Genomic DNA, 119,649 nt, shown 5'->3' with positions numbered 1-119,649 from the left:
GTCCATCTTGAAGGCGACTAAATTAATTGGGTTGGGTAGAAAGTTCTCTCAAAACAGACTCGATTATGCAGCGGTAACGGAAAATGTCCAAATCTCGATGGCTTAAAACAACCAAATTTATTTTCCACTCGTGCTACCTGTCCATGGTGAGTCACCAAGCAAGTTCTACTCATTGTAATAACTCAGGGACACGAGCTAATGTAGGCTACATTTTGACACATGCTTCTATTATTACAGAGACAGAAGGCAAGAGCATGGTAAATTATATTCAGGCTCTTAAAACTTCTACCAGATTCCAGGAAAGAGGTGGCTAGGCTGGTGGTTGTATAGTTTTCAAATCTTCCAAAATCCTCACAGAGCAACTACATGGAAACAAAAACAGAATATCCATATACATTTGCAACAAAACTAGGTGACAAAGTTTCCTCCAAAACACCAAAAATACAAGCAAACGGAGGCAACCTACAAACCACCAACAGCAATGAAAGCTTCATGGACCAGCATGTGTGCAAGGGGGACCTGAGGAAAACAACAGGGTGGATGAGATCCCCAAGAACAATAGAATCCGAAACGGCTAGGAGATATTCCTCGGAAAGCGTGGTTCAGTAACTTAAGAACAGTAGGTGAAACTGGGGTGGGTTTCCCCAATCTGACAGCAAGTGAATGCAAGGAGATTGTGGTAAAAATAGAAACAGCTGGAAGAATTTGTCTCTGTGAACTCTTAAGACTGATTAGCCAGGGCTCTGTTTTATCTATCTATCTATCTATCTATCTATCTATCGAGAGAGAGAGAAAGGGAGTGTGTGCACTTGCAAGTGGGAGAGGGGCAGGCAGAGAGGGGGAGATGGAGAGAGAGAATCCCAAGCAAATTCCATGCCCAGCACAGAGCCCTTTCTGGGGCTCGATCCCATGACCCCGAGATCATGACCTGAGCCAAAATCAACAGCTGGATACTTAACTGACTGAGCCCCTCAGGCATCCCCAGTGCTCCGATTTAGGTCAGATTGCTACATTGAGAAACCGCTGGAAGTGGAATCAAAATTGAGCTGGGTAACAATTTTCCTCAGGCCATCGCAGAGTAACTGGAATGGCATTTGTCATATGTTATATCTACCATAACCAGAAAAATGGACAAGATATAGGAGGCAATTATTTTTGGACATTATACAAGCTGTAATCCCTGAGAAAAGAAAGAAAAAAATGAAGGGAGCCTTATGATTGCCCCTACTTTCTGCCTGGAGACAAATTCCAGTCCATAGTGCAGGAAGTGTATCCCAAGCAGAGCCTGGCAACCTTGCAGAGTTGAGAACAGAGTGAGACTAAAAATCAAGAAGACTATAGCAAACTTAACGGGGCACCTGGGGGGCTCAGTCGGTTAAGCATCCGACTTTGACTCCGGTCATGATCTCATGGCTCATGAGTTCGAGCCCTGCATTGGGCTCTGTGCTGACAGCTCAAAGCCCGGAGCCCGCTTTGGATTCTCTCTCTCTCTCTCTCTCTCTCTGCCCTTCTCTGCTCATGCTCTGTCTCTCTCTCTCTCTCTCTCCCTCTCAAAAAGAAATAAGCATTAACAAAAAAAAAGTTTTGCCTAAAAAAAAAAAAAAAAAGGCTCTAGCAAATTTAAGAGCAAACTTTACTCTGGTAGAGTACCAGAGAGAGGGGAACTACATAAAGAAAGCTGGACATCTGCAAAGGAGTCTCCTTGGGTCTTTTCCTGAATTCTGAGTTGCACATACACATAATGAAACTCCACGGAGTGAGAGAAAAAAAACAACAACAGAAGAGCTATAAGCTATGAGCTCCAAGAACTCACACAGGAAAGGGAAGTTTTTAGCTCTTACCATCCAGAGTGGAAAGTCCTCATTAAATACCCAGCACACTCAGAATGAAGATACAAAGGGTCACTCCACCGTAGCGGAAGTAAGCTAGCCAAGAATAAAGGCTACCGTAAGCCCACCATGCCAAGCCTTGAAATGATTAAGCTGATTCATAAGTGACTTAAGTACTTACCAGACAAAAGTTCAACACTTTTTTAAAGGAATTCAACAAATTCTGACTCTCTACAATAAAAAATGTACAATGCCCAACATTTAAAAAACTTTACCAGACATGTGAAAAGGCAAGAAAATGTGACCCACAAGGAGGAGAAAGAATGGTTAATGGGAACAGAAAAGAGATGATGAAATGACAAGTCAAGGATTTGTTTTCAATTGTTATTTATTTTTAATTTTTTTTTTAGTATTTAGTTTTGACAGAGACAGAGCACGAGCTGGGGAAAAGATGGGGGGAGGGGACAGGGACACAGAATCCAAAGCAGGCTCCAGGCTCTTAGCTGTCAGCACAGAGCCTGTCTCGGGGCTCGACCTCAGGAACCATGAGATCATGACCTGAGCCAAAGTCAGACTTTTGACTGAGCCACCCAGGGACTCTATTTTTATTTTTTTTAATGTTTATTTTTGAGAGAGAGAGAGAGAGAGAGCGAGAGCGCAGGCTCACAAGTGGGGGAGGGGCAGAGAGAGAGAGAGAGAGAGGGACAGAGAATCTGAAGTGTGCTCTGTGCTGACAGCAGACAGCCCGATGTGGGGCTTGAACCCACCAACCACAAGATCGTGACCTGAGCCCCAACTTTCTTTTTTTAAATCAGGAATGAGTGTTAAATTTTGTCAGAGGACTTTTCAGCAACCATAATCAAATTGCTTTTTAGATCTATTAAAATGGGGAATTGTATTCACTGATTTTCTAATACTCAGCCATTAAGCTGCACTTGAGTCATGATCGATCATCTTCAATGCCCTGTTGCTTTCTGTTTGCTGATATTTTCTTTTGGGGATTTTCTTATTGATATTAATCCAATGATATTTGACAAATGTATCATTTATAAATATGATTTTTTAAAATGTTTAATGTTTATTTTTTTTTGAGAGGGGTGGGAGTGGGGGAGGGGCAGAGAGAGAGAGGGGGACACAGAATCTGAAGCAGGCTTCAGGCTCTGAGCTGTGAGCACAGAGCCCCAAGCAGGGCTTGAACCCATGAACCTGAGCCAAAGTCGGACACTTAACTGACTGAGCCACCCAGACGTCCCTATACCTATGATTTACACTAAATCATTACAAATTGGCAAAATTGGCAATAACTTCATTGCTATGAATAAAAGATTGATACGTAGTTTCTTATTTTGTTTTATCTTTATGAGGTTGGGTATTGTAGCTGTTAACTACTGTTAAAATCACGCTGCCTAACAAGCAACCAGAAAGCCTGAGGCTTACAGCACTAGAAGGTTTATTGCTCATGTGACTGAGGTGCTTCCGACACCGGCTGGGCTAACTTACACATCTGCAGTTCAACCAGTTGTTGGCTGGGAGCACGTGGAAGAACCAGGCTCTGGTCCCCCGTGCTCGTCACCTTCTTATCGCAGTAACGCTGCTCTTACAAGAAAGAGAAGGCTCACTCAGGCAAGTCATTTCGAGCCTCAGCTTGCATCCCATTTACTGATGAGGCCAAGGCCAAGTTACACAACCAATCCTACTCAGAATGGGAGAGCGTGGCAAAGCCGTGCAATAAAGTATGCGGACACCATGAGGAACGTGGGGCCATTTCGGCAGCTGTCTCGGTTTTTCCTCCTGGCCGCAGTTAAACACATCATTTCCACATGCAAAGTATGCACATTCCCATCCCAAAGCCCTCGAAAATCTCCGTCGGGTTTAGGATTTCACCATCTAAGTAAGGTCTGCTTGCGCCTACGCTTAAGCCAAGGACATATGAACCAGATATAGGAGAGGCTAAGCTTTTCACATAGCCAACATAAGTGGGTGAAAACAGAGACAAGATAAGAGCAAAAGAGCTATCATTTGGGAAGTGTCAGGATGGAAGCAGGTAGCAGTCACTGGCCCATAGCAATTGCCAAATCCCACTGGGAGTGTATGAGCAGGTCCCTCTGCTCTATAGATGGGGAATGCTTTGAATTTCTGTTGCTGCGTAACGGTAAATAACTACTGTTATCACCACAAACTAAAACAACGCCCATTTATTATGAGTTTCTGTGGGTTCAGAAACTGGGCACGGTTTACCTGAGTCCTCTGGTCCTCTGCGTCAGAACCTCTCACAAGGCTATAATCAAGATGTTGGCCAGAGTTGGGGGTCTCATTTGAGGCTTGACTAGGGAAGTCATGTGGTTGTTAGCAGGATCCAGCTCCTTGTTAATTGCTGGACTGAGGGCCTCAACTATTGAATGGTTATTGGCCAGAAACTGCCCTCACTTCCCTGCCACGTGGGTCTCTCCATAGGACAGCTTACTTCATCCAAGTCAGCAAGGGAGAGTCATTAGAGTCTGCTAGAAAGATAGAAATTAGAATCATATGTTAACATAATTACAGAAGTGACATACCATCACTTTAGCCAGATTCTATTAGAAGCACCTTACAATAGCTTCTCGGCCTTTTGGCTAAGATCAAGTGTAGAAGCACCTTACAGGTTCTGCTCACACCCAGGAGGAGGGAGTTACACAAGGGTGTGACTACTAGGAGGCAGGGATCATTGCAGGCCATATTGGAGTTTATCTGCCACACTGGAAGTGACATCCCTGTCCATTGTTTCCCAAGGCTCTTGGCTTCACCGTCTACATCTTTCACTTTGCATTGCCCTCCTTGAGCACTTCTGAAGAGAGCACTTGAAAACACGCCTCTGAACATCCTCAGCCTGTGTCCTGGCCAAAGAAAGCTGGGGGCCCAGTCTTTTTTACATTTAGTCCCTTTTAATCTAGGCTGATGCCACTTTTTATTAGTATAGCTCCCTAAAAAGTTCCTTGGATCTTCTGTGCCTGATTTAAATCCACTCTCTACACCAAAAGCCATACCCCATCATTTTTGAGATCTTGCTTGCTCTCTGGGTTTAATCACTGATACTTTAAGGTATCAATCAAGCTGCTGAGGGACAGGAATCTCATGTTTCCTCAAAGTCGTCTTAATCAACTGGAAAAGTCTATTAGATAATGCCTTGATTCTTTCTCAATGCCTTGATAATGCCTTGATTCTTTCAGAGGTCTTGGCAAGGGGTCTTTCAGTCCTTGACTTTGTTTTTACTTAAAGCTATATCTTAAGTCAGATCTTTTAATGGCTTAAACGGATGAAGATGAGAGTTATTATTCTAGCACCTTTACATTCCCTCTAAATTCTACTTTAATCCTGGCTAATTCTCTTCCGAGTGGTAGTTGACATTTTCAACATCCTGCCTAGGAATGTCTTTTCTCAAGCCCAAATGTTCAGTAGATACATCTTCCACCTTCCAAATTACTACAAGGTGCTAGGTTTCCTTGCATCTTTCAGCCTCCCAAAATAATTTTCTCATCATTTTTCCAAGTTCCACCCACAGCCCAGCTCCAATGTCACATATATTAGTTTTTTGATTTGGCACTAATTTCTGTATCAGTTGTCCGTTTAAAAAAAAAAATTTAAATGTTTATTTATTTTTGAGAGATAGAGTGTGAACAGGCAAGGAGCAGAGAGAAAGAGGGAGACAGAATCTGAAGCAAGCTCCAGGCTCCGAGCTGTCAGCACAAAGCCCGATGCGGGGCTCGAACTCATGAACCACGAGATCATGACACGAGCCGAAGTCGGAAGCTCAACCGACTGAGCCACCCAGGCGCCCCTGTATCAGTTGTCTGTTACTGTGAATAAATCATTTTAAATATCAATGCCTTAAGATAATAAGTATGTGTTTAGCTCACAAATCCATAGGCTGGTGATTTAGGTTGGACTTGGCTGGGCAGCATTTCTGGTCTCACGTGGACCCACTCACCTGTCTGGGAGTCAGATACCTTGATTGATCCAGGATGGCTTTGCTCAGGCTAGGTTAGACACAAAATTTTCATAATAAAGGCAGAGAGCAAAATGAGAGAAATCCTCAATTGCATAAGGTATTTTCAAAGCCATGCTTGCATCTTGTTTGTGAAAACCCCATTGGCCAAACTTGCATGGCCGAGCCCAGAGTCAGGGAGGGAGGGCACAACAAAACTCCATTGCGAAGTATGTGGATGTAGGGATAAATGAAGAATTGGGGTTTATTTTGCAATCTAGTATAGGGATCAATGTTGGATTTGCTTCACACAAATAATCTGGAAGTGTTTCTTCTTTTTCAGTGCCCTGGAATACATTATGTAGCAAAGGGATTAACTATGAAAGTTTGGCAGAATTATCCTGTGAAACCACCTGACCTAGAGTCCTTTTCATAGTATACCTCTTCGACAATCTTTTCCATTTCCTTTATGAAAATTAGTCTGCTTAAACTTATCTCTACTGGAGTCATTTTACACATTATGTTTTCCTAGGTCATTACCATTTCATCTAGGTTTCTAAACTTCTTTGTAGGATTGTACAAAATAGTCCTTAAAATTAAAAGTTATTTTGTTTTATTTTTTCACCATTTTACTTTTTTATATTTTTATTTCCTTGCCCTTTTACTTGATTAAGTTTGCTAGTGACTTGTCTATTTTTTTTCCAACTAATCAAAATACTCCTAATTTTACTTTCCTGTTTTCCAACGTGTGATTTTATCATTACTTCTAACATCCCCCCCTCTTTTGTTCACTGTTCTTTTTTTTGTTTTTGAGTTGTATTTTTTTCCATTTTATTTACTTTTTAAATTTACATCCAAGTTAGTTAGCATATAGTGCAACAATGATTTCAGGAGTAGATTCCTTAATGCCCCTTACCCATTTAGCCCATCCCTCCTCCCACAACCCCTCCAGTAACCCTGTTTTTTCTCCATATTGAAGAGTCTCTTATGTTTGTCCCCCTCCCTGTTTTTATATTATTTTTGCTCCCTTCCCTTATGTTCATCTGTTTTGTATCTTAAAGTCCTCATTTGAGTGAAGTCATAGGTCTTTCTCTAATTTTGCTTAGCGAAATTCCATCTGCATAGTTGCAAATGGTAAGATTTCATTCTTTTTGATTGTGGAGTAATACTCCATTGTATATATACACCACATCTTCTTTATCCATTCATCCATCGATGGGAGATTTGGGCTCTTTCCATACTTCGGCTATTGTTGACAGTGCTGCTATAAACATTGGGTGCCTGTGCCTTCGAAACAGCATACCTGTATCCCTTGGATGAACACCTAGTAGTGCAATTGCTAGGTCGTAGGGTAGTTCGATTTTTAATTTTTTGAGGAACCTCCATTTTGTTTTCCAGAGTGGCTGCACCAGTTTGCATTCCCACCAGCAGTGCAAAAGAGATCCTCTTTCTCCGCATCCTTGCCAACATGTTGTTGGCTGATTGAGTTGTATTTTTAATTCATTTACGTTTTAGTCTCTCGTTACAGTACTTAAAAATTTTTGAGTATAGTTGACACATTGTGTTGCAGTATTAAGTTATATTTCACCTATCACTGCTTTAAATGTATCTCACAGATTTCATTATCATTTTTTAAAAGCTCTGAAATTTTGGTTTATGTGTCCCCTTTGCTCCAAGAACTATTCATAGAAGTCTTTCTCCAGGTGGGACTAAGGAATATATTTTACTGAGGTGCCTGGGTGGCTCAGTCAGTTGAGCATCTGACTTAGTTCAGGTCATGATCTCATGGTCTATGGGTTCGAGCCCCGCATGGGGCTCTGTGCTTGGAACTTGGAGCCTGCTTCGGGTTCTGTCTCCCTCTCTCTCTGCCCCTCCCCAGCTCATGCTCTGTCTCTCTCAAAAATAAGCATTAAAAATACATAGATTTTATTCTCATTTTATTGCATTGTGATTAAAGAAGATTGTATTCTCCCTATTTTGAGGCAATTATAGATGTCTTTGTGATATAATAAACTACCAGTTTTTGTGAGAATAATATATTCTCTATTATTTATTATTCCTTATTAGGTGCAAAGTTCAATATATATTCAGAAGATACATAGATTGTTGGAATCTATAGGTGAAATCAAAGAATATCATTTAATGTTGACAAAATAGCTGAGGCTGTAACATTCATAACATACCTTCATTGTGAACTGTGGCCTTTAGCATTATAGTGCCCTTCTTTGTCTAATTTTCTCCTGGCTTCTACCTTTGTCAAATAGCAATATTGCAATCTTGGTTTTTATGATTTGTATCTGCCTGGTATATTTTTGCCCAGCTCTCTAATTTTTAGCCTTTGTGGATCAATTGTTTTAAGTGTGTCTCTTGTAAATAAGATAATATGATGTTGGTTTGTGAGCTAATCTGAAACTTTTTGAAAAAAGTGAGGCCTCAAGTTTAAATAGACTTTTGAGGGCGCCTGGGTCGGTTAAGCGTCTGACTTCGGCTCAGGTCATGATCTCACGGTCCATGAGTTCGAGCCCCGCGTCGGGCTCTGTGCTGACAGCTCAGAGCCTGGAGCCTGTTTCGGATTCTGTGTCTCCCTCTCTCTCTCTGCTCCTCCCCTGTTCATGCTCTGTCTCTGTGTCAAAAAAATAAACGTAAAAAAAAAAAAAAAAAAAAAAAAAAGACTTTTTTGAGCAAGAGAAAGCATGAGCAAGGGAGAGGGGCAGAGAGAGAGGAAGAGAGAATCCCAAGCAGGCTCCACACTGTCAGCAGAGCCCTACTCGGGGCCTGAACCCACAAACCATGAGATCATGACCTGAGCCAAACTCGAGTTGGATGCTTAACTGACCGAGCCACCCAGGTGCCCCCCAACCTGAACTTTTCTCAAAGTTTTTATTTAAATGTGTTAACATACAGCGTAATATTAATTTCGGATGTACAATATAGTGTTCAACACTTCCATACATCACCCAGTGCTCATCGCAACTGCACTCCTTAATCCCCATCACCTACTTCACCCATCTCCCCATCCAACTCCCCTCTGGTAACCTCATTTATTCTCTATAGTATTTCTTGGTTTACCTCTTTTTTTCCCTTTGCCCATTTTTGAACTTTTAATAGATGAGTTGAGTCCTTTACTAGTTTGACTCTATGCTCGTTACACTACTGTGTGTATATACTATATTCACCGTATGTTTTTCACTATGTGATTTATTGTTTTTACTATTGTTTCTTCGGACATTGAGGGAAATTTCTATTTTTATTCTGGTGATTATCTTCATAATACACTATTACCTTTATATAATTTTTAGTCTTTTTCTTACTTAAGTCCCAACTATCTGCTTTGTCAACTTTAAATGATACTTTGCCTTGTACGTTGCCTTTGCAACACAGACGTCTTTGTATTGTCCTTTCTCCCTTCTTTTTCATTTGTTTTTTTTTTTTTTTAACGTTTATTTATTTTTGAGACAGAGAGAGACAGAGCATGAACAGGGGAGGGGCAGAGAGAAAGGGAGACACAGAATCTGAAACAGGCTCCAGGATCTGAGGTGTCAGCACAGAGCCCGACGCGGGGCTCAAACTCACGGACCGTGAGATCATGACCTGAGCCGAAGTCGGACGCTTAACCGACAAAGCCACCCAGGCGCCCCTATTTTATTGTTATTTCTACCTTGTCAAAGCATATACCACTTGATACTATTCTTCTACTCTTATCTCCACTTTTATTTTGGTCTTAGATCTGAAACTAAAGACACTCAAGGCTCACCATCAGTCATTTTGCTGAAGTCCCCCAATCATCTCGTAGTTGGTTGAAGCATGTCTTTTAGTAAGGTCCTTCAGGGTTACAAGTACACTATTTCTTGAGCTCTCACATGATTCTAACTTCGATATATCCTTGATACTTAAAGGACAGCTTAGCTTGATACAAAACACTTATTCTTAGTTCAGTTTTTTTCTTTAAACTTCTTGAAAATGTTGCTCCCCTATACTTTCTTTTTTTGAGAAATCTGATGCCAACCTGACCTTTCCTTTGTAAGAAACTAGCTCTTTTGGACTAGATGGGTTTTTCCCTCACCTTCAAAGTGTAATAGTTTGCTAGGATATGTCTCAGTTGATCATTCTGGCTCAATTTTCCATGTAACAAAAAGGGGCCCTTTCAAGATAAAGATTCACATCTTTTGCTTTTCAGAAACTTCCAGGGGCAGTTTAAGTATTAGCCAATTCCACTATCTTGAGAAACTTAACAGAAGATCATGGGGAAAGGAAGGGGAAAAAATAGTTACAGAGAGGGAGGGAGGCAAACCATAAGAGACTCCTAAATATAGAGAACAAACTGAGGGTTGATGGGGGGGGGGTGGGGGAGAGGGGAAAGTGGGCGATCACATTGAGGAGGGCACTCACTGGGATGAGCACTGGGTGTTGTATGAAGTGATGAACCATGGGAATCTACCCCAAAACCAAGAGCGCCTTGTACACACTGTATGTTAGCCAATTTGACAATAAATTATACTAAAAAATAATGAAAAAATTTAAAAAAAATAACCAATTCCACTGTCTTCTCTTTTGGTAGCTTCCAGAAGCTCCCATTTTACCTGTTACTTTACTGATCCTTTTCCTTCTGGACTTTGTCAGCTCTTCCTCTCTATCGCTTGCTGTCTTAGCTTTCATCATTCCCATCTTCTATATGCTCTGCTATACTGGAAGACATCTCGATTTTTATTTGAATATGTTGTAATTTAGTCTTCATTCGTATGACGCTTTTAATTTTTTGTTCAAATCCTTTCCCAAGCTTGATCAGTTCTCTCTTCACACACATGCCTGTTGAACCTTCATTTTTATTCTGAGTTTTAAATGCTCTGACCTGTGATATTCTTTCACATCTGCACTTGCACTGAAACTTATTTTAAAGCTCACACCGGAGGGTTGTTACCATTTACCCTATTTGTCCTTTACTCTCTTTCGTTCTCTTTATTTTGGAGTATTTCCTCGGCTTGAACAATCGATTCTCACTTTGTTTTCTTCCTACATATGTCTATGTGGTAAGTTCCCTTTTCTATTTATGTTGACATGCTTGCAAGGACAGAAAACTGTATGGGGCAGAGGTAAAATGGGAAATGTATTGACCGCCTTTCTCTGTTTCTTGGTCTAAGAGAGCCTTTCTCTCTTGGTCAATGTTGTAAAATTTCTTTAATAAGTCAAGTCTAGGTAGCAGGGGTGGGGAAGTTGCCTGTTTTCCTCTGAATTGACTTGCTGTTGACAGGCTGTCAACCCTCAGCTTTCTGCTTTCTTCTTCCTCTCATCCACCAAGCCTGCTAAGGACACCACTTCCTTTCGAGATGACTTCAGAGAGAGATGATCTCTCTCAGAAATGCTGCTGGCCTCATTCATTTTGCAAACCTCTTCCTTTTGACTCCCCCCCCATCCACTGCTCTAACCCACCGGGTCTCAGACCTGCTCTGCAGCATTTTTCCACTCTGGGTGAGACCACAAGGAGCCTGGTTTCACTGAAGTCCCAATTTAGGTGAGGGCCTGCAGCAGAGGTAATCTCTGGGGGATTCTGTAGAAGCAGATCACAGAGGATTTTCTATGTAGGCTTTTGTCATAATTTGAGCAAGGTATAAAGGGGTCCAAGGTAAAACAGGGGGGATGGAGAGAAAGGAACTGCTTTAGGAGTTACCAGAGGAATAACCAAACTCACCTGGTGACTCATCTGACGTGGGAAAGAGAGAGGATATTTGCATTTGGGGGTTGGGTTCCTGAATGCATGGATGCATGGTGATTCCAATTCACTGAAACAGCAACATGAGAGGAGGAGGTTGGGGGAAGGGCGAGGGAAGACAAGTGGAGTCTGAAGTACCCCGGTGAGAATGCTGGTAGACTCCAAGGAGAGTTCTGGATGGAAACATAGATCTGGATGTTCCTGGTAGGGAAACAGTGGTTGAAACCCAAGAATAGATGAAATCATCTAACCAGAGGACAGAATGGGTGAGAAAGAAGGATGAGGACAGAGATTTGGGGCCCGGCAGGAATTAAGGGGTAAACAGAGCAGAAGTATCAGTAAGGAAAGAAGGAATGAAACGTCAGGAAAGCAGAAGAGCTGGAGAGAATGGCTAACAACAGAAGGCAAGGACAGAAATAATTACCCCAATGGATTAAGACACATAAAATACGCTAAATGTATCAGATTGACACTGAAAAAAATACCTAGCTGCTGTTAGAGGATGCCTGGGGACTAACCCATTATTTTGAACACTAGTGAACACCGGGAAGAATCTATTTATTTGGCCTCTCCTACATAAACACCACCACTGGGCACCTGGATGGGAAATGTCTCACATAGAAGAATGCCAGGTCATAAATGAAGAGGACTACCAAAACTAGTGAGCTGATCCCTAGCGAGCTGATGGAGCTGGGGATGAACATCACAACAGTGAGAGAAAACCAGACATTATGTGCCTCCTGATGGAAGAACACCGTCTTGGTTGTCTGACACAAAAAGGAAAATTGCATCGTGTCTGATCGAGTCTCTTAAGTCAGTGGTTATGAACGAGGGGCAATTTGGCCTCCCCATCCCCACCAGGAGGTATCTGGCCACGTCTGGAGACATTTTGGATTGTCACGGCTCGGGGAGAGGGTGACACTGGCATCTGGCGGGTAGACGCCAGGGATACTGCTGCCCCCCACACCCAAAACTTATCCAGTCCCAAATGTCAATAGTACTGAGGGTGAGGAACTCTCTATTGGATCCAACCACCAATCTTCAGGAAATATAGAAGACAGAGAACATGTCAAACGACACTACAGAAATAGAATCAAAAAATCCAGAATTTGAGAAATTCTCCCTGAAGGAAGGGACGGAGGGAGGGAGGTGCTACCCTGTACTACCTGGGAGAGGGGCCCTCCAAGTGGTCTGGTGTGCCAGGGAGTCAGGCAACCGGTGGGGAGAGCTGATGGGAGGGGGCAGGAAGCACGGTCATCAGGTCTGTCAAACTCTTTGGGTGGGAGGTAGTGAGTTTCAGCAGGTGGGCATGGGGAGGAAGAAGAGATCATGTAGGATGAGGGGCAGATGCTGGAAGGACAGAAGGGAGAAACCTTGAAGGAGGAGTGAGCATGGGGAAGACAAGAAAGCAAGAAACTAGGAGGCCATTCAGACACTGAAAGAAGGGAGTCAGGGTTGGGGGGGTGGTGAAATGGGATAGTGGGGTCACGGTATGGGGCGGGGGTGGCTGTGGGTTGCAGTTTGGGGAGGAGTGGCCAAAGAGTCCGAGTTGGAGAAGGGGGTGCTGGGGTCAAGGGATGAGGGATGGCTTTGTTTCCCTCGTTCTGCTGATTTAAGTCCCTGTACATAAAAGTCCCCTGGGTTTAGGTGGTCCGGGGCAGGACTGGAGCAGTGCAAGGTGGGCGGGCACAGTCACTTAGAACAAGGAGGAGGATCCCTGCTGTCCAGGAGCACGTCTCGAGGCAGGATCAGTGAGTCTGAGCAGGCAGGGTTAACAGGGGTGCCTGGGCCTGAGGAATTCTCTCAGGAGGCCCCTGGGTCTGCGACAGGATTCTCTGCTCAAGCTTGGCGTATCGAGGAAGGAGGGCCTCGTAGACCTGGAGGGGCAGAAAGAGCGGGTTAGACTGGGGAGGGGGAGGTGCCTCTTCTCTCTGCAACTTACAGTTTTAAAACTTAATACCCCATTTACTTGTAATTGAGGCTTTTGTGCAGGGCAAAAGAAAGGAAGCATCAATTCGCAAAAGAGGAAAAAGCTAGTAGTACTCAAACCTACAGCCTAAGGTTTTTTAAAAAGGCAAATTAGGACGAACAATTTCCGTTACCAGGTTTACAACATTTTTTAAAATTCTAGGTCCCTGGTAATGCTGTCTCGCGGTCTCTTCCCAGAGCTGGTGAAGTCGGTCGTGCAGCCCTTCCGGAAACCAACTTGACCGCACGCGGGAATCAAAGGGCATAAAAATGCCCACACCCTTTGACCCAGTTACTCTACTTCTGCAAAGTTCTCCTAAGGAAATCCTACGTGTGGGGGGCCAGGCCTACTGAGGGTCTTCTTAGACACCACTAAACAGCCAGTCCCCTAAGAATACCACAGGCCACACCCTGGCCCTCAAAAGGATACACTGGAGAAACGTACCTGTCAGCACAGTGGCTGCAGGTGGATCTCTTCAACGAAAGACCATGCAGCGGTCCTTACAGCAGTCTGCACAAGTGTCCAGGAAAGGGTTTCCCTGCCATCTCTCCTCCCTGACCCCCATGTTACAGCTCAGGCGCAAGGAGATGGAATCCACACCATACAGGTGCACGAACCACCCTGGCTCTAGAACCTCCTACCACAGGAGTCTCTCTTTTAACAACTCCATAGGCAAGAGACATGCCCCTGAGATGTCACTGTACTGAGGGAAGCCCTACGAACGACTTGCTGTCAGGTGTATATGGTTTTCCCACCCCAGGTGCAGTGCCTTAATTGAAGGTCACTTTAACATAAGCAATGTGTGGCCTAGTAATGCTGTTGACATTCCATTTTTATTGTCTCAAAGGAAACAGAGGTAGGAAGTTAACCGAAGTTCAAACTTTCGTGCAGAATAGAAGGTTTTGTTAACCTTTTACTCGCATAATTTCAATTATAATAATTGAAAACCTAGAAGCAACTGTTCTAAGACATATTAAATGCTCAAGTAGATTACTGGGGGGCACCGGGGTGGCTCAGGAGGTTCAGTGTCCGACTCTTGATTTCAGCTGAGGTCAGGCTCTCACAGTTGGAGCCCCTTGTGGGTTCTGTGCTGATAGCACAGAGCCTACTTGGGATTCCCTATCTCCCTCTCACTCTCTGCCCTTCCCCTCTGTGTGTTTTCTCTCTCAAAATAAATAAACTTAAAAGAAACTATTGGTTCAATCGCCACATAGAATATCATGCAGTCGTTAACAATAATGCGCCTGCTCAGTTTTTTTGTTTTTGTTTTTTTTTTTACATTATTTTTGTGAGAGAGAGAGAGACAGAGACAGAGCACAAGTGGGGGAGGGCAGAGAGAGAGGGAGACAGAATCCGAAGCAGGCTCCAGGCTCCAAGTTGTCAGCACAGAGCCTGACGCGGGGCTTGAACCCACAAACAGCGAGATCACGACCTGAGCCGAAGTCGAACACTTAACGGACTGAGCCACCCAGGTGACCTGTGTATGCTCAGTTTTAAGAATACAAACACTCATGTTGTGCTGTAGTGTTTTTTTTTTTTTTAAGTGGGCTACAAAATTACATATACAGTATGCTGTGTAATAAACCAAAACCAAAAGCCAACACGGGAAAAAGAACCAGAAACACAAACCCGCATTCTTAACCTTCATTCCTTTTTTTTTTTTTTAAGGTGTTTTCACCCGTGGCTCTTTAAACCTCGCCTGAGAAGGGCAGGTGCATTTCAGGTGAGCACATGTTGTCTTCCAGACAAGCAACACTTACGATCAAGGGACCCAGAGTTGCTTGAGACTCACAAACACCACCACTAGCTTATGCCAACCACACCTCTTCACTTGGCTTAATTAGCTACAAAGTCCGGTATTTTAGTAATTGATTATGCAACCACGGCCCACTCTCGGTGCATGGGGAGTAGCTCTGTGAGGTTGACAGAGAACTCAAGGGGAGCTTCAATCTCCTCTCGGAAGAGGAAACTGCAATATCCAGCTGAGCTGAGAAAACAGTTACAGTTTTGCGTTTCCACTGCAGAACAACCAAGTAGGTGCCATAGAGCACCTCCCGCTCCCAACGAGTTTACTAACCGGTCCTCAAATAGGTCATGACACCAACAATCACGGACTGTTGCTGCTTGCGACACCTGGTGTTATGAAGGATTCTGAGGTTACACTTGGGTGTAAGAGTAAAGGGTTCCTTGGGCCCCCAGGTAGCTCAGTCAGTTAAGCATCTGACTTCGGCTCAGGTCATGATCTCAAGGTTCATGAGTTCAAGCTCCACGTCGGGCTCTCTGCTGGTAGCTCAGGGCCTGGAGCCTGCCTCGGATTCTGTGTCTCCCTCTCTCTCTGCCCCTCCCCTGCTTGCATACTCTGTCTGACATTGCTGAACCACTAAATCAACCCTGGCAACTACCTTCAGACTTCTTGTTACATAATCAAGCCATTATAGTCAAGGACTCTTTTTAAGCCTCACAATTAGTAGGTTAAAAGTAGGCAACCCAGGGGTGCCTGGGTGGCTCAGTTGGTTGAGCCTCCAGCTGTTGATTTCGGATCAGGTCACGATCCCAGGGTCCTGGGATTGAGCCCCTCATCAGCCTCCACACTCAGCTTAAGATTCCCTCTCTTTCTCTAAAATAATACTAATAAAAAAAAGTAGGGAGGACAGATATTGTCCCCACTCCACAGATGAAGAAACAGGTTCAGAGATAAGAAGTGCTGTTCAAGGTTACATGGTGAGGGGAATTCAGGATAAGAATCAGAACCCAAAGGCCCTTTATATCAGTTTAGGGTCTTTTTATTACACTGAGCTGGCTCTTAAAGGTAAGGGCACACAACGTAAGGACAAAGTAATAGAAGCGTGGGCACATCTATATGTGTGGGTTCTCTGTCACCTGTAAACTGTGAGCTTCTGCTCCCAGATATGTTGGGAGACAATTCTCCATGGTGTTTCTATATGTCTGGAGACAGCTTTTCTTTCTTTCTTTTTTTAAAAATTTTTTTAAATGTTTATTTATTTTTGACAGAGAGAAAGAGACAGAGCATGAGTGGGGGAGGGGCAGAGAGAGAAGGAGACACAGAATCTGAAGGGGGCTCCAGGCTCCAAGCTGCCAGCACAGAGCCTGACGTGGGGCCCGAGCTCACGGACTGCGAGATCATGACCTGAGCCGAAGTCAGACGCTCAACCGACTGAGCCACCCAGGCGCCCCAAGGAGACAGCTTTTTTTGCAGACTATCTTTTTGGTATTTACACAGCAAACAGCCTTGGAAGACAGAGACAGAATCACCCTCTAGAGAAGAGGAAAAACTTACTTGCTGACCAGGATAGTACAGATAATGTCTCCCTTGGGGTCAAAGGTTGGGCAGATATGCTTTCAGCTCCTTTGTAACTTGCGAGTTTCCTAACCTTGGGGTCACTCAGTTGTGACACAGACACAGCATGTGCTTTGGATGCTCCTGGGCCCACCCCACATCATCCCGTGGCACTTCAGGGCCAAGGAAATCTGATGCAAGCAAGAAGCTCACGCTGCCTGCTAGATGAGAAATAACGCCCCGTCTGCGTGGCCCTGCTCCTAGGCTGCAGGAACCTTCTGCAAGCAGGAACACAGGTGTCACGGATGGCCTGGCATACCACACAGACTGCCCTTCAGGAATGAAGAACTTATTCTCCCAGCCCTCAGCTGACAGTCCCCACTGGGGTTTGCTTTGGCTACAGAGAGCTGCCTTACCCCATCCTGGGGTGGCCTGCATGCAGAGATCGATCAACATGAGGTATAAAGGCCCGGCCCCCTCACCCCAACTGGGTTAAACTCCAAAGAGTATTCTCAGCTTCAGAGATTAGTGGTCAAAAGTTATATGTGCATTTTCATCTCCGCCAGAGGACTGGCGCCCCTCAACCTGTGTTGTTCAGGACTAACTGGATTAACTAGAGTCGGTTTTCACGATGCAAAGGCTCTGACCAAATTCTGAAGGTGTCTCACCTGAGAAGCTCCTGGGGTTGGGGTAGCAGCTAATCTGGGAGGTGGGGCTAACTTCACAACCTCTGAAAAGGGCACGTCTGTTCCAGCTGCAAGGCCTAGAAGAAAAGCTCATTTCACATCAGTGCATGTTGCAAATGAAGACATTAACTGAAAATAACATTTTATCTCTGGGGTGATACAATATTTTAAAACTGAATTATGGTGATGGTAGCACAACTCAATCAACTGACTAAAAAATCACTGAGCCGTGCACTTAAAGTTGGGTGACTTTCATGTCATATAAATTGTGCTTCAACAAAACTGTTTTTAAAAAAGGGAGAAGAGGGGCGCCTGGGTGGCTCAGTCGGTTAAGCATCCGACTTCAGCTCAGGTCACGATCTCGCGGTCCGTGAGTTCGAGCCCCGCGTTGGGCTCTGGGCTGATGGCTCAGAGCCTGGAGCCTGTTTCAGATTCTGTGTCTCCCTCTCTCTCTGCCTCTCCCCCGTTCATGTCTCTCTCTGTCTCAAAAATAAATAAACGTTAAAAAAAAAAAAAAAAAAAAAAAGGGAGAAGAGATGTGCTTAGGTGGCTCAGTTGGTTAAGCGTCCAACTTCGGGCTCAGGTCAGGATCTCATGGTTTGTGAGTTCAAGCCCTGTGTCAGGCTCTGTGCTGACAGCTTGGAGCCTGGAGCCTGCTTCAGATTCTGTGTCTCCGTCTCTCTCTGCCCCTCCCCTGCTCGTGCTCTGTCTCTGTCTCTCTCAAAAATAATTAAACATTAAAAAAAATAAAAATAAAATAAAATAAAATAAAATAAAATAAAATAAAATAAAATAAAATAAAATAAAATAAAATTAAATTAAATTAAATTAAATTAAATTAAAAAAAAGAGATAAGGGAAGGGGTGCCTGGGTGGCTCAGTCGGTTAAGCCTCCAAATTCAGCTCAGGTCATGATTGCGTGCTTTATGAGTTTGAGCCCTGTGTCAGGCTCTGTGCTGACAGCTCAGAGCTTGGAGCCTGCTTTGGATTCTGTGTCTCCCTCTCTCTGTGTCCCTCCCCTGCTTGACTCTGTCTCTCTCTCTCTCAAAAATAAATAAACATTTAAAAAAGAGAGAGAGAGAGAAAGGAGAAATTTCACATGCAGACCTCTCCCCAACAGGGCCTAGTTTGTCTTGCTCACTGTGATAGCACGTGTCACAGCAGGGAAGCTAACACCTGGCACCTGACAGAAGAGGAGGGCTTGCCTGCCCCTCCTCTCTCACAAGCCTCCACTCTCATGACTGCCATGACTGACCGCATTGAAGCCATCCCAGGCTTAAGCTGCAGCTAAAAATGTCACCTGTTTGGAGGCTCCCTAACCCTTCACCCCTAAGTACCATCTGCTGTCCACAGAGCACTTCTTACCATTTCTGGCTACAGATTCAAGGTCCCTCCTTTGCTGAGCCTGAGCTCTGCGAGGCCAGGGACTGGGTCTCCACAAGAGCCCTGGTGCCTAGCACACACCTGCATACCCGAAGCACTCAATAAATGCTCACCAAGTAAATGAGTGCAGGCCTGGAGAAGAGGAAAGGCTGCCATAGGCGGACAAGAAAAGTGAGGACTTTCTAGGCAATTTAAGAAGCAGAATCAGATTGACAGGGAAACTCAGGACCACCATGAGTGAGGGAGGGTCCAGTGAAGACATGTGGCCCAGTTTCCAACCAGATGCTGGGATATCCCAGCTCAGAGCTGCAGGGGAACGGGGAATGGGATGAGTGGTGGGGAGGCCAATCAAAAGACACTGGTCCCCTCTCCACTCATCCAGAGACTGGCTATGTGTGAGGTTCATCCCGGATGCAGCTGGGGAAAATAGACATGAAGTGGCTGATACACCTCAGGGTGAGGGCTGGTATGCTAGGACTTAGCTCAGGCTCTGGTTTTGGAGGGTAGAGTGGGGCAGTACCCCAGGTGACCTCTGGCAACAAAATAGGCAAAGAAAAGGAAAAATAAGAAAGAAATGAAGTAGGCAGCTCCTTTCCTGCTTCAGCAGCAGAAGGAGAAGGAAGTAGGCCCCAGGCTTCTCATGGGCAACGCTAAATGCTGAAAGATTATGGAACAGTATTTTCAAGATGCTAAGGAGAAGTATTTTGAAGCTGGGGTCCTTTGCCTAGCCAAGGTAGCATTCTTTTGGAGAGGGAAAAAAAGTCCATGCTGGGCATGTAAGGCTTCCAAAATGATCACCTACTGAATTTCTTCTTAAACTTATCTAGGTTGTATATTCCAACAAAACTATCAAAGAAGAGAAAAAGAAGAAAGAAATTACTGGGAATTAAAAGAGAGAGAAAGAGAAGTTCATAGGGAGGTGCAAATAAAAGCCAACATGAAAAGAAGTTTAATTAATAAAATAACCTGGAAATAAACTGCCCAGTGATCTTGACACAGGAGGTGGTATGATGTGGGCTGAGGTGGGCAGGGTGGAGAGGAAAGGGAGAAAGGAGTAAGCAGTTAATTATTAAGAGAAGGATCTAGTCCCTGATTAATTCTCGATTAATTTCTCGACAGAAAAACCTAAGTTTAAATAGGTGTGTTAAAAAGTTCAGAGTAAATGCCTGAAGAATGGAACCGCTAGAGGGAAGAGAGCCCTTGAGGTAAATGGGCAGCTGGAAGAGCAGTCCGAGCAGGCAGAGGACAGGACAAACTGACTAAATGGGGCCACTGTGGGCATGGGCTGCTCCCACAAGAACCCGCCTAGATGAGGGAGATTCTTTCATTATCCCGAGTTTCAGAGAGGCCGCCATCGCATAGATGGGCCCCTGTGGAGCTGTCCAGGGTACTGGACTGCTTGGCTCTAAAACTTCATCTTTGTCTCCACTTCCTGCATTTGCTGAAAACAATGGCTCTGGACTTCATCCACCTCTCCTGCCCACCAGCCATCTAGGCCCCTGCCCATGCGCCCTCAAGCACGTCCTGTGTCCCTTCCCAATGTCCCTGTGCTGAACCTGACTGTGACCAAGCCTCGTTCAGTTAGGAACCTACTTTTCTTTCCCTACTTTTTAAGAACGGAATAAAGGAACAAAAGGTTTGGGTTGGTTCTCACCTGCTAGGAGGGAGAAAAATGAAACTAAAGCCCAAGACTCTAATGTCCTTAAGACTGGGATTGCCCATCACCCCTTTCTATCCTCCTCAGCCCAGCCAGTGCCCCAATTCTTCCAGAAGCCTCTGTTCCCCATCCATCGACTTACCATGGAAAGCTCGGTACGCAGAGCCCACACAGGCAGAGTTGGCAGTGTCTATGACATACACTGGGGCGCCAAACACATCCGCAAGTACCTGGAAATGAAAGAGGTTCTTACTGTTGTAAGTTGTTCCTCAGAGGGAATATGAACACCTTGGTATGCATTTTTCCTTTTTTCCTCCCTTCCTTCCTCCCTTCCTTCCTTCCTTCCTTCCTTCCTTCCTTCCTTCCTTCCTTCCTTCTTTCTTTTTTAATTTTTGACAGAGAGAAAGAGAGAAAGAAAGAGAGAGAGAGAGGGATGGAACATGAACAGGAGAGGGGCAGAAGACACAGAATCACAAGTAGGCTCCAGGTTCTGAGCTGTCAGCACAGGGCCCAAGGCAGGGCTCAAACTCACAAACCACAAGATCATGACCTTGGCCAAACTCAGATGCTTAACCAAAGGAATCACGCAGGCGCCACCCCCCTTTTAAAGTTTATTTACTTGAGAGTGAGCACAAGCGAGGGAGGGGCAGAGAGAGGGAGATCCAAAATCCAAAGCCACCCAGGCACCCCACTGACATGCATTTTCTAGGCTCTCTTTCCTCATGTGTCTTCTGATGCCTTCCAGTCCACCTCTACTGCCTTAAAGAAGTATAGTTGGCCATACCACCCTGGTAATAATAGAGTCAGGATGACCTGGGGGGACATCTCTAGTGGAGGGCCACAGCTCTCCAGGTTGTCCCTGCACTATTTAACCATTTTATCAAAGACAAGAAGGAAGATTTAGGAAGTATGCTTAGCCAATGGCCAAGGTGGAGATGGCTGGGTATCAGACTAATATCAACAAGACCAAACAAACCCAAACTAACAAAGGCATGTTTTATAGGGAAAAGGGTAAAATTTCCCATTTAGGTCCCCAAAATAAATTTTATAAATTTAAAATGGAGGACCTATACTAAGAGAAGTTCACGTGGAAAAGACTTGGGAGTCTTAGTTGACCAAAGATGATATAGTGAATGCCACTGATGCCCCATCTGAATCCTGTTACTGGACTGGTGTGCATCCTTCCCCCAGATGCTGTGAGTATCAGCTGCTAATGACTCACAGCTGCCCCTCCTCAAAGGAATTGTTCTCAGCTGAACAGAGGCTGCCCCTCATAGGAGGGTTGTTCTCACCTCTTTCCAGGGTAGCCACTTGGCCCCTTACCCAAGGTGGAACCATGTCTGCCATACAGATCATGTTTCAGATCTTTCCTATGGGATAGAGCTAAAGCCAAAACCAGATTCTTGCTTATCTTTTCCACCTGCCCTACCTGCACCCCTCACTCTCTTTCTTCTGGGAGCACCTTCTCAACAACCCACTTAGAATTCCCATTTCAGGCTCTTCTTCAAGAGAACCTTACCTAAGACAGGTATATTACAATAGTTGATACAGCCTCAGGCTATATCAAAAAATGCTCAATGTCCCAGTAAGATACTGGCAGCCTTATGATGTGATAGCCTGATGGTCAGACATCTGCAAGAGTGGGAAGAGGAAGTCCTTACTAGACAGTGTCTGGGTCTTAGAAATAACTGACATGGAAGAGGCCCTTCTGTTTAGCCTGCTAGCAGCACATACCTGTAATATGTCTCTGTTGTGAGATGCCCCTCCAGTGGCCAAAATCTTTGTCTTGGGCACTGCAAGGAAAAAGAAAAACCTGAATGGATGCAACAATCTCCCCAAGGCAAAAAATACTGTTTTCCAGAGTTCTTTAGCCAAGAAGGGCTTGTGTTCGGCCAATGCCTCTTGTTCATCACACAGGACTCAAGGAGAGATCCAAAGCTGGCTCTGTCCATGCAGGCTTGTCACAACCAAACTTTTTTTCCCTTAATTTTTAGAGAGAGAGAGAGAGAGAGAGAGAGAGAGAGAGAGATAGCGGGGGAGAGGGGCAGAGGGGGAGCTCAGCATGGAGCCCAACTTGGGGCTCAATCCCATGACCCAGGGATCATGACAGGAGCCAAAATCAAGAGTCAGACGCTCAACTGACTGAGCCACCCAGGTGCCCCGCAGGTTTGTCAGAAGTAATTTGCTTGTCAGGCTGCTGTCCCACTGACCTCTGTCTTCATTTTTTTTATCATTAAAGAACAGAATCTCTCAACAAACCAGGAAGAGAAGGGAACATACTTAAATTAATAAAAGCCATATATCCAACATTTACAACATCACTCTTAAGAAACCAGAAGTATTTTCTTTAAGACTGCTGTGCCTCTCAGACCCCCAAAAATGGATTCCAAATGACCCCTGCCTCCAGATATTTTTACTGTCATGTCATTCCCTCTCACATTCAATAAGAATGACTCATGTGGCCAGTGGGATATTGTGTAAAATGTGGAGTATGAGTTCCAAGTCTAGGTCATGAAGGACACTGAGGCTTCTATTATAGATTACTCTCTTGGATCCCTCACTTTGGGTGCTACCAATTGCCACGTCATGAAGACACTCAAGAAGTCCCCTGGAGATGTCTACAGGGTGAGGAACTGCAGCTTCCTGTCAATAACAATGTGAGCTGGTCACCTGGGAAGGAAATCCTACCCAGTCAAGCCTTCAGATGATTACTTCAGATGACTACTGCAGTCGAGCCTTCAGATGACTGAGCCCCAGATGACATACTGACTTCAACCTTATAAGAGACCTCAGCCAGAACTACTAAGTTATGCTAATCCCAAATTCTTGATCCACAAAAACCATGCAAGATAATAAATGCTCATTGTTTTTTGGAGCTGCTAAGTCTTTTAAAAAATATTTTCTTTAATGTTTATTTATTTTTGACAGAGAGAGAGAGCGAGTGAGCAGGGGAGGGGTAGAGAGGGAAATAGAGGATCCGAAGCAGGCTCTGAGCTGACAGCAGAGAGCCTGATGTGGGGCTTGAACTCACAAACTATGAGATCATGACCTGAGCCAAAGTCAGATGCTCAACTGACTGAGCCACCCAAGCGCCCCTAAGTTTCTAAGTCTTGAGGTAATTTGTTACACAGCAATAGATAACTAATAGTAGGAACAAAACAAAGACTCATACTATCCAGTACACTGTTACATAGTACTAGTGATGTTAGCCATACCTATAAAACAAATAAATACATCAATAAATATTTAAGGATTGAAAAAACAGAAGAAAACTACCATTATTTACAGACAATATACTATATAATTGGAAGAATTTTAAATAAGCAAACTAATTAAAGTTTAATAAGGCTGCCATATACAATAATCAACTTACAATAATCAATGGAATTTTTAGCAATAATCAATTAGTAAATGTGATAGAAAATAAATTACCATTCACATTGGCAACCAGAAATGTAATCTAGTGAGGATATACTTTAGCAAAAAATTCAAAAGTCTCTATGAGGAAAGAAATTGAAACTGTTATTAAAGTACAAAAAGGAGGGGTGCCTGGGGGGCTCAGTGGGTTAAGCCTCCAACTTCAGCTCAGGTCATGATCCCACAGTTTGTGAGTTCGAGCCTGATGTCGGGCTGTGCTGACACCTGGGAGCCTGGAGCATGCTTCGGATTCTGCATCTCCCTCTCTCTGCCCCGCCCCTGCTCATGCTCTTTCTCTCTCTCAAAAATTAATAAACATTAAAAAAATCATAAAGTACAAAAGGGAATATCTAAGTAAATTAAAAGATATTCCATGGTCTTGGATGGGTTTGAATTAATATCATAGAAGTGTTATTTTTTTTTGCAAATTAATCTATAAATTCATTGCAACCTAAATAAAAATTCCAATTGGACTTTTCTTAATTTTTGTTATTTATTTTTGAGAGAGACAGACAAAACACGAGCAGGGGAGGGGCAGAGAGAAAGGGAGACACAGAACCTGAAGCAGGCTCTAGGCTCTGAGCTGTCAGCACAGACATCAGGCCCAAACCTACGAACTGTGAGATCATGACCTGAGCTGAAGTTGGTTGCTTAACCAACTGAGCCACCCAGGCACCCCTTATTTTCTGTTTTTATAAAAAAGATTTTTCTCTACTATATTTTTTACTTATTTGTAAATTTTTAAATTCTATTTTTACCTTCATCATTTCATTTTATTCTATTTTATTGTATTTTTTTTAATTTTCAAAAGCTTTCTCCCCCCCACCTTTTTTTCCTTTTCTTATCTTTCCCTTTTTTCTCTAATCTATCAAGCTTTTGACAACCAGACCAAAACACACCTAGGATCTAGCATCCTTTATTAGTTTTTTAATGTTTTTTTAATTTTTAATTTTTTTTCTTTATTAATTCCTTTTTTTCCTTCAAAATGATGAAACAGAGGAATTAACCCCAAAAGAAAAAACAGGACAAAATGACAGCCAGGGACTTAACACAGATACAAGCAAGAGGCCTGAACCAGAATTTAGAATCACAATAATAAGAATAGTAGCTGGGGTTGAAAAAAGCATAGAGTCCCTTTCTGGGGAGATAAAAGGAGTAAACTCTAGTCAGGATGAAATTAAAAATGCTGTAACTAAGATGAAATCTCAAATCGATGCCATGGCGGCAAGGATGGATGAAGCAGAGCAATGAATCAGCAATATAGACGACAAACTTATGAAGAATAATGAAGCAGAAAAAAAGAGGGAAAGTGAGGCAAAAGAGCACGATATAAGAATTAGTGAACTCAGTGACTCATTAAAAAGGAATAACATCTGACTCATAGGGGTTCCAGAAGATGAAGAAAGAGAAAAAGGGGTAGAAGGTTTATGTGAGCAAACCATAGTAGAAAACTTTCCAATCTGGGGAAACACAGGCATCAAAATCCAGGAAGCACAGAGAACTCCCATTAGATTCAACAAAATTCAACCATCAACAAGGCATATCATAGTCTAACTCACAAAATACTTAGGCAAGGAAAGAATCATGAAAGCAGAAAGAGAAAAAAGTCCTTAATCTACAAGGGAAGACAGATCAGGTCTGCAGCAGACCTATCCACAGCAACTTGGCAGACCAGAAAGGAGTGGCAGGATATATTCAATGTGCTGAATCAGAAAAATATGGAACCAAGAATTCTTTTTAAAATGATTTTTTTAACGTTTATTCATTTTTGAGAGATGGAGAGAGACAGAGCATGAGGAGGGATGGGAGGGATGGAACCCAGAGATGGGAGGTCAGAGAGAGAGGGAGACACAGAATCCAAATCAGGCTCCAGGCTCTGCACTGTCAGCACAGAGCCCAATGCAAGGCTCGAACCCACAGACAATGAGATCACGACCTGAGCTGAAGTTGGACACTCAACCAACTGAGCCACCCAGGTGCCCCTGCAACCAAGAATTCTTTATACAGCAAGGCTGTCATTCAAAATAGAAGGAGAGATAAAAAGTCTCCCAGACAAACAAGAGTTTGTGACCATTAAAACAGCCCTGCAAGAAATTTTAAGGGGGACTCTCTTGAGGGGAGAAAAGATGAAAAAAAAAAAAAAAAAAAAAGACCAAAAGCAACAAAGGCTAGAAAGGACCAGAGAACACCACCAGAAACTCCAGCTCTACAGGCAACATAATGGTAATAAATTCATATCTTTCAGTACTCACTCTAAATTTCAGTGGACTAAGCACTCTAATCAGAAGACATAGGGTAACGGAATGGTTAAGAAAACAAGATCCATCTATATGTTATTTACAAGAGACCCATTTTAGACCTAAAGACACCTTCAGATTGAAAGTAAGGGAATGGAGAACCATATATCATGCTAATGGTCACCAAAAGAAAGCCAGAGTAGCCATACTTATATCAGACAACCTAGATTTTAAAGTAAAGCCTGTAACAAAAGATGAAGAAGGGCATTATATCATAATTAAGGGGTTTATCCACCAAGAAGATCTAACAATTGTAAACAAAGATGTTCCAAATATGGGAGTACCCAAATATATAAATCAATTAATCACAAACCTACAGAAACTCATTGATAATAATACCATAATAGTAGGGGACTTTAACACTCCACTTACAACAATGGACAGATCACCTAAACAGAAAGTCAACAAGGAAACAATGGCTTTGAATGACACACTGGACCAGATGGACTTAACAGATATATTCAGAACATTTCATCCTATAGCAGCAGAATACACATTCTTCTTGAGTGCACAAGGAACATTCTCCAGAACAGATCACATACTGGCACACAAATCAACCCTCAAAAAGATCAAGATCATATCGTGCATATTTTCAGACCACAATACTATGAAACTCAAAATCAACCACAAGAAAAAACTTGTTAAGACAACAAATACTTGGAGACTAAAGAACATCCTACTAAAGAATGAATGGGTTAACCAGGAAGTTAAAGAAGAAATTAAAAAGTAATGGAAGCCAATGAAAATGATAACACCACAACCCAAAACCTCTGGGATGCAGCAAAGGCGGTCATAAGAGGAAAGTATATAGCAATCCAGACCTTCCTAAAGAAGGAAGAAAGGTCTCAGATGCACAACCTAACCACACACCTGAAAGAGCTGGAAAAAGAACAGCAAATAAAACCCAAAACTAGCAGAAGACAGTAAATAATAAGGATTAGAGCAGAAATCAATGCTATCGAAACCCAAAAAACAGTAGAACAGAACAATGAAACCAGTTTCAAAGAACCATGTTTAAAAGAATTAACAAGATTGATAAACCCCTAGCCAGTTTGATCAAAAAGAAAAGAAAAAAAAAAGGACCCAAATAAATAAAATCATGAATGAAAGAGGAGAGATCACAACCAACACTGCAGAGATACAAACAATAATAACAGAATATTATGAGCATTATACGCCAATAAAATGGGCAATCTGGAAGAAATGGACAAATTCCTGGAAACATATAAACTACCAAAACTGAAACAAGAAGAAATAGAAAATTTGAAGACCCATAACCAGGAAAGAAATTGAATTAGTAATCAAAAACCTCCCAAAAAAACAAGAGTCCAGGGACAGATGGCTTTCCAGGGGAATTCTACCAAACATTAAAGAAGAGTTAACACCTATTCTTTTGAAGCTGTTCCAAAAAATAGAAATGGAAGGAAAACTCCCAAACTCATTCTATGAAGCCAGCATTACCTTTTTTCCAAAACCAAAAACCCCACTAAAAAGGAGAACTACAGACCAACTTCCCTGATGAACATGGATGCAAAAATCCTCAACAAGATACTAGCCAACCAGATCTAAAAATACATTAAAAGAATTATTCACCACGATCAAGTGGGATTTATTCCTGGGCTGCAGGGGTGGTTCAATACCTGCAAATCAATCATCGTGATACATCACACTAATAAAAGAAAGCGTAAGAACCACATGATCCTCTCGATAGATGCAGAAAAAGCATTTGACAAAATACAGCATCCTTTCTTGATAAAAACCCTCAAGACAGTAAGGATAGAAGGATCATACTTCAAGATCTTAAAAGCCATATGAAAGACCTACCACGAATATCATCCTCAATGGGGACAAACTGAGAGCTTCCCATCTAAGGTCAGGAAAATGACAGGGATGTCCACTCTCGCCACTGTTATTCAACATAGTACTTAAGTCCTAGCCTCAGCGATCAGACAACACAAAGTAATAAAAGGCATCCAAATCGGCAAGAAGGAAGTCAAACTTTCACTCTTTGCAGATGACATGATACTCTATATGGAAAACCCAAAAGATTCCACCTTTTGTAGCACCCAAAGCAATCTACATATTCAATGCAATCCCTATCAAAATAACACCAGCATTCTTCACAGGGCTAGAACAAACAATCCTAAAATTTGTATGGAACCATTAAAGACCCTGAATAGCCAAAGCAATCCTGAAAAAGAAAATTAAAGCTGGAGGCATCACAATCCCAGACTTCAAGCTGTATTACAAAGCTGTACTCATCAAGACAGTATGGTACTGGCACCAAAACAGACACTCAGATCAACAGAACAGAGAACCTAAAAATGGACCCACAAACATATGGCCAACTAATCTTTGACAAAGCAGGAAAGAACATCCAATGGAATAAAGACAGTCTCTTCAGCAAATGGTGCTGGGAAAACTGGGCAGAGGCATGCAGAAGAATGAACCTGGGCCACTTTCTTACACCATATCCAAAAATAAATTCAAAATGGATGAAAGACCTAAATGTAAGACAGGAAGCCATCAAAATCCTCAAGGAGAAAGAAGGAAAAACCTCTTTGACCTTGGCCGCAGCAACTTCTTACTCAACACATCTCCGGAGGCAAGGGAAACAAAAGCAAAAATGAACTATTGGGACCTCATCAAAATAAAAAGCTTCTGCACAACGAAGGAAACAATCAGCAAAACTGAAAGGCAACCGATGGTATGGGAGAAAATATTTGCAAACAACATAGCAGATAAAGGGTTAGCATCCAAAATCTATAAAGAACTTATCAAACTCAACACCCAAAAAACAAATAATCCAGGGAAGAAATGGGCAAAAGACATGAATAGACACTTCTCCAAGGAAGACATCCAGATGGCCAACTGACACATGAAAAAATGCTCAACCTCACTCATCATCAGGGAAATACAAATCAAAACCACAATGAGATACCACCTCATACCTGTCAGAATGGCTAACATTAACAACTCAGGCAACAACAGACATTGGCAAGAATGCAGAGAAAGAAGATCTCTTTTGCATGGCTGGTAGTAATGCAAACTGGTGCAGCCACTCTGGAAAATAGTGTGGAAAATAGCGGAAAAAACTTAAAAATAGAACTACCTTATGACCCAGCAACTGCACAACTAGGTATTTCTCCAAGGGATACAGGTATGCTGTTTCAAAGGGGTACATGCACCTTAGTGTTTATAGCAGCGCTACTGACTATAGCCAAAATATGGAAAGAGCCCAAACATCCATAGATGGATGAATGGATAGAGAGGATGTGGTATATATACAATGGAGTATTACTTAGCAATCTAAAAGAATGAAATCTTATCATTTACAACTATGTGGATGGAACTAGAGAGTATTATGCTAAGAGAAATTCGTCAGAGAAAGACAGATATTACATGATTTCACTGATATGAGGAATTTAAGATACAGATGAACATAAGGGAAGGAAGCAAAAATAATATAAAAACAAGGAGGGGGTCAAAACATAAGAGACTCTTAAATATAGAGAACAAACAGGGTTGCTGGAAGGGTTGTGGGAGGGGGATGGGCTAAATGGGTGATGGGCATTAAGGAGGTCACTTATTAAGGGATGAGCACTGGGTGTTATACATAGGGTATGAATCACTGGAATCTACTCCTGAAATCATTATTGCACTATACGCTAACTTGGATGTAAATTTAAAAAAACAAATAAATAAAATGAGGCCACTAGGTTGGGCTCTAATCCAACATGGCTACTGTCCTTATGAGAAGGACACACAGAGGGAAAACCATGTGAAGTCACAGGCATCTTATAAGCCGAGGAGAGAGACCTCAGGAAAACCAACCCCGCTGACACCTTGACCTCAGATTTTTAGCCTCCAGGATTCTGAGAAAATAAATATTTTGTCCAGTCTGTGTTATGCAGCTCTGGACAACTAATACAACTACAAAACCGCAATACATAATAGTTTGTCCCAAGAACAGACCAATAAGCCAATGGAGTGGAAAAGAGGGTGTGGAGAGAGACCCATGTAGAAAGGTTTCTTTTTTTTTTTTTTTTTTTTTGCTGTTTATTTATTTATTTTGAGCGAGTTAGAGAGTACTGGGGAGAGAGGGGCAGAGAAAGAGGGAGAGAGAATCTTAAGAAGGCTCCATGCTCAGTGCCGAGCCCGATGTGGGGCTTAATCCCACGGCTGTGAGATCATGACCTGAGTCGGTATAAGAGTCAGACGTGTAACTGACTGAGCCACGCAGCTGCCCTGAAAGACTCATGTATATATAAAAACCTGATAAATGATAAAGAGGGCACTACAGATAATACAGGAAAAGAGAACTGAGTCACCATATGAAAAAAAATTAAGCCAGAACCCAATTTACACCATTCATAAAGGTGAACTCCAGAGGGATCAGAGTCCTAAACGTGGAAGTTACACTAACAGTACAAAATGTAAAAAAACCACTTCTGTGGCAATGGTAAAACGTCTTAAACAATATCTCAAAAGCATAAAATTTAAGATGAAAAATTGGTGGGTTTCATTTAATCAAAATTTTGTTCAGTTGCCGACACTATAAATAAGGTTAACAGACAAATGACAGGAGATGTTTGCAACACAGAAAGCAGACAAGGATCTAAATGTTTGAAGCATCCGACTTCGGCTCAGGTCACGATCTCACAGTTCATGGGTTCGAGCCCTGTGTTGGGCTCTGAGCTGACAGCTCAGAGCCTGGAGCCTGCTTTGGATTTCGTGTCTTCCTCTCTCTGCCTTCCCCTGCTCATGCTCATGCTCTGTCTCGCAAAATAAATAAATTGTTAAAAAAATTAATGAAAAGAAAAGAATAAGAAGGGAAATACAATACGGGGAAAATGATGAAGGATATAACCAGCCAATTCACAGAGAGAAAAACCAAAGTTACAAAAGCTGTTCAAACTCGCTATTAAGGAAGAAAAACACAAATTAAACCAACACTGGGATACTAGTTTCCATCCATCAGATTACGAAAGATTCAAAGGTGCTTAATGCTAAGTGTTGGTGGGGATGCACTGAGGGTAGACCAATGATTTCAGAAATGTGAGACTCAGCCTCTCTGTCTACCCACTTCCAATGAGCAGCAGCAGCACCTGACCTCAAGTTAAAGACCTGCCCTCCAGAGGTGGTACCTGCAGAGGGTGCCTGGAGGGCCTGAGGAAAAGCTGAACTTGAGTAACACTGAGCTGCCAGGGCAGACGTGAAAAGGGACAGACATGCACCCATCAGAGAAATACCCTACATTCACCTTCTAAGCAGAATAAAAAATCCTGCTGATTGCGGCATGTGGAGAGCCTTTGTAGAGAGGACTCCAGCTTCTAAGCTTGTACCATGCTTAGAAGATTCAACTTAAATCTGCCTGTGGTCAGGGAGCCTGGGTGGCTCAGTCGGTTAAGTGTCAGACTCTTGGTTTCTGCTCAGGTCACGATCCCGTGGTTTTGTGAGTTCGAGCCCTGCATCGAGCTCTGCACTGACTGTGGAGTCTGCTTGGGATTCTCTCTCTCCCTCTCTCTCTCTGCCCCTCCCCGATTCGCACTGTCTCTGTCTCTCTCAAAATAAATAAATAAAAACTTAAAAAAAATCTGGTGTCTGTTGCCACCCCATCTACTGTCACAGCCTCTCTAGGCTGCCCTCCTGCTGGGGTAGGTGGGGTGTGGGTGGGGGGCACGGGGTTAAGAAGGGATCTTGCACTTGAACAGGAACCCAGGCTTGCTGTCGAGACTGAGACCCAATTACTCATTCAGTACTGTGAACCCACAGCCAAGACAGTTGAGAAAAGTATCCTTTTAGTTATTAATTCTACAAATATTTAGGGAGAGCCCAGTTACCACCGGGGAGTGGTTTAAGAGGTGGGAACAGGTGGTCTAACAAGACAGAGGAGACCCTTCCTCTCCGGGGGCTCACATTCTAGTTGAGGAAGGACAGACCATAAACAGGTAGATAAATTAGAAAATAGAGCATGATAGTGACAAGTTCTGTGGTGAAACAAAGCAAAGCGAAATTAGGGCCAGAGGGCCAACAGCTGGTCCAGTACAGGGTCTCTCAACCTCGGCACAGGTGGCCTTCGGACTGGATAATTCTTTGCTGTGGAGGGCTGGCATGTGCACTGTGGAATGGGCGGTGGCACCCCGGCCTCTGCCCACGAGAGCAGCACTCCCCGTCTGCGACACCAAAAAGGTCTCCAGATATTGTCAAATACCCTCTGGGGGGCAAAACTGCCTCTGCTGAAAACCACCAGTCAATACGAATTCTAGTGAAAAGAACAGAGAAAATGAAGGGAAAGAAATCATCAGAGAAATAATGTGATAAATTTCCTCAAGCTAGAAAATGTCAGATATAGTCTAATGAAATGAGTGCTCACCACAATGAAGGAAGAAGGCTGAGACCTAAACTTTAACTGAGAGATTTCAAAACCCTAAGAAAAGATTCTAGAAGATTCTGCAGAGACAAAAATACCATTCAGATGGGCCTCTCACTGGCAACACTGAAAGTCAGAAAAGGACAAAACATTGTTTCGTTTTAAAGTTTATTTATTTTGAGACAGGGGCACTTGGGTGGCTCAGTCAGTTAAGTATTATTTAAGTGTGAAAGCAAAATTAAAGTATTTTATTACAGTCTGAGAGCACCCCCCACACTCCCACATCTACATGAAAGAAGGGTCAAGGATGTCCTGAAGCAAAGAGGAAATACAAATACAAAACCACTTAGATGTGTGATCTAATAGCGGTAATCAAAGAAAGCAACCAAGTGTATAATTTAAGTAATTATTGATGCATAATGCACACTGAACAGTAACATTTCTGGAACTGGAAAATGGGAGGTAAAGACAGGAGAGTAGAGAGGGAACATAATGTCTTTCAGTGGAGACCATCATCACCGAGTAGAACATAAATTCTAAACGCTGATCAAAAGCAATAAATGTGAGTATCTGTTTTGAGAAATTTTTTAAACGTTTGTTAATTTTTCAGAGAGAAAGAGAGCACGTGTGCAAGCGCACACGATGGGGAGAGAGAGACGGAGACAGAGGACCTGAAGTGGGCCCTGCGCTGACAGCAGCATGCCCCGTGCAGGGCTGGAACTCACAAACTGTGTCATCATGGTCTGAGCTTAGCCGACTGACCCACCCAGGCGCCCCCTATGTTGGAATTTTAAACGTTAATTACTAGAAAAAGAGGTAGAGCCTATAGGCTCAGGGGCCAACGGTGGAAATGCCTGCAGGGCCAGAAGGGAGTAACGGAGCCCATGAGGCCAGAGTAAGGCAGCACCGGCACCCGCTCGGGCAGAGGTATTTGACTGAATAACTAAACGCTGTGCTAGCCAAACGCAACAGGCTCTAGAAACAAAATCCGTACTCAGGTTGTCACTTTACTACCAACACCTGTTACACAGAAGAGACGAAATAAGGAAGAATCAGCCACGGACATTTACAAGACTGAGAGCAGCCCACGGTTCCTAATACTGAACCGGCAAGAGCAAACCTACACCACAGAAGACCAGAGAAGTCGATCGTAGCACAAGCACGTGATGGAATACTCCAGTGCAGTGAGAAGGAACGACTAACAGCTACGCTAATTCACATGGATGAATTCATGAAGGTAACAGAGTTACAGAAGCAAGTCCCCTAAGCACACGAGTCACTCCACACCACAGCTGGGGGAGAATGATGCCTCGTGTTTGTGCAGCCCTTTCTGGTTGCAAGCATGTTCGTTTACGTAATCTTATTTGGAAGGAGCCCAGCAGAGCTGGCAAGACAGGTTTGATAGCTGCTCTTAAGCTTTTGCTAAGAGGATAAGTAACTCTATGTGGTTTTGCACCAAAAATTCTTTAAAGGCTGGGAATGATGACATTATCCCATCAGCCCTCCGGTGCCTGGAAGGACTTCTCTGCTCTCACGGCCGCTTCCTGCACACTGTTGGGGACAGCCCCCCACAACGTGTCCCCTCCTGATGGCTGGAGGACCCTCCGTGCCAGGCACTGGGTGCCAACCTCAGCACCATCCCCGCCCTGTTCACCGATCCCTCTTTTCTGGGGATTCTGGAAGCTTTGGAGACCTTCAGGGAATTTCTTTTTACGCTTTGAGGGATGCAATGGAAAGAAATGAGAATGTGTATAATGTTTATTTTATTTATTTGAAAATCTGTGATGAGGGCGCCTGGGTGGTTCAGTCAGTTAAGTGTCCAACTCTTGGTTTCAGCTCAGGTCATGATCTCACAGTTCGGGAGTTCGAGCCCCACGTTGGGCACCATGCTGACCACACGGAGCCTACTTTGGATTCTCTCTCTCTCTCTCTCTCTCTGCCCCTCCCTGGCTCACACATGCTCTCTAAATAAATAAATAAATAAATAAATAAATAAATAAATAAATAAATAAATAAATAAAATTTGTGGTGAACACACATACATCCTGAAAAATGTACGTAACCCCTCATAAGCCGACAGCCTGACATTCTCACAAACTCAACACACTTCGTGTAACTCAGGAAAGAGAGCATCATCAGCACCCCAAAGGCCCTCTCCTGCCTTCTCCTGAAAGGTAGCTGCTAACTGTCCTGGCTTCCAGTGACTGCAAATCGTGTTGTCTGGTTTTGAACCCGCCGCATGCACTTTTGTGTCTGGCTTCTTTTGTTCCACCAAATTACATTTATGAGATTTGCCCCTTTTGCTGCAGCTAGTGGGGGCTGCTTGATTTTCGTTTCTGTGTAGTATCACATTGCATGAATACCCCACACACACTTATCCTGCCTGCTATCGATGGGCATTGGGTTCCAGTGCAGGGCTATTAAGCACCGTGCCACGATGAATGTTCTCTTGGACGTCTTCAGAGAACACGTGTACACATTTCTGTTATGCATTCGCCAAGAGGCGAGGCTGCTGGAAGGTGTATGTGCGGCTTTAGTAGATGCTGCACAACAGCTTCTCAAAAAGGCTTCCCTAATGCTTACTGCTATAGTATCCTCGGACTTGGTTGGTTCAAAGACATAAAACATACGACACAGAACTCAGATTGTCCATAAAAGTATCATGAGTTGGAGCTCAAGCAGAGGCTTCAGGTGCCCAGAGGGACAAATACACCCTCCCGGCAGAAGCCCCGCCCCAGGCCACTCCAGTGCCAGCAGTTAAGGGGAAGTTCACGGACCTACAGCTGCCCATTCCGGAGCTCAAGTTCTTAGAAATCCCTTTCTCCCCACAGGTGCCCCTCTCTCCAACCCACCCCGCTCTGCCTTTCCGTTCCAGACCTCTGGTTTCAATAGTGGTTCTGTATCCCCATTCGTCCCCGATGGAGCCGCGGTGGTGGACAGGGCCCCCCCAGGGCAGATGGACCCCACCTAGGCCTTTCCCACCTGCACTGCCCATGTCCTCAGGGTCCAGAGCTTGGAGCATCTTGGAAATTCAGGTTACAGAAAGGTCTCCAAGTGCTATAGCTACTCACCAGGAGGCCAGGCTCATGGGGACAGAGCAGAGAAGCAGAATAGCCTGCCTCCTAGTCCCTGTCTGCCCACAGGCGCTCCTGACTCACCTTCACCCCCCGCCACGGGGGCCTGGCTCCATGTCCCTCCTGCCCTTGTGATGAAGCCACAACAAATCTGTGAGGCCTGGCCTGGAGGTTGGGAAGGGTCTCAGACACCTCAGGGTATGAGGGTCCGTGCCCCAGGACACAGCCCACGAGCAGCTCACTTACTGATTCGGTAGCCCAAGCCCTCGGCATGAATCCTCTTGGCCATGAACTGCCCTTCAATCAGTGCTCGGATCTCCACATCCCTGGGGAATGCTGGGACCTGTCCCCAAGAGAAAGCAGGCACAGAGTGAAGATTCCTTGTTTTCCCTTCATTGTGTGTGTGTGTGTGTGTGTGTGTGTGTGTGTGTGGTCTTTTTAAATGACAGCCCAGATTCAGAAACTGTGACTCAGACCTCCGGTGCAGCTCAACCAACTAAGCACCTGTCACACAAACACATCACTCACACACACACACTCCCAGCCTCATGCATGTTTGCTCTGGAGAAACAGAGCATCAGAGGGCTAGTCTCGGGCCGCCAAGGGTTCAGCTCTGTGACCTCAAGTAAGTTACGCAGACCTTGCTGGGGTCTTAACAACACTGAGGTAATATCGGTACCTGTGTCTCAGGGTGGTTACAATGACCCAATTAGACGGCAGAGTCTGGTCTGGGTGTTTGATACTAAGTGACAGCCTACAGCTTATGCTGACGACCCACAGCTGCTGATGGGTGTCAACCCAAGCTCTGCCCATGCCTGAGCCCCTGTGACCAGCATAGACCCTACCTTCTCCCTGTTAGCCCTCGATGGGTTTATGGAAAAGGGAACAGGCATACCTTCTCTGTATCTTCTCTGATCTTTCATCAGAAAACCGAGATGAACTCCTTCCTTCTACAGTTTATATAAAGCTTCCCACTTATAACCCAATACAGAATGGCTTCATCAGCTACAAATCCAATGCCTACTCTAACTGTAACAGTTACCAGACAGAGTGACTTACTGACCCCACCTAGGAAAGGCCGCAGGGTGGAGGAGAAACAAAACAGCAGCTTCAGGGCCAGGGAGGACTGGGGTTGGAGGCCCCCCTCCACCACCCAGGCCCTGGTGACTTGGACACATGATTTAGCCTCTCTGGACCTCAAGAGGCTATGAGCAGTAAATGAGGGATATAGGAAACCATCAGCACAGTGCTTGGAGCTAAACAGCCCTCAATAAATGTTAGTGCCCCCCGTCCCAGAAGCCTTCCATCAGGAAGGAATTCCTGATCTCGGGGGTGTAGGGTTAAGTCAGCCAAGTCAACAGTCTCTATGACTCTCAGTGACAGTCAGCATGGACACAGGTGATTTGCACTCTGCTTTCTAAGCATGTCTGCCTTAGATCCTGCTGATTCCCCAGCACTAAAATGCACTCTGGCACATCAAAAACATTTGCTCTAGGGGCACTTGGGTGGCTCAGTTGGTTAAGCGTCCGACTTTGGCTCAGGTCATGATCTCACAGTTCGTGGGTTTGAACCCTGTGTTGGGTTCCATGCTGCCGGTGCAAAACCTGCTTGGAAATCCCCCTCTCTCTACCCCTCCCCTGCCTGCTTTCTCTCTCTCTCTCAAAATAAATAAACTTAAAAAGAAACTGCTCTAATAATAGATGAGTAAATACATGACGTCCCTAAAGCAGCAGAATCTGATAGGCGATTGTTAAATTTAGCACTCAAAAATGGAGCCAATTTCTCTCCAATACCAATACCACACGTACCTTGTGGTTTTCTGCACTAAACCTATGGCGCCCAATAATTTCAGGGGTGATCTCCATTACGTCAAAATAAAAACCTGAAACAAGACCAGGAAGAGATTCACTGTCGGGAATCAAAAACAAAAGATAAGCTTCTCAAAGACTTATTAAAGAACAGGGTGAAATGACCCTACATCTGGGTCTACCAGAAGAGTCAGGGGAATACCCTTGGTTCCTGCTCTCCAGCAGGACAGAAAGAAAGGCCCTGAGCTACACTTTCTTAGAGACGGTTTTTCCCACTCTCACCTGCAGCCCGGGCCAGAGGCGGCTGCCCAACCAGCCCTGAAATACCAGCGCAGGTTTGATCAAGGGAGATACGTCTCCTCCCCGCTCAGAAGGCCGGCCACCATTCCTAACAGAACGCTGCATCTGGGACAGAAAGCTACATGTGGAGGACACAATGGGATAGAGGAGGAGCCGTGGCTGCCATCCCTGATGTTGTCACCAGGGCCTCGGAGGGGGACAGAGATGCAGTTATGGCCTGACTTCCACTCAAAGCATGGAGAACGGCCCAACCTTACTCAGATCATGGGGTCTCACACTAGTCTGGAAGGCCCATGGGGCAGAAGGATAGACAGGTAGGGCTCCCCTTGGCTGCTCCATGGCCCTCACCTCCCCATACCCCTGAGGCCCTAGGCCCTGTCCCTTCTGCCAGCAACCGCTGCCCTTGACAGGCCCAAGCATCACCAAATAGCCTACCCAGGTTCCCGCCGTTCCCCATCTCCGTGGACCGCAGTGCCTCAGAGAACTCACTCCAGGAACAGGCAGCTGACTCATCACGGATCTTCTCTCTCATGAGGGAGCCATTTTTAAAGCTGCAGAAGCACACACACCTCTGAGGGAGGGACCCAGTGCTTGCTGACTGCACCCACATATTTTGGTGAAGAATCCGAGGGAGAAGGGCTGCAGGTCAGGCTGGACCGCAAGGTATCGGGCCCAGCAAAGGCCCCTCGGAATTGCAGGGAAATGCACTGGTCTTGGGCTCTTGTGGGGTTGCCACAACCAGCCCTGAAATACCAGCGAGAGACAGGGAGAAATACCAGGGAGAGACAGGGAGCTGTGGCTTCTATACATCATACCACCCGGATGATGGAACAGAGCTGGTAAACTTAACAGACCTATATATTCTCCAATGGTTCCTGGGGCCTAGAGGCTCAGAAACTTCCCTGAGTAGCTTCCAGTGGGTTTCCAAAGGCCTGTGATCAGGGTACAGAGCACACCTCCTCCATGACGACTGTCAGGAGGCAGGATGTGCTTCTTACCATTTGTTGAAGGCCTACCATGTGCTAGGCACGTCATAACAACGCTACGAAGTAAACCTTTTATTCTTCCCATTTCACGAGCAAAGTGTGAGTCACATGTGCTGTGGCATCTGCACACAAGATATAGGTGTTGAGGATGGGACTGCAATCTGGGTTTGGGGAGGACTCCAGATGCCGGGTTCTTCCCCACCCAGCTCTGCTGTCAGAAGGACCCAACGAGTCCCAGGGTCTCAGCTGCTGAGCACAATGACTTGAGGGCTCCAGATGGTACCAGACCTGCCCACACCACCCTCCTCCCCACCAAGCCTACCAGAGAAGTGCCATGTAGTGCTGGGAGCCAACGGGGTTGCAGAAGATGTGCCCTTCCAGGGCAGGCATGGGCTCCTGGAGCCAGAGAAATAGGGTGTCGCTGGTGCCCAGGCTGACCTGGGAAGAAACGGGCAGAGGTGAGGCGCCTCTCTGCTCAGCTGTACCAGCCCTGACCCCCATCATGTCACTCCTGATGCCGTTGACCGCTGATTAAATGTCCCTTCCTCGGAGAAACCTCCTTCTGACCCTCCCACATCAGGTAAGTCCAAAGTTAGCAACCAGATTTAGGATCTCATGGAAACTGTAGGCCAATTTCTTAGAATTTAACCACAATTACATCTAACTAATGGTTTGGGTAACAACTGATTCCCCAATGACTTTCCCACTAGACCCAGAAGGGTCAGACCCTTCTGTCACTGCACCAAGCAAGACTGGCCACTGTTAAGGGGACCTGCCAGCAAAGGCCATGACCTTCTAACAGAGGAGATACGAATAGATCCTGGGGCCTAGGTCTTCCTATCCCCTCCTTCAGCTGCCTTTTGGGGCCAGCAGACCCTCTAATAGACAACAAAGATGCTACTGGGGCCCAGAACCCCTGTCCCCTAGGGCAGGAAGAGTGAGCTCCGCCTGTAGGTGTGAGAAGTCACCTTACCGCAATGTCACCTTCCTCCAGCCTCATGCCTGCCAGCGACGCTGAGAATAGGAGAGGAGCCTCTGGTTAGCTGGAGGTCACATGGAGCCACAAAGCAAACCACACTCACCCCCAGGTGGGAGCCAGCCCCTGCCTCCCGCCCCAATCCACATGCTAGGGTAGAGGAGGGAACAGGGTGAGTTGAGGGCTCAGGATGGCCCAAGGGAAGGTCCCAGGGGTCAGGGGGTAGAGTCCCTGTGGTCATGCTTCCCAGCTTCTTCTAAAGGGGCCCAAACTCCCCACCATCAGGTGCTCACAAGAGTGCCAAGAACCAAGGGGCCCAAGTCAAGACATCAGGATACACACGGCAGAGTGTGTCGCAAGGTGAGGCAGGAGTTGGGGCTTCCTTCCACCCAAGCAGAAGGTAAAGGGGACTGTCCGTCCCCCTTAGACATGAGGCCCCTAAGAGCAATTCTTGTCTGCCTTGCTCACTGATGTACTCTGGAGCTGAAAGGTCTGGCATGCAGTAGGTACTCACTAAATGTCGAGAGACTGAATGAATAAGTGAGTGAAAGGAGATGTGGGAAGGACAGATGTACTCAGTCACTTCTGCTGAGTACAACCAGCTATGGGTACTGCTGAGTACAAACACATCCAGTGTTTGGATGTGTCCCCAAACACTGGAAGTCCCATCGGCCTCCACTGGCAGGGACTGGGGAAATAAAGCGGGACGACTGGACCGTAGGCAACCATTAAAATGATATTGCACAAAAATATTGCCCAGGTTAGTTAAAATAAGATATGTTTACTTATGAGCATGGAAAGAAAGTTGGAAGGATAGCCATCAAAACTGTAGCTGTAGCTACCTCACGGTTAAGAGATTATGGATGATTTTTGCATCCTTCCTTTGGTTCGTCAGTATTAAAAAAATTTTTTTTCCCGCAGTGAAGAGGTATCCCTTGTAAGAAAAAGAGCACAAGCGTCTGTTAGTCTGTTTGCTTGTTACCCCTGCTGTTTTAATGAGGGAGCAGCTAATACATTATTTAAAACACCAGCAGAGCGGGGCGCCTGGGTGGCTCAGTCAGTTGAGCCACTGACTTCGGTTCAGGTCATGATCTCACGGCTCGTGAGTTCGAGCCCCACGTTGGGCTCTGTGCTGACAGCTCGGAACCTGCTTCAGATTCTGTGTCTCCCTCTCTCTCTCTCTGCCCCTCCCCAACTCATGTTCTGTCTCTCTCTGTCTCAGAAATAAATAAACATTAAATAAATAGATAAAACACCAGCAGACTAAAGGCCAGACTTGGGGAGGAACCGACTAAAGGGCTACCTGCCTGGGATCTCTAACATTCAGCCTGAAACCGAGGTCCAAGAGGAAGGATCGGAAAGCTACTTTTTTCATTCCTGCTCAAACATGCCCAGAAGCTCACTGCAGTGGTTAAAAAGGCCCCTTCTTCCTCCTGACATGCTTCTAGTTGATAGAGGAGATACGAGTATATACACTGCCTAACGAGACTCAGTGAGGTTATTTTCATTCCGAAAGGAAAACAGACGTGGCCCACAAAACTGTAGAATTTTCCTAAATTGGTGCTCATAGACCAACTGTTCTCTGCTCTTCTCTGACCTCCCAACTTTTAGGGCTGATAGGAACTGGCCCTGAGTGGGCCCTGGGAGCCTGGGGCACCAGAACATGCACACTGCAGGCTGGAGATGCCTCTCGACCCAGGGACAGAGCATGGGGCTTCATGCCTCGCCACCATGGAAATCAGGCCACTGTCTACCAGCGTCTACCTCCCTCCCCTTCACCTTTGGACCAGGAACACTGGGATCCTTCCTCCAAAACCTGGTCTGTTTGGTTCTGTGCTCTGACAATAGGGTTCCGCACGATCGTCTACAGAAATTGCTCAGGGACAGGAAGGGCCCTTGTCTGGCTCCTGGGGATCCCCCCAGATACCAGAGCCACAGCTGTCCCGGGAGAGACAGGTCACAGATGCGGCCACAAGCGTGGCGGGGACGTGCTAGCTGTCCCCTCAGCTCCAGAGCAGACAGGCCGGAAGCAGACTGAGGAACACCATGAGTGTTATTTGTAGTAGTGGCTGAACAGCAGTGACTTAAATATTTTTTCCTCATCACGAAAATATACACAGACACCGCAGAAAATATGGAATCGAATACTACTGCTAATAATATAGCCACTGTTATTAAGAATGAATTTTAACCAGGGCTCTATTTCGAGGCATACAACTACACTCCTAGGCACACATGCCTCTATTTATTTTTGATGCTCATATCCTGCTCGTCTACACAGCCAACAGAAGCAAAGTACAGGGAGGCTAGTGGGTGTTGAAACCGGGAGAAGGGCTGAAGTCTGAAAATAGAAAGAAATGTGTTTCAAAGGAGAGTGAAATAGAACAGACAGCCACGGGGTGCCGGGGTGGCTCAGTCGGTTAAGCGTTCGACTTTGGCTCAGGTCATGATCTCACAGTCGGTGGGTTTGAGTCCCGCCCTCAGGCTCTGTGCTGACAGCTGGGACCCCGGAGCCTGCTTTGGATTCTGTGTCTCCCTCTCCCTGCCCCTCCCCTGGTCGCTCTCTCTTGTCTCCCCCTCTCAAAAATAAACATTAAAAGAGTTAAAAAAAGAAAGAAAGAACAGAGAGCCACGCATGTTCCCTGACCACGGAGGAAAGCAGGAGAGACTCTACGAAGGGAAGTCAGCCTCCCTTGGACAGCAGACCCTGGTCCTCGGCCACGTTACTTGACCCTCACTTCCTTAGAGCAGGAGCCTAGGAGGGTGATTTAGGGTCGAGTTGCCAGACAAAGTGGAGGACACTCAGTTAAACTGAATTTCAGAGAAACGTGCTTTGGGACATACTTACGCTAAAAAATCATTGTGGTTATGTGAAATACAGATATCGCAAGGGATGCGCTTACATTACATTATTATTTGTTGTTCCTCTGAAATGGGAGTTACGCTGGGTGTCCTGTCCCTGTATTTGTATTTACCTGGCAATCCTAATTTGGTGGCTCGTTAGGGACAGGGCTGCCGGGGGTGGGGCTGAGGGGCAGCGGTCTGGTGGTACAGTGCGGCCATCTGGCCTTTCTTCAGAGACCTGATGACCCCTCCTGGAGTGGCTGGGGGAGGGAAAGGTGTTCGGATGAGGAATAATTCATATCCATAGAGCAAATGATGGGGAGGAGACCCAAGACCACGTCCCAGAGGAAGGGCTGGAGGAACTGAGATGTTTAGCCTGGAACAGAAAAGGCAGTTGCAAGGGGGGTGGTGGGCAGGACTACCCTCCTTAACCACTGATCAGTTCTCACCTGGGGCGGAGGGGGAGCCCTCAGCGGCTCCAGAAGGCAGAGGCAGAGGCAGAGGCAGAACCAAGGTGGGGCAGATACAAGGAGGCAGATTACAGGCCAGCAGTGTGGCAGGTGGCCAGGGAGGAAGGGTTTCAAGAGGCTGGACTGGCTGACATTCTCAAATGGACCCAGTCAGGCTACTTGGGAGAGTGAAATCCTGCAAGGTACTCACCAGGGTTGTCCCCAGTAAAGGCCACCACTTGGCATCCTGGAGGAAATCCATAGCGCTGGACGTAGTAGGAAGAAATGGCTCCCTGGGGAGGAGAAGCAAATCCCACCTGTTCACAGCCGTCCAAATTGCAGGTTGCAAGAACGCTACAAGCCCCAGGTCACTGGGTCTGCACTCACATCACTCCCAAGGGATGTCGCAACAGGATGTCCCCTCCTGTTCACAAAAAGCCAGAGGAACCCAGCACAGGCTTGGAACTATAAATTTAAGGTCATCCCACTGCCTTGAACACCACTGGATTTTGAGAGGCAGCTAGAACAAACCAATCCCCATCTTGTACTTTTTTCGTAAGCTCCACATTCTGGTATAGCATTAATGGTAAATACATAACCAGTGGACACACAGTAAGCAAATTCACGGAAAGACACAATGCCTTACATACTCATTCTATCAGCCCAGCAATCTGATTAAGAATAACCAAACATGCGGGGCGCCTGGGTGGCTCAGTCAGGTAAGCCGCCGACTTCAGCTCAGTTCATGATCTCATGGTTCTGAGTTCGAGCCCCACATAGAGTTCTGTGCTGGCCTGCTTCTGGTCCTCTCCTGCCCCTCTCCTGCTTGTGCGCGTGCTCTCTCTCTCTCTCTCTCTCTCTAAAATAAACATTAAAAAAAAAAAAAAGAAGAAGAATCAACATGCAAATGCAGAGGTCAACTTTCTAAAGAAAATAAACCAAAAAAATGGCAGTGTGGGGGAGGGAACTCCCCTGAGAAGCATGGCCCCCAAGGCTCCTCCAAGGGCAGCTGTGGGACCAGAGATCAGAGACACCTGCTGGACAGACCCATAGAAAACACAGCTATAAAAGAGACACTGTTTCCCCCCGCTTTCCCTGACTTTACCTTAGTTCTAAAAGTTTGAAATAAATGATGGGCTTTCCTGGGGCCTAGAAAGAAATTTTGCTCCTTATAGCAAAATTTCAGTCTTACATCAGAATAAGCCATCTCCTGGGAGAGAAAGGTCTCAGACCCCGTTGCCTCCAAAAACAGAGCCAGAGTCAGAGTTCGTGTGCAGGTGGCTTATTTGGGAAAGTGACCCCAGAAAACGAAAGGGGACCTGGGGAGGAGGGAGAGGCCACCCAAGGGTACATTGTCAAGCTGGTCACCACTGTGGGCAGTGTCCGAGGAGCCGTGTAAAGGATCTGGGGGTTGTCCACCTGGGAACGGGGCGAGGGGCACATCTCCACAGGCCCCCGCTACTGAAGGGTGTCCCCTGGGATGTTAACTCCCTGGACCTCCAGGTTTGCAGAGCACAAACACGGAGTCACAGAAGCCCTGGGCGGAAAGGGAGGGGAGATCCCACCCCGGCAGGCTGCGGCCAGGTGACACTGAAAAGCCACAGCAGCTGGTCAAACAGATGGGTTAGGAGGCTGCGAGGCAGGGCTGGAGAAGCGTCCAATACCATCCATCTCCAGATATCTTCCTGCAAAAAACGTGAAAGCTGCCTGGGCACCACCTTCCGAAGAAGGGATGATGGGAAACACCGGTTCTGCTTGTCCCCGTCCCCCGACCCCCCCATCACGTGGGTGCATCTGTTACAAATGAAAACATGCTTTTCAGAATCGGTTCTTTTTGGTTCCTCAAGCTGCTAGTCTGTGCACGAGCTCCCTCCTGGAGGCATGTGTTCCCGGCATAAGGAAAACAAAGCCTGTTGCCGTGGACAAAACATTGCTTCCCATCTCACACAAAACCAGAAGCCGTGCATGGAATACCAATCCCAGAGGCTGGGCTGTTTCCTGTTGGCCCTTCCTTATTCCTTCTGCTGTGCTTCAGCAACGCTGGGTCCTGAACTGTCCCCCTTCCGAGGCGGGGGACGCCCCTCCCTAAGCTCTGTACATCGGTGCTGATCTCAGAAAAGTGCTTTTGTGGCTGGGACTCTGAACGGGCAGCACAGTGGCAGCCTGATCCTTCTCATCATCCTCCTCAGGCCTCAGGGACCCTTCTCCTTCCTTCCTGCTGACATCCTCAACCACCCAGCCGTTCTGTGTGTGGCACATGTTCCTGACAAGGGCCCCTGAGGGCAGGGCCCAGCTGTCTACTCCATTCTCCTCACAGAGCAGCCTAGAATTAAAGTCAGTTAACTGGGGGAAACCAAGGCAAATACACCCAGCCAGTGTGTATTCTGAATGGGGGTGTCGTGCTAATGGTTAAATGTTCTTCATCACACCGTTTGTCTTTTCGCTACAGAGTTGTGTGAGTTCTTTAGATATTTTGGATGCTAACTCCTTATCAGATACATGATTTTGAAAAAATTTTTTTAATGTTTATTTTTTGAGAGAGAGAGAGAGAGAGAGAGCGTGCGAGCAAGCATGAGTGGGGGAGGGGCAGAGAGAGAGGGAGACACAGAATCTGAAGCAGGTTCCAGGCTCTGAGCTGTCAGCACAGAGCCCGACGTGAGGCTCCAACTCATGAACCATGAGATCATGACCTAAACCAAAGTCGGACGCCCAACCGAGTGAATCACCCAGGTGCCCCCAGATACATGATTTTTATGTATATTCTCCCATCCCATAGGTTGCATTTTTGGTTTTCTGAAGTTTATTTGAGAGAGAGAGAAAGAGAGAGAAAGCACGGGGAGGGGCAAAGAGAGAATCCCAAGCAGGCTGTGTATCTCCAACACAGAGCCCCACAAGGGGCTCAAAATCATGAATGGAACCGTGAGATCATGACCTCAGCCGAAATCAAGAGTCAGAGGCTCAACCGAGGGACCCAGGCCCTCGGCCTCTCAGTTTTGTCGATGGTTTCCCTTTGCTGTGCGGAAGCTTCTAAGTTTGATATAGCCCCACTTGCTTTTCTTGCCTTTGCTCTTGGTATCAAATCCCCAAAATCATCACCAACACCTGTTTTTCTCTAGGAGTTCCAGGCTTTCAGGTCTTCCATTCAAGTCTTTCATCCATTTTGAGCTCATTTTTGTGTGTGGTGTAAGAGTGGTCCTGCTTCATCCTTTCCCATGTGGCTGCCCTAAATGTTTTTCATATTGCCCTTGGGACCGAGAACTATCCTGAGCACTTTAAATGCATCAGCTCACTTACAGCGCACCTGGGTGGCTCAGTTGGCTGAGCGCACAGCTCTTGATTTCGGCTCAGGCCATGATCTCGCGGTTCGTGGGTTCAAGCCCTGCATCCATGCTAACGACGTGGCGCTTGCTTGGAATTCTCCCTCCCTCTCTCTCCACTCCTCCCCTATTTGTGCGCTCTCTCTCTCTCTCTCTCTCTTTCGAAATAAATAAATAAACTTTAAATGCATCGACCTGTTTATTCTGCACATCAGTCTGACAACATAGAAAGTATCATTATTCCTTCAGGAACAACAGAAATGAGGAAACAGAGGAACAGACTAAAGTCACAAAGCTGGCAAATGGCAGAGACGACATTCCAGCCTGGGCAATACGGTGCCAGGGACTACGCTCTCCGTAGCTTCCTGGCACCTCTTTGTATTTACTCCTACTCTCTGACTCCTTCAAGCTTCAGAGGTGGTTCCTACCCCAAGAATTTCAGCATTCTGTGTATTTTTTCCTAACGTTTGCAATCACCCACAACTTATACCTTCAACTTTTCTTCCTATCCTAATAAATTTCTAGCAGAATTTCCCTAAGTCCCCCTACCCCACACCTCACCGCCACGAGGCAGTCATATATACCTGCACCTGAGTACCTGCTAAATGCAAGGCACTGATCAAGACGTTCGGCTTTGACATGTCAAACGCTTCTCTTGTACACTGCTTTCCCCAGTAGCTGCCAGCTCTTAAAGGAGCCACGCCGCCGGAAAGAGGACCTACCACAACTGAGCAGGACGGTACTGGTGAGCCAAGCTTCTCCTCTAAATGAGGAGCACAGGCAGCAAGGCAGACCCGCGACCAGACTTTGTCCTTGATCTGCAACAAATTCATTCCAGAACCTAAGGGAATGAAGGAAACAAGAAACAGAAACATCTTTAGAAAGGACCTTTCGGGAAAATGTACAAGTGGGGCAGAAAGCCAATCATTCTCTTGCAGCAAACTTATACTTGGACCTCTTCCCACCGGAACGTATATGGTGTGCCTGGGTCATTATGGAGCTGGCAAACATGAGGTCCGCAGGGGCCCTTGGAAACACACGGCCCCACCTCCTCCGCATATCCCTCATGGGCTCGAGCTCCACCATTAGCCTGCAAATCTGCAGCCCTAAGACCCGACAATACGTAGACCAGGCACTGTTCTTTGTGGCCCCTGGGTTCAAGGTGTCTGCTTGGAGGCAGCCCTGTGCTGATGTGGGTCAGCCCTGAGGATTTCCCAATCACATGTAACTTATCGAGGGAAGCTAAGCCTGTCTGAAAACAATCTACTGCTCCCGAGGCTTTCCTGAGGATGGCGAGGGGGAGACGAGCCAGAGCACAAGAGGAGGACTCCTGTCTTCCTCCTCCCCTGGGTCCAGGTGGAGGCACAGAGACGTCAGCCGGGATGCTAATGGAGTCATGCACCCAGGTGAGGAGGTCAGACCACAGGTAAATCAGGGGATGACCTCTCAGGGGGGTGAGGACAGCGGCGTGGAGGGTCCGGCTGAGGCTGAAAAACGCGAACCTCTGGACCGCCCCGGGAGTGGGGCTGTGACTTTCCCCCCGCAGCACAAACAGCCCCAGGGGAGGTGTGGCGAACACAAGTGGACACATGCTGTTCCAGGCTCAGGGTTCTGCTGGTCTCACTTCTCCGGAGCTACCTGTGGGAACCTTCTCTTCTCCAGATTGTGAGTGAAGCTGGGGGACCGGCTTCCTCTCCCTGAACACTAGAATAACAGCTGGCATACGACAGCACTCAAACACTCCAGATGGAGTCCCAGGAGGCTCTGAGCATTCCAAGACTCCTCTGAAGCCACGTTCATAGGCCTGGGCTCTTGCTCTGCGTTCTGGTCCCCTCTTCTGTTGGCAGGCCTTGCAGCCCGGCCTCATGCAAAAGTGCCTTCGGCAGCCTTGTCCCAGCTTTCCTTCCTCCCTGGCATCACCCGCAGTTATTTCGGGCAAGGTTTTGGACTCCAGAAGCTCACCACTCTCTTGCGTTCCCCAAGAAACAACTCCCGGGGGGAGCCAGGCTCCAAGATGGCTCGTGCTCAGCCCTGAGCCCTGGTGTTCACACCTTGTGAGGTCCCTGTCTTCCTATACCTGGGGAGGTCTGTTGTGACCAGTAGGGTGGGGCAGCAGGGACGTACGACACTTCCAAGACTAAGGTGTAAAAGATTCTGCAGCTTCTGCTTGACTGCACTCTCCTCTCATCCCTCACCCGGCGGTGGGGGGGGGGGGGGGGGGGGGGGCATCCAGCTCCAGCGTCGTGAGTGGTCCTATGGGAGGGCCACATGGAGAGGAACACAGGCCTCAAACCAGTTCTGTCTGGAGCCCTGGAAGTGGATCCTCCAGCCCCAGTCAAGCCTTTACATGACTGGTCCTGGTTGCCAGCTTGAAGGCCACCCCATGAGAGCTCCTGAGCCACACAAGCCAGCCAAGCTGCTCCAAGATTACAGACCTGCGGAAATTCTGTGAGATCATCAACACTTGTGGTTTCGGCTGCTAAGCACCGGGGACATTCATTACACAGCAGAAGACAATATGCTCCCTTCTCGGCAACAGACGACAGGGCTAAAAGACTAGCACCCAGCCGGGTGGAAAGGGCTCACGCTGCCCACAGCCCCACATGTGCACGTGCATACGGAACAGGCCAGCGCCGGGACTCTGAAGGCTTACCATCACTGCAGTCGATAGGAGAGTAAGACCCAAGGAACAGGGAGGCAGCAAAGCTACTGACCAAAGAAATTCTCTGTAAAAGGAAGAAACAGTCAGCTAGGACTCATTTCCATAAGCCACCGAATCCTCTGATGCGCACAACATGAGAAGAGCTTTCAATTGAGGAGGGAAGTGGAAACTTGGAGCAAGGTGCCCCGTAATGGTAGTGACTGAATATCTTGGGTACTAGAACATCCGAGTATCTGGATCACCAAGACTCCTTGGGAGAGCACCTCACGCTGCCGTTTCTGTTGGGCCATAGAACTCAAGTCCGACAAAGCAAAAAAGCAACAAGCCCTATGAAAAAGCCGTGCTTAGGGAAGTGGCTTTTCTACCCAGAATCCAGGAGGTGTGATGCCTGATCTCCTTCCTCCATTCCTGTGGTCTTTATATCTAAGTCACAAGGGAAGGGGGGGGGGGGGGGTGTGTGGCCACAGGACTCAGAACCAACAAAGACACCCTCGGGGGTTCAGAGCAACTTAAGCAAAAACCAGTCCCTCAGGAGCTGGAGGACTGATAATGGATTTCAAATGTTGGCCTGGGGGTCTGTGCTTCCACACGGGAATCGCCGGCCCTTGGACCACTGCAGAGAATGCCAGCACCTCCTGTCCCGTCCCCCCTCAGGCCACCTTGGTTCCACACGGAATTTGGAGAGGGTTTTACATCTCTGCCCTTCCCCTCCTCCCCGAAATCTACACAGCACATGCTGCAGAGTAATCTGGAACCCTGAGTCATTAAATAACAAACCGGATGCTGTTAACTCCCAAGATTAAAAAGGCACTTTGGTTGAACATGAGCTGATCGTTTTCTAATTATTCAGAGACGAAAATCACTAGCCAAGGTGTCAAGGCTGCTTCTCAGGCGGCATTAAGTGCCAGCTCTCGGCGACCATGGTCCAAGGAATGAATCTGAGTTTCTGGGACACAGGCTCCGGTTGAAGGGCCACAGCTAGGGACACAGGGGTTCAGCTTTCCACATTTCTGGAGAAAACACTGAGACCACACCAATCAAGTGCCTGGTAGCCATTTCCACGCAGGAAACTGAGAAGACGGAGACTAAAGGGCACCTGGAACTCCTACTCAGGTGGCCGAAGACACCAGTCCCCAGTGCTCCCACCCTGCCCCTGCCCTCTGGGGTCAAGAGAGACCCTGACTTCTCTTTCCCACGATTCCATTCATTCCTTCCTCTTTGGAAACAGCTCGACAAAGAGGGGGAAAAAAGCCAAACTGAATATATCATTTTCAGTGTCTGCTAATCCATGCTTTTGGCCAATGCGCGCAAGATGTATTTATACTAAAGGTAAGTATTATAAAAGGAATTCAACTGTGACTGAAATCAAAGAGGAACGTTGAACCGACCTCCGTGTGTGAGTAGGCCTCGGGGTTCTGCTGGTAAATCTTCGCGATCTGGTTTCCCGTAAATCGCTGCAGAGAAGAGCGCAAATTCTTAAAAATCCATAACCTATGTGCAATGATCGGCTCTCACAAAGTGAGGTTAGCGTAGCATGCTCTGGATATTAGCACAATGGAAGCTTTCTCAAGGCCTCGACTCTAGAAATGTTTGCTGAACACCCTCCAGGAATAAGCCTAGCTCCTCACCCGCAAGGTAACGGCGAAGCTGACCAACAGCGCCTGCGCAGGGTATTTTCCCCGCCCCCCCATTGTTCTCAAGGCAGGAGGGGTCACATGACCCCAGCTGCGCCAGTCGCAGCCGGCCCTGGCCCTGGAAGGGTGGCTGAAGGCAGCGGGAACCGAAGCTGGCTTTTTTTTCTTTTTTGGAACTTTTCCAGGCGCTGCCTTACATGCACTGACTCCTCTCGGGTTCAAAACTGCTCGAAGTGTGGGTGCTATTTTTGGCCCCCGCTTAGACGCTGAAGCGGAGGTGCCATGGTCGCCCCCGTACAGGGCCGCTCGACACGAGGAGCACAGCCACGTCCACGCCTCAGCTCCCTTCTGCGAAAAGGGCAACAGGAGGTCCGTCCTGGCTCGCCAGCAGCAGAGGGAGGCAGGACAACCGGGAGCAGACCCAGGGGCCAGACACCCACGTGTCTCCTGTGATTCCCCTGGGGGTGGGTCGGCAGCTGTGTCCTCCCAGACACCCAGGGAGAAGGGGCCAGAAAGGACCAGAGCCAGCAACTGGACCTTCCTCCCGGGACCAACCCTAATCCCCAGCCCGTGGCAGGTGCGGCGCACCTCGTAGGCCCGGGAGCCTGTGAGGCAGCTGAGAGCCTGGGCGCCGCCCACCGCGGCCTCCAGCTGGCGACACTGGGCTGTGGTGCTGGAGTCCATCCACACCGGGCTGTCGCTGATGGAGAAACAGGCCTGGAGGGGAGGAACAAAGGTGCAGGCTGGAACGATGCCTGCTGACTCTGGGAGCCACCCTGGCCTTGGCGGTTACACTGCCAATCACGGCTGTGATTGCATGTGACCTAGGAAAACCCACGGGCAAGCCCTTCGTGCCCAAATCTTGACCTGGCTCCGCGGGGTCTTTCCCCAGAAAGCTCAAGGTTGAAGGTTCTAATAAGGACACCTGAGCACTGCAGGCAACACTAGAGATGAGCAGCCAAGTGCAGTGTCACGGAGGCATCTGAAGCTGGGAAGCATGGAGAAGACACAGCCTGCCTTCCCAGCATCACCAGGAGGCAGCACGCCCCATGGGGAGATCCCCGAACGGGGAACTAGCCAGAGCCATGCCAGACCGGAAGGGACCCTCTGATGAGGACTGTTGGCACCCCACCCTCTGTTCAGACACCAGGGATACCCATTGGGAGGCAGGGCAGACCATGTTCACAGCACTATTGCCGGAGCCAAGTTCCTATACCCTTGACAATGCACAAAAGCCCCAGACTTCAGGGCCCACAGGGGCTTGGGCCCTTCACCCCACCCCACAGAATTTTCTCAGACTCCCACAACATGGCCACGGTTACCTGCAGCTGCTTATGTAACGGGAGGTCTGGTGACAGGCTTCTCAGCACCTGGCTGGCCCCAGCCTTCCAGTATACACTTCCATGTTGCTGTCGAGGGAAAACGCATTCACACGTTCACGCGGCTACACACCGTTACCACTTTGGAGACACAGAAAGACTGCAGACCACACCCCGAAAGAAACGGGCTCCAAGTCTGCCCCTGCCACTTCTTAGTCACAGAACTCATCACCTTTGTGAGACTTGGTTTTCATTTCTAGAAAATGAGAGCTCTGCCCTGTTCACCTCAAAACTTACAGGAAGGGTCCGAGAAAGAATTATTGGTCTGGATTTTGGTAATTTCGTAAAGTTGTATTTAAATATGTTGCTCATAATATTATCTGAAATTCACGCCTTCAGTCACTTACCCATTCATTCATTCAACAAACATTTATTGAGCACCTAGATCATGCCAGGCAATGAGACAGATGAATAGGATAGTACTGTCCCTATTCTCTTGACACGGGGGTTGACGCAGGGAAAAAGACACAAACATACAATTATAAAACCCCATGGATGTGCAGTGGCAGGGCAGCGGGAACACAGAGGAGGGGCATCTAACCAACTGGGAGCACTCATGGGTAGAGGTGGACATGATTAGTAGGAAAGTTGAGAGTTGAGTGTGTGGGGGTTCCATGCAGAGAGCAACCACAGGTGAGAGGTTGGCAGGCGTGGGGAATGGTGGCATTCTTTTTATTTATTTATTTTTTAAGTTTATTTATTTTGAGAGAGAGAGAAAGCATGAGTAGGGGAGAGGCAGAGAGAGAGAGGGAAAGAGAGAGAATCCCGAGCAGGCTCTGCACCAGCAGCACAGAGCCCGACGCGGGGCTCGAACCCACAAACCACCAGATCACGACCTGAGCTGAAGTCGGACGCTTAATCACTGAGCCACCCAGCCTCTCTGGAATGGTGGCATTCTAAACAGTGGGCTGGGTCTCAGGTGGGAGGTGGTGGGGACAGCCTGAGCACCAGGGCCTTGACGTCCGTACTCAGGAGGCTGGGGTTTATCGGGGAGGTGTGGGAACTCTGGATTAGCAGGGGAGTGACGTGGCCAGGTCTAAATGTATGAAAGGGTTTGGGGGAGTCACAAAGAAGGTACAGGGGAGGCAGGGAGGCTGAAGCAGAGACCCAGAGAAAAATCATAGACGTTCGGCCTGGGGCAACAGAGGCAAAATTGGAGAGAAGGTGGTAGATTCAAGAGTCATGTAACAAATCAATGGGACATGGGGACCCCCTTGGACATGGGGTCAAGGATGATGGGTGGGTTGTGGCCCTGGGAAAAGACAGACCACTCAGTCTAGCACAGAAGTTGGGATACCTGGCCATGGGGCCGGGGGATGCCCAGGAGGGACAGGGTGTCCCAGCCTGAGGTTTAGGTAAGAGAAGTGGATGAGATCACTCAGAGAACCCATGTAGTTTAACAAGGACAGGAGCAATAAATTCCTGTCGGGTTAGGGAGAGAGAGAAGGTGGCTTTAGAAAACTCAGTAAGCACTCTCTGATGAGGATGTGAAAATAGGCTAATTAGACATGGAGCAAAGTGATTCAGAGGATACGGCTCAACTTGGGTCCTGACTCCCCCTCCCAGCAGCTGTGTGACCTGGGGTAGGTGACGTCACCCCTCTGTGCCTCTGGGTTCCTATATAAATGGCAATGATGATAAAAGCAGTAGCTAGGGGTGCCTGGGTGGCTCAGTCAGTTGAGTGTCCAACTCTGGATTTCAGCTCAGGTCACGATCTCATGGTCTGTGGGATCCAGCCCTAAGTCACACTTCGTGCTCACAGCACAGGGCCTGCTTGGGATTCTCTCCCTCCCTCTCTCTCTACCCCTACCCCACTCATGTGCATGATCTCTCAAAGATTAATAAACTTTATTTTTTAAATTTATTTGTGTTATTTATTATTTTTTATGTTTGTTTATTTTTGAAAGAGAGAGCACGAGCCGGGGAAGGGCAGAGACAGAAGGGGACACAGGATCCAAAGCGGGCTCTGTGCTGACAGCAGGGAGCCCGACGTGGGGCTCGAATTAACAAACTGTGAGATCAAATCATGATCTGAGCTGAAGTCAGGCACTTAACCCAGGTGCCCCTTAAATTTATTTTAAAATTTTTTTTTTTAACGTTTATTTATTTTTTTGAGACAGAGAGAGACAGAGCACGAACAGGGGAGGGTCAGAGAGAGGGAGACACAGAATCCGAAACAGGCTCCAGGCTCTGAGCTGTCAGCACAGAGCCCGACGCGGGGCTCGAACTCACGGACCGCGAGATCATGACCTGAGCTGAAGTCGGCCGCTCAACCGATTGAGCCACCCAGGCGCCCCTTAAATTTATTTTTAAATGTTTATCTCCTTTTGAGAGAGAGAGAGAGACAGAGCTCGAGCAGGGGAGGCACAAAGAGAGAGGGAGACACAGAATCTGAAGCAGCCTCTAGGCTCTGAGCTGTCAGCACAGCACCCGATGCGGGGCTCGAACCCACAACCCATGAGATCATGACCTGAGCCGAAGTTGGATGCTTAACCGACTGAGCCTCCCAAGCGCCCCTAGAAGTATAATTTCTAACTTTGCTTCTGCTTCCAGGAAACACAAAAGCAATTCTAGTGCTCCAAAGCAGGCATCCTAAATACACGGCAAACGCCTCCCCCCACCCCACCGGAGGACCTCTATCCGGTTCTGCCTGACCCAGTGTCCTGTTCCGTATAATGCTTCACAGTACGAACTGCCTCAGATCCTTCAGCGAGGAGGCAAGCTATACATCCTCTGAGGTCGGAGGGCGGTAGGGGTCTCTACCAGCAACAGCAGGGGTGCAGTGGCTCTCAAGGACAAGCATTCCCTCCAGGGGAGCCCCACACCACTGCCCCACAGCCGCCCCGCACGCCGCACGGAGGCTGCTACACACAAACCTGGCCGGCCCCAGACAGGGCGAGGACTTGAGAGAAGTCAAAGCCCGAGGCCTTCATCCTCTCCAAGATGATATCCAAAGCCTGAGAAGACAAACAGAGCCCACCGTGACTGTCCTGAACCGCTGAGTCAGGCAAGCCCACGAGCCTCCACACTGAAACATAAGTGTTCGCCATCACCCCGGAGATGAAGAAGAGCTGATGGCCTGGGATACGTAGGCACTAGAATAATTAACCAAAGCAGAGATCACCCAAACGAAAAGGTGAAGTAGGGTAAACATAGTTTAAATAGATGGAATCAGAAACCACTGGTCCTCAAATTCTGCTTCTCCGATTTGTGACTTCCAAGCACTTGGCAGGAACAAGGTGGATCATAGTGTGGTTTCTTTTCTCTGCATTTTCAACCCACCGGACCAGTGGTCTGACTTCACTGCAACAGAGAAGTGAAGAGTGACGTAGACGGCCCCGTCAGAGTGGGGACCAGGCCTAGACTCCCCACGTCCAGGAGCACCAGGCTGGAAGGAGTAAGTGGAGACGGTCGCCACTTGTCCCAATCCCCGTTCCACCCTCTCCCATCTGGATGCAATCTTCTTTTTTTGCAAGACCCAAGCGTGGGATAAACGGTGCTGCCCCGAAGAACCCGACACTTGCCCTAAGGTTTCAGGGCAGGATTAGAGATTCACCCCAGGCTGCGATTCCCTTGAGGACAGAGCAGCCCCTGGAGCTCTGACCCAACTTCGCCATCCCCTCCCCTATGCTGGGAGGGCTCCTTTCACAGCCCTGGCTGTGGCTGCCAACTTGGCCCCCCTGGCCAAACCTCAGGCAGGGAGTGGGGCACCCCTGGAATGGGGATTGGCGAAGCCAGGACAGGTCCAATCCTGACGGGCCTGCTCACGATTAGAAATCACGTGGCCCCACCCCCAAGCCTGGCTCTCTATCCAGTGCTCACTACCCCAAGTTAAAGCCTTGGCCTATCAGAAGCCCCCGGCATTATCAGTAGAACCTCTAGATCAACTCTTGCCTGTCACGCCCACCGTCCCTTGGTCTGGGGCTCAGCCCTAACAAGTACATTCTGGCTGGCCTGTCTGGTGGAAATCTGTCCTTTACCCCAATCCTCCAGTATGAGTCAGGGTCAAGTTGATAAAATGTTTAAAAATCACACCAATTGTCCTAACAGAAAGAATTCGGTATAGGGAATTAATTGCTTAGACCAGTGTTGGAGGCCTGAACAAGCTTTGGTGGACACATTAAGGACAGCCTTTAGCTGGCTCCCAGTTGTAGGGTCTCGGGACCCCTGAGGCAGACTCCAGCCCTATTATGGTGGTCTGTACTGGCCATACCCCTGGTCCTGCGGCTTCACGGGTCGCCCATATTTGGCTACAGGTATCTTCCTTTCTTGTTGGTCCTGAGCAGGCAGGCCTGTCTTGGGGTCCAGCGGAACCTGACTGGTCAGGTCATAAGCCACCGTTGAGAAGTTCCCCTGCTTCAAGAGCTGAGGATTCTGGGGGCTGAGCACGAAGACACCAGTGCTGTGTCTGGATCTCGGGGTAAAAGGGAGGCCACGGGGCCTGCCTGCAGAGTGTCTGGCAAAGGTTTGGGAAGGCGGCATTCTGAAGATGCTTACTCACTGGCAGGACTTGCAAGTTCTCAGCACCAGACCTACAAGCCCTGTGCGTGTCCTCTTGGCTCAAGAGGACCAGTTGAGGCTGAGTCTAGCCTTAGGAACCATGCAGACTCCATTTCCCAGTGAAGACTTGGTCTCAACAGAGGGCTTCCCAGTAAATCAGCAAGTCCGCCAGTGAGACAGGCTGGGGCCAGGAGAAGGTCAGGGATCCCTATGCTTACCCGGACCCACATCAGGACTGGAGATGTCACTGTCAGCCCATCCTCGTGAACGTGAACTCCACCCTGAGTCCTACAAGGAGAATAAGACAGAGTGTCGGCAGAGCCTTGGGCAGGGGTGCAGTGGGGGGCAGACCCCGGATCCCTCCAATGGAAGAAGAAATGCCCTTTCCCCAACCTCGACGGGAACTCTAAACTGAACAAGACTGAACAGTGCTGGCAAGATGGAAAGAGAAGTCCCAACAATTGCTCAGTGGTGACGATTCTCAGAAGACACCAGCAAAAATATGCCTTCTAAAGAGGAAGGACTCACCCTGGAAGGCAGGCATGGCGTCACTTGGCACTGTGGCCACGAGGGAACTAGCAGGCGCAGGGCTGGATTAAAACCCTCCCAAGCCCACTGGGGTAGGCATGTGCTACCGAAGTGCTGTGTCTGCGGGAGAACTTCTTGGCTCTCAGACCAGGGAGTCCTTGGATTGCAAGCCTGGAGAGTTAGCTGCCTGGGCCCCTCTCCAAAATCCAACCCTTTCAACTATGAGTTTAAAAAAAAAAAAACAAAACAAAACTCAAAACGAAAACAGGCTCCAAATCCATACCAAGATGCTATTAAATAACCATGTGATCCAGACATTCTATGCCTAATTACCAGCCAAGAGAAATGAAAGTATACGTTCACAGACAGGTTTGTATACAAGTTTTCATAGCAGCCTTATTTGTAACAGTAGAAAACTGGAGTCAGCTTAGGTATCCCTAAGCAAGTGAATGGATAAATTGTGGTGCGTGTGTTACACACACCAGCAGGGATCGTGCTGAGTGAAGGAAGCCAGACACAAAAGAGTACATATTACGTGATGCCATTTATATAACTTGCTAGAAAATGCAAATCCACCTGTTTTGTGGTTTCCCAAGTCCAGTGGGGGAGGAAAGGACAGAATGCAAAGGGGCACAAAGAATCTTAGGAGTGATGCAGATGGTCTGTATCTTGACTTTGGTGGTACTTTCACAGCTCTAGGTCTGCCTCTATCAAAAGGCACTGAGATTGGACATTTTAATGGATGCCCTTTTTTTGTACACAAGTTATACTCAATAATACTGATATTTTTAAAAAAGATACTGTTAGGGAAAAAAGTGAAAAAGAGCAGCAAACTTTCCCATAGACAAAAGGGGCGCTCAGGTGGCTCAGTCAGTGAAGCGATGACGGCTCAGGCCATGATGTCATGCTTCATGAGATGGAGCCACACGTCGGGCTCTGAGCTGACAGTGTAGAGCCTACTTGGGTCTCTCTCTCCCCTTCTCTCTCCCCCTCACTCGCTGATGCTCTCTGACTCTTTCTCAGAATAAATAAACTTAAAAAAAAAAAAAAAAAGAAACTTGTTGGGGCGCCTGGGTGGCTCCGTCAGTTGAGCATCTGACCTCGGCTCGGGTCATGATCTCGCGGTGTGTGAGTTCGAGCCACACATCAGGCTCTGTGCTGACAGCTCAGAGCCTGGAGCCTGCTTCGGATTCTGTGTCTCCTTCTCTCTCTGCCCCTCCCCCACCCATGCTCTGTCTCTCTCTCTCTCTCTCGGTCAAAAATAAATAAACTTAAAAAAAAAAAAAAACTTGTCGGGGCACCTGGGTGGCTCAGTCAGTTAAGCATCTGACTCTTGATCTAAGCTCAGGTCATGATCTCACAGTTGGTGAGTTCTAGTCCCGCGTTGGGCTCAGCGCTGATGGTGCAGAGCTTGTTTGGGATTCTCTTTCTCTGCCATCTCTCTCTCTCTCTCTCTCTCAAAATAAATAAATAAAGTTTAAAAAAAAAAACTTGTTAAAAAAAATCACACATTACATAAATTCCTTTATAAGGAATGTTCAGAATAGGCAAACCCATAGAGACAGAGTAGACTGGTTGCCAGAACTGTAGGAGGAGAGATAAGGAGTGACAGCTAATGGATACAGGGCTTCTTTCTTAGGTGATGAAAACGTTCTAAAATTAAAGAGTGGAGACTGTTACATAGTTCTGTGAACATATTGAAAACCACTGCACCGGACATTTCATTTCATTTCCTTCCTTCCTTCCTTCCTTCCATTTCATTTCCTTCCTTCCTTCCTTCCATTTCATTTCCTTCCTTCCTTCCTTCCTTCCTTCCTTCCTTCCTTCCTTCCTTCCCTTCCTTCCTTCCTTCCTTCCTTCCTTCCTTCCTTCCTTCCTTCCTTCCTTCCTTCAGTAGGCTCCACGCTTAGCATGGAGCCCAAGGCGGAGTTTGAACTCACGACCCTGAGATCAAGAGTTGGACGCTTAACTGACTGAGCCACCCAGCTGCCCCCTGAATTGTACATTTTATTTATTTACTTTTAATTTTTTTTTTCAATGTTTATTTATTTTTGGGACAGAGAGAGACAGAGCATGAACGGGGGAGGGGCAGAGAGAGAGGGAGACACAGAATCGGAAACAGGCTCCAGGCTCTGAGCCATCAGCCCAGAGCCTGACGCGGGGCTCGAACTCGGGGACCATGAGATCGTGACCTGGCTGAAGTCAGACGCTTAACCGACTGCGCCACCCAGGTGCCCCACTTTTAATTTTTTTTAATGTCTATTTATTATTATTATTATTTTTTTTTATTTTTTTTCAATGTTTATTTATTTTTGGGACAAAGAGAGACAGAGCATGAACGGGGGAGGGGCAGAGAGAGAGGGAGACACAGAATTGGAAACAGGCTCCAGGCTCTGAGCCATCAGCCCAGAGCCTGACGCGGGGCTCGAACTCACGGACCGCGAGATCGTGACCTGAGCTGAAGTCGGACGCTTAACCGACTGCGCCACCCAGGCGCCCCTAATGTCTATTTATTATTAAGAGACAGAGAGACACAGAGCATGAGCATGGGAGGGGTAGAGAGAGGAGACACAGAACCCAAAGCAGGCTCCAGACTCCGAGCTGCCAGCACAGACCCCCGACGCGGAGCTCGAACTCGCAAACTGAGAGATCAGGACCTGAGCCGACATCGGTTGCTCAACCAACTGAGCCACCCAGGCGCCCTTTGTACATTTGAAAAGAGTGAATTCTTTGCTATGTGAATTCTGTCACAAGAGCTTTTCTTTTCTTTCTTTCTTTTTCTTTCTTTCTTTCTTTCTTTCTTTCAGCAAGGCCTTCTTGAGACTTAGGTTTAGAACTGGCACAATGGTACTTCCTTCACATTCTCTATTGGTTAAAATCAACAGGTCAGGAAAGGACTCCATCTCTTGACTGAAGGAGGTACCAAGTCACATCGCAAAGGGCCTGGGGAATAATGGTCTTTTCTGCAATATATCCCAACATGCACAATCCACATGTCAAATATATTAAAACACACGTGAAGTACAGGCACCTTGGTGGGTCAGTTGGTTGGGCATCCGATTTCGGCTCGGGTTCATGATCTTGTAGTTTGTGGGTTTGGGTCCCGTATTGGGCTCTGCACTGACAGGGCACAGTCTGCTTGGGATTCTCTCTCTGCCCCTCCCCCACCTCTTCTCTCTCTCACTCTCTCTCTCTCTCTCCCTTTCAAAATAAATAAATCAACAAAAGAAAATACATGTGAAGTATTCAAAAGAAGCCCCGGACAAATGGAAACACAAAACGCGCGCTTAGCTAGGAAAACTCAATCTCACAAAGCTGTCAATTCTCTGCAAGTTAACATATAAATGTAATATGATCTCAATAAAAATATTAACAATTTTGCTTTCTGGAACCTTAAAAGCTGATTCTAGAGTACATTATCAAAAAAGAACAGGAGGGGTACCTGGGTGGCTCAGTCAGTGGAGCATCTAGCTCTTGATTTCAGCTCATGTCATGATCCCAGGGTCATGGGAGTGAGCCCCATGTTGGGCTCTGTGCTGAGCATGGAACCTGCTTAAGATTCTCTATCTAAAATTAAGGGGTGGGGGTGGGGGGGAAGAACAAGAAAGAATGGCTGTGGAAACTGAGAATGAAGAACAATTAAAGGGGACCAACAATTCCAGATATTAAATCATATTGTAAAGCTAGAATAACTAAAACAACATGTTACTAGCTCATGAACAGACCCACCAATCAATGGGCCAAAAGAAAACACTCAGAAAAAGACCTAAACACACACAGAAATTAGCATATAAAGCTGGCATCTCAAACACAGACTTCTAAAAAAAGGTGTCAAAACTGGAGAGTCATCGGGAAAAGACTGAAGCTGGAAATAAATGGCATGCCATGTACTTAGATAAACTCCAAATATTTTTTTTTTTTTTTTAATTTTTTTTTTCAACGTTTATTTATTTTTGGGACAGAGAGAGACAGAGCATGAACGGGGGAGGGGCAGAGAGAGAGGGAGACACAGAATCAGAAACAGGGTCCAGGCTCTGAGCCATCAGCCCAGAGCCTGACGCGGGGCTCGAACTCACGGACCGTGAGATCGTGACCTGGCTGAAGTCGGACGCTTAACCGACTGCGCCACCCAGGCGCCCCGAAACTCCAAATATTTTTATATAAAACTGAATCTTGCAAGAACCAGAAGAGAACAGCGGTGAATTCCTTCACAATCTTGGAATGAGGAAGGCCTTTGAAACTCTGACTCAACATCTAGAAGCAACAGGAAAAGACTGAGAAGTTCGGTGGCACAGGAAACAAAAGCCCATGTGTGGCCACGACCCAGTCGCAAATCAAAACAAACAAAAATCTGGGGAACCTATTTGCAATTCATTTAACGAGGAGATCGTTCCTCTAACATTTGAAGAGCTCCTAGAAATAATCAATCCATCAGAAAAATGGGCAAAGGTCATGAAAAACTTCACAGAAAAAAAAAAAAAATTCAACTAGCCCTTCAACATAGGAAAAGATGTCACCTTCATGCATAATAAGAGAAATGCAAAGTAAATCCACATAGAGGGACTACTTTTACCTCTCTGATTGGCACAGAACTAAAACTCTTTAACAACCACACCGCATTTAGGTGCTTGTGGGAAACGCACTCTCATGCATTGTTGGTGGGGTACAAATCCATACAATCCCTATGGGAGGCAATCTGGCCACATCTTCCAAAATCATACATCTATTTGCTCTTTGATCCAGCAATCGATTTCCAAACTTTTATCCTGCAGATACACGGGCACATGTCTGTAAGGTAACTCACTTTTCACTGCAAAAACCTAAGGTCCTTCAGTTCTATCTACACAATGGAATACTATGCATCCTATAAAAAAGAACACAGGGGGCGCCTGGGTGGCGCAGTCGGTTAAGCGTCCGACTTCAGCCAGGTCACGATCTCACGGTCCGTGAGTTCGAGCCCCGCATCAGGCTCTGGGCTGATAGCTCAGAGCCTGGAGCCTGTTTCCGATTCTGTGTCTCCCTCTCTCTCTGCCCCTCCCCCATTCGTGCTCTGTCTCTTTCTGTCCCAAAAATAAATAAAAACGTTGAGAAAAAAAAAAAAATTTAAAAAAGAACACAGAAGCTCTATGTACTGATGTGGAAACACAGGCAAATTATGTGAAACGAAGAAACCAAAGTACAGAATGGCGTGTACCGTACTTTTTTATCCGGAAACAAGGGAGACAATGAAAAGACTGACACCTGCTTATATTTTGATATAAAACACTGGAAAGATACACAAAAACCAATGAAAGTTCTCTGTCGAGGAGGGCAGGAGGGACAGATGAGATTCAGAAAAATTAAGACTTGTCACTACATGCCTTTTGTTTCCTTCAAATTATGTACCAAGTACCTGCAATGCCTATTAACAAAATAACTGTATTAAAACAACCGCTTTGGAAAAGAATTTGACAGTTTTAAAACCTACCCTACAACGTAACCATTCCTGAGTATTTCATTTCTAAGACAAATGAAAGCTTATGCTGACACCAAGACTTGTGTGTGAGTTTCACAGCCTCTTTATTGATAATAATAAAAAACTGGAAACAATCCAAATATCCCTCATCAAATGAATGGATAAGCCAACTGTGGTCCACCAAGCAATAAAAAGAACAAACTATTGGGGTGCCTGGGTGGTTCAGTCGGTGAAGTGTCCGACTCTTGATCTCGGTAGGTCACGATCTCATAGTTCTTAAGCTAGAGCCCCGTGTGAGGCTCTGTGCTGACAGCGCTGGGTCTGCTTGGGATTCTATCTTTCCCTCTCTGTTTGTGCCTCCTGCATGCATGCTCTCTCCTCTCAAAATAAATAAATGATCTTTTAAAAAAAAAGAAAGAAAAGAAAAAGAAAAGAAAAAGAAAAAGAAAGAAAAAGAAAAGGAAAAAGAAAAAGAAAAAGAAAAAGGAAGGGGCACCTGGGTGGCTCAGTCAGTTGAGTGTCTGACTTCAGCTCAGGTCATGATCCCACGGTTCATGGGTTCAAGCCCCATATCGGGCTCTGTGCTGACAGCTCAGAGCCCGGAGCCTGCTTCGGATTCTGTGTCTCCCTCTCTCTCTCTGTTCCTCCCCTGCTCAAGCTCTGACTCTCTCTGTCTCTCACAAGTAAATAAATGTTTAAAAAAAAATGTTTTTGTGGGTTTTTTTGTTGTCTTTTGTTCATTTGTTTGTTTTTTAAAGAAAGAGCAGGGCACCTGGGTGGCTCAGTCAGTTGAATGTCCAACTCTTGATTTCAGTTCAGGTGATGATCTCAACGGTTCATGAGATTAAGCTCCAGGTTGGGCTCTGCGCTGCAGCTTGGGATTCTCTCTCTCCCTCTCTCTCTGTCTCTCCTCTGCTCTCTCTCAAAATAAATAACCTTAAAAAAAAAAAAAAAGAACAAACTATTGATACACGTAACAACCTGGATGAATCTCAAAATGAATATACGGAGTTTTAAAAGTCAGACCAAAAAGACGGGGCACCTGAGTGGCTCAGGGTTAAGTGTCCAACTCTTAATCTCGGCTCAGATCTTGATCTCAGGGTCGTGAGTTCAAGCCCCACATTTGGCTCCATGCTGGGCATGAAGCCTACTTAAAAAAATAAAATAAAAGTCAGATAAAAAAGAGTCTATTATTATGATTCCCTTTATCTAAAATTCCAGAAAGTGGAAAACTAATCCATAGTGATAGAAAATTTATCAGTGGTTGCCAGGGGTTGGGGTTGGAGAAGAGGAATAAACTCAAAGGGGCACGAGAAAACTTTTGGGGGATGGAAATGTTCATTATCTTGATTCTGGTGATAGTTTTATAAAGGAACATCTATGTCAAAACTTATAAAGCTGTATATATTATACATATGCAATTTATCATAAGTTATATCTCAATAAAATTATAAAAATTAAAAAAAACAGTGGAGGAGGAATGAAGCAGATCTGTATATATCTGCTTTGAAAGATCTTAAAAATGTAACTGGATAAAAAAAGCAATACTGTATTTTGGGTATGGATAGCTTTTTTTTTTTTCTAATGGAGGGGACTGATTGACTCATTGAGTTGAAGACAGAGTGAGGTAGAATTTAAAAACTTGAAAGAATGGAAATCAAATGACTTATGTTTTCATACCGTCATATGGAATTGAAGTAAAAATCCAGACCATAAAGACAGCTGGAAGATCTGGAGGTGAAACAACATCCTTCTAAATAACACACGAATCAAAAAAGTCTCAAGCGAAACGAAAAAAATATTTTGAGGGGCGCCTGGGTGGCTCAGTCGGTTGAGCATCTGACTTCGGCTCACATCATGATCTCGTGGTTTGTGAGTTCGAGCCCCGCGTCGGGCTCTGTGCTGACAGCTCAGAGCCCGGAGCCTGCTTCGGATTCTGCGTCTCCCTCTCTCTCTGCCCCTTCCCTGCTCACGCTCTGTCTCTCTCTCTCTCTCAAAAAATAAACATTAAAAAATATCTATTTTGAACCAAATAAAAATGAATATATAACATCAAAGTCTGTGGAATACAGCAAAAGCAATTCTTAGAGGGGAATTTACAGCATTAAATGCAAATATTTAGAAAAGAAAAGCTAAGATTAAAAATCTAAGCTTCCACTTCAGGAAACTAGAGAAAGAAAAGCAACATAAGCTGACAGCCAGCAGAAGAAAAAAAACCCTAAAAAATGACAGCACAAATCAGTGAAAAATGGAAAGAGGAAAACAGTAGAGAAAAATCAACAAAACCAAAAGCTGCCTTTTCAAAAAGATCATTAACGTGATGAACCTCTAGCCAGACACACCAAGACAAAAAGAGAGAAGACACAAATCATCAATATCAGAATGACAGAAGGGTCATCACTACTGATCCCATAGACATCCGAGGAAAAGAAAGGAATAGTATGAAGATCTCTATGGCCACACATTTTATAGCTTAGATGAAATGAACCAATGCCCTGAAAGACACAAGCTACCAAAACTCAAACACATGTGGCCTGTAGTGATAGAAAATAATACAAACGCAAGATGGTTTCCAACCGCAGCTCAAAGGAGGCACATCAGCTAAGGGGGAAGAAAAGATGGTTAACACAACGTGATCAGCAGTGGGTGCTGCACAAAGAGCCAGCAGGGAAGTGATATCTTTTACTCTAATGTCTATTTATTTTGAGAGCGAGAGCACACATGAACAGGGGAGGGGAGAGGGAGAGCACCCCAAGCATGAGGCACACCGCCAGGGCAGAGTCCAGCAGCACGAACTCAGAGTCCGACACTTAACGGACTGAGCCCCCCAGGTGCCCCTAAAGATTTTATTTCTAAGTAATCTCTACACCAATGCCAAGCTCAAACTCACAACCCCGAGTTCAAGAGTTGCACGCTCCACCGACTGAGCCAGCCAGGCGCCCTGGAAATGATATCTAAACGTTGTTTAGGGGCGCCTGGGTGGCTCAGTTGGTTAAGCATTCCACTCTGATTTCGGCTCAGGTCATGATTGCCCGGGGTTCGCCCCGACCCTGCGCTGACAGGGTGGAGCCTGCTTGGGGTTCTCCCTTCCCCTCTCTCTTTGCCCCTCCCCAGCAGGCATGCATGCACTCTCTCTCTCCCCAAATAAACAATCCTTAAAAAAATAATAAAAAATAAAATAGTCGTGGAGGAACACGTCCACCAGGACCTCTCAGAGCCACCTCAGAATCAACAAGTCCACAGCTGTTACGGACTGAATTACCGCCCCCCCCCCCACCCCCCGCAAATTCCTGTGCTGAAGTCCTAACCCCCAGTACCTCGGAACATGACTGCATTTGGACAAAGAGCCTTGAAAAAGGCAATTAACTTGCAATGACATTATTAGGGTGGACCCTAATCCTGCATGACTGGTGTCCTTATAAAAGTAGACTGGGACACAAACACAGTGGAGACACCAGGGATGCACAGGCAGAGGACGACCATGCGACAGGCAGCAAGAAGGTAGCCATCATCTGCAAACCCAGGAGAGAGGCCTCGGAGGAAACTAACCCTGCCGGCACCTCGACCTCACACGTCCAGGCTCCAGAACCGAAGGAAAATTAACTTCTGTTGCTTAAGACGCACAGTCTGGGGCATTTTGTTCTGGTAGCCCTACCACACTTTCACAACAGCCAAACTCATCATCTTCCTCCCCCAGATCAGTTCTCTTCCACAGTCTACCAACCATCCAGAAACCTCACCTTCACATCTCACATTCAACCCTGCACCAAGCCCTATCAATTTTACCACCCAGCCCTCTCCTCCAAGACACTATCATTTCCCATCCAGAAGATCTGGAGAAACCTCAATGGCCTCTCAGCATGCACTCTGACCAATACCCAACTGCTCTCCCATTGCACCCAGATCTTTTCAAAACACAAATACAACCAGGTCACACCTTACCCCCATCCCTATGGCCCTTCAGTGGCCGTCCACGGCTTTTAGGATAAACACAAACTGTGTACCAAGGTTTATGTAGCTGGGCACAGCCTCTACCTCCCTCTCTATTCCCCAGCCACACTGGCCTTCTTCAATTCCCTGCATAAGCAGTGCTCTTTTTTGCTACAGGGCCTTTGCACGCACCGTTCCTTCTGCCTGGAATGCTGCCTCCCTTCCATCACCTGGCTAACCCTACTCACCCAGACCTTGGCTCAAGCACTACGTCCTTAGGGACCCTCCCTGACCACCACCCCCCCCCCCAAGTCTGGGTCACATTCCTTTATAATAAACATTTGGAGAAGTAAGTCCCTTTCCTTTAATAGCGTTCTCTGAGTTTATAACTAAATACTCTTCTGTGAGATTCTTTGATTGATATCAGTCTCCCCTACTCAACGGGAAGCTCTGGGAGAGTAAGCACCACATCTCTGTTTGGTTCACCACCAAATCCCAGTACCCATCACGGCGCCTGACACGAAGTAAGTCTCAACTGATACCTACTGCATGCATGGTTAATGAGTGCACGGAATTGGGAAGGAATGGAGGAAAACTCATTCCAGGAAGACACACACAAGACGCTGAGAGGCCTACCAAGACTTCTGCAGTTTGATGAAGCCAGATCTACAGATCCCAACTCTTAGGTTCTTGGACTCAATTCTAACGTGGCGGGGGTTGGGAGGGGATGGGGGTCCCCTACACCCAACACCAAACAATTCTCTCAGACACCAGCAGATGGTCTGAGATGGTCAACTTCCGCAGGTTAAGGGTTCAGTCCTACAGGACTGCCCTCCCCACCCACTTCAGATGCCAGGCCCAGGCCCCGGCCCCAGGCTATTACCTTCTGACCAAACAGCTACAGATGGGGGGTTCCAATGACCTTAGGTTCTTTGAATGTGCTTGAGCAGCTCACAGAAGTCAGGGAAATTAAAGGACGTGATAAAGGACACAGTCAGATGAAGAGATAACATAGGGCGAGGTATGGGGAAAGGGCACCGAGCTTCCATAACCTTTCCAGGCACTCCACTCTGCCCAATCTCCACTTGTCAACCAATCCAGAAGCTCTCTGAACCCAGTCCTTTTGGGTTCTTATTAAGACTTCATTACAAAGTCATTACAAGGTCAATGACTAAGTCATTGGCCATTGGCCATTGAACCTCTGGCTGAAAATTCCAACCCTTTATCTTTAATCTTCTTGGCAACCAGCCCCAGCCCCTGGGTGGGGTCCAAAAGTCATCTTCATTAATGTAACAAAAGACACCTTTATGCCTCTCAACCCTTAGGAATTTCCAAGAGGTTTAGGAGCTGTGAGCCAGGAACTGTGGATGCAGACCAAAGGCACAGGAGAAATATATTTTGACCGTCTAAATGACCAAACACGTATTTTTTGCAAATCACAATCTCACACCAGAAGAGTGTGGCTCATGAATATAAAAGGTGGAGGGAGGACCCCAAAACCAACCCTCCCCCACACATCCCCTGGGTACATACCCGAATTCTAGAAGGTCTCTGTCAAAATGCGCACTGTCCTCATAGAACACATTCAGCTCTGCGTCAACAGCAACAACTTTCACCTGGAAGGGATTTTTAAAAATGGTGTATAGAATTTGCCACAGCAAAGGAGCCCCCTGGCACCCCACGCCCAGTCTGAAGGCACATTTTGAATCTGCAGAGCCCTGGGAGCGGCACAACCCGTCCTCGGGCCAGCAGCGCTGGGTACGCCGACCCGGACACGCCGGGGTCAACCGCGGGAGGAACAAAGTTCACGTGTACAGCGTGCCCACTCCACTGAAACAAGTTTCAGGCGGTGATCCGGTTCCAGGTCACTGGTTATGCCTGTGTGCCTGTCTACCCGTCTGGGTGTTCTCGAGTCTTAGGCGGCCGAGTTCCCTCGGGTCCCTGTCCCTCGGGCGCCCGCACCGACGCGCGAGCCCCCTCCGAGACCCCGGCCGCGCTGCGCGCTTCCCGCTACGCGCCCGCGGGATCCCGCCGGGGTTGGGAGGCGGGGGCGCCCGCCGTTTCCGGGAGGGCCGGGGTCCCGGCCGGGTCGCGGTCGCATCTTGAGGGCGGGCGGCACGGGTAAGGCGTCTCGGTGGAGGGGAAGCCGATCCCCCGGGGGAACCCGAGAGGGAAGCGCGCCCGCGGCTCGGCCCCAGGGTTCCCCGCGCCCGGGTCCCGCCAGCCCGGCCCCGCGTCGCGGAGGAGGCGGCCCGCCCCGTCCCGCCCAGCCCGGTCCGGCCCGGCCCTGGGGCCCGCGACGGTACCTGCTGCGTGCTGAAGTCCCAGCCGAGGCAGCAGCGGCGGGCGGCGTGCTCGGCCATGGCTGCGGAGGGGGCGGCGGCGCGTCCGTCCGTCCGTCCTTCCCGCGGCGTGAGTGTCGCCGCGCTCTAGCGCCCCGAGACGCCGGGCCCGCCCCTCGCCCCGCCCGGCCGGACTCCAGGACCCGAGTCACCCGCGGGCTAGCGCTCTGGCGCCGCCTGCGGGGAGACGGTGCAGGGACGCGCGTCCTGCCGGGTCCTCGCGCTTCGCACCTGGGCGACCTACCGGTATCCCCTGCGCCACCTTCTCCCTTCCAACCCTCCTGCGGCCGCCTCCCCATCCACGTGTGCTCTCCGTGGAGGCCTTGCCCTAACGCCGCCTGGCTTCCTGCGGAGGACGTCTGGACCAGAGGTTCCACCTTTAAGCTGGATTGTCCCTGCCTGTCTCTCTAGTGGCCCTGGAGACTTCTGTGGCTGTCTCTTGGGTACTAAGGCGACTGTCCACTCATGGTAGTGACACAGAGGTCACAGAGAAACGTCCCCTGGGGCTGCAGGCACTGGGATCCACAGGCTCTGTCATGTCCCAGCAAATCTGAATGGTTACCCGGCTCTGACATGTGCCACATCCCACCTCTGTATTTAAATGCTCTTTTAAATTTTTTTTTACTTATTTTTGAGAGAGTGAGAGACAGAGCACCAGCAGGGGAGGGGCAGAGAGAGAGGGAGACACAGAATCGGAAGCAGGCTCCAGGCTCCAGCTGTCAGCACAGAGCTCGATGCAGGGCTGGAACCCACGAACCGCAAGATCAGACACTCAACCGGACCCAGTCACCCAGGCGCCCCCCAACGTCTATTTAAAATCAGAGCTCTGGATGTTGCCTACAGAAAGGCTCATTCACACCTGTGGTCAGCTGATATTGATATTCTAATGTGTGCCGGAAGTGGTGAAGGAGGCTTTAGAAATAAAATCAGACCCACTCCCTTCCCCCCTAGAGCTGAGGACACCTTCTCTTCCCCGTGTTCCACCTGGCTGTGTCATTCTTGGTCCTAGCACAGACTTCTTCCCACTCCCAGGGGCTTCCCAGCCCATCAGAGCCCCTCTCATACTTTTTGCGATGGCCTGATTGATTACCTGCCTGTCTCTTCTCGCTGAACTTGAGCTGCTTGGAGCCCAGATGCTCCTCTTGGCCCAAGGTCCCAACATCAGTGGCAGAGCTGGGCCCAACGCCAGCAAGTCTGATTCCAGAATCTGCATGTTTAACCACTAAACAAGCCAATTCTCTGAGCAGCCTTGTGAGAAGGCCCGTGGCAAAACACAAATATCTCATGAAGGCCAAGGCCACTGGCTCCTTTTCAAGCTCTCTTACAGGGTGGCCTTGTCTTGTTCAGGGGTGCCTCTCTCTATGGGCTGTGGCACCTCTCCCATTCTGGTGACTCATCCTTTCTTTTGATGCAACAGCCTTTTCACCCTGGCCAGAGAAGGCTGGAGGTCCGAGAGGCCGTTTGCCTACATCTGGAAGCCGCACACCCACGACTTACTCCATTAGCAAGGAATGAAGACAGAAATCGTAATTCCAAGCTGTCGATGCCTCTCAGGTTGTCCTCTGTGTTGATGCCCTGAAAAAGCACACTGAGTAGTAGAGGTGGTTACAGGGGACCCTGGGGAAGTGCTGCCATGGCCTGAGCACAGCTAGTCTTTTGCCTATTTTGCTCCAAACTTGAACCTGGCTCCCGGCACAGAACCGATTAAAGAGCCCCTGCACTGACTTCGGAACAAAGCAGAAACTGCTCCGGAGGGGTCTCTCTGCAGTGACCAGGATAACCACGGTCCCCAGCAAGGCTCCTTCCTTCATCCAGGCCCTAACTGCTACCCCAGCCTTAGGGCATAGCAAACCCCCAGAAAGGAAGTCACGTGATCAGAGTTGCATATTAGGAGGATGGTGTGTGGAGAATAGGGGCAAAAGGCAGGAAGGGAAAATCCATTAAAATGTGGTTGCAGGAAGCCTGAGGCAGGGCAGAGGTGCTGATGATGGAGACAAGTAAATGGAGTCACGAGATATTGGGGAAGCTCCAGGAACCACGTGGACTGAGAGGGGGAGGGGTCAAAGGCAATGCCCAGGTTTCTGGTTTAGGAACTGTTGATGCACAACAAAGCACCCTCAAACTTGGTGCTCAAACTTAGAACAATAATCTCGTAGTCTCCCTCACTTACCGGCAGGTCTGCTGGGGGCAGCTGATCTAGACTGGGCTGGGGTGGAGTGGTTCCACATGTCTCTCATTCTTCTCTTCATGGGGCCAGCAGGGTTAGCTCTTCTCGTGGAAGCAGAGGGGCAGAGGAGGGCAAGGGCAAATCTGTGAGGCCTCTGAAGGCCTAGGTTCAGAACTGTCATGCCGCACTTCCTCCTCTGTGCCACCCGCCAAAGTCTCGTGGACGGCCCAAAGTCAAGTGGTGGGGACGGGACAAGGGCATGGCTGTGGATGCAGGGAGGCGTGAAGAACTGGGCCACTGATGCAATCGGCCGCAGGCCCCCACCAGATGGAGCGTGGTTCCATTTCCTGAGTTAGGAAACATGGGAGGAGAAGCAGCTGGGGGGGCAGGGAAGATGGCGAGATTAGCCAGGACCTGGTAAGTTTCAGGTGCTTGTGGAGACATTGAACAGGATGTTGGATGAGCAGCCTCCAGCTCAGGAAAGAGCTCTGGACCAAAGACAATGATTTGTGAGTTAGGAGTTCCCCATAGGAGCAGGCTAGCTTGTCAGAAAAGGCTCAGGGTGGGACAGACGGAAACCCCCAAAGGGAACTGGGAAGGACAAGTCAAAGACAGATGAGGAAGAGATCATGAGAGAGGGGTGTGGTGGAAGCCAATGTAAGAACCTTTCTGGAAGGGGAGGGGCTCACCAGGGCTAAATGCTGCATGGGAACCTGTCCCCTGGTTTAGCAGTAAGATGGCAGGTCATTGAAACTTGAACAAGAACAGACTCAGTGGAGCCCCGTAGGTCTTACTTTTTTGGTGCTTTTTAAAATTTGGTACTGTTTTTATGGTTTATTCATATTGTTATATGTATACCTAATTTTGTGGTTCCAAAATGGTGCCACGTGAACTGCAAATTTGAGGTAGTTCATAGTTCCAACATTAGATTGTGCTACATTCCTTTCTGTAGCAGACCTGTGCCTTCAACACGTGCAGTGAGAGGCAAGTACTGCAGGGAAATCAAGGTAGAACGGATAATAACAACAACGGGGCACCTGGGTGGCTCAGTTGGCTAAGTGTCTGACTTTTGATTTCCACTCAGGTCATGAGCTAACAGTTCATGGGGTAGAGCCCCATGTCGGGCTCTGCGCTGACAACACGGAGCCTGCTTGGAATTCTCTCCCTCTCTCTCTGCCTCTCCCCCGGTCATTCTCTCTCTCTTTCAAAATACATAAACTTTAAAAAAAAAAAAGGAGGACAGCAGTGTTCAATCCAACGCCAACACTTGAGAAGTTGGGCAGCGTCCAACAGGCACAACCATTGTCTTAGTAAGTTATTCCGGTTATTTAAGAATGAAATGAAATAGTATTTTCTCCTCAATTTACGTGCATTATTTTCTTCAGATAGCTACTAAGTTATTAGGACATAAATATATATTAAGCTCTTTGGACCTAACTACTTAATACACAGAATCGTTAGCCATTGCTTCTGGCCTAGGAGTTCCATGGAAAAATTGTTGAAATTCTAAGTGTGCCGTGAAGAAAGAACATTTGGGAACCCATGATCTAGTTATTTCCATCTAACTGCTCCATCATAGTCAATAGCATGCCAACCCCACATTTTACTGTCCAGGCTCCCAGTGACACCCGAGTGGATTCCAGTTCCCCATTATTGCAAACAACACTGCACAGAACGTCCTCATCCATGGCCCTATGGACCTGTGTGAGGAAATTTTTCTGGGTTATATATACAAGAGTAGGATTTATACTATGTGTACATAACTAATTTGATTGGAGTGCTGGATTACTCCCAATGTACTTCTATCCCCACATCCTTTTGTTTTTTTTTAGTGTTTTATTTATTTTTGAGAGAGAAAGAGAGCGAGGACGAGTGGGGGAGGGGCAGGGAGAGAGGGGGGATAGGGGATCAGAAGCGGTTCCACGCTGCCAGCAGCCAGCCAGCCCAATGCGGGGCTCAAACCCCTGAGATCATGACCTGAGCCAAAGTCAGACGTTCAACTGACTGAGCCACCCAGGTGCCCCTTCTTACCCCACATATTATATAAAGCCCTTGTGAAAATTGATAAAAGGAAACTTCATTTAGAATAAAGTGCAGAGGCCAGCAGGGGGAGCTCTAACACCCTGCCACTGGTCAATTGCAGACTTCCTAGGAAGAGAAGGACCTTGCTCTTGGCTACTACTTAGTCACCACTTTACTATTCCCGCAAGAGGAAGAATTCATCCACCTCCGAGAGCCAAGCCAATGAGAGACAGTCAACTCAGCCAATCAAAAGCCACTATATTTCATACTCCCAGTTTCCTCCAGTGGACCTTTTGTTTATAACAGCCTCCCCAATTTCCCCATTTCCTCTATAAATGAGTGGTCCTCTCCTTTGTTCTGCCTATGGTTTTGTAGTAGAGTGGCTGTCCTTGATTACAGTGCTCTGCTATTCCCAAATAAACCCATTTTTGCCGATAAAATAACTATCAGTTTTATTTATTTATTTTTAAGGTTAACACCATCCTTCTAATGTTTGCCAATCTAGTAGGTGAGGGACGATTTCTCGTTACTGTTTTAATTTGCATTTCCGTCATTACTGATGAATTTAAGCATCTCTTCGTATATACTCATTAGACATTTGGGGTTTCCCATTCAGTGGCTTCCTGCGTATGTCCTTTGAACATTTTCCAGTTGGGAATTTTTGTCCTTTAGTTGTGGATTTGCAGGAGTTTCTTACTTTTCAAGGTATAAATCCCCTGTTTTAGATGTCACAAATCTTTTCTCCCAGTATGTCATTTATCTTCTGACTTTGTCCATCTTGCCCTGTGTTGACTGGAAATCTCTAAGTTAAATAAAATAAAATCCATCATTTTTTTTTTTTTTGCCTTTGTGATGAGGCTATTTGATCTTCTTTAAGTGCTATTACCCTACTCTCAGACCACAGAGCTATTATCTGACATTTTCTACAAAGATATCAGCCTTCATTTTCTTTTATTAATAAGGTCTTTTATTTATTTTAAGTTCACTTATTTATTTTGAGAGAGAGAGAGCACAAGTGGGGAGAGGCAGAGAGAGAGAGAGAAGGAGAGGGAGAGAATCCAAGCAGACTCTGCACAGCGTGGAGCCCGATGCAGGGCTCAAACTTATGAACCATAAGATCATGACCCGAGCCTAAGTGAATGCTTAACAGGTGGAGCTACCCAGGCACCCCTGGGGCTTTGATTTTTAAACCATTGAGTTTGCTTGGAACCTAGGTGTTTGTCAGCTGAATAAATTACATCATAACATGGAAATCAGTGAAAACGAATGTCTGAGGTAAGCACTATGTACAAGTGTTTTAGAGGAAGAAAAAACTTTCCATTTAGTACATATAAGCATGAGATTCATTGTAACACAGGAAAATGGAGAGAAGCCTAAATTCGAGTTGGGTCTCTAATGAAACAACACCAGAACATCTCCTCATTCTCTAAAGATGGCAACCACAACAAGGATTTTTCTCAAAGTAAACACGGATTTTTCTCAAAATAAATCTTGTTCTTTGCAAAAATCATGAAGTAAATATGCTTTCTTTATAAAGATGCATTGTGTATAAATTCCAAGAGGTTTTATTTTTTTCATATAAAAATAGCAAACTAGTTGTTTTTTATCCCACCCAGCCTACAGCAGTATTCATTAATACTGACCTATTGAAATCATCCAGGCTTATATATATTTTTCTTGATGAGTTGTTTCAAGAGTGAAAAGTTAGGAGTAATTCATAGCTTTAATTCCTATCCCTTTCACTTCTAAGACCAAGAGGAAAATCACTGAAGCAAAAATAATCAGAAATTAGGGAATGAAATAGACAATTATAATTCAGGTTCACTAATTTATTATATATCTGAAATTTTATAGATTTCATCTTGGGATGTGTTTCCAGTTAAATCATTCTTCTGTCCATTCTATCGCAAAGGTAGCACAAATTCTTTGTGAGATCAGCGGAAAGCTGTTATGAGAGAAAAGAAATATTTAGAATTTAGCTCCTAGCTGGGCAGACATCAGAGAGATTTATTTGTCTAAGTTTGAGGGTAAAAGTCGGTCCTGCCTCCAGTTAAATAAGTAACTCATTTAGCTTGAGGTTAAGATTTTTCTAAGCTGATTTTTGTGTTTATATCTGGAGAAAACTTTGATGGACTTTGATATTTAAGCAGACTGTCAACAGCCCTGAGGAGAAAAGTGCTTATTTTCACCGGAGTGCAGCTACCCCTGCTGTTTATGTATTTGTACTCACCTCAGAAGCAAATTTGATTTAGGAAAATTAAATGTTGGTGTGGATACCTTCCATTTTTCTGGCTTTGTTGCATTTGTACCTTAATACCTGCCTTTCCCCACCTCCGTGAACATTTGAGGAAGATAATTACACCTGTATACACAAAAGAAAGGCCTGGAAAGATTAACTCCAAGTAATTAACAATTATCTGTGAGAATGAGATCTAGAAGCTCTTGGTTAGGAGGTGACATTTTAATTAACTCTATATTGTTGGGCTTTTTGTTGTTGTTGTTGTTGTTGTTTGGCTATGGTTGATGAATTATTGAACTTTCAACTTTTGGACTAAAAGAATTTAAAAAAAGAAATCAAGAAAACAAAACAACAATAATGGGGAGTTATCAAGGCGCTTAGGACTTTTAACTTATTCTCTTAAATAATTATGGGTCAAAAAGGAAATCAAAATCTGACACACTACTTAGAAAGCAAGAAAATGAAAGCATCCTTAGCAGAATCTTTGGAATTGACTCAGAGGTGAATGCACATGCTTGAATATTTTCTTTAAAGAATGAAAATAAATTAATTCTATGTAATGAGTACAATTGTGTGCCCCCCAAAATAGTGTACAAGTTCTAACTCGTAATACCCGTGGGTATGACCTAATTAGGAATTAGGGTCTTTGCAGATGTAATCGAGTTAAGATGAAATCATCTAGATTAGGGTGGGCCCAAATCCAATGACTGGTGTTTTTATGAGGAGGGAAATTTAGACACAGACATACACAGAGGGGGAGGCCATGTGAAGACAGGGTCAGAGATTGACGCAAGGTGTCTACAAGCCAAGAAGCCCCGAGGATTGCCAGAATCTAGAAGAGGCAAGGAAGGATTCCTCCCTAGATCCTTTGGAGGGAGTGGGGCCCTGCCCAAATTTCAGTCTCAGACTTCTAGCCTGCAAAACTATGAAAGATAAGTTTCTGAGGCACCTGGGCGCCTCAGTCGGTTGAGCGGCTGACTTCGCCTTAGGTCATGATGTCATGGTTCCTGGGTTCGAGCCCCGCATTGGGATCTGTGCTGACAGCCCAGAGCCTGGAGCCTGCTCTGGATCCTGTATCTCCCTCTCTCTCTGCCCCTCCCCTGCTTGCACTCTGCCTCTCTCTCAAAAATAAATAAACATTAACAAAAATTAAAAGAAAAAGATAAGTTTGCATTTCAGCCACCCATTTTGTGGTATTTTTTCTTTTTTCTTTTTTTTTTTTTAGCAGCTCTAGGAAACTAATAGAGCCCATAATTCAGGAGGTTAGAAAAGAAAAGAAGAAAAGAAAAGAAAAGAAAAGAAAAGAAAAGAAAAGAAAAGAAAAGAAAAGAAAGAAAAGAAAAGAAAACGTGAGCCGGTAGGAAAGCAGACAGGAGACAAAAAAGGCGAAAACAATAAGAAAATGGTACAAACACAAAACTGGTAAATAATTCAAGAGCTAGTCTTTGACTCCAGAGAAAAAGATGAACCTCTTCAGAAACGTGAAACGAAAACAAAAGCAAATCTTCGTAAAGAGCTAAACCCACAACGTGGAGCCACGTGCTGTTGTCAACACTCAGGCCTCGTCACCAGGTCGGTCAGGCATCCAGGACCCAGATCTCCGGGCCCTGCCAAAGCCCGGGGCAGGGACACTCCCTGAGGATGCCCCACAAGGGACCCTGGATCCAGTGCCCTGTGAGGATTTGTCCTTCTTCACTTTCTCATCTAAATGGGTGAGGAAGGTGACAGCAGAGCCACTGTCCCTTCCTTGGAGGAGAGCCAGTGGCATAGGACAGCAGGAGACCACTGAAAGACCGGAACGGGGGAACAGTGTGGCCGGGGTGCACTTCTTTTTGAACCGGGGATTCACTTTGAAACACGAAGCTGAAATTTTAAAAATACATTGATTTGGGGCGCCTGGGTGGCGCAGTCGGGTAAGCGTCCGACTTAAGCCAGGTCACGATCTCGCGGTCCGTGAGTTCGAGCCCCGCGTCAGGCTCTGGGCTGATGGCTCGGAGCCTGGAGCCTGTTTCCGATGCTGTGTCTCCCTCTCTCTCTGCCCCTCCCCCGTTCATGCTCTGTTTCTCTCTGTCCCAAAAATAAATTAAAAAAAAAAAAAAAAAAAAAAACGTTGAAAAAAAAAATACATTGATTTTACTGTGCTGACAATATATAACCATATGTATGTGCTCATTCTTTTCATTCATTCATTCATTAATTTTTTAAATGTTTTACTTATTTTCGAGAGAGAGAGAGAGAGAGAGAGAGAGACAAAGCATGAGTGGTGGAGGGGCAGAGAGAGAGAAGGAGACGCAGAATCCGAAGCAGGCTCCAGGCTCCGAGCTGTCAGCGCAGAGCCCCATGCGGGGTTCGAACTCGCGAACCGCGAGACGGTGACCTGAGCTGAAGTCAGACACTGAACTGACTGAGCCACCCAGGCACCCCTAATGTGCTAATTCTTATAATAGAGTGTGAATCAAATGTCAATTTGCTGGCATAACCTTTCCGACAAACTGTAGACTGGAAAACACTTTACATTTGTTTTAAGTTTATTTTTTTATTTTGAGAGAGACTGAGGGTGGGGGAGGGGCAGAGAGAGGGAGAGACAGAATCCCAAGCAGGCTCCGCGGTGTCAGCACAGAGCCTGAGGCAGGGCTTGATCTCACAACCAGGAGATCATGACCTGAGCGGAAATCAAGAGTCTGATGCTTAAGTGACAGAGCCACCCAGGTGCCCCAGCACTTTACATTTTAAGTGTCTCACACACTTAAAAAGAGGGTTCGTTTGGCAAAAAATATTTGTGTTTTCCCAAGGAATGCTTAGTTTATTCACTACAATTTTAAAACCTTTTCCATGGTGACCTTTGAAAATCCATGAAACTAGATAGAATGATATAACGAACCCCCATGCAGCCCCCAAATCATTCACCTATGGCCCGTCCTGCCCAACCATACCCCCCACTTTATTATTATTTTCAAGCAATCCCAGATGTGATATCATTCCATCAGTATGTAGTTATTTAACAATTGGGGGGGTGAGGTTGGCGCCTGGGTGGCTCAGTCGGTTAAGTGTCCAACTTCAGCTCAGGTCATGATCTCACAGGTCATGAGTTCAAGCCCCACGTTGGGCTCTGTGTTTACAGTTCAGAGCCTGGGTCCTGCTTCGGATTCTGGTCTCCCTCTCTCTCTGTTCCTCCCCTGCTCACACTCTGTCTCTCTCTGTCTCTCTCTCTCTCAAAAATAAACAAAGAATTTAAATTGTTTTTTAATTTTTTAAGTTTACTTATTTAGTTTGAGAGAGACAGAGAGAGCACCAGCAGGAAGAGAGGCAGAGAGAGAGAATCCCAAGCAGGCTCTACAAGGTCAGCACAGAACCCAACACAGGGTTCGAACCCACACAACTGTGAGATCATTATCTGAGCTGCAATCAAGAGTCAGATGCTTAACCGACTGAGCCACCCAGGTGCCCCTCTGGTTGTTTTTTTAAAAGTTTTTTTTTAGGGGTGGAGCCTGCTTGGGATTCTGTCTTTCCCTCTCTCTCTTTGCCCCTTCCCCCCAAATAAATTTAAAAACTTAAAAAAACCCACAATCCCATTTTCAAACCTAAAAGAAAATTTAAAATAATTTCTTAGTATTATCAATATTGAAATTTCCAACTGTCTTGTGAATGCCATATTTGTTTGCATCCGGACCCCAAAATACCCACACTTTGTGATCACCCGCTTTGCCTTTTAAGTCTCCCTCCATCTGTAGATTCTCCTTCCATCTTTTTTTTCTTGTAAATGGCTTATTGCAGGAGACACGTTGTTTATTCCACAGGGTTTCTTACAATGTGGATTTTGCTGAATGTGCCCTTGGGGTGTCATTTAACATGTTCCCCTGTTCGTTGTCTTTCCTGTAAGTTGATAATTTTACACCTAGAGGCTTGATCACAAGGAGGCGGCAACAAGAATGGAAGAACAGTACCCAGTGATATTTTGGGGAGACGAGACCACGGGTCTTGGAGATTGAAGTGGAAACACGAAGGCAAAGAAGATGCTAAAGTGAGCTCCATTCACCCCCTCTCTCAGTGTCAGGACTAAGGGTGTTCTGTGCTTTGGAGATGCTCCATCAAAGATCTTTCCTTTCTTTTCAAAAACTTTATGTGATTTTGAGCCTTTTAACATTTCTTAGTGAATTTTTGTAACCCTTCCCGAAGGTCATCATCTTTGTGAAATTTGAAGTGTGAAACCCTCTTCTCATACTCCATGCTGTTCCAGAAGTTCCCTAATAAGGGCACTGTGTGGTGTGGTCCTCTGGTGACCGGCCAGCTCCTCCGTCTGGGTATCCCTCTGCGCCTGGACTTGGAAAGGAGGCTGGCTCCTTGGCTAACATGCTCCCGAGAACTTCACAGGCAGCACATGGGTGTGGACTGAAAACCTGCATGGAGACCAGCTAGTTGTATCTTTCATTTCATTTATTCCTAGAGTTTTAAACTTTTCCTGCGTGGACTCTTCTACTGTCTGCAAGTGTAATGATAATATTTTAACATCCTTGTTCCCTTACTTGTCTCCCTGCACTGCCTTGGACGGCTAGTACTCGCAGAATAGAAGTAGCGAGAGTGCAGATGTGCCTGCACCTGACCTCCGAGAAAATACAACATTTTAACACCAAGGAGAATCTCTGCTGCCTAATTTTATACAGAGACTGTACTATTTAGGGTCCTCCAGAGAAAGAGAACCAATAGGGTGTATAGAGATATAGACAAGAGGAGATTTCCTATATTATTTGGCTTCTGTAGTTATAGAACCCCGGAAGCCCCACCATCAGCCACCTACAACCTGGAGAACCAGGAAAGCCGATGGTGTAACCCAGTCAAGTGTGAAGGCTGGAGGGTTGAGGAGCTATAATGTGAATCCTGATGTGGGTCTGAAGGCCAGAGAACCCAGACCGCCAATGTCACAGGGCTGGAGAAGGTGGATGGATGTCTCAGGTCAAGTGGAGAGAGTGAATTTGCCCTCCCTCTGCCTTTTCATTCTATTCCAGCTCTCACGGGATTGGATGGTGCCCCCCTCCCCTCTGCTTTACTAGTTCACGGGCTGATCTCTTCCGGAAACACCTTCACAGACACACCCAGAAATAATGTTTTCACTAGCTCTCTGGGTGTCCCTTGGCACAGTCACATTGACACACAAAATTAACCCTCGCGGATGCCCTTTATTACGGAAATTCTCTCACATTCTTGAGTTTATGCTAACAGGTCTTTTTTTTTTAATTTAATGTATGTTAAATTTGTAAATGATGGTTTCAAATTCTGTGAATGTGGTCAAATATATTAATCTATTTTATAAGGTTAAGCCAATCTCGAATTTCAGGAATACATTCAACCCGGTCAAAGTGTATTGTCATTTTATTGCGTTTTGCTGGACTTGCTTTGTAATTGCTTAAAGTTTTTACATCTATGTTCGCGAATGAGATTGAGTCCTAAACTGTGTCTATGTTGTAATCAAGACTTTGCAACGCTCATAAATTGGCTCAGAACTATTTTCTTTTTCACTATCTTCTGGAAAATTTTGTGTAAGTTTGGATTATAAAATTCCTTGAAGAGTGGAACTTACCCTTTTGTCCTCTTTCTTTAAAAAAAAATTTTTTTTTAATGTTTCTCCTCTTTGGGAATAGCTTTAATATCTTATAAGCATCATGCATACATATTTAAAATTTTTCTAACATTACAGAAAAATACAGAGGCACCTGCCTGGCTCAGTCAATAGAGCATGCAATTCTTGATATCTGGATCATGAATTCAAGCCCCATGTTGGGTGTGGAGCCTATTAAAAATATATATATACCAAAAAAAGTGCCAAAAAATTTTTTTCAAATTAAAAAAATTTTTTAAATATTTTCATAAAACCTTCTATCCAGTGGAAATCACTCAACATTTTGAGCATATTATCTCCGTATTAATCATCTCTGTATAAATAAATGTCTAAATTTTATATAACTGGATGTGGTTCTACAGTAAACTGCTTACTTCCCACAACATTATTCCACTGACATATTTTATGTCAGGAAATAAAGAGCTTTATCATAAGTTATACTGATTACTTAGTCTGAACAGTAGTGTCTCTAATGATGACTAAAGTCTATTTTTAAAAATTGTGTTTTTGAGGGGCACCTGGGTGGCTCAGTAGGTTAAGCGTCCAACTTCAGCTCAGGTCACAATGTCACAGTTCACGGGTTTGAGCCCCACATCGGGCTCTGTGCTGACAGCTCGGAGCCTGGAGCCTGTTTCGGATTCTGTGTCTCCCTCTCTCTCTGTGCCTTCCCCGCTCATGCTCTGTCTCTGTCTCTCTCAAAAATAAACATTAAAAAAAATTAAAATAGAATCATACAACATATGGCCTTTTATGACGGATTTATTTCACTTAGGACATTGTTTTCAAAATGCATCCATGTTGTAGCAGGGATAAGTTTCTTTCTTTCTTTCTTCCTTTCTTTCTTTTTTTTTAGCCAAAAATATTCTCTCACATGTACATACCACATTTTATTTATCCACTCATCTGCTGATGGACATTTGAGTTGTTTCCACTTTTAGGCTCTTATTAATAATGCTGCTGTGGACATTCCCGTACAGGTTTTGTGTGGATAGATGCCTTCATTTCTTTCGAGCATCCACCCAGGAGGGGATTGCCAAACCATCCAATATATCCCAACATTGGTCCTCGTTTGCCTTTTTCAGGGGGCTCTTTCCTTTTAATTCTTAATATTTTTGTTTGTACCTTTTCTCTTTTTAAGAATTCTTATTGACAGAGGTTTGTCCATTCGTGTGTGTAATTAATCTTCTCAAATAACAGACTTTCAGCCTTCTTTGTTTTCTGTATTACATCTTTCTTTTCTACTTCGTTGACCTCTGCCCTTATCTTTATCATTTCGTTCTTTATATATTTGATGGGCATATTGAACTAGCCTATTTCTAACTTGTTATGTTGAAAGACCTAGCTCATTAATTTTCAGCCTTTCCTGTTTCTTCAAAAGTGTTAAGGCTCTTAGCCACGAGCGGCTAATGGCTATTGTATTGAGTGGCACAGTTACATAACACTGCCCAGAAGCTTCTACCAAACCGGCCTAGTTGAAAGGGTCTAGGAGGCACAGGCTTCAACCTTTCAAAGTCTTCATAAAGGGCCTTACAGTGGTTGCATTTTTTATTTGCTCTAGACCCTGTGGCCAAGGATTCTGTATTTTAACAGGTGCATTAGGTAAATTTGTGGAGCTAGGCCCACTGACCTGTGTGGAAGCCACGCATCCAAGCCCCATCCCATTGAGCTAAGTTATATGCCGGCCTCCTGACTCATGTCAGCCCACACTCAGCCCACCTCTCCACAGCAGCCAGAGTGACCTCTGAAGAAGGCAAAGCTGATTCCGACATCCCCTGCTTACAAGCCGTCAGAGGCTCCTCTGTGTCCTCAGGATAAGGACACAGGCAGTGCTGGGCCAACAGGCCCGCCCACAGCCCTGCTCACGCCAAGGGGTAAAGGGAGGTTTGCTGGCCGTGTCCCCTCGGGGGCCTCAGCTCCTCGTACTAACGGGTGTGGGGCGCAGGGCAGGGTGCAGCGTCCGTGGGCCAAACACCCCAGACACGGGCGCCGGGTGGAGGGAGGCACCCTGCCGGCCCCGTCCGGGCCGCGGGGGCGTGGGAGCCGTGGGAGGAAGGAGGACCGATCGCCAGGTGGGGAAGCTGCCGCCCGCCTTCGGCAGCGCGAGGCGACGGCCTTGCTCACGTCTGCTCAGGTCAACGTGTCCTTCTCGCTGTCCCTGGAGCTGCTCTCCTATCAGAAGCTCCCGGCGGACCAGATGCTGCCCGGGGTGGACGTTTGGCGGCGTGCCAACGGAGAGAAGGAGATGGTGTTCGCTCAGAACCTGCTCCTGGAGTCCGCCGACCAGCCCGCTCAGGCGAGTCCCGGGCCTGCCCCGCGCGCGCCGAGGGGGGCAGCGGGCCAGACTGTCCTGGTGGGTCGGAGGAGGTGGGACCCCCACGCGGCCCTCAGAAACGGGAGCGGCCCCGGCCCTTGCCCTGAGGGCCCGGCGTGCCCTGGAGGACGCCTTTCCCCGAGGACACACCCCGAGAAATACAGGTCTTCCTTCCTTCCCCATCTCAGCTCAGAACCAGGGGCCGTGCCGTGGGGTGGGACACGGGGCTCCCGGCTGCAAGACGCAGGTGAGGACCGAGAAGGGATAGCCTGAGGGGCGGGTTCGAGAAAGGCCAGGAGGAAGAATCAGTCTAGCCAGGCGGGCCCTCCAGCGGGTGCCCAGGGGCGGGGAAGGTGAGCGCGGCAGCGCCTCGCCTGAGGGTGACGTGGGGGCACTGGCCAGGAAGAGGGGAGATGGCCCAGAGCCCAGGAGGGGCAAAGGGCTGGGCCTCGGGGCCCCCAGGGGATGGAGGAAGACGGGGAGGGCGGCCCGACCGGGAGCAGGACACACAGAGCTTGATGGGGGCAGGGGGAAAGGGATGGTGGGGAGAGCAGATGGCGCCTTCCGGGCCCTTGACCTGCACACACCCCCGCCGGCCTGGGTTTTCGATGCCAGGCCAGCCCCCTGCACAGCTGCGGTGCTGCCTGGGAGCTCCTCAGAAGCTTCCGCATCTGTACGCCTGGCTTCGAGCCTGGCAGGAGTGGACGAGGGCCCCCATGTTACAGGCTCTGCTCTGTCCCCCAGGTGGTGCCCCTGAAGGCCACCGTGGCCGTGCCAAGCTGCAGCTCTCCACCAGCTGGGTGGACTTTGGGACCTGCTTTGTGAACCAGGCACGGGTCCGGGAGGTCTACCTCATGAACCTGAGTGGCTGGGTTGTGCCTATGGGTCATGGAACTGAGACCCGAGTTGGTCTCCACACTGAGCGTGGAGCCTGCTTAAGATTCTCTTTCCCTCTGCCCTTCTCCCCTGCTTGCACGCTCTCTCTCTAAAGTAAAAACAAATAAAATAAAATAAATTTTCTAAAATTGAAGTAAACATAATTTAAGGCAAAATAGAACTGATGGCAAACAGTATCAGTAGTTATGAGGGATGCTATTTAATGATAAGGAAAACAACTCACAAAGAATATCGGACAATCTATTCTAGTTTCACTTCTCCATTGTGTTTTTAAACTTCAGTCGCTATATTGTTCATTTCTAGGATTTATGGTGTCTTCGGAGTTATGTTGCTTTCTCTCTTTGACCGTTTAAACAAATGCATAAGCCTTTTCCGAGAGCCCTACCACCGCTGGACGGCACATTGATGGTAAATCCTTCGCTCTATTGTTCCTGCCTCACACCGGCATCTTTCCTCCTGTACTCAAGAATTACTACTTAAAAATTTATCTTGGGTGAGATTCATCTTCCCTGGAAAGCCCTAGGAGTCTTGGGCTGTCGGTGGCAACATCTGTGTGAAATGGTTTTGTGTCTGCTTCTGCTGGGACCTCACAAGGTCCACATCTTTTTGCGTTCATTCCTGGGCTTGGGGCTGGTATCCGTGGGGCCAGGTGTTCCCCCGAGGCCAGCACCCGAGCCCCCTTCTGAGCTGCTTCCATCTCGCCATCAGCTTGTGCGCACTCTGTACGCAGAGAGCAGCAGCCCTGTGGGGTTGGGGTTGGAGGCGAGCAGTGTAAGCAGCTGGGTCCCACGTGTAGGTCAATGCCTGGGCAGTGGTAGAAATGCCCGAGCACCTGGGGGAGCCTAGGTGGCTCAGTCGGTTAAGCATCTGACTTTGATCTTAGCTCAGGTCTAGATTTTAGGGTTGTGAGTTCAAGCCCCGCACTGGGCTCCGCTTGAAGAAAAAAGAGGGGCACCTGGGTGGCTCAGTCAGTTAGGTTTCCAACTTCGACTCAGGTCATGATCTCCTGGTTTGTGATTTCGAGCCCTGCATTGAGCTCTTGGCCGTTAGCGCAGAGCCTGCTTTGGATCCTCTGTCTCCTTCTCTCTCTGACCCTCCCCCACTGTCATGCATACTCTCTCTTTCTCTCGAGAATAAATAAACATTTTTGTAAAAAAAGGAAAAAGAGGGACACCTGGGTGGCTCAGTTGGTTAAGCAACGGACTTCAGCTCAGGTCATGATCTTGCAGTTCGTGAGTTTGAGCCCCACATCGGGCCCTGTGCTGACAGCACAGAGCCTGGAGCCTGTTTCAGATTTCAGATTCTGTGTCCCCCACTCTCTCTGCTTCTCCCCTGCTCGTACTCCTTCTCTCTCTCTCTCAAAAATGAATAAACATTAAAAAAAAACTTTTAAGGTAAATAAAAAAGACTTTCTCTCTCTCTCTCTCAAAAATGAATAAACATTAAAAAAAAACTTTTAAGGTAAATAAAAAAGACTTTCTCTCTCTCTCTCTCAAAAAGAAAGGAAGGAAGAAAGAAAGAAAGGCCCAAGCGGCTGAAAGACACTGGTGACAGAGTTCCACATAAGCTAGTGACCATGACCTGGGCAGCGAGAACCCCACGATTTACAGGCATCCCAAGCTTACAGGTCATTCCTACAGGGAGACCCTGGCTGATGTGTCTGTTGTTGATTATATCATAAAGACACCAGACTTGTAGGGTCATACGATGGGCAGCTTCATGCAATTTTGGCATTTAATTTTCATTATTTCATTAAGCAACCTGTGTGATAAGAATGATGTGGGAGACCAAAAAGAAGAAGGTTCTAGTCTAGTGCTGTCTAGTAGAGATGTAACGTGAGCCACAAATGCAAGTCATGTGTGTAGTTTTAAATTTTGTGCTATATTAAATAAATATAAATTTTCTGTTATGTTAAAAACAGTTTTTTAAAAAGGTGCAATGACTTTAATATTTCATTAACTCAATATCCAATATCTTATCATCTTTACACACAACCAATATAAAAAATACTGATGAGATATTTTATGTTTCCTTTTGTATAAATGTTTGAAATTGGTGGTTTCTTACACAGCACATCTTTTTGTTGTTGTTGGTATTTATTTTTATTTTTGTAAATTTTATTATTTTATTTTTTTAAATTTACATCCAAATTAGTTAGCATATAGTGAAACAATGATTTCAGGAGTAGATTCTTTTTTTTTTTTTTTAATTTTTTTTTCAACGTTTTTATTTTATTTTTGGGATAGAGAGAGACAGAACATGAACGGGGGAGGGGCAGAGAGAGAAGGAGACACAGAATCGGAAACAGGCTCCAGGCTCTGAGCCATCAGCCCAGAGCCTGACGCAGGGCTCGAACTCACGGACCGCGAGATCGTGACCTGGCTGAAGTCGGACGCTTAACCGACTGTGCCACCCAGGCGCCCCCAGGAGTAGATTCTTTAATGTCCCTTACCCATGTAGCCCATCCCTCTTCCCGCAACCCCTCCCGTAACCCTGTTTGTTCTTCATATTTATGAGTCTCTTTTTGCCCCCCTCCCTGTTTTTATATTATTTTTGCTTCCCTTCCCTTATGTTCATCTGTTTTGTCTCTTAAAGTCTTCATATGAGTGAAGTCATATGATTTTTGTCTTTCTCTGACTGACTCATTTCACTTAGCATAATACCCTCCAGTTCCATCCACATTCTTGGCAAGATTTCATTCTTTTCGATTGCCGAATAATACTCCATTGTATATATATATATACCACATCTTTATCCATTCACCCATCGATGGACATTTGGGCTCTTTCCATACTTTGGCTATCGTCGATAGTGCTGCTATAAACACAGGGGTGCATGTGTCCCTTCGAAACAGCACACCTGTATCCCGTGGACAAATGCCTAGTAGTGCAATTGCTGGGTCATAGGGAGTTCTACTTTTAGCTTTTTGAGGAACCTCCATCCTGTTTTCCAGAGCGGCTGCACCAGCTTGCATTCCCATACACAGCACATCTTAATTCCGACTATCGCCACATCTGGCTAGGGCCTATTGTGTGAGACAGCATGGATCTAGTCTGTTAAGATATATAATGTCAAACTCTGAGTAATATCAGCCATTGATTAGATAAGCAAACTAGATAGGTTTATCTAGGACTGACTGACAAAGTCTTGTCCACCTAAAGAAAATCTAAGTCATGTAAGGGTGCACGAGGCCTTGCCCACAGCCACGTCTGAGGTTACCAGCTCCATCGCGCCAGCGCTGCCTGTCTGTTTTCTGTCCTGACCCATTTCCTCTTCCGGTTTTCTGAGGCACTGGCTGAATCCTTCCAGCAAAGTAATTTGAGGTGAGGTGTTTAAATGTGGCTAACGTGTTGGTCATCACAACCCACAGACAGGCCTCCCCCAGAAAGAGCAGGGGAGGCCTTTAAAAATCCTGTCGGGGCACCTGGGTGGCTCAGTTGGTTGCCTGTCTCTTGGTCTCCGCTCAGGTCATAGGCTTACAGTTCGTGAGTTTGCGCCCCATGTCGGGCTCCGAGGCGGGGAGCCTGCTCGGGATTCTGTCTCTTCCTCCCTCTACCCCTCCCCGTATCACGCACATTGTCTCTTTCTCTCTCTCTCTCAAAATAAATAAACATTAAAAAAAAATAAAAATAGGGGCGCCTGGGTGGCTCAGTTGGTTAAGCGTCTGACTTCGGCTCAGGTCATGATCTCACGGTTCATGAGTTCGAGCCCTGCATTGGGCTCTGGGCTGCCAGCTCAGACCCTGGAGCCTGCTTCGGATTCTGTGTCTCCCTCTGCCCCTCCCCCCTCGTGCTCTGTCTCTCTGTCTCTCAAAAATAAAGAAACATTGGAAATATATAAATAAATAAAATAAATAGTAAAAAATACAAAAAATAAAACATCCTGTCATCCTGTAAGCAGATAACTTGTGAGACCCCTTTCTCTGGGACCTGCAAACGCTACTCGGGAGGCAATCTTGGGAAATTTGGCAAAGAACAGGGGGACCAGAAAATGACACTGAAAGGAGGTGTGGGCACCAGCTTCTTGCTGTGCCCAAGCTTGGGAACACACACCTGGAACAGGGTGTTTGGACCAGGCTCTGTGCACTGCGCTCCAACCCTCTCTGGGAGACCTGGCCTCCCTGCCTTTGCTCCGCGAGGTTGGACATTCTTTTCTGTCCTTCTCTCCGAAGCTCCAGGGAATTAGCTCCTCCCCGCAAGCTGGTGATCTTCCTTTTTTTCTTTTTTTAAAACTTTTTTTAACATTTGTTTATTTTGAGAGAAAAAGAATGTGTGTGCATGCAGGAGAGACGCAGAGAGAGGGAGACCTAGAACCCCAGGCAGGCTCTGTGCTGACAGCACAGAGCCCGATGCGGGATTTGAACCTATGAACCGTGAGATCGTGACCTGAGCCGAAACGGAGTCCGACGTCTCGTAGACTGAGTCACCCAGCCGTGCCTAGCTGATGATCTTCCAATTAAGGGGGCAGAGAAAGAGAAGAGCCAGGCCCTGCCCTCCCAGGGAGAAAGCATGTGCGGCCCATGGCCTGACCCAAAGGTTTCTGAGTCTGGCTAACGGATGAGGAGCTCTGGACCTTCTCCAGTCTAGAGAAGCTCTCACACTGGCTGGGAAGGGCAGACTCACCCTCAGGGTAGTGGGGACTGTAAGCTGGATGTGGGGGCTTATCCTCAGGGAGGCGGAGGTCAGAGGTCAGCCAGGCTGGAGTCATCAGGGAAGGAACACCCAAGGATGTGGTTTGGGTAGTCCCCGAGACCGTGCTTACCTGTGAGTGTCAGAGGGAAAACTGAGCGAGAAAGCGCCGTGCAAACGGGAAAAGGAGTCATTATTCCCCGACACGTGCACACCTCCTTTCAGGCAGAGCTGAAATCTATCTCAGCCTGCCCCAGCTAGCAGACGCCTGGGCTAGAGGACGCGGTCCTGGGCGCACGGTCCTGGCCTTACCCACTCCCAGCCCTCTTAGACACAGCCCCTCGAGCCCCCCGTCCAGAGAGCTCCTCACTCTCCCCAAGGGCTAGCTAAGGACATGAAGGACACTGAGAAGCCTGTCTGACCCAGCTTCCTCTGGGCCTGGGGCTCTGGGCTCTCCAGACACAGCCAGTTGTGACCAAGCCATCTCAAGTCCAACCACGGCACATTTATTGCCATGAATCACACCCTAGCTCACCCAGGAGGGACCATTTTCGGGGCTCGAGGGCTGGCCTTGGAGCAGGACTGCCCTGCCCCCCGAGCTGGACTGGGCCCCTGGAGTTCGTGGCCCGGAGTCCACGGCCCCATACCCAGCCACTCGGCTCCGGTCGAGATCGTCCGGGGGCCTGGACCTCAGTCATTCCGTGGGTCTGTGTCCCCTGCTCTGCCCGGCACTGGTGTGTGGGAGAGAACGTCGGAGTCCAGTTTCAGCATCGTGGAATCGAGAACCGTGTTCCTCACCACGTCCCCAGTCCCACCTTCGGGTGCCACTTCCTTGGCGAGCAGTTCCTCAGCCATGTTCCTGAAGAAGCCATTGAAGAACAAGTCACGAGTTGCATCTTTAGGGGCTAAGAAAAGCAGTAGTAACTAGAGCAGCAGTGGCCACGCCTGGCTCTGCGATCCCGAGAGGTGGGGCTTTCCCACACCTGCAAGTCCCCGGCCAACCTTTGTCATGCGCCCTCAGGGACCCTCACCTCCAGGACCAGGCCTGTTCCATCTCCCAACCCTGCCCAGACCCTTCACACTCCTGCATCTTTGGGGCTCATCTCTAGCATTTACTGAGCACCTGCCACAGGCCAGACTCTGCACCAAGTGCTTTATGTGGACTTTGTCTTACCAAGAGCCCTATGAGAGAGAAAGGCTAGGCCTCATATCTTTCTTTACCTCTCTGTGCCTCAGTTTCCTCCTCTGTAAAATGGGGCACAGTGAGAGGACCTATCTTGCATGCAGCTGTTGTTAGGACAAAGTATGAAAAGGCACGTGTGGAATAGGACTTGACACATGGTAAACGTTCAATAAAGGTTAGCTGTTTTTATTACTCTGGTATCATTCCATTTTGCAAATGAAAAAGCTGAGTCTCAGAGGTATTAGGTAACTCCCCTGGGCACATGCTAGGATGTGGCAGCAGAGACAGAAATCCAGGCCCTCTGGCTCCAGAGGCTGTTTCTTAGCTCCTCTTGCTGCTTTGCATTTCCCCCTCTCTACAAGGGGACAAACTCCTATTCATCCTTCAAAGCCCTACTCAAATGTCACTTCTTCTGTGACGCCTGCCTCAACTCCCCAAGCTGAAGGTCCTCCCTCCTGGGCCGTCTATAGGTCCTGTGCATCCCTCCCTCAGAGCCCATTTAGTGAAGACTTTCTCCCCATAAAATATTGCTTGAGGCTGGGGACGTCTTACCTCTGACAATGCCTAGCACAGATGGTGTCAATAAGAGTTTGAGGAGGGAGGGAGACGGGGAAGAGGGCAGAGGATGGCCAGAGACAGCCACCCTGTGATATGAGCACAGGGCACTGGAGGACATCAGCCAGCCTCTGTCCCTCACTGGTGCTCAGGTCCCCTCAGGTCCAGGGAGAGAGCGATGGGCCATATCGGCCCAAACCCCAGGAGACATGGTCCTCCTAGTCATGAGACCAGAAGAGACCAGAGGCCAGAAGTGCCCCTGGAGCAATCAGGAAGGAGCCCAATTCCCAAACGGGGCCCTGGGCTGCTGCAGCCTTGAAGTCAGAGTCACGAATCAAGACTGGGTCCTCTTTGAGAACCTGAGAGTTCAGACTGGAAATCAGAGGTACTCAGAGAGCTGGTGGCCAGCCAGTCCCTCTGCCATGGGAGGGAGGGAGCCCAGGGCATCTCCATGGACAGCACCCAGTCCAGACAGGCAGCCAGAGGGGAAGGGAAGACCTGGCCCGGGGTTGGTCAGGAGAGCCAAGAGGGTGGGAGCTGGCAGAGGCCAGGCTGCACGGAGGGGGTCGCGGCAGCATCCGGGAGAGCTGGGCAGACTTCTGTAGACACAGAGTGGCCCTTGTGTCACAGGCCCATCTGGCAAACAGGCAGGGATAGATGGTGCCAAAGGCCAGAGCCCACGGGCCACACACACCTACCTTGTCTGTAGGGGGTAGTGCTCCAGGATATCAGGGAGAGGCTGGTCTTGCGTTTCTGGCAACAGGGAGCAGAAGAACAAGGCCAGGATGGCTGAGACGCAGCAGAGGAGGATGGGGAGGAGGGTGAGTCTCTGGCTGATGATCATCAGGGACGAGATGGCTCCAGCTGCCCAGGCCAGGGACACCAGCCCCAGACCTGTCGCCCTGGAAGGGGAGGTGAGAGCTCGTCTGGGAGGCCTCCCGGGCCCAGAGGCTGGCTGGAGGTGGGGCGGAAACAGCAGCTCCCCAAAACCTCACACTCTCCAGTCTCCAACCCATCCCGACTCCCCGGACACCCTTGCACAGCATTGGGCTCCCCCGATTCAGGGCAAGCAGTAATTTCTTCTGGGCCTACTTCTTGGAGCAGGAGACCCACCCGGCAGCGTGCAGGCCCGTGGGGAGAAGCCAGGGTGGTGGCGTTGGGTGGGGGGGCAGGACGCTGCCACCCTCACCATGGCTCCACGCTGCGGGGTGGAGCCTCAGGGCAGGGCTGTCACATCTCAGCCCCGCTGTGCAAGGCGGAGACTGCAGTCAGACTGCCCACTGCTGCCATTCGCTGTCTGGCCTCCACCTGATGCTGTGGTCTGAGATTGGGCTAATGATGGAGTCTGGGGGATTTTCTGGAGGGTCAACGGGGTGACCCAGGGAAACCACTCATCATCACGTGCCTGTCACCGGGTGCACGGCCGTTCTCACGGAGGTCTCAGTCTCCATCCCGCGTGCCCTCGCCATGCCCCCCAGGGGCCCTGCCCGCCAGGCCACCTACCTGAGGACCGTGGGCAGGAGCTCAGCGGTGTAGATGAAGAACACGGTGACCGAGGCCGCCAGGCTGAACTCTCCAAGCGCGACCATCAAGACCATTATGGATTTCAGCTCTATGGCCAGACAACGGGGCCACCTGAGCCTGGGGCCGTCTGCCCCTGGGGACGAGGGTTGGGGGCCGCCCATCTGCTCTCCCTCCATCCCTCTTCAAGGCATCTGAACAGTCCTCCCCCACCACCTGGTGGTCAGCTGGTCAGCAGACTCAGGCCAGGCCAGGCCAGTATATCCGCAGTGAGATTGCTCCTCCCCTCTGCCTCTCAGTCCCCACACCTCTGCCTCCCGGCTCACTCCCTTCTTCCGCATCCTCACCTGAGGCCGCTTCCCCTACTACTCGACCTGCTCAGGGCCCTCCCGCCTCCCTGGCCATCCTCTGCAAGGTAGACCAAGCAGGGAGGGGTGCACAGGGGCCAGGAAGGGTTCGGGCCCTGGAGCCCCAACTCTTAAGACATTCCAGGATTCCCGACTCTGGGCAGCCAGATGTGCGCATCGAGGAAGGAAGAGAAGATCCCAGAAAGGCCACTCCTCAGCCTTGGGGAGGTCCGGGGGCAGGAGGGAGCTGGAAGCTTCCAGCTCTCCCTCTACCAGCTTCTGCTGGGCCCTGCCCGCACCCCGCTCCCCACTCTGGCCCCAGCTTTGCTTGGCTTTGGGATGAAACCAGAGATATGGTTCATCTATTGGGGATTCCTAGTTTCCCTCACACATGTGAGAGTCTTAAACGTTTCTGTTTGACTCAGTGCAGGCCCACTTTTTACAAAAACCACCAAGCCATAGGAATTTAAGAATGCCTTGGTTTCCCCATTTTGTTTTAGCCAGTCAACGCTGCCAGCAACCGAAAGAGGAAGGGTCTCAGGCAAGATGTGCACAACGCTAACCCCCAGAGAGCAGGAGGGCTCCCCCTGGAGGCAGATCTTGGACAAGCTCCCCCACCCTGACCCCTGCAGCTGAGGGGGCTCTTGCGGTTGGCAATTCTGATGGAGTGAACCCTGACATCTTAACACCCACATCCCAGCCCTGCCACTCTCCAGCCCTGTGACCTGGGGCATAGTCATCGTCTAAGGGCTCTCTGAATTTTTTTTTTGAATAATTTATTGTCAAACTGGCTTCCATACAACACCCAACGCTCATCCCAACAGGTGCCCTCCTCAATGCCCATCACCCACTTTCCCCTCCCCCCACCCCCCATCCACCCTCAGTTTGTTCTCAGTATTTAAGAGTCTCTTGTGGTTTCCCTCCTTCCCTCTCTGTAACTTTTCCCCCCTTCCCCTCCCCCACGATCTTCTAAGTTTCCCAGGACCCACATATGTGCAAAAACATATGGTCTCTCTTTCTCTGCCTGACTTATTTCACTTAGCATAACACTCTCCAGTTCCATCCACGTTGCTACAAATGGCTGGATTTCATTCCTTCTCATTGCCAAGTAGTATTCCATTGTATATATAAACCACAACTTCTTTACCCATTCATCAGTTGGTGGACATTTAGGCTCTTTCCATCATTTGGCTATTGTTGAAAGTGCTGCTATAAACATTGGGGTACAAGTGCCCCCATGCATCGGCACTCCTGTATCCCTTGGGTAAATTCCTAGCAGTGCTGTTGCTGGGTCATAGGGTAGATCTATTTTTAATTTTTTGAGGAGCCTCCACACTGTTTTCCAGAGGCTCTTTGAAATTTTGAAAATACTGCCACCCCTGGCCCCTGCCTCCATTTTCTTGTCTGGTTCTGAGCTGAAGGGTACTGCGCCTTCCTGGGAAGGAGAGGCCTCCATGCAAGAATGTTCCGGAGAGTTTAGCCCACTGTTACATGCAGTTTTCAGTGGGCAGGTCATTTTTTGCCTGGTGGAGTTACAGATAAAAGGCATTTCCCAATCAGAAGCTGCAGATGAGAGGCAGGGCCGGGGGTACCAGTTGAAGGCCTGTTTGTGTGCCTCCGTTCATATGCAACCATCAGATCTGACCGGAAGAAGCCCACCTACTCTCCCACACAAGGATGGCTCCTGGGACAGCACTCCCTCCTCTCCCAGGTTTCTGAGAGCTTCCAGCACCCGGTCTCGGAGTTCTCCTTCGGGGAGGGCAGTGCTCCAGTGACTGGCACCAGCTCAGGAGGGTAGGTGAGCTGTGGGAGCAGGAGGCTGGCTCCCCGGGGTGTCTTGTTGGCCGGGCAGGGCAGGAGGAAGGGGTCTGAGGAAGCAGGAAGGCTGGGGGCTGCCGAGGGGAGGGTGAGCCGTACCTGGGGGGAGGATAAGGATAAGCAGGCACATCAGGGTGCCTTGGAAGAGGCTCACAACCAGGCTCCACTTCCTCCCGATCTGCTCGAGGAGAAAGATGCAGCACAGCCGGGCGGGCACCTCCATGATGCCAGGAATCACTTGTCTGAAGTGGATGTTCATGGCAAAATCCTTCAACTTGAAGCACAGCGTAAAATAGCTGTAACTGACAGTAAACCTGAAATGAAGCCAGGAGAGAGACATTCAGAGAGAGAGAGGGGGATACAGACAGGCCAGGAATAAAGACAGAGGCAGAGGAGCGCCCGGGTGGCTCGGTCGGTTAAGAGTCTGACGTGATCGCGGCTCGGGTCACCATCTCACAGTTCGTGAGACCAAGCCCCGCGTAGGGCTCTGTGCTGACAGCGTGGAGCCTGCTTGGGATTCTCTACCCCCACCCCCTCCCTGCCCCTCCCCTGCTTGAGAGCTCTCTGTCTCACAAATAGGTCAGTGAACTTAACAACAACAAAGACAGAGGCAGAGTCGAGCTGGGCGGCGGGACGGGCTGAGAGAGAGAAACAGAGCACAGAGCTCTGGACCCGTAGGCCAGCTTCCCGCCTGCAGCCCGCTTATGCCCCCTTCCCTCTCCAGAGCCCCCGACACGCCCTGCTTGCAGTCCCTGCCAGCCGGTCCCAACTACTCACCACACACAGCCCATCACCAGGGTCACCTTTCGGAGGTGCCTATTGTTATAGAAGTCCAGGACAGACGCCTTAGTCACCTTCTTTCTGGGCAGCTGGAGCTACAGGACAAGCAGGACCACCAGGGGCAAGGCCGAGACCCCGGCTTGCTCCCCACCCCCACAGGACCTCAAGGCCCTCCTGCCCCCCGACCCCCGTCCCCCACAGTCCCAGCTTGGCCTCCGGCCTTCCACTGGCAGGGTTCGATTTCGCTGTCTCCATTCTCCTCAAACAGTGGACCGGGGACACCCTGTGGGCAGAGGTCCCACCTGAAAGGATGAGGAAGGAAAAGGCCCTTCCTGCAGCCCCTGTCCTGGCCCCACTCCGGGCCCGAGGCCTCTTACCTTGTCCAGCAGACTTAGGGGAATGGTCTTCTTGTTCACGCCAGCCGCGTAGCACAGCATCTGCTTCGCTTCCTCCAACTTCCCGTTCATCAACAGCCACCTTGGGGACTCCGGCAGGATCCTGCACGTACCACCCGCTCTTACCCATCCTTGCGAGATGCCCCCGAGACCTCCAACATGAGGCGACATGGGTGTCGGAGGACTTGAAAGAGACCATCAACCTCGGGCGCCCCTGCCCCTTTCTGGAAGTCAGCCCTTCCCCTGCCCCGGCCACACACGGCCCCCCTACTGCCCAGTGTCACCCCAGACACAGGCTGCCTCTGCCCTCCAGCGTCTGCCCCCTCGCCTACCTCTACAAACTCCCTACCTTCCGATCTCAGGCGTCAGCCCCGCCTGCCCAGGCACACTGAGGGCACTGTCCCCCACGCCCACAGCCTCTGTTAGAGCCCCGCTCTCCTGGGTGGCATTTCCCTGCTCCCTCTCTGTCTCCTAACAGCTTGCAGAATATGGAGGGCAGGACCCCAGGGCCCAGCCCCTGCTTGAGTGAGTAGAGGTCCTCCCTGTCCCACCTCCTCCCTCGCCACATTGCCCACTGCCTTTGACCTCTGCATAACTCTGGTCCCTCAGTTCTTCCCGATCCTCCCGGGCTGTCAGAATCTCCACGGACGAACATTTATTAGGTGCCCTGGATTGTACCTGATGCCCTTACATATATATATATCATCCGGTTTAATCCCTGCCCAGCCCTGGACCTAGTTTGATTATCCCGTTTTTATTCCCAGCCTCGAGGGGTAAGGACTCGCCCAAGGTCACAGAGGCAGAGTTAGTACGGACGTCAGTGCCCTGATTGGGCATTCTTTACAAACTGTGCCATCACTCCCTGCAGATTCTCGCGTCACCCTCCTCTCGACGCCCTAGCCTGAATTCCACGGCCAGCAGTGTATACATGTGCCCATGACACTGGAGGCAGCTGCATTCTTATTAAATTTTTTAAATGTCTATTCATTTCTGAGAGAGAGAGAGAGAGAGAGCACAAGCGGGAGAGGAGCAGAGACAGAGAGAGGGAGAGGGAGACACAGAACCCGAAGCGGGCTCCAGGCTCTGAGCTGTCAGCACAGAGCCCGACGCGGGGCTCGAACTCACAAACCGTGAGACGGTGACCTGAGCCGAAGCCGAAAGCTTAAGCGACGGAGCCACCCAGGCGCCCCAAGGCAGCTGCATTCTTTCTGCCTGCCCTTGCTCCTGCCCTCCCCTGGGGCCAGCCGGCAGTGCCCCTGACATCCTTCTCCACGATAAGGCTGAGGAACTCTCCTAAAGAAAGTCACCCAACTGGGACTTCTTCAGAAAGATGGGAGATTGACCACATGCCCACTCTAAACAACAGGAATGAAAAAGGATAGCAAGAGAGAGAGTGGGAGAGAAGACCGGTGGAAGAAAGACGTAAGAGATACACATAGCTCAGAAGCTGAGGGGCTGGAAACGTCCGGTCCCTGGTGGTAAGACTCTCTTCCCATCCCCAGGCTGCTGTCATCCCTTCAAACCTGGCGAAGGAGCCTGCTTTTGCGAAAGGGAGTCAGTCTGCCCTCCCACTCCTTGCCTGGAGCTTACTGATCCAGAAAAGCGGGAGCTGCCCTGTCCTCTGGACAGTCATTTCCAGGAGAGCTAATTCGTGTCCCCTCAAGTCGGAGGGCCTACACGAAACCAGAGATGGGGGAGCTCCCCCTCAGGAAGGAAGTCGGCGGGAGCCATCCACGATGGCAGGGCGGGGGCTGGGGGTGGTGAGAGTCTTTTTGACGAAGTGGACCCTGCTGTCTTGAAGTCACCCCACGTGCTAAGGTGAGGGGACCCCTGCAGAGAGAGCCCGGGGAGTGACCTGCCAGGGACAGGGTGCGGAGAGATCACAAAGACAGTGCCTAGAGCATGAGAAGACACGCGTGAGCCCCTGAGGCACCTGCGTTTGAACATCTGCCCTACAGAGGACAATGACCATGAATACAGCCCCTGTTGTGCACTTATCTCTTTCCTCGCACGGCCCCTCTCCTGCCTAGGATCTAGAAGATCACCGAGCAGGTAGACGGACAAGAAAGGGCAAAGGTCAGAATACTAGCCTGAGCCGGCTAGCCACCGGGGAGAAGCTGCGAACTAGACGTGAGATCAAGTTTTAAACTGGCCTGGACTGGATTTTTTTCATGCCCGAAAGTGCGTCTGAATGATCAAAATGAGACTTTTTTCTTAGAACTAAGACTGGCCGCAAAGAGATGGAACCTGCCCAAGATAACGTCACGAGTCAGCGAAGGAACAGCTGACAGGGCGGGTCTGAAGAAAAATGGACCCCATTCAATGAGCCATCTGTTCACAGAATGTAGAACTAGGGAGGCAGCTACCAGAAGAAAGAGCTGAGAGTCCAGCGTCATGGCATCTGGGGAAGGAACTGGGGGCTGAAGGGAGCTGAAATTGCCGACTGACTCTTCCCCACAGACCTTTTGGTTGTCACGTAGTCGTTAACCACACGCATCCATCGCAGTAGTGACATTTCGAAGAAATGTTTCAAGGTCAAGCCGTGAAGCACCATTTCCTAGTTACATGACAGAGTCACGCCATCTGGCATCAGCTGGGTCCCCACGGACACTTGGGCATCCCGGTGACTGCCAAAGACGGTCTCCAGCACCTGCCGAATTTGGAAGGTCTCCAAGCCACCTACCCGGCCTCACTCTTAACTGGTAACTGCTCTCACCATCCATGTTGGGTATGGCGCAGTGGGTAAAACGCAGAGGCTCCGGGGCCACACAGGCGGAGTCAAATCCCAAACCGCCACTTGGTAGCTATGTGGCCTAGGGCAAGTTACTTCCATTCTCTGAAGCCTCTGTTCTCCCCTCCCTGCCCCCCACCCCCCACCCCCCACGTCTTCAGCGCCCAAGAGACTCACACCCATCTTTCAGGGTCGTAAAGATTAAATGTGATGATTCCAAGGTGAGACCTGATCCTTCCTTCACAGTGAACTGCCTGGCCCTTAACCAGGTGATTTCAGTCTCTTCCTCTTCTAGCTGCCTTCTCTTCCCTCCCTCCCCAATCACTTGTCCCTTCCTAGCTTCAGTCCCTCTGGTTCCTGTCTGTGATGCCCCACAAGTCAGAACATCACATACCCTCCCTGACTCTGTCTTTGCTGTCCAACCACGTTATCACTTTGCCCCTGCCCACCGCAGCCCAGCGCTGTGGAAGAGTCACCTCGTGGAAGGCTCCATTTTTCAGCCTCTCTTCAGTCCCTCAACCCCCTGCCACTTCACTGAGGCTACCTCCAGGCCACCAAGGCCAGTAGACTCTTCCCCAGCATCACCTTTCTTGCCTTCAACCTTGACCATGCTCTTGTCCTGAGCTCCTGCCTCTCAACACTTTGCCTTCTGATTTCTCTGCTTCTCTGACATCTCTTTGAGGGTCTCCTCTGATGGGGGTTAAGGCTAGGGTTCCAGACGCTCGGCCCTGGGCTCTTTCTCATTATTACATCTACATCCCATCCACTTTCTTCAAGGGAAAATCCCACCCACTCCACCCCTTCAAGGACCCCCCGAAACCCTCAACTTCCAGCCCGTCAGACCCGTCACTGCGCGTGCCCTGTTTGCTCACCAGATATAGAAGATGAGGGGGAACACGGGTGCGCCACCCACCAGAAACAGCAGCCTCCAGTGGGGAAGGCTGTTGGCAAGCCCTGTCAGGAACATGACTCCCACAGAGAAAAAGCAGTGCTCCAAGATGATGGCATGGGACCGGTGCTCAGCCACTAGCCACTCAGTGGCTGTGCGGAGGCCAAGAGGACAAAATCATGGTCAGCTCAGTGTCCCCAGGGCTACCCCTGTACCCAGACTTCTGAGATGCCCCAGCCCGGCTCTGGACAGTTCAGCCTGGGTGAACGTTCTTCTGCCCTAGGTGGACGTACTAGATAGCCTCCGGTCCTTCCTCAGCCTGACTGCTCCCTCTGAACACATCCTGCCTCACCCCATGTGTCTCTCTCAGAGATGGCCCATTTCTGGGTACAAGTCCTCACACGTGGTCTGACACAGAGTGAGGCGAGGAATCTGTGTCCTTGTGTTTGTTTTTAGTGCCTCGGGGCTTTGGCCACCCTGGCCTCGGGCCCTGGGGAGAATCTAGCTCCTTCTGATCCGCTCCAATGAGAGGAGGTCTCTGGCCGGGGACCCCTGAGCTCACTGGGCCACAGCAGCTGTAAGCTCGATGAGCATATGGGCACTTAGGGCTTTCGCATTCCACAGGCCAGGGATGAAATCCCAGCTCCTTCCTGTAACTGTTGTGTGGCCCTGAGCAAGTTGGTTACCTTCCTGAGGCTCAAGTATCCTTCTCAGTTAAAGGGATAATAGATGAGCGCCTACTGAACAGGGTGCTGTCATGACACGCTGAGACAGTATGTAACGGGGTTAGCAGCCCGCCTGGTCCTTCCGAAGGGCTCAATAAATGTAAGCCACGTAGGGGGGATGCGAGAGAGGTAAGGGGGGTAATGCGTGCGGTACGAGGGGCCTAGGGTGGAGGATGAGTCTGGAAGGGCGGTCTGCGGACATTGGCCCGCATCGCCACAGGCAGCTGGGAAGAACCTCTTCCCTCCACGGCCTGCCTGGATTGGGCCTCTCAACTCTACTCGTCCTGCAGGGTCCCTAAGTACCCGCCAGCCCCGCCCCACCCCACCCCACGATCGCCCCGCCCCACGATCGCCCCGCCCTTCGGCCGGCCCCGCCCCTCCAGGCCCCGCCCTCTGCTCCCCACCCGCCCCGCCCCTCACAACACCTGCACGGCCAGGGCTCACCTAAAGACACGCTGCTGATGGTGTAGCCCACCAAGGCCTGGGACACGCCGAAGCGGAAGAACAGGTACTGGTGAAAGGTGTTGACGAAGGCTGTCCCGAAGCCGAAGATGATCAGCCCCAGCAGCGACATCAGGATGGTGGGGTAGCGGCCCAGCCTGCGGGCGGTCGAAGGGAGGCTGCGCCTAGCCTAGCGCGAGGGCCTCCCTGGCTCGCCCAGCACGACACCCAGGGCCAGGCCTTGAGTGCCCCTACCCTCTCCTTCCCCAGCTTGAGCCTCTAGCTCTGAATGCACTCACTTGTCACTCATGAGTCCGAAGATGAGGGACCCGGTCAGGACGCCCGCGGTGAACATGGTCTGCATGCTCTCCGAGTTCTGCTCCTTGCCACACACCAAGTCAAACTGGGGGGTTTATACAGGATTGGCTACAGGTCTCCACCCAGGGCCAGCCTTCTGGGTCTAGAGACTACACCCCCTCTACCCCGCCCCCAACCCCCAGGTGGGCCTTTAGGCAGAAGAGGCCTGGGTCAGGGACAGGCAACCGGGCCTGCAGCAGCGTGCCTCAGGTGTCACCTCTGCATTCTACCCGGCACCTGGCAGACTCTGGGAGTGAGGCCTGGAGAGAGGGGACCAGAGGCCCAGGCCAAAATGGGGAAGAGGCCGAGAGGGAACTGAGCAAAGACGGGAATCACTGAAGACCCTTTCCCAAGTACAGATATCAGGCCTCAGTCTAGAGATTCCAGTTGGGCAGGTCTGTGCAGTGAAGGGCCCCGCTTGCAGCTCGGGCTGAGAAACCCTGTAGGAGGAGCCCGATGAAAGCTGCTTCTTCCCCGGGGTTCTCCATCTTGTGTGAGTTCAGGGGGCAGGGCCTCGACTACAGAAGCAGCTCCCTGGACAGATGGCAAGGCCTGCCGCCTGACATTTGCCTCTGCACCCAAATCCGCTCCCGCTTCCCGGAGAAGACAGCTGAAGCCAGGGCTGGACAACAGGACCCTGAGGTTCTGCCCTCACTCTGCCTCTGCGGGGTGACCTCGGGCCAGTCCCTTCCCCTCCCCGGGCCTCAGTTTCCCCACCTGCTCAATGAGGGTGAGGGCACATCTCTGGGCCTGTGGGTAGCTATAGACAACTCAGGAGAAGGCACACCTCATTGACCAGTGATCGCTTCTTGGTGTCAGGGTAGATCCACCCATCTTGGCACGACTCTGTGTGGTTGAGGCCAAACTGGATGATAGAATCCAGGTCCCAGGCTACGGGCAAGTACATGAGGCACGTCTGGAAACTTCCATTGGGTTCTCGGGGCAGGGTCAGGTTCATCTGCTCAGCCTCTGTGAGGTTGGGGCCCACTGCTAGGATCCAGCTGGTATTACAATAGGGCTTCTGGGCTGTGAGCACGAAGACGTCGGCAGAGATAAGGAAGGCCCACAGGATGTTGGGGATGAAGGTGAGGACCACCAGTCTCCGCTGGAATGTGCCGAACTCCCCCACCGCATCCAGGACGTGGGCAAACTTGTCATCCTGGTTGGCTTCTGTGGCCCTCAGTCTGCGTAGCAGCATCTCCAGAGACCAGGAATTGGAGTGTTCTTGTGCCTCGCGCTGGTGCAAGTTCTTGGAAGGGTGGTGGGATCTGTGTTTTACCTTGCAGTTGCTTTCTCCTGACATCTGTTCCAAGAAAGGATGCCACTCAGGGACTGCTGCTACCACTTCCCAGACACGAGAGACTGGAATGGGAGCCACTGGTCAGAAATGGGCCTCTCTGTCTTGCAATAGTTTGGATTCGGCCTTGATGTTCTCTGTAGCTCCCTCCTTAGCTTATGAAGTTTCTCAGTCAACATCATTTGTCCCCCATGAGCCCCACCCACCCCTGATTTTCAGTACGCTGAGGGTTTTTTAAACATTTGAGAAAGTGTCACTTCTGTTGTCATGAGTAAGTTCTGAGAAGCTTTGGTCTCCCACAGCTTTCCCAGAACTGAAACTTTGTTGACACACACAGGGAGGCACTGACAGTCTTGCAAAAGTACGAGAGGTCTCCAGGGACAATTCCTTCAAAAACAAACAAACAACACCCCCTCCCCGCAACCCCCCCCCCCCCCCCATATCTGGACCAAGAGTTGCCAGGAAACTGAGGCCAAGGTAGGTGGCTGGAAGCCTTGATCACAGAGATAGGGAGCCAAGCCTGGGCACCAGCAACATAGAGCCAAACTGGAAAGGCAGGTAAGGGAAGGCAGTGCGGGGCAGGGACGGGGGGGTGGGTAGCAATTCTGACTGTAAGGAGATTTATTACCTTGGAACAGCAGCGAGGTGGGAAACGATGCTTAAAACTGTGTTGAGCTGAAATCCTCAGTGGAGCTGAAAGAGCTCCTGGGTTGGGCCCCAGCAGAAGCAGAAAGAAGCCTTCTCTGTTAAGCCTGCACAGATTACAATCAAGCAAAGAGTTCAAAAAGAAAGATTACGAAAGTCGTGAGAAGGCAATCCATTCTGAAACAACAGCTCCTGGCTGCAGGTGTCGGAACGGTCAGTTACGCGGTATAGAGCCACTGTCATACACAGTTCTCAAAGCAATGAAAGTCGTAATTACAGGGTGGACCCACGACAAGAATTGACAAAAAGCAGACATTTTCGGAGGGCAGACGCTGAGCTTCTAAATGAAACAGAAACACTAAACGGAAGACTGCTGAGTCAGATTTGATGCAAAGAATTAGGGAACTGGAACATATAGCCAAAATGTGAAACAGAGGCCCAAAGACTCAAGAGATACAAGGTTTCCCATGCATGGAGACATAGAGAAGCAAAATCTCAAGAGAGAAAAGCAATGCATTTTCTAAAACTTGGAAAACATGAATCCATAGTCTCAGGAAATAGTACGTCCCAAGCAGGATCAATAAAAAAGAAACCCACGGCTACGCACATTGCAATGAAGCTATAGAAGGCATCAGTGACAAAGGTCTTCGAAAACGTCTAGAGAGAAGACAGATCACTGACGAACGACCGGCGGTGGTCGCCTTCTGTTAAACAAAAGTGGATAATCAAGAAGGAAACCAGAAGAGAGTGAAAGTCTTTAGGAAAAAAGAAAATAATAGCCAAGCTAGAATTGTTGACTCATCAAAATTATCTGTCAAGAATGGGGTAAAATCAAGACAGGTATAGCTGGTCAAAAATTGAGGGAGCATTCATGTAAAAGACCTGATTTAATGGAGTTTCTAAAAAAGTAAGGAGGAGGAAAACTATTGCAGGAGAATAGCCTCAGAAACAATGAGCAATCAAAAAAGGTAAACATGTAAGCCAATCCAAATATTGATTGTCTTAAATAATAAAGATCCTGTCCATTTGTGGAATTAAAAAAAAAAAAAACATGACAACACGATGGACAACAACAAAATATGTCAGGAAGGGGACAATCAGAGCCAAAATATCCCTTTCTATTGTTTGGGATGTAGGACAGAGAAACCAAAAATTCAAATTTACATATGCATGATAAACTTTAAAGGACAACCACTCCAATGATATACCCAGAGAACAGTAGTGGGAAAAGGTGGATGAAAGGGGAAAACAAATACAAACCGTCAATCCAAAAGAAGTTAAGGAAAGAGGAAAAAAAACAAAAAAACAAAAGGGTGGCAATCATTGAGACTGGAAAAATGAGACACAGTACATTGATTATCACTAGTTTAAAAAGAGGTGGTTGGATTGAGCCTTTTAAAAGTCAAATTCATACGCTGTTTTTCCAGAGGGTGACCAGTATTTTCCAATTCTCCCAGAACACACCCAGTTCACGTCTGTTGTGCTGGTATAATGACTCATAGTGTCCCCTTAACCCCTCATAAAAGTTTTGATTTGTATGACCATTTGGTCACCCCGAGAGAAGGCACGTGTAAAGCATAAGCATGAAAGGTTGAGGGTAAGAGGATGGAAAAAGTTACATTAGGCAAACATTCATTTAAAAAAAGCTGATTTAGGGGCGCCTGGGTGGTTCAGTTTATTGAGTGACTGATTCTTGGTTTTGGCTCAGGTCACGATCTCACGATTTGTGAGTTTCAGCCGCGCATCAGGCTCTGTGCTGAGTGTGAAGGCTGCTTAGGATTCTCTCTCTCTCTCTCTCTCTCTCTCCCCCCCCCCCGCCTCCGTCTCTCAGTTGCACTCTCTCTCTCTCAAATAAAATGAAAGAAACAAAGAAAGCTGACTTAGCTACATTACTATCAGACAAAATAAAAAGATAACGCATCATTTGGAATAGAGGGATTCCTTATCTAAAGATAAAAGTTCAGTATACCACAAGCGTGAATTTTAAATATATATGAACCTAACAAATGTCTTCAAATATGGAAAGCAATAATCGGTATAACAGGAGAAATTGACAGCTCATCAATATCATGATGAGAAATTTCAATGCACCTTTTGTTTTATAAGTTTATTTATTTATTTATTTGCTTATTTTGAGAGAGAGAGAGCGAGAGCACACGTGAGTGGGGGAGGGGGGCAGAAGGAGGAAGAAGACAGAATCCTAAGCGGTCTCCATGTCAGTACAGAGCCCAACCCAGGGCTCGATCCCACAAAAGGTGAGGTCATGACCCGAGCTGAAATCGAAAGTCGGATGCTAAGCCACTCAGGCACCCCTTCAAGGGGTCAAATATACAAAAACTTAGTAAAGATATAGATTGTTTGAATCACACAATTAATGAGATTTTTCTAATGGCCATTTGTGAAAGTCTGCATCTAACCACTAGAGAACACCCATTTTTCTCATGCCTCCTGGGAGCATTTGCAAAACTTTATCATGTACTAGGCAATAAAGGAAGCCTCAACAAATGTCAAAGAATAGTCAAAATTGTCTTGTGACTACCACACAATTAAATTAGAAGTCACTAACAAACAGCTTAATGGCTTAATTTAGAATTCTTGTATATTTTGGGGGGTGCACGGGTGGCTCAGTCATTTGAGCATCTGACTCTTTTATTTTTAAAAAAATTTTTAAATGTTTATTTATTTTTGAGAGAGAGACAGAGACAGAGTGTGAGCGGGGAAGGGCCAGAGAGAGAGGGAAACACAGAATCAGAAGCAGGCTCCAGGCTCTGAGCTGTCAGCACAGAGCCCGACTCGGGGCTCAAACTCACAAACCGTGAGACCATGACCTGAGCCGAAGTCGGACACTTAACTGACTAACCACCCACGCGCCCCAAGCATCTGACTGTTGATTTCAGCTCAGCTCATGATCCCAGGGTCGTGGGATTGAGCCCCACACCAGGCTCTGAACTGGGGGCATGAAGCCTGCTTAAGATTTTCTCTCACTCTCCCTCGGCTTCTCCCTCGCTCATGCATGTGCTGGGGCGTGCTCGCTCTCTCTCTCTCTCTCTCTCAAAAAATAAAAATAAAAAAATAAAAGAATTCTTGTATATTTTCCATACATTTGTAATACAGTTGTAGTTACTTGTCAGAATCTGCCTTCTATCCTGGGACTTCTTGGTCTCCTAAATGATTTTTTTTTTAAATTTACGTATGTTAAGCTTCACTCTTTGCTCTTTAAAGTCCTATGGGTTTTGACAAATGCACAGGGTCATGTACCCACTATGACACCATAGAGTATCATGCCAAAATTTCACTGCCCTAAAAAAAATTCCCGTGTTCTACCTATTAAATCCCTTTCCCTCCTCTCACACCCCTGGCAACCATTGACCTTTTTACTGTATATCTTACCTTTCCAGAATGCCAGATAGCTGGAATCATAGAGTACATAGCTTTTCCAACTGGCTTCTGTCACTTAGCAATATGCACTTTAAGGGTGATCCATAAATTTTCATAGCTTGATAGCTCTTTTTTTTTTTTTTTTAATTTTTAATGTTTATTTTTGAGAGAGAGAGAGACAGAGCATGCGCGGGAGAAGGGCAGAGAAAGAGGGAGACACAGAATCCGGAGCAGGCTCCAGGCTCCCAGCTGTTAGCCCAGAGCCTGACGCAGGGCTGGGGCTCGAACTCACAAGCCGGGAGATCATGACCTGAAGCGAAGTCGGATGCTTAACTGACTGAGCCACCCAGGTGCCCCATAGCTCTTTTTTTTTTTTTTTTTTTTTTTTTAATCACTGAGTTATATTCTGCTATATCTACTTACCACGGTTTGTTTCACCATTCACTTATTGAAGGACATCTTGGCGGTTCCAGTGTTTGGCAATTGTGAATAAAGCTGCTATAAATATTCGCATGCAGGTTTTTGTGTGAATACAGTTTTCAGATCGGTTGGGTAAATACCTAAGAACACGGGTCAGTGGCTGCATCAGTTTGCACTCCCACCAGCAAGGAACGAAAATGCTTGTTTGTCTCCATCCTTGCCAGAAATTGGTGTTGTCAGTGTTTCGGATTTTAGCCACTCTAATAGATGTGTAATGTTATCTCATTCTTTTCAACTGTGAGGGGTGCCTGGGTGGCTCAGTCGGTCTGACTTCAGCTCAGGTCACGATCTCATGGCTCCTGAGTTCGAGCCCCGCGTCCGCCTCTGTGCTGACAGCTCGGATCCTGGAGCCTGCTTCGGATTCTGTCTCCCCCCTCTCTCTGCCCCTCTGCCTCTCAAAAGTAAATAAACATTAATTCTTTTAAACGGTGGTTCCCTAATGACAAATAATGTTGTGTATCTTTCCATGTTTATTTGCCCTCTGTATACCTTCTTTGGGGGACTATCACTTCAGATTTTTTGCTCATTTTTAAATTGGGGTATTTGTTTTCTTATTCTTGAGTTATGAATTTTTTGTATATTTTGGATACAAGCCTTTTTATTAGGTATGTGTTTTTGCAAATATCTTTTCCAGTCCGTGGCTTGCCTCTTTATTCTCTTAACAGCATCTTTTGTAGAGCCGAAGTTTTTAATTTTAATAAAGTCCAACATACCAATTTTTTTCTTTCATAGATTCTGTTTTCAGTACTGTACCTAAAAATTCATTGCCTGGGGCGCCTGGGTGGTGCAGATGGTTAAGTGTCCGACTCTTGATTTCAGCTCAGGTTATGATCTCAGGGTTTGTGAGTTGGAGCCCCATGTTGGGCTCTGTGCTGACAGTGTGCTTGGGATTCTCTCTCTCTCCTCTCTCCTCTCTCTCTGCCCCTACCCTACTTGCTCTCTCTCTCTCAAAATAAATAAACTTAAAAACCTTTTTAAAAAATCATTGCCAAACCTAAGATCACCTAGATTTTCTTCTTCGTTTTCTTCTAGAAGATTTATAGTTTTGTGTTTTACATTTAGGCCTATGATCCACTGAGTTCATTTTTGTAAAGGGTGTAAAATCTATATTTAAAGGTTTTTGTTTTCTTTTTTTTTTTTTTTTTTTTTTTGAGAGAGACAGAGACAGTGCGAGTGAGGGAGGGGCAGAGAAGGGGAGAGAGAATCCCAAGCAGGCTCTGCACTGTCAGCACAGAGCCTGATGTGGGGCTCAAACCTATGAAACTGTGAGATCGTGACCTGATCCAAAATGGAGTTGGGGGGTGCCTGGGTGGCTCAGTCGGTTAAACATCTGAATTTGGCTCAGGTCATGATCTCACGGACTGTGGGTTTGAGCCCCGCGTCCGGCTCTGCACTGACAGCTCAGAGCCTGGAGCCTGCTTCAGATTCTGTGTCTCCCTCTCTCTCTGCCCTAATCCATTAGCATCCTGTCTCTGTCTCTCTCAAAAATAAATAAACATTAAAAAAATAATAATAATAAAAATAAATAAAAACTTAAAAAGATTTTTTTTTAAATTTTTTTTCAACGTTTATTTATTTTTGGGACAGAGAGAGACAGAGCATGAACGGGGGAGGGGAAGAGAGAGAGGGAGACACAGAATCGGAAACAGGCTCCAGGCTCTGAGCCGTCAGCCCAGAGCCCGACGTGGGGCTCGGACTCACGGACCGCGAGATCGTGACCTGGCTGAAGTCGGACGCTTAACCGACTGCGCCACCCAGGCGCCCCAACCTGCTGCATTTTTTGTTGTGATTTGTATTGAACCCTTAGGTCAAGTTGGGAAGAATCGACATCTTTTTTTTTTTTTAATGTAATTTTTAAAAAATGTTTATTTGTTTTTGAGACAGAGGGAGACAGAGCATGAGTAGGAGAGGGGCAGAGAGCAAAGGAGACACAGAATCTGAAACAGGTTCCAGGCTCTGAGCTGTCAGCCCAGAGCTGGACCCGGGGCTCGAACCCACAAACCGTGAGATCATGACCTGGGCCCAAGTCAGACGCTCAACCGACTGAACCACCCAGGCACCCCAGAAACTGACATCTTAATAACAATATTGGGTCTTCTAATCCATGAACATGGAATATCTAAATCTATATCTATATATATATTTTAAAATGTTTATTTATTTTTGAGAGAGTGCAAGTCGGGGAGGGGTAGAGAGAAGGTGGACAGAGGATCTAAAGCAAGCTCGGTGCTGACAGGATGACAGCAGCGAGGCTGATGTGGGGCTCGAACTTACGGACCACGAGCTCATGACCTGAGATGAAGCTGGACGCTCAACCAACTGAGTCACCCAGGTGTGCTTATCTATATATATTTTTTAAGTCCTATAAATATATATATGATATATATGATTTAAAAAACATATATATATGATTTTAAAAACTTGCGAATACTTCAGAAGTCAAAGAAGATGTCATAATGGAAATTTTAAAATATTTACAAATGAGTCATAATGAGTGATAACTTATTAAAACTTGTGGGTGGTATAAAAGACGGTCCTCTGTGGGATTTTCTATTGAAAATCAGAAGACTGAAAATAAACAAAATGCCCATCATAAAGAGAACAATAGAATAAATCCAAATAAGTAAAGGAAGGAGATAATACAGTTAAGACAGAGATAAATAGAAATAAAGAATATAATAAGAAATGGGGCATGTGGGTGGCTCAGTCGGTTAAGTGTCTGACTCTTGGTTTTGGCGCAGGTCATGATCTCATGGTTTTGTGGGTTCGAGCCCTCCATCGGGCTCCGTGTTGGACACATGGAGCTTGCTTGGGATTCTCTCTCTCTCTCTCTCTGTTTCTATCTCTGTCCCTCCCCCACTCACACTGTCTCTGTCTCTCTCAAAGTAAATAAATAAACTTAAAAAATACACATATATATAATAAGAGAATCAATAAAGTCCAAAATTGGTTCTTTAAGTAGATGAGTAAGTTAGACAATTAAATAAAAATTAAAAACCAGAAAGTACAATAGAGCTTTTACATATGAAAGAAAAAGGAATATAAAGGTACAGCAAAATTAAAAATATTAGCCAAATGCTAATATCAACTTTATGTCAATGAATTTGAAACTTCGATGAATTAAATTCCTAAGACAAAAGGAATCCAATGGACTCCAGAATACATAGAAAGGCTTACAAGTTCTACAATGATGGAAGAAATGAAAGCAGAAGTTAAGAATCTTGTCACAAAGAAAACACTAGACCTAAAATGTTTTTCAGGAGGTCTACCAAACATTTATGAAACAGATCATTCCAGTTTTTGTTTTTTTTTTTTTCTTTCAGGAACTAAGTAGAGAGATCATTCTAACTTCAGTAACAAAACTAGAAAACTACAGTACAACCGTGGAAATTTTAGATCCATTTCATTCATAAAAATAAATGTAAAAACTCTAAGTACAATGTTAGTAAATCAAATTCGATAGTGTATAAATAGGGAAAATATACCATGATCAAGTGACTTTCAAACGAGGAATGCAAAGGGGCGCCTGGGTGGCTCAGTCAGTGAAGCGTCTGACTTTGGCTCAGGTCACGATCTTATGGTTCGTGGGTTTGAGCCCCACGTCGAGTTCTGTGCTGACAGTTCAGAGCCTGGAGCCTGCTTTGCATTCTGTGTCTCCTTCTCTCTCTATCCCTCTCCTGCTTGTGTCTGTCTCTGTCTCTCAAAAATAAATAAATGTTAAAAAAAAAAACTTAAACTGGGAATGCAAAGATGGTTTTACTATTAGAAAATACATAAATACTTACACTTAATAGATTAAAAGAGAAAAGCCATATGATCATGTTTAGAGACACAGAAAATGCATTTGATAAAGTTCAATGCTAATTCATGATTTTTTTAAAAATCCTAGACAAAAATTGGATTTTTTTTAATCCAATAAAGAGAATCTACCCTCCTTCCCAAAAATATCCCAAAGGGGAAGCTTTAGAATTATTCCCTTTAAAAATTAAAGGGAAGACAAAAGTGTCCACAATCACCCATTCAATATGGTGCTGACAGCCCTAGCCAGTGCAATCAGATAAAGAGAAATTGAAAGCATAAAGATTAGAAAGAAGAAAATAAAACCCCAAAGAATCTATAAATAATTAGAAACAAAAGGAGAAATTAGCAAGCTAGCTGAGTATAATGTGAATATGTAAAAGTCAGTTACAGGCGGGCACCTGGGTGTCTCAGTCAGTTAAGAGTCCAACTCTTGGTTTCGGCACAGGTCGTGATCTCACGGTTCGTGAGATTGAGTCCCGGGTTGGGCTCTGTGCCGACGGCATGGAGCCTGCCTGGGATTCTCTCTCTCGCTCTCTGCCTCTTTCCCTCTCTCAAAATAAAAACCATCTTTTTAAAAAGTCAATTAATTACCTGTCTGTAAACCCCAAACCATTAAATTTGTAAAAATATACCATTTTAATGGGTAAATGTTCAAATTCACTTGACATTAGAGAAATGCAAATTACAATAATACTAAGATAACATTTTTTCCCTATCAGATTGGCAAAAATTAAACATTATGACGACGCATTTTGTCAGTGAGGCCGTGAGGAAACAAATTCCTGTTGCTGATGGGAATGCAAACTGGCACAAGCCTTCTGCAGGATAATTTGGCAACTCCTACTATTGACCCAGCAACCCAGCCACGCTGAGTTGCTTAAATCTCGCGTGTTCTTCTAGGACCTGCGTGTGTGACTGGTCCTCAGCTGGCTTCTGGGAGCTGAGTCCTGGGCTACAAACTGATAAGAGTATTTTACATGCTTGGAGCTTTGAACCACCCTGTACCAGCCCGTCTAGGCGTCTTGTGCCTTATGGGAAACATACCCTTCCTTCCTAAGGGCTGAAATTGAGTAATGAAGTTTCAGTAACTACAGTCAATCATGAAGGTGCTGTGTGCCTATGTGACCAACCCCAGTAAAAACCTCAGTTCTCAAGCTCAAGGAAGTTTTTCTGGCAGAAAACACTTATGTTGCCACTGTTCATTGCTGGGGAGTAAGGACATCGTGCGTAATTCTGCTGGAAGAGTACTGTGGGAAGCCGGTGCCTGGTTGCCCCAGCCTGCACCCAATGCATCTTTCCCCTTTACTGACCTTGCTTTGTATCTCTTTGCCGTAATCATTTTAGCTGTGAGTATAACAATTTCTGAGGCCTATGAGTGCAGGAAATCACAGAACTGGGGGTGGTCTTAGAGACCACTGACACTTGACGGAACTATAGATGCACTTACTTTTTGACTCAGCAATCCCACTTCTAGGAATTTACTCTGCAGATACACTTCTGATGGTAAGAAAATACATAGGTGCGAGATTACTCACTGCAGCTTTGATGGTATTACGAAATATTGGGAACAACATCAATGTCCATACGTAGGAGAGTGGTTGAATAAATGATGGTGTATCTGCCCAGTGGAATATTATGCAGCTGTAAAAAAGAAAGAGGAAACTTTCTATGAACTCATGGAATGATTTCCAGGCCATACTGGTCAGCAAAAAAAGCAATGTGCTCAAGAATATGTATTGTATGCTACCCTTTTATAATAAACGGAGATATAAGGTGATATAAGGTGTATGCTCATTTGTGGGGAAAAAAAGATACAGGGCAGGTAAGTCGCAAGCTAATGAGATTGTGTATCTATGAGAGTGAACAGATGGAAACAGGTGAAGGGGCTGAAGGGAAGAAGGGGAGGGACACTTCTCTAAGTATAGCTTTTTTTTTTTTAACAAAAGGAAAGTAGATACATTATTGTCGTTATTAATAACAGCTTATAATTGTAGTTTTTATAGTTTACAAACATTGTCATGTTCATTACATCATTTCCCCCCATCTTCCTTTGCCCACTTATTTTTCTCCAGAGAGCTTGTTGCCGTCTGGTTTCCAGTTTGTATATTTATATAGCTATGTATGTATTTATTTATTTTAAAGTTTTAAATGTTATTGAAATCCAAGTTAGCTAACATATAGCGTACTGGATGATTGCAGGAGTAGGATTTAGCGATTTATCACTTACATAGAACACCCCGTGCTCATCCCAACAAGTGCCCTCCTTAATGCCCATCCCCCAATTAGCCCATCCCCCCACCCAACACCTCTCCAGCAACCCTCAGTTTGTTCTCTGTGTTTAAGAGTCTCTTATAGTTTGCCTTCTTCTCTGTTCTTATTTTTCCCTCCCTTCCCCTACATTCATGAGTTTTGTTTCTTAAATTCCACATATGAGTGAAAATATATGGTATCTGTCTTTCTCTGACTGACTCATTTCACTTAGCATAATACCCTCCAGTTCCATCCATGTTGTTGCAAATGGCAAGATTTCATTCTTTTTCATTGCCGAGTAGTATTCCATCATATATATATACCACATCTTCTTTATCCATTCATCAGTCGATGGACATTTGGGCTCTTTATATAACTTGGCTATTGTTGACAGTGCTGCTATAAACATTGGGGTGCATGTGCCCCTTCGAATCAGCATTTTTGTATCCTTTGGATAAATACATAGGAGTGCAATTGCTGGGTTGTAGGGTAGTTCTGTTTTTAACTTTTTGAGAAACCTCCATACTGTTTTCCGGAGTGGCTGCACCAGTTTGCATTCCCACCAGCAGTGCAAAAGTGTTCTCCTTTCTCTGTATCCTCACCAATCTAAGTATAGCTTTTAATAAAATTCTGACCCTTAGAACCATAGCATGTTTCACATACAACCCCTCCTTAAATAAATAATTAATCAAAAGGAATCAGGACATGGCAAAAATCCAAATGGCAAACCTAACTATTGTAAACATCATAACCACATTGAAGGGGATGGAGAAGAAAAGAATTAATCTACATAACTTTATGTCGATGATATTATAAAGCTGAAGATAAGGGGGCGCCTGGGTGGTGCAGTCGGTTAAGCGTCCGACTTCAGCTCAGGTCACGATCTTGCGGTCCGTGAGTTTGAGCCCCGCGTCAGGCTCTGAGCTGATGGCTCAGAGCCTGGAGCCTGCTTCCGATTCTGTGTCTCCTTCTCTCTCTGCCCCTCCCCCCTTCATGCTCTGTCTCTCTCTGTCTCAAAAATAAATAAACGTTAAAAAAAAATTAAAAAAAATAAATAAATAAAGCTGAAGATAAGAATTGTACAAAAATGTATTCTAGTTAGGGCATTTGTTTGTCACAGGGATATGAATTTGCAGTTCTGAAACTATCTATATACCGGAATTCAGCAAATAAGAACTATATTATAGATAAGAAGAGCTAGCTTTCTCTTAGAGAAAAGAGTTACAACCAAGGACAAAGGAAGACTAGAATGAAGACCGATGGTGTTGGACTAGACTCAGAGGCACCAGTATGAACCCATGACTTCAGATACATATTGATACATAAGAGATACGTTGGATATATATTTTGTAGCCTTGCCCATTGAGATGGCCTAGAGCAGTAACACCCTAGTAGAAATGATCACACTTAGTTCTTAGGTCTTGGTTTCCAAGTAAAAGAATGAAGGTTCTTTGGAGAAGTGGTTGGTTCCAGGGCTGGAGCAGGGAAAGTGCAAGATGAGGGGGTATGCACTGTGCTACCAGAAAGTAAGGAAGTACCCCCGAAATGACAGGAGCACATCGAAAGGACACAGAAGCCAACCAGAAGAAGTCCCCAGTAGCCAAACCTAGGACAATGTTAGCAAAAAATAAATGACTGTAATAGATTATAACCCATAGACTAAATATACCTGAGTCCGTGGTGATACAATAGTTGAATTAACAGGAGAAAAGGGACAGTTCTTTCTTACTGTAGGATTTTACATTAATAATATCGAAGGAATGATGGAAATAGAAAATCACCACCGTTGTAATTGTTGCAAGCAAGAAGCATTGAGGGCTGTATAAAACTACAGGATAAAAATAGGAGAAATAGGTATGTGCAGAGTTTCAAAGTATCTCCCCACCTGACACTTACCAACTACAAAGGGAAAATAATGACTTTATAATGAAGAAACTTGGTGGACACCACTTCAAACAAGTGATCGAAGTTAAAATCCCAGTAACGGGGCACGTTGACATCAGGTACCCCCTGATATCATGCACTAAGAAGGGTACATCAACATTTCTTGCCCAAAATGCATAGCGCTAAATACAGTCATGAGGAAACACCAAACAAATTTAGGGACATTCTACAAAATAGCTAGTTACAACTTTCCAAAAGTGTCAAAGCATGAAAGATGAAGCCCTAATTTTTTTCCAGGTCAGAGGAGACTAGGAAGACAAATCAATGCAGTGTGGGATCAGCCCAACTCTAAGGGAAGGAGCCAGGAGCAGTCCAGTCACTTGCTGCCTTCCAGCCTGGAGGTTAGGGGGTGATGGATGCCAATGGCTCTATCCATTATGGCCTTCACAAGGCCTAGAATGAAGCCACCAACTTTTACTGCGTCAGGGTCCTTATCGGCTTTGGGCTCTTAATGTGGGTCAAGAGGAATAAAAGGAAATTATGAGAATATTCAGTGGGCCGCCTACAGCAGAAACTTGGTCAGAGCCCAACTTTTATGACACGATAAGCCAAATTCCTTTAAGATAGCAACTGGAAATGTATTCCATTTCCAGGCAGTCTGACTATCAGCAGCTACAAAACCAAGCTAACACTATGCAGCTCTCATTGGAATGATATCTCAGAAAAGGAGCAACATAAGCGATTATCATTAAACAACGTCGTAGGAAACTCCGGATTCTACTAAACCATGAATAGCATTTTTTAAAAACTTTTGTCTTGATAAAATCATTTACTTGTGACTTTTCAATTTTTTTGTGTTTTGTTTTGTTTTCTAAAATTTCATCTTTGAGGGTGCCTGGGTGGCTCTGTCGGTCACGTATCCGACTTCGGCTCAGGTCACGATCTCACAGTTCATGAGGTCAAGCCCTGTGTCAGGCTCTGTGCTGACAGCTCAGAGCCTGGACCCTGCTTCAGATTCTGTCTCCCTCTCTCTCTGCCCCTCCCCCACTCACACTCTGTCCCTCTCTCAAAAATAAATAAACGTTGAAAAAAATAAATAAAATTGCATCTTTGGGGCGCCTGGCTGGCCTAGTAGGTAGAGCATGTGACTCTTGATCTTGAGGTCGTGAGTTCAAGCCCCACCTTGGGCATAGAGCTTATTTTTAAAAAGTAATAAAAATAAATAAATAAAATTGTATCTCCAACTCATTTTTTGCACAAATTTTAAAAATGGTTTCAAAAAGCCTCAACACAAGGAGTCTGCACATACCTAGGAACATAGAATATAACCAGGGATGGGGATTTTACCTTTGACTTCTTCAGGATACAATCAATCAGGAATAAAAACACAGCTCTGGAGGAGAGTATCTGTAGTGCATGCCACTTTGACTTGAACATTTTTGCAGAATTAAAAAAACAAGCATCATCAGCATAACTTCCTCTTTGATTATATTCTGTGATAAAGGTACCATGGATAATGGATTAATCTGTGTTCTTACCTGTTATTACCACTCTTTAATTGAATTAACTATCTCTGCTTCTTTAGAACCTGCACAGTAGACTATCTTTTCTTTCCTTTTTTTTTTAATGTTTTTTAAAATTTATTTTTGAGAGAGAGAGAGAGAAAGAGTGTGTGTGTGTGAGCTATGGAGGGGCAGAGGTGGGGGAGGGGACAGGGGATCCAAAATGGGCTCTGCACTGACAGCAGAGAGCCCGATGCAGGGCTTGAACACTTGAACCATGAGATCATGACCTGAGCTGAAGTCGGACACATAATAGACTGAGCCGCCCAGGTGCCCTTAGACTATCTTTTCTACATCGTGAAGTATCCATCTGCTAATTGTGGAAGCTTTCTGTGGCTGGACTTTTCCTCCATTAATTGTGTTCCCAAGAGTTTGTTCTCTTTCTTTCTTTCTTTCTTTCTTTCTTTCTTTCTTTCTTTTTTTATCCCTCTTCCATGGGAAGGGTCTTCCTTAAGCCATACTGGGGGGCCATGCTGCTGAATCAGTGGGCACTTCTGTATTGATGTTGGCAATGTTTTTTTGTCATATGACTATCAATGTTTACTGTAACTATCTGATTACTTATGCTTTATTTAGTATAATAAGCTTCCCTGAAGATTCTCATATCCTGTACCATTTTGTACTGTATATTAAAATCTTTTAACCTCATTTTAAAAAGTATTTATTTAAATAAAAGCTGGTTGTAGACAGTGGCAAGGAAGTTTGTCCAGGTGACTGTTCAAGAATAAGTTTTTAAACCAAAGTTATTCTTTATTTAAAGAGTTAAGAGTTAATGTTTCAAGCATTATTGCCTTTTCCTTTTATAATTGTAAGGTAAAGAATATAAATTTTAAATGAAAAGTTTGGGCCAAATAAAATAATTCAGGGAGATTGTATTTACTTTTTTCTTTTTTATAAGAGAGAGAGTGCAAGTCAGGGAGGGGCAGAGAGCGAAAGTCTTAAGCAGGCTACACGCTTGGTGTGGAGCCCAAGGTGGGCCTTGATCCCATGACGCTGGGATGGTGACCTGAGTCGAAATGAAGAGTTGATGTTCAACTGACTGAGCCACCCAGGTGCCACTGCATTTACTTTTTTTTTTTTTCAACGTTTATTTATTTTTGGGACAGAGAGAGACAGAGCATGAACGGGGGAGGGGCAGAGAGAGAGGGAGACACAGAATCGGAAACAGGCTCCAGGCTCTGAGCCATCAGCCCAGAGCCCGACGTGGGGCTCGAACTCACGGACCGTGAGATCGTGACCTGGCTGAAGTCGGACGCTTAACCGACTGCGCCACCCAGGCGCCCCTGCATTTACTTTTAAAATTTAAGTATATCACTCAAAAATATGTCTGTGGTACAAGGTGGAATGTTGACCAAATGAAATAATTCTTTATTAACTCACAAATGAGTTTGATGTATCACCTATGCATAAAATGAGAAACTAACCGAAGGACTGAAACAGTTATAGTTATAGTCTGGGGGAAGCAGAGCATCCAGGGGACAATCTTAAACTTTGCTCTGTTCTTAGGGGAACTACTGTGTACTTCCAGGAGCAGAGAATATAATCAGAAACAGGAATGGTTTACTTATTGTCACTGATGTGTGGCACACAAGCTACACTATGCTGAATGATAAACCTGACCACTTAAAAATGAAAATCTTAAGACTCTTAAATACAGAGAACAAACCGAGGGTCAATGGAGTGTGGGGTGGGGAGGAGGGGGAAAATGGATGATGGGCATTGAGGAGGGCACTTGCTGGGATGAGCACTGGGTGTTGTATGGAAGCGATGAACCATGGGAATCTACCCCCAAAACCAACAGTACACTTCACACACTGTTATGTTAGCCAATATGACAATAAATTATATTTTAAAAATAAAAATAAAAAGCATTCTTTTCACCCAGAAACTGTATCAAAAGCTCCTGATATGTGTTCAAACCAGGGACTAGTACAATCCTTCATCCCTCGCAACCTTTTCTATCAGAACTGTCTTACTGTAAGTAACTCAAATGTGTCCAGTTAAACTTTAATGTATGACAAAGTTTTATGTATAGTCATTGCTTATTAATAATTGTCTAACTAAGAAATGTCTAATCCAAAAGCGCTAACCCAATACATAGAAGGTACTCCGAAAAAAAAAGAAAGGAAAGAAAATCTTAAAAAAGAAAAACAAAACAAAACAAAAAAACAAGCCACAACTGACAGAATGTACTTGAAAACACATATTGCTGGGGAAATAATTAGAATCAAAATCTATAAAGTACCTTACAAATCAATAATAAAAAGTCAAGAGAAAAATGGGCAAAAGACATGAATAGGCATTTCAAGAACAGATTAATTCCGGTGGCCCACAAACGTATGAAGAAATGTTTAATCTCTTTAATAATGAGGGAAATGCAATTCAGGGCCATAATGAGATATTTACACTAGTTTGAAACTAGTGTAAGACTTAGGAAATCTGACAATACCAAGTGTTGGAGAGGGTCATCATTTCTGGCAGGATTATTCATTGTTCCGCTTTGAAAAACAATCTGGGATTGTCTTATACAGTTGAGTCTTTGCATACTTGATGACCCAGCAATTCTGCTTCCAGGTGTATACTCTGGGGAAACATTTTTATGTATGATCCAGGAAATAAATACCGAAATGTTCATGACAACATCAAATAGAAAAAATAAAAGAGCATAAATGCCCATCAACAGAAGAATGGGTAAATGGAAGCATATTTATACAATGGAATACAATACAGCAGTGAAAATGAATAAACTTTAGCTATATCCATTAAGACTTGACCATTTCTGGCTTCAAAGATGGAAGGGGATTAGGAGCCAAGCAATGCGGACAGCCTGGAAAAGCTGGAAAAGTTGAGAAAACGAATCCTCCCCTAGAGCCTCCAGAAAGGAATGGGGCCCTACTGACAGCTTGATTTTAGCCCAGTACGACCCATTTTGGACTTCTGACCTCCAGAACCATAAGGTAACAAGTTTGTGTTAAGCCACTAAGTCTGTGATAACTTGTTATAGCAGCTATCCGGAACTAATACTGTGTGTTTGTGTGTCAGGTTGGAGGGAGTGGAGGTGGAGAGAGGCTTCCCAGAGAGAATTTTGCTCTCCTCACAGAGACTGGGCTTTCAGGCATGGAGCCAGCTGTACTGGCCTTCCCCCATGGGGTCCCCTTCAGTGTCCCCCTCACGGGGCTCTGCCAGTCTGCAGGGCTCTGGAGCACCTGCTCCCTCAACTGATCCCACAGTTCCCTTGCCAGATGGACAGGCCCCAGGCAATTGGTTCTCAATATACAAAAGAGGAAACCGAGACCCAGAAAAAGGAGGTAAAACCAGGAGCAGCACTGCATCTGAGGGCAGGAAATGACCAGATGCCACCCCTGGGAACTCACACTTCCTGTGAGGGCAGCCTGTTCCTTCCACAGACTCGTCACAGCTGAACAGGCCCCTGCAGGCTCCTGTCCGCATCTGTGCTGAGAACGCAGCCCCACAATTGCCAGGTGTCATCATAATTGCCACCTTCCACCCCCACCCCCCCCTCCCCCCCCCCCCGTCCCTCCTCCCCGGAGACAGGACCACAGTCAAAGCCAGGACCCACCTGACCACAATCCAGGCCTGGCCAGACCCTTGGAAGCAGAATCCTTGGGTTCCATTGGCGGCCGGGGACGAGTGTCACAATGGGCCAGGTGGTCCGGGGGAGGGGGGGAGGAATGGTGGGGAGCAGTGTTCGACCCCAGGGCACAGCTACCGCAGACCCCAGAGACAGAATGGGGCGAGGTGGGTGGAAAACCTCCACGTGCAGCAGCCCTAGGCCTCAGCGTCGACTGTTCTGGCCCCCCCCCCCCCCCAGCACCTGCCGTCTCCAGAAACCCTACCGAGGGGAATTCTTCCACCCTTTCAGACACCACTTGCCCCTCCCCTGTCCCCGTGCCTAAGGCGGGGGGTGGGAAGGAGAGTCCAAGGAGCTGCTCCCAGACCTGAGAACAGAGG

At 47.1% G+C, this 119,649-nt stretch overlaps 2 protein-coding genes and 1 pseudogene across 10 annotated transcripts; 1 reads left to right on the top strand and 2 right to left on the bottom strand.

Moving 5' to 3' along the window:
• Positions 1-10,595: 10,595 nt before the first annotated feature.
• XYLB (xylulokinase) lies at positions 10,596-68,941 on the bottom strand. 3 transcript variants are annotated; one of them, XM_025913670.2, is made up of 19 exons: positions 68,725-68,914; positions 67,952-68,034; positions 56,724-56,793; positions 54,882-54,962; positions 51,949-52,035; positions 51,215-51,343; positions 50,381-50,446; positions 48,984-49,056; positions 47,053-47,171; positions 43,225-43,306; positions 39,718-39,758; positions 39,067-39,182; positions 38,194-38,309; positions 37,459-37,532; positions 35,897-35,993; positions 22,224-22,282; positions 20,632-20,719; positions 17,433-17,527; positions 10,596-13,374 (listed from the first exon to the last, which is right to left on the bottom strand). In XM_025913670.2, the coding sequence occupies exons 1-19, from the start codon at positions 68,779-68,781 to the stop codon at positions 13,246-13,248; spliced, it is 1,662 nt and encodes a 553-aa protein (XP_025769455.2). In that variant the 5' UTR covers positions 68,782-68,914; the 3' UTR covers positions 10,596-13,245. The 3 variants fall into 3 exon arrangements, with proteins under 3 accessions (XP_025769455.2, XP_086576589.1, XP_086576590.1); XM_086720463.1 differs by lacking the exon at positions 17,433-17,527 and having other exon boundaries at positions 68,725-68,941; XM_086720464.1 differs by lacking the exons at positions 67,952-68,034; positions 68,725-68,914 and adding an exon at positions 58,335-58,467.
• Positions 68,942-88,284: 19,343 nt separating this feature from the next.
• On the bottom strand, positions 88,285-119,171 carry SLC22A14 (solute carrier family 22 member 14). 7 transcript variants are annotated; one of them, XM_086720457.1, is made up of 14 exons: positions 119,052-119,171; positions 111,429-111,622; positions 102,306-102,429; positions 101,168-101,683; positions 100,323-100,426; positions 100,027-100,181; positions 98,841-99,009; positions 95,220-95,340; positions 94,840-94,937; positions 94,162-94,376; positions 91,880-91,988; positions 91,075-91,278; positions 89,286-89,497; positions 88,285-88,771 (listed from the first exon to the last, which is right to left on the bottom strand). In XM_086720457.1, the coding sequence occupies exons 4-13, from the start codon at positions 101,681-101,683 to the stop codon at positions 89,329-89,331; spliced, it is 1,860 nt and encodes a 619-aa protein (XP_086576583.1). In that variant the 5' UTR covers positions 102,306-102,429; positions 111,429-111,622; positions 119,052-119,171; the 3' UTR covers positions 88,285-88,771; positions 89,286-89,328. The 7 variants fall into 7 exon arrangements, 3 of the variants coding, with proteins under 3 accessions (XP_086576583.1, XP_086576582.1, XP_086576584.1); XR_015255956.1 differs by lacking the exons at positions 88,285-88,771; positions 89,286-89,497 and adding exons at positions 89,987-90,358; positions 90,608-90,975; XR_015255957.1 differs by lacking the exons at positions 88,285-88,771; positions 89,286-89,497 and adding exons at positions 89,987-90,358; positions 90,608-90,975 and having other exon boundaries at positions 111,517-111,622.
• LOC112850077 (small integral membrane protein 19 pseudogene) lies at positions 113,777-114,829 on the top strand (annotated as a pseudogene).
• Positions 119,172-119,649: the final 478 nt, after the last annotated feature.

Source organism: Puma concolor, chromosome C2 (assembly GCF_028749965.1).
Source record: "Puma concolor isolate L17-30 chromosome C2, mPumCon1.1.hap2, whole genome shotgun sequence".
Classification (NCBI taxonomy): Eukaryota; Metazoa; Chordata; class Mammalia; order Carnivora; family Felidae; genus Puma; species Puma concolor.
The sequence above is the reverse complement of the archived record's forward strand: the minus strand, read 5'-3'. Positions and strand labels throughout refer to the sequence as shown.

Bases quoted from the DNA above. Each gene is read 5' to 3' on its own strand.
- SLC22A14 (XM_086720457.1), bottom strand. From the start codon at position 101,683: ATGTCAGGAGAAAGCAACTGCAAGGTAAAACACAGATCCCACCACCCT. The intron at 99,010-100,026 runs GTGAGCCCTGGC...GCCTCCGCACAG, and splicing joins CATCAGCAGCGTGTCTTTAG to CCACTGAGTGGCTAGTGGCT. The intron at 94,938-95,219 runs GTAAGAGGCCTC...CTTGTCCTGTAG, and splicing joins CCCTAAGTCTGCTGGACAAG to CTCCAGCTGCCCAGAAAGAA.
- XYLB (XM_025913670.2), bottom strand. From the start codon at position 68,781: ATGGCCGAGCACGCCGCCCGCCGCTGCTGCCTCGGCTGGGACTTCAGC. The intron at 54,963-56,723 runs GTAAGCATAGGG...TTGTCTTCTCAG, and splicing joins CAGTCCTGATGTGGGTCCGG to GCTTTGGATATCATCTTGGA. The intron at 52,036-54,881 runs GTTTGTGTGTAG...TTCCCTCGACAG, and splicing joins CCCTGTCTGGGGCCGGCCAG to CAACATGGAAGTGTATACTG.